Genomic DNA, 144,179 nt, shown 5'->3' on the forward strand with positions numbered 1-144,179 from the left:
AGCCTTGAAGATCCACCTCCTTTTCCGTCCTCCCTTCCTTTCCATCTCTTCTTCTTCTCTTCTCCTTCTCCCTTATTTGGACAGCAAGAGGAGGAGATGTGGGGCAGGCAGCCATCTTGGCATGGCTTCCATCCTCTTCCCTTCCCCTCCTATTCCTCTCCTACTTCCACTTCTTCTTCTTCCTTTCTTCTTCTCCTTCTTCCCTTGTCTCTTCTCCTCCACGGTTTGCTTGGGAGGGGGAGAGATAAGGGAATAAGAGTTTAGGTTTGTCTTTTAAGGGTTAAAAGGGCCTTAGGTCTTGTTTGGTTAGGTGCCCCTAAAATGCTTAGTGGTCTTTAGGTTTAAATGGGTTTAATTTGGGCCTTAGGTCTTGTTTGTTTAGGTGCCCTTAGAACATAATTAACCCCTTAGGCTTTAAATGGGTTTTAATTAGGTCTTAGGTCTTGTTTGGTCCATGTCCTAAACCATTAGGTCCATGTCCTAAACCATTATGTCCATTTAGTTAGTTAGGTCATGTTTGAGTACACCCTCAGTCTCATAAGACCTACTTGTCCTCTAAGGTTTGTTTGGTTTAAGTTAGGGTATAAAACCCATTAATTCTTTTAATTTAAATCTTGTGGGCCCACTTTCATGGCCCATTTAACCAATTAATGGTAAGGGTGAGGGTCCATATGGTCCGAGGGTCTAATTATAGTGTCCAGGACACGGGGATGTGGGTCCCACAGGAAAATAAACCAAAAGGGCAAGTAACAGCACGGGTGGATCTACGAGCGGTATCAGTCAAGTGAGTCCGTTCGTGACTCCGTTGCTGCTGTTAGGGCCCAAACTTCAAGGAAAGTTGTGGGGCTTTGGCCTATACTTTTAGGGCTTCGAGGGGACACTTATAATAATATTTTAAGTTTGAGGTCACAGATGTTGGCCAGTGCCACTGTGGCATTATCCTTTGCTAAAGGTCTAATTTGCCCCGGGGCATTAGGGTCTATTTTGGGTGTGGGTGTAACAGTATCTGCTTGGAAGCTATGTAAGGTCCTTACCAATTTGTCGATAGCTTTCCTTAGAACTTGGTCTCCTTGGTGGAACCATCTCGAACCATCTCGAACTCCTCAAACTTCTTGAATTCCTTGAACTTCTTGAACTCTGCCACTGAACCTCGAGCTCGCGTCAAGTATGATGCCATGCATTCATCCTTTGCCTCGTACTCCCCATTTATTTGGTTTACCATGGGTTGGGAGTCACTTCGTACGACTAGGTGAGTGACCTGGATGGCCCTTGCAACTCGTAGTCCAGCAAGTAATGCCTCATGCTCTGCCTCATCGTTAGATGCGTGGAAACCTTTAGGGCTGGTGGTCGTGAATCCAGCCTTACTGCCCACCGCATTACTCTATTCGTCCACGAGCATCTGCCACGATCCTCAATCATGCTCCTCACTCGACCCGTCCTTGAACATCTCCCATAATCCTCGATCATACTCCTCACTCGATCCGTCCATGAACATCTCCATATTGCGTTCGATCTGTTCCTCGAACATCCTGTTGACCATTCTCTAATAGGTTGCTCCCACATTCTTTAGCCCGAACAGGATAACTCGGTAACAGTAGTTCTCCTTAAGGAATCCCCCAAGCTTATTTTTCTATTCTTCGCCTAGCCGCGATCCAACCTGTACTACCTTGGTGGGGTCGTCCTCGCTAAGGGGATATGGAACGAGGTCCTCCACCGGCCTTTCTTTTTATCTGTTAGCTCGTCTCTCTAGTTGCTAATGAGGTTCTCTACACATAGTGCCATCCCCCGAGCGTTGCCATTGTTCTTCTTGATGAACATTGCATAGCACTCCTTGGCCTTCTTCTAGTCTCCTCTGATCTCGTCCACTCCATTCTCTGTTGGGAACTTCACCTTCAGGTGGATTGGCGAGACTATTCTCTTGAGAGCGGTTAGGGATGGTCATCCTAAAATGCCATTGAAGGACACTATAGACCTCACAACCATGAAGTTAACCATGATCGTGGTTTGTTGAGGGTGCTCTCCAGCAGTGATGGGCAATTCCTTTATCCCTCTGATGGAGGCGGTGGCGCCCAAGAACCTGTGGAGATGGGTTAGTTCCGGCTTGAGTTGGTCGTCGCTCAATCCAAACTGCCTGTAGGCTTCCAGTGAGAGCATGTCCACCGATGCTCCGATATCCACCAGCATCCTATGCATAGCTCAATTAGCTATGTCCACCTGCACTACTAGGGCATCTTCATATGGCAGGCTCAATCCTTCTAGGTCAGTGTCCGAGAAGGAGATGACAGTCTCGATCTTGGCTACTTTGCTCGGCATCTCTGCTAGTCCCATGAACCTAGTATGGGCTTTGGCCTTTCTTGGGGACTCCTGCCCTAGTCCTCCCAGTATGGTAAAGATCGGTGCCCCTCTGGAGTTGCTTGGTCCAGCTCCGTCCTTCCTTTCCTCTGAGCGGTCTCTCTCCCTCTCTCGACCCCGATCTGTTCCCCTTTCTTCGTGCCATGGCTCCTCTCGTTCTTGGTCATGGTCCCTGCCTCCTTGGCCCAAACAACCCTCTCGTCTTCCTCTCACAAATCTTTTTAGGCTCCCCGCCTTTACAAGTTGTTCTATCTCCCTCTTCAGTTGGATGTAGTCTTCTGTGTCATGTCCTGTGTCCTTGTGGAAGAGACAGTACTTGTGCGGATTTCGCTTCTCAGGTCCTGCAAGCATAGGTCGTGGCCAATTGAGTAAGCCACGGTCTTGGATCTGTATGAAGACCTGTGACCTTGTGGTGTTTAAGGGAGTGTAGCTGGGGCTTCCAGCTCGATCAGTCCTCTCTGGGTGGCTCTTAGTCTTTGTCCATTTTCTTTCTCCGCTATTGTCGGATGCCGGTCTTTTATTCTCTTGTAGCTTGGCCTCGATCACTTTCTTCTGGGCTTGTAGTACTTCGGCCATGTTGGCAAACTCATTGCACCACTCCAGAAGTTCTTTCATAGTCCTAGTCTCATGTCGTGCTAGGTCCTTAACCAAGTTCAGGTCTCTGATGCCCCCAGCCAAGGCTGCATGTTGGGTCTGGTCGTCTAGGTCTCGGACCTCCAGGGACTCCTTCGTGAACCTAGTGACATATTCCCTGAGGGATTCCCCTCGGTTCTGTACCACGTTCAGCAAAATGAGCGTGGTCTTTTTCTGCTTGACGCTGCTTTGGAAGCGGGTGACAAACTGTTCCCAGAGTTCCATGAATGAACTTATTGATTGAGGCCTATGCCTTGAGAACCATGAAGTGGCTGCACCCTTGAGGGATGCTGGGAATGCTCAATAGGAGACCACGTCGGATCCCCCATATAGGGTAATCATCCCATTGAAGTAGTTGATGTGGTCATTGGGATCCGTGGTACCGCTGTAGAGCTCAAAGGTAGGTAACCTGAATCTGGAGGGGAGAGATGCGCCCATAATTTCTGCCGAGAATGGATGTTGGCCTGGTATGGAGTGTGTTTCGCCTTTCGACGTCTTCTTTAGCCCTTCCAACATCTCGTCCAATTCTCGGAGTCTTTTATCTAGCTCCTCCTCACGTGACTATCCGTCACGCCTGGTTGCACGTTCACTGCGAACCCGCTCTCAACCTCTCCTCGATGTCTCCTCCTGCCGTGAGTTTTGGTATGATGGCAAATGGTCACGACGTGATGAGCCTTGACGTGCACGTGAGGGACTTTCTTCGTGGTAGGACTGACTTGGCCTTGGTGTGCGAATTCCTCCTAGTAGTCCTTGGAACACTGACCTTCTGATCGAACCATCCTGATTAGGTTCCACCGACTGGTGTGTTAGTAACACTCCACATTCTGATCGGATCGGTAGATCCGCTATTCTCCTGGGATGATGTGAAGGATCTCCTCACTGGTGAGTTGAACTTGCATGCCTTGTGGGTATCTCCGATCTTTCACCCCCAGGGGGTGACCTCCTAGGGCTTTGCTCCTGTCAAGGGATTGGCTCTGTCCTTGGTGGTGGCAACGCCCTATGGCTGTGGGACGTCACCCGCTGCCTCAGATAGTCTCGAAAGAGTCTTTGGTCCTAGAGGATTTGTCGCTGTAAGTCATTGATCTGACTTACAGTTGCTGGCATGTTAGGGTCAGGTATTGCCTCCACAACTACTTTGTTATTGAGGTCAACTATGTCGACATGCTCATTCTCTGGGTTCTCCATCTCCTGGGGTTCATGATCATTGGCTCTCCGATGAGAGCTCTCCGATGGAGGTGACCCATTCCTCTCCCTCGCAGTGTTGGTGGAGGGAGCAGTCTTCTTACTGCGTGGTGCCATTGAATGCTTGAGGAAGCAAGCTAGTAGATACGTTGGCTAGTGTCGTTCCCATAGATGGTGCCAATCTGTTGCGTCAAAAAATCATTGGTGGGTCCTTTGGGTGCCACAACTTACAGAAGGACATCAGGGACAAGGGAGAACCGATATGGCTCCGGCCTAGGACTCTCCGATGCCTAAGTTAGATCTCTCTGAGCAACAAATGAATTGTTGGAATTCAAGATCCCCCTAATGGGGTAGACTACCTGGGTATTTATAGCTGTGTTTTTTTTTTTTTTTTTTTTTTTCTGGTTGTGAGAAAACTTTATTGAAAGAAGAAACGGATTATAGCAAGCTTGAAGTTCCAGGCGGTACAACGAAGCAGGGATCGGAAATGGGCCAAACCATCCTCTCCATACAAGATTGAGCCCTCCTGGTAAGGGTATTTGCCAAAGAATTAGCAGCCCTTGGAATGAAGTTGAAGCTGCAAACATCAAGATAGGAACTGATATGCCAGATATCCTCCAGAATGGGCCTTACCACCAAGGTCGGTTCCTTATTCGTGTTCAGTAAGCAAGAAACAATTTCCTGATATGCGGCACCCCTTCAGATATAGCTTCCAACAGGCCTTCCCGTATAGAGAGGGCCTCACCAATTAAAATGTCTAAGAAGGGGATAGGGTTGGACACTGCAAAGCTGGTCTGGCCCAAATGGTCTTGAAACAGAAAACCAATGCCACTTCGTTTACTAACAGGATTGTAAGAAGCATCACAATTTAGCTTCATAAAACCTTCCGAGGGAGGTTGCCAAGGCGTCAGAGACTTCAGCTTGTCCTGTGAGCGAACAATTACTGGAGGGATAGCATCTGAAGATGAGCCGCAAAGATTACTTCAAAAGGTGTCCAGTCTTTTCCTGCGAACAGTTTGTTGTTTCGAGCACGCCAAAGAAACCATAGAATGAAAGAGCAATGAGAGGATACCTCCTTCGCCACGGTCTTCCCTTTATCGGCAAACACTGACTAGCTTTCAAACCATTTAGAGAGTATAACCTCTCCGGTTCTTGGAACTACATATGATAGGCTGCTGCCGAACCAAACACACCGTGTGAAAGGGCACTCAAGTAAAATGAGCGAGATTGTCTTCGAGGGTGCCCTACAACGCTGGCATTGCTTGTCCACAAGCACCTGTCATTGATGCAGCGCTGCACCAGAAGCCAGCCCATTTGGGCAAGCACGCCACATAAAACTCCTAACCTTTGGAAGAGTGGAACATTACCAAATTGATTTCCAAACAGATTTGGGGACGTTTCTCCAAGCAGGTAGATCCTCAGCCAATCGTGAAAGGCCTTTGTCTTCCATCCATGCATTGTAAAAGAGTGGTAGGCGCTCTTGACTGTGAAGGTGCCATCCCTAGAGGCACCCCAGATTTGGTGATCCTCTGTAGGGAATAGGGCAAGCTGGATTTTGTAGATAGTAACCTGATCAGTTGGGTGGATATACTGGTTGATAAGAGCTGTGTTCCAACTTCTATTGCCTGCATCAATCAGGTCACTTAGCCGCTGGAGAGGATAATCCTGGAGAGGCGGGTGTTGAAGTTTATAGCCAAGTAAATCGGGTATCCAATTATCCTCCCAAATATTTATTTTATTACCCATTCCAACTCTCCAAACCAACCCGGCCTGCAATGCCTTGTGTCCTTCAATTATGCTTCTCCAAGCCCAAGCGGGAGTAGAACCAAGGCGTGCCTCCATAAAGCTGCAGTTTGGAAAATCAATTGCCTTCATGAATTGAGCCCAGTTAGAATCTGGCTCCTTCCAAAGCTTCCACGCCACCTTAGCTAAGAGGGCCTTATTGTGCAAGGAGGGGTCCCTAAAACCCAAACCTCTATTTTCTTTCGACTAACACAAATGCAGCCAAGAAATCCAGTGGATCTTTTTATTGTCTGATCCATCTCCCTAAAAGAACCTTGCAGCCGCCTTCTGTAAGTAGGAGTGATGAGAAGCAGGTAGCTTGAAGTGAGAATACGCATAGCTTGGAAAGGACAACGCCACTGATTTTAGCATTACTTCTTTCCCTGCATGAGATAACAAGCGATGCTTCCAACCATTAAATCTCTTATCAGCTTTGACCAAAATGTCTTAAAAATTGTTGCCTTCGAGATCCCAAAGGATGTGGGGAGACCCAGGTATTTACTAGGACCTTTGGCATAAAAGACCTTGAGAACCCGTGAAAACCATCTTTTAAATTTAGTGTGGACATTCGGGCTGCAGGAGAGGATGGACTTTTTCAAATTAATTGCCTGGCCACTTGCTTGACAGTACATGTCCAAACAATGTTTCAGGTTGCATATCTCTTCCAACTTCAATTCAGAGAACAGTAGGCAGTCGTCAGCAAATAAAAGATGTGGAACTGGAATGGATCTATTACGTACCCTTATTCCTTTAATTAAACCAGCTGTCTCACCTGGTGAGATAATACTACTCAAGGCTTGTGAACAAAGGATGAACAGGGCCGGTGGCAAAGGATCACCCTGACGAATCCCTCTAGTAGGAGTTACAGAACCTCGGATCCCTCCATTGATGATCAGCCTATAGGTAACTGAACGGAGACAAGACATCACCATTTTGGTCCAATGACTAGAGAAGTCGAATTTAGCCAGCAGCTGCTCTAAAAAATCCCACTCCACGCGGTTGTAAGCCTTTTGCATATCCAGTTTTAAAGCTACGAATTTCTGCTTCCCTCTCTTCTTCTTATTTATGTAGTTGCATAACTCATGGGCCAAAAAAATGTTGTCAGATATTGACCTCCCAGGAACGAATGCTGACTAGGTTGGCGAAATAATTTCCTCCAACACGCCTTGAAGCCTTGTTGCCATAATCTTGGTTGCAACCTTCACTACAACAGCACAAAGGCTAATCGGCCTATATTGATCTGCAGTCTCTGGGTTAACACATTTAGGAATAAGGCATAAATAAGTGATGTTACAAGCCACAGGCAAGCTACCATGTACAAAGAAATCATAAACAAAGGAAAATAATTCTTCATGAGTAAAATCCCAGTACTTCTGAAAGAAGGCTGGTGGAAGGCCATCTAGCCCAAGTGCCTTCAGGAGGGCCATAGCAAACAAGGCTTTTCTCATTTCATCTATAGTTGGTGTGGCATAGAGCATAGTATTCATCTCCTCAGAAACCCGTGGCTGAACGGATTCCCAGACAGAATGGAGCATGGCAGCATTTATACCTTCACTAGTATAGATATCCGTATAGTACATGTGCATGGTGGTGTAGATATCCTCCTCTGATTGAGACCAGTTGCCATCTTCTTTTCTAAGCTTGAGGATGCGGTTTTGGCTGTGCCTTTGGATAGTAGATAGATGAAAAAACCACGTATTTTTATCTCCACCTTAAAACCAGTCCACTCTGGACTTCTGTCTCCACATCTCTTCCTCTCTCTCAAGTTCCTTATTAAGAAGCATGGATAACTGATCCTCCCTTCGCTGATTGGTCTCATTGATCTCTCTAGCTTGAGTATCTGCAAGATCCTATAACAAGCTCCTTATTTTGGTCTGCACATGACCAAACACCTTTTTATTCCATCTCTTGAAAACCTTTTTGCAGTTCTCCATTTTGTGCAACAGGGTTGGAGTTTCATCATCTCTACTAAGTGACGACCAGGCCTCCATAGTCGTTTGTTTACAATCCGGGTGTCTAAACCACATGGGCTCAAATCTTAATGGTCTCTGGCCAGAGAAGGTTCCACCAATGGTGTTGATGATCAAGGGAGCATGATCTGAGCTTTGCACAAGCCTTACAAAGACTGCTGCATCAGGGAAAGACTGCCACCAGGAGGAGTTGGAAAGTGCCCTATCCAATTTAATCCTAATATTAGCCGAACCCTGTCTCCTATTGCTCTAAGTAAAGGTAGGCCCATGAGATCCAAGATCAATCAGGCCACAGGCATCCACCATTTGTCTAAATGGGTTGGTGTCCCACTCGCCAACCACATTACCACCTTCCTTTTCGCGCCACGAGAGGAAAGAATTAAAATCACCATACATTAGCCAATCATGTTGTCTTCCTTCTCCCAACGTGGTAAGTTGGTCCCACACTTCCTGGCGATTCTCTCGGGCTGGGTGACCATAGACCGCAGTCATAAAGAAGCTCACACCATTCTCCAAATCCACCTTAGTATCTATCACATGTTGGTTAGCAAGAAGCACCTCAATTTGAATACCAGGCTTCCACAGTAGTGCTAGACCCCCAGAAGCTCCGCGAGCATTAATAGTAAAGCAAGATGTCAAACCCAATCTTCTCTGTAAAACGTCTATTTTTTGATGTTGGCATTTGGTCTCCATTAAAATAATAATTTCCAATTTCTCCATCTTTGAGAGGTGATGCAAGTATCGAACTGTTGAGGTCCTCCCTAGCCCCCGACAGTTCCACGATAATATCTTCATTGCTCCCCGTGGAGTTGGTTTCCAGCGTCCACGGGTGTGTGTCCCAAACAAGGGTCACGGTTGGTCACATCTGTGTTCATGCATCCATCATCCTCCAGTTCCAGCCGGGGCCTTTTCTGCTTCTCTTTTGGTATAGAGTTCTCCAGGGACTGTGGGTGATAGGGTGGTGAGGTGGTGGAGATATGGATTTTTGAAGTATCCATCATCACATGAGGGAGTGTTGGTGATGGGGATTGGGTTGTTGGGGACAAGCTGGTGTGGTTACTAGGGACTGGGGCCTAGATACGTGGCATTGGCATATCAGGGATGGTCAAAATATTTTCGGCTACAGTGGTAGGGGCCAAAGAGATACTCGATAAATGGGGAAGGAGTGCTATTAGAGCGTTCAAGATCTCCGGGTTATGTAGCATGGTGGTTAGGTCTAGGGTGGGTAGGTTCTGTAGGTTTTGGGTTTTCGGGTTTAGGTTTGGTTGCAATGGGTGGGTAGGAGTTTGAGAGAAATTAGGAAGTTGGTTTGGAGATATGGAAGGGAGCGTAGGTATGGTAAGAGGTGTGGATATGGCAGAATTTTTTGCCTGATGAATGGCATGGGATCTTGAGTTTCCTGGAATAGCGCTTGCGGCTGGCGAGGGGGTATTTCGAGAAGAAACAAGCTGGTCTTCTCCGGCATCGGAGGACTGCCCTTGTCTCCAAGCTGTGCTATTTGTGGCCACTGGATCATAATGATGTGTATTGCTTGACTCTCCTGTCGCCAAGTTGAGCTTTAGTGTAGGGCATCTTTCCAACTGTCTAAAGTCCGGGGTGCTGCCTCGCAACGACGTGCCAAAGCGCAGTGGTGGAAAGTCAGAGCAGGAGGACGCACTGCCACAACCATGTAACGAACAATGCTCCTTCTCCGCATCAAACAAAGCCAAACACCTCTTGGACTCATGATCAACTCTCCCACAGTAATAACAGTATAGAGACAAATCCTTGTACCAGCCCTTCTCTTGATGTTGACAACATCCCGGAGGGGTTTAAGAATATTGATAGAAACACGGCAACGAAGAAATTGCACTCTCACCCCAAATTGCAGTCCATGGAATATAGAGACTTCGCTAGGGGTGCCCACCTTCTACGCTAGTTGGATGGCAAACTCGTGAGTGAGTAACTCCTAGGGGACATCATGGAACTGCACCCAAAAGTCCACAGTTTGAAAAGACCATTCCTCATCAGCACACCACCTCTCCATAACAATTAGGTTTCCTCCCACAGACCAGGGGCCTTCTTACATAACATTGGCCAAGTCTATCGGGTGCTGGAATTGGAATAAGAAGCGATCCCCATGCAGAAGGGTAATAGTCATAAGTTGCTATGGGTTCCAGGCCTTTGGAAGGGCTTCATGGACCGCTTGTTTCCGATACGGTCTACCAACTACGATCTAACCTACGAGACAGAGGTCCCAGTTCTGGTTTAAGCGTTCTTCCAGGCTTTCCTCCAACTCTAGATCATCATCATCAGAGTCTTCCGAAGGGTGAGGTGGGGGTGTAGGCATTGGAGAGGGTGGGGAAGGTCGGGAGTGAGGGGTAGGGCCGGGCAGTAGGGACATTGGATGTGAGACAGTGTGAGAAGGTCCCGGTGGATGATGGGATTGGGTGTATTACTCGGACGATTTTGTCGTGGGTTGCCATCCATCTCGACGGAGGGAAGAGGGAACCACGTAGACGACGGAGAAACACGGACTTAGCCAGAGAAAGGGGGTCACGGCCTTAGCCAGAGAAAACAGCGGGGAGGGTCAAGTTATGGCGGTGGAGAGTCTAGGTAGTTGGTGATAGTTTCCTTGGTAGTAGAGTCCATCATGCAGTAGATCACCTCCTCTTGGGAGGTAGAGTCCGGGTAAGGAAGGTGTTCCCTTGCAGATGGACATGTGCTTCCCTCCGTGTTGGATAGGATCCTTGAGGGTTGAGTACGGATAAGATACATCTTCTTTGGGATAAGATCCCTTTGCCGATAGGATGATGTAGATCATTGTGGTGACGTCATGCTGACCTGTGTAGTGATCTTGGTCCTTGAGTGACCTACTGGGTCTCTTCCTCTTGGGCCAAGGATGAGTCTCAATGTAGCTGGGCCTGGGTCATTCTCTTCTTCCTGTCGTGCCACGTGGCAGATCGGGATTGGCCCGTATATTTATGGTTTATCAAATGATTTGCCTTATAAAAAAGTTTTTTGTTGGCATGTAACAATGAAAGTTAAATGTTTACCCCATTTTATGTTTAAGTCTTCCACTTCAAGGGAAAATGGTTTATCTTTTATGGTTAATGCTATGAAAATTTTTACTTTGCGTGGTCTCAGCTAGATTTGACGCCTTTGGCGTTGTCCGACCTATCTGTTCTGGGATCGTGGCAAGTTAGATCTCGGCAGAACAAATCGGGAAAATGATCCTTAAATTCCTATTGGCAAGTGCATTTTTATTTTTTTTTTTGATTTCTTGCTTCCAAATCAATATTTGGATTGTTTTGTTCTTTGTTCTGTGGGAGCATAATATCAACCCGGAATTGCAAAACACAATTCTACCCCCAAACTACTCCCACACAACATACGATTACCAGAGTAACTCCCACAGAGTGCAGCCAAATGGAGCCTAGTGCCTAATCCCACACAATTATTATTGATCAAGATGTTGATTATCCATCCAAACCTAGGAAATTCGGTCTGCCTCAAACTGACGAACCGGACCACTCTTGCTAATTGAGGGATTGAACTAGGCCTAGAAAATTGTTGATGCTCTGTTTTATAATATAACCCATTCTAGTCTATATTAATAAACTTCATCGATAAAATTTTCCAATTGAAATCTCCATTGGTATCGGTTATTGACTCGTCCAATTAAAAATTACATCAAATGGGACCAATGCTCAGACGGTTCAATTACTTGATAAGGTTTCAAAACAATGTGTGGGTTTACTTATTAGGTTCAACTAAAAAGAAATGGTCTGATTCTGAATCGGTTTGAGTCTTGTGATTCTGGCCGTGCCGCGTCAGTATAAAGTATTGCCGCCCCTAGATACTCCTCCTCAACTTGGTCTTCAGTCTTGAGTGAATAATGAACATGCTTCTGCTTTTATCATGTTACATGGAACTGGTGTGTAGTTTGTGTGATTACATTTTCATAAAAAATAAAAAAATGGTGCTTTGTAGTATTAATTATTTGATTTGTGAGACAATAAACTAAAATAGATTGGACAACGAATTATGCCTTTTGTTAAAATTTTAATTTCTTGTAAGAAAAATAAAATAATAGCCTCTTTTTTTCAATTTAGTCTGAACATTCTACCAAAAAAAAGAAAAAAATCTAAGTCGAACATAGATGTGGAAACATCTCAACTTCCTTTTCAGGCTCCCTAAGTCAGAATTGGCACCTATCCAGCCGTGGCGGGAGCTAGATGGTCCAGCCCCACTAAACGACAACAAAAACATGGGTGGGGTTTGCTGGGCCCCACATGTGAAATGACCACCCCACCCCTATTTTTGCTATCTAGTGGGACTAGACCGTCCAGCTCCTGTCACGGCTGGACAAAATCCTTTTCCCCTGAAGTCATACGACATGTTTTTTCATAATGACCCTTCTGCAAAAACAATGTCATTTTTTAATTAATTTACGCGAGAAAGAACGCCACCCATTTACGTAAAATGACTGCCATACCCTGATCATTTCGGGGGTTTAGGAGGGGTGTGGTTGTCATTTCATGCGCCTTGATTGCTATAACAAAGCAAGCATAGGATTGAATCTAATCAAATTTAGGTCTTTGTCCGCTTGGAAGATTCTTTCCGCTTTGGTGAAAGAGAGCACCTCTCTGTTGCGCGACCCCTACCTTTGTTGAACCCTCCACTCTTGCCATAGACTCGCCCTTTTTGCTGCTGCACCCTTCCCCATGGTAACTTGCTACACCCATCAATTTTTCCCTGCGCTTGTCACTGCACCAACCCTCATCCATACTCTACTGCTGCTCTTAGCATACCTAGCAGCAGCAAACATCTCGACCCTTTGAGATTCTTCAGGATCTTCCATGAAGTATACTTTTCTAGGGCTCAAAGATTCCAAAAGGTGCAGCTTAAGATAAGATCATTTCACAAATATTAGGGTTCGTAAACATTGGCGGTAAACACCTCATAGGCGTCGGACGTTTAGTATCCCCTCTAATGTTTTCACCGAACAAGTTGAAGTGGTCGGAGGAGAGAGAAGACGGTGGTGCCATGGTGGCCAATAGGAGGATGACGGTGTTGATGGAGAGGTGATTTTTAAACACAATTAAATCAAGGAAGAAATTACATTGTTCCCATAAACGACAATATGGGTCATGGCCTTGGAGGCCAAAAAATTGATAAGTCGCTCTTGATGCAAAAAGATAAATTTTGAGTAAGATTTGAGAGCTCCAAAAACATGCAAAAAATAAAAAAATACTCCACGAAGTTCGGGGAGAAGATCTACTAAATCCTTCTTCTCTAAAATTTGGATTCCCATGTTCATTGCTTTCTTCAATCCTTGAGGGATGCCCTGTGCTTCTGCTGCCATATGTTGAGAAGATGACAAAAAATCATAACCTAATAAAATAACATGACCTTGGAGCAAAATGCCATAAGCCCATCTTGAAATATTCAAGAGATGATTAAAAAAAAAATAAAAAGTATTCAAGAGATCATTAACAATTCTTGCGCAGATCAAATAGGGTACCTCAAAAATAGGAAATGGAGATGAGACTTGATATCAGGAGGATCTGCATATTTAGAAGAAGAGTTAGTAGAATTAGGAAAAGTAGAACTATAAAGATGAAGGTAGGTCAGAAATTCAACAGTTAGTATTAATTAGAACCCATGTATGATCATAAATAGCTTTACCAGTGATGATGCGGTTTTGAAAAGCCCAAAACCAATTTTTTTTTGGTAAAAAGAGATTCATTCAGATAAAGGATATGGGTTACGCAAGGTTTCAATACAACAGATAGACACGGAAGAATGAAATATGGTCTTGCTGTCTTACATATTATTGACGAGACCTTCCGAATTAGGAAATGGTTAAAATCAATAATTTCCTTAGAAATACAGTTGTTCAAACAACCAATTTGAGAATCCCCCAGTGGAGGCATGGCAGACAGCACAGAGAGGACACGTGCCAAAAACCAGTCCGGTCCCACCATAACTCTATGGATACATGCCACCTGTACTGCACTAGCAACCAGTACTGTAGGTGGGTTTGACCAAGAGTTTCTCTCGGCTACTCTTCCAACTCCGGCACGGACAAAGGCAGCACAGTTCTTCATGAAAGAGAGCTTTCGGCATAATGCCATGGATGTCCAGACCGAACCAACGTGGATGGAGGGACAGATGATGAGTTCCATCACCAAGCAGATCTGTGAAGCAAGATTACACAGCGGTGAGGAGAGCTCAGATTTACTGACATAGATCTCCCATGGCGGAGATGCAGAGAAGAACCCTGGCCTTCGGCAGATGTAACTTCAATGGTGCTGACGATGCTTTCACCAAGACAAGACTCCGGCAACGACAGTTAATCTGCCACTGCGTCGACCTTTGGTTGTGGTGCGATGGTGCTGTACACAGATCTCGTCGACGATGGCTCTGGCCGTTTCCATGAACAGGAGATCTGTGAAGCGGTCGTGACTAAGGAGATCGGCAGCAAAGACGACGTAGTTGATGCAGATATTCTGGAAAAAGTCAGTCGATGTTGAAGCCAAAGCCGCAGATCATGAAGAAGGTGGCCATAATGGGGAGGTCAGAGGGAATTCGACAGAGATGAAGTTGAAGTTGACCATGAAAAACCATTGACGAAGTAAAAAGGGTAATACAAAGGAGCCAAACAGAGAAATAATAAGATGAAAAAAGAGGGGCTGTTGAGCTTTTCAATTCTCAAACCCGACCGCCCAGCAGCCCAAATCCTTTTAGATAGCACTCACGATAAAAACAGATGCCATGTAGTTTCCTGAGATATATTGCAAAGCGGGCAAGCAGTGTCAAAAGAGATCCATTTGTCAACCTTTCGATAGGGGAGGTTGGATCATGTTGCGAAATTACATTAGTAGGTCTTCCGTCATTGTGGCATACTGGCATGTCATTATATAGTGGGTAAAAATGTAAGATAACAGATAGGTGAACCACTTTAACTTTTATGTTCATTATTTATTTAGTTAATTAATTTTTAATATTATAAAAGTCTTATCTCATTATTTTGTCGTGGTAGTGCCTGTGGAAGAAACACAGGCTTGGGAATTCCTGGCCTCTTCCCTCCTTTGCATATAAAAACTTGAGGTGAATTTCTTCAAAATTAATCACTCAAATTTGAAAATTCAATTAATTGTGGTCATCATATATATAACCCATCAATCAGTTGTACTTTAATTCATTTTTATTTGTTTTCTTGCTCCTTCAGAAGTTAAGATTTCTCAAGAGTTTTTTGTTCATCTTCTTTTGATTGCAGGCTAATTCAGATTGCGAAATCTCGATTTGATAAAAAAAAAAAAGAGACTTTGGTTTTCATTTGTAATTTTGGGTCGCTGTTTTCTTTGGAGAATTTTGCTTCAATTTTGCGAAGTTTGTCCTTATTCTTTGTATTCTTTCAAGCACTGCAACAGGGCAATCTGGTGATTCTTTTCAGGGATTCCTGAAAGTCACCAGAACCCAGTTTCTGAAAAATTGAGAAACGAATTCTGAAAAACTGTTCTGAATTTTATTGGGTCATTTGGATTTTTCTAATTTTCTGGGGTCGGAGGTTTTGTTGATACAATGGGGGTCATGTCGAGGCGGGTAGTGCCTGCCTGTGGTAATCTCTGTTTCTTCTGTCCTGCAATGCGGGCAAGGTCAAGGCAGCCGGTGAAACGATACAAGAAGCTCCTTTCTGATATCTTGCCCCGATCTCAGGTGAATCCCTTCGTCATTTCACTTGAAATTTTGAGTTCCAGTTTTTATTGTATTAATTTTTTGCTAAATTGGGCTCACTGAAAAATTCATTTACTCTGTTGACTCTAAATTGGTTGTGTTTTTCCATACTTGTTTACATGAGCAGAAAATTAGTATTTTTTTTAATCTATTGATCAGATCGATGTTTTCCAGTGGAATGGTTTTTATTTTAAACTTTTACATACAGTGTATATTATTTGGACTTTCTGCCATGTTCAACTAGTATTGATTCTTATGAAGTGTATCAATCCTCTTTTTTTTTTTTTTTCTTGCTTTTGCTAACGGGGTATCTAGACTGAGTCAGCACCGGATCCTATGAGAACCATAGAAGCTGTGGGGTTGGCCCCAGGGGGGTAAGGGGACTTGAACTCAGGAAGCATGTCAATTTATGCACGCTCCCTTGCCAACTGAGCTACACCCTTGGGGTTACCAATCCTTTTTGGGTTATATGGAAACTGGAGATATAGAAAACACTAGCTTCCTTTCTACGGGACTGAACAAATTTATATTTGGACCTGAAATGAACATATGAGAGATTTCTAGAAGCACTTTTGTTTCCTGGGAGTAGTATCAGAGAATCATGAAACTTTACCGCTGATCTATTCTTAAGTTTGCACCTAATAAGAGCACAAACGGGACATTTTGATATTCTGATTGCCTTTCCTTCGTTGGTTTTTTTTTTTGGGTAGGATGCTGAACCAAATGATAGAAAAATTGGGAAGCTTTGTGAATATGTTTCGAAGAATCCATTACGCATTCCAAAGGTATGGTTTATTCTCCCTAATTAATTGGGCAGGTGTTGGTTCACTGTTATGATTGTGGTGTCTTCTTATGTTTCAATCTACTGTACCTTGCATGGTCACTGGGAAGCATGGTATTTTACAAGCAGCCATGTTTTATCATGAGGAGGAAAGGATTCTTATGAATTTTGTCTGATCTAGAGGAGAATGTGCTCTTATTATCATCTTCTTTACTTGCCCAGTCTGCATGACTCCATTGGATTCCGATACCAAAGAAATAAATTATTCTATTAGCATGGATTGATCGATCACAGTCGAAGAGTTATATGTATTGTACTTGATAGATAATTAGATTACACATTGGGCAGTAATGTTGTTTTTCTTTGGTCCACTTTCTCCTGTATTTTTAAGTTTTCGTCTCATTTTATATTTCGTTTTCCCTACTTTACAGATTACAAAGCACCTAGAACAGAGATGTTACAAGGATTTGCGAACTGAGCACTTTGGGTCAGCAAAAGTTGTGTTGAGTATCTACAGGAAATTGCTTACTTCGTGTAAGGAGCAGATGTAAGTTTGCTTTTTATCTTGGTTTTCATTTCTAGGTCTAAATTTATTCTCACTCAGTTAGTTTTCCATTCTCTTAGGGCGGGTTTTGCTACAATGATATAGGAGAGCTTTCCTTGAATTGGTTGCTCTACACTGCCTAGTGCAATAAAGGTTTTCAATAGGGTGCATCTACCCATATGGTGGTCACAAAAAGCTCCAAACTCATCTCATCAACTGTTTCTACCTCAAGACAAAGTGACAAACACCTTATTTGCATGTACATGACCCTTATCCTTGATGTGGGCACAGATTCTCCTGCAGCCAAATATTCCTTTACTTTGTATAGGTTCTCAGATTAGATATTTCTGTCTTTGTTTCTCTATAAATCTTCATTGCTCTTTGTTTCAAAGATAAAGTATTTAGTGAAGATAAAGTCAGATTACTCTTTAGCAGATGATTGAGATGGTCTTCCAATGAGAAATCAGTAAACTATTTGCACAAATGCTTTTGTTAGGAACCCTCATATTTGATTCCAGTTAGGAGTTCCTACTTGGCACAATTGACATCACAGACGATGCAAGTCTGCAATCACCAAAAACATCTATTACTTTTTAATTTTCTTATCGTAACCATTTAGGGTGCAATAGAATGGGTAGTTATATTCATCATGATAGGACTGGCAGATGACATTATATAAAAGGATCAAAACATGGCAATATGGCATAGCAGTTTGGGACCTTGCAGAGAAGGGTTAATTTCTTCAAGTGGGGCTCACCAGGCATGTGGATCTAATGGAGTTTCCGTTTTTTATGGCATAACTAATTACATATCGCTAGACATCGGTGACAGCTAGATTTTTTCATGCATCTGACTTTTAATTGTTGAAGGAATTCAAGATTTCCATATTTGAGATCCCAAAAGAGGTAGTTTTATCAGTTTTATTACTATCTTGGGTCAGTTCTAGGTTCTTCAAGCTAGCTTACCGTGGTGTTGAATGTTTTCCTTCACTATCTTCTCTTAATTTGGTTAGAATCCTCAGAAGTCTTCATTCTCAAAAAGAAGAAAAAAAGGAAAAAGAAAAAGAAAAAAAAGGGAATCCATAGAATTTTTCATTGGCATAAACATAAACAAGAGCAGCAAGGTAATGACATTCATCTCCATGATATTGTATGTGTATTGGAGAGAAACTCTCCATGGACTTTGGAGATGAGAGTTTTCAAGGTGTTGTGTAGGCAATAATGTGTGCCTTAATGCCCAATGTGAACAGTCAGTCGCCTTATGTTCCAAATTGCTCAAACCCAGATGATGAAAAAAATATTGATGTAATATGGAAAACATGTCTGGGATATGAAAAAATGAAATATGACAAATATTCCCATAACAAAGCGCTTGCCATGCCACCATGAAAATTATGGTGGAGATAGCCTCTCCTTGGAACATGATTTTTAGGTGGTATGTTCATATTCTACGGAGGCCTACGGACGCCCTTGTAAGGAGGAGTGATATGATTCCGATTGAAGGAGCTAAAAGAGCTAGGGGCAGACCTAAAATGACCATAGGAGAAGTGGTGAGGAAGGACATGCATAGTCTAGGTCTTGTTCCAAGTCTGACCTCGGACAAAACCGATTGGAGGGCAAGGATCCATGTCGTAGACCCCATTTAGCTTAGATTCTTCCGATGTGCTGGGTTGTGCCTCTTTCCTCTTACTATCTTTCATTTTTTTTATTATTATTTTTTCTTTTCGGATCCATGTAGCCGGCCCCATTAAGTTGGGATAAGGCTGAGTTTGTTATTGTTGTTGTTGAACCGCATCGAATAGATAGCTTACTTTCTATCCCAAAACAACAACAACAACAACAATGATAATAAAGAAACGAATAGGTAGCTCACTGTCTTCATTGGCCATTTGTCAAGTTTCTTAGCTATGTGAATCATATGATTATTGTGAATTGAACTTTTCCTTGTATTTTCAGCAGCCCGACTGTTTTCTAGAACCTTTTCAACCCTTTCAAAGCTTGAGTCATCCATTTGGCTGTAAACAAATCCCATGAATAAGGTTGACATTGACCACATGTCCTCAAAGTTTTGTCCCAGTTATAGTTTTACGATAATCTTAGATTGAAGAACCATGACACATGGGATAACAATCTGTTCACTTCTTCTTGCAAGTTTCTGTATGTCAGTAAATGTAGGTGTTTGTTGATATTTGGTTGCAGTAGGAAGATTAATTCATTCAGGTTATGGTTGGGAGGGTTTATTTGATTTTCTAAATTTAAGCCTTCAGTTTACTCTTTCAAAATGTTTGAAGGACATTTTTTCTACATTACAGTTGTGTACAGTTCTACTCTTGTGCTAATTGTTGCTTGAGTGTCTTTCTAGAAGGTTATACTAAGTCAGGATTTAGAAGTTAGTGAAAGGGAATTAATAGAAGCAGGACTTGAAAGGATTTCTGAAATGTAGTTGAAACAAAAAGAAGAGCACCTGCAGACCTCTCTAAAAGGATCTTATATTCTTCTCCCTTATGGACGGAACTGAGTGTTTGGATTTCTCATTGGTTGCTGCAAAGGATGTTGTCAGGACTGAATCCTTGCTTCCCTGGTGCTATCTCCATTCTCCATTTGTCCTTGCATTAGTTTTGACATCAACTCCAGGACATCGACAAGGTTAGAGTGACTCTATCAAGTGTTACTCCTTTATTTGAGAATCCTAATTCCTTATTATACACCCTTATTCTAAGCCTAGTCTACATGTTAAACCCTAAAACCTGTCAATGTAGGACAGCCTAGTGTTTAAAATCTAGGGCTGAACTACAACAGAAAATCCATGGGAAAAGGATAGGTTGAATTAGGGTTTTAAGGGACAGAAGATAAATAGGGAAAGCTACTGTTTTGGGACTTGAACAGTACCCATAAACAGTAACCATGAACAGTAACTCAGAAGAAAAAGAAAAGAGAGAAAGGTACCCATTTGATACGAGAGAAAGGCCTTCATTTGGCACACACTACTTCAAGTAAAATTTCCTTAATCTGACTCTTAATCTAAAGGTGGGGTTGTTTATTTATAAGAAAAACAATAGAAAGTCTCCTAAATCTAAAACAAGCAATTGGACTCGAGGTTTAAAGTATCAGTATCAGGTATCGTATCAGGGTGATTTTAAGCAAGGTACTAAAACTCGGAAGTAGGAACTCGACCCCAAGAAAAACCGAGATCTCGGTCGAGTTAGTGCATTTTTTTCTTCTTTCAACTCGGTGGGTTTTTAGACTTAGTTTGGGTTTGAAACTTGGTATTCAGCCTATTTTAGGCCATTTAAACACAATGACATTATCGAATTTTGCAAAAACAAAGTCCAAATAGGAGTTTAACTTCGGACCCTAAGTTGGTAGGCGACGACATACTAAAATACCCTACTCTACACATAATTTAGTAATAGAAAGCATTAAAGCAAGCAAAACATTCAATTAATAGCTAAACAACTTAAATAAGCATTAGAAATTTTAAAGTGTACAATACATCTATCTGTTTAACAATGTTACATTACATAAAATGTGATCGACTAATGAATTCAGTCCCAAAACTATCCACATAGAATTCCGATGTCATAGTGTTGCTGTAGTGTTGCACATAGTTTGCCACAACAGTCATATAAGTGTAGCTGAATCAACTCTGCCGCAGGTTACAACTTCAAATCCAGAGCTAAAAGGAGTCACAGCCTTCAAATGGGGAAGAACACAGCTTTTGGCCAAAACTCGATCGAGTTCTATCAAGTTCTGTTGAGTTAGGTGACTTCCAAAGAAGTAGATGGGTCGAGATGCGGGTCGCCGAGATCTCGACCGAAAATTTGTAATTTTCTAACTCGTATACTAACTCGATTCGACCTCCCAAAAAACGAGATCGAGACATATTGTATTGTATCGTAGAGACGCAAGACACACTAGATACGTATGGAAATGGTCAAGAAACATATGGAAATGCTTAGGATGTATGCAAAATACGGTTGAGCATAAAACACTATAAATAAATAATATGAAATATATAATGTACAAAGGAGAACAAAATACAAAGAGGCAAGTGCATTCAATTGATTATATATAAAAGATGCAGTTTCTTAAATGTACTAATACCAATTCTTTTAGGTATGTCGTAGTACGTAAAATAAGATACATATCGATTAGTATTGATGGATATGGAAGGATACTTAAACCATGATTGGACTAGTTTAATAACAAGGACTCTAAAATACTTCTAATTAAATTGTTGAAGCTTAAATCTTCAAGATACTTGGGCCCACACAACTAATCAGCTTATGGATTAATGCAAATACGGTTTAGCATAAAATATATAATAATAATATGGGGATTAAAATAATAATGTTAGAAGGAGACCTGGTAAAACTTAATACCTAGAAGTTCTTAACTTTACTGGACCTTAATACTCCCCAAAGATACTAATACCTTTATGGGAAAAAGTTCTCTTTCTGTCCGGGAGTGTGGCCTACGCCAGCACTCCCATTAGTCTATCGCTCTCCTCCCCATGTGAAAAGACACCTCTACCCCCTTGTTTTAAAGAGGAGAGAGACAGACATATGGGAGTGCTGACGTAGGCCAGACTCCCGTACAGAAAACTGCTTCCCTACCTTTATGAACACAAATTTTTCTAGACTTTTATTTGCATTTGATTTTATTTAATGATGTGTCAGAAACTACTTCATAATACAACAAGTTGGTTGCTAACATAGAAACTATTGAAATTTCATTGAAATAGATTCATAATATACTTGTGCATTTCAGAAATGCATATTGTATATGGTAATATCCATGTTCATATTTGGATAGCCTAGAATTCTGAGTTTTCTTGAATACCGGCACCTTGAAACATTGTGTGCTGTGATGATAACACAACCTGTAGGTTTAATATGTTTTGTGGAAGTTTGAGGTGAACCATGCTAGCAGTCCTTGGTGTCTAATAAGTACTCTGATTCTTATTTAGGGCATGACATCAAAACCTTAACGATGAGATATATCTTCAACTGATTTTTTTCCACTGTTGCATTGTTGCAATTTCTGTACACAAATGGAGCAAAACATTTGAAGTGATATGGGTTAAATTCCAATCACTTTTTTGCTTGGAAACTAAATTACACATCTCCTTTACTTTTAAAAAGGCTCTCAACTATCATGTAAGTATACTATGTATTTTATTGTATAATATTCAATCATGTCTTCCAATGTTTGCAGGCCACTATTTGCCAGTAGCTTATTGTCTATTATCCAGACGGTTTTAGAACAAACACGACAGGATGAAATGCGCATTCTGGGCTGCCAAACTCTTGTTGACTTCATTAATAGCCAGGTAAATTGCTGTTGTAGACAGAGAATGTAAGATCAATTGTATGCACTTTCCATGTAGTGCCCATAAATATAACAGGCATGGACATGGCACACTAGCTATGATAAAGTTCAAATATTGGACTGTTCCCACCTAGAGTATCTCCTTTCCATGAATTCTCTCTTAGATTGGTAAGAACCTTGTGATATATCATTCTAGACTATAGAAAGGGGAAATGACACTTTGAATGGTTCCCTTTTGGGGGCGGGGGGAACCTATAGATTGCCTTCAATATTTGATCTGATCAGATGATACTGGGGGTGGGGGAGCCGTTAAATATTTGGTCCTACCTTAGAATGTGTGTGCCAAATTTATGGTTTCTTTTATCTGTAGGTTTGCAGTTGTTTTACATTACATAAGCTTCTAGTTACAGATTGTCAAGTCTGATATTTGGTTTTTTTGAATGGCATAGATATACTATGATTGTCAACTCAGATATTTGTTTTTTTTCAATGGCATAGATATACTATGGTAAATGACTTACAAGTTGCAACTTGAACTGTCTAAAATCATTAATGTTGTATTATTTGTCTCAAAACTGACATGTCGATACGGTATGAAAGTAGATGGACGGCACATACATGTTTAATTTGGAAGGCCTCATTCCAAAACTTTGTCAATTGGCTCAAGAAATTGGAGATGATGAAAGAGCTCTACGTTTACGTTCAGCAGGATTGCAAGCTCTTGCTTTCATGGTAGGTCTCATTTTTTTTTTATTTTTATAAATTTATTGTATGGCAGCCTAAATTTTCTATTAGAGCTTCCTCAGATATTCATGTTGATTGTATGAGAGAATCCTTGTATTTAAGGGCTTTTTTCTCATTTTTGTATTTTTCTCTCATAAAACTTAAACTAAAAATTTGAGGGCATATTTGTCAAATTATTGAGGCTTACTTTCATATATATATATATATATACACACACACACACACACACACACAGAGGAAAAAGCTTGGTATGGTCTCAACGTTTCATCTCTGGTCTTCCACTTCCCTTGCATTTGGCAAATGACAACTGATGAATCTCCATAGACCTCTAATTTCTGGATTCCGATTGATATGGCCGCCTCTAAACCTATGGCACAAGCCTCATATTCTGCTATGTTATTTGTACAACCTAAATTGAGCCTGAATGCCAAGGGTATATGAGATCCATCTGGTGTTATCAGAAGTATTCCTGCTCCATATCCCCTTTGATTAGCTGCTCCATCAAAGAATAACTGCCAAACCCCTACTGATTCAGTGGTTTCAATGTTAACGATATCTTCATCCGGGAAAATGTCCTCTAGGGGTCTGGTTTCAGGGATTGGATGGGCTGATAGATGATCAGCGATGGCCCGACCTTTGATAGATTTTTGTGTGACATGCTTGATGTCAAACTCTGAGGTCATGTGGCTCCTACGGCCAGCATAGGAGTTTGCAAAATTACCATCCCGCTCCCTGGTTGAAATAAAAAATCCCATCCTTGTTGATGCCCCTGCATGTGCTCTCATTGGCCCCCGCTATGGTGCAGAGGCTATGCGACCAGGCAGCGATCTCTTGCCCTATCTATATATATCTTGCCCTATCTATCTATATATATCTATATATGAAAATGAAGAACTAAAATATTCTGTTTTCTCCAGATGACTAAAATAGCCTTTCAAGCCCTTAAATAACTTAATCAGAATTTGATTTCAAATCTTGTTTGGGTCCATCTTTCTTTTCCATATCAGATTTCATTTTCTACTACCATTTGGAAATGGTTCTTCTATGCTCAGATTTATTTGCACTCTTTCTTGGTCTGAGCTAGCACCTTCTAACTTTCTGAATTAATAAATGTTTTCTTTTCTTCATGTGATGTTTAGGTATGGTTTATGAGTGAGCACTCCCATATCTCGATGGACTTTGATCATGTAAGTTGTCTTTCTTTTAATTTCTCTTCACATCTTGTTTTAGAAATAAAAAATGAGTTCTGCTATGCTTTGTCGTCGTCAACCTGCTCATTAGGCTGGGCTATGTGTTAGGGGTTTGATTATATGGTTACTTCTGGGATAAGTCAGAAATAATTTTTTCTTCCTTATGTTGGAACAGATTATTTCAGTTACTTTGGAGAACTACATGGAGCTCCAGATGAACTCAGAAAATAACAAGCCAGACTCACAGTGGGTTCAAGAAGCACCCAAAGCTGAGGGCCGTGAATCATCATTCCCAGAAGTTCCCAAGAAGGTCCCTCCATTACCAGACCTTGTGAATATCAAACCTGAACTGAACCCCACTGTGTAAGACCTAATAATTGCCCTTTATTTTCTTGGTTTCGTTTTTGAGTAAACCATATCCCTCATATATGTTATGAGACCCCTTTTCATTGTTGTTATTTCTAACAGTGACGCTGCCAAAATCCCCACGTATTGGGCTAGGGTTTGCTTGCATAATATGGCTGGACTAGCCAAGGAGGCAACTACAGTACGGCGTGTACTTGAACCCCTTTTTCGTAATTTTGATGCTGGGAATCTTTGGTCTCCAGAGAAGGGGCTTGCCTGTTCTGTTTTATCAGATATGCAGACATTGATGGAGAAGTCAGGTGATCCTCTTTTTATCCATGACAAAATCTAATGCTGCATTTTGATTGAATAGTTTGTCTAAAACCCTTTTTCATTATCCTGCAGGACAAAACAGTCATCTGTTATTATCTATCTTGGTGAAGCATTTAGATCATAAAAGTGTTGCCAAACAGCCTAGTATGCAAGTTGACATCGTTAATGTGATCACACATCTTGCGCAGAACGTGAAGATGCAATCTTCAGTAGCAATTATTGGTGCCATAACCGATCTGATGAAACATTTGCGTAAATGCATTCAATGCTCAGCTGAAGCATCTAGCACTGGTGATGATTCAAATAAATGTAACGCTGCTCTTCGCTCTAAATTGGAAGAATGTCTAAAGCAGCTCTCAAACAAGGTTTATAAATTACTTTTCTTTTTTCTCCTGCTTGTTATGTTTTTCATTAGGCCTTGGTATTTTTCATGTTGCCTACATGCAAGCTTTATAAATTGCTTTTCTTTTTCTTCCGCTTCTTATGTTTTTCATTAGGCGTTGATATTCTTCGTGTTGCCTACATGCTTGATCTATCTCAAGGGATAGATTATGACCATTCTGTTTGTGAACCACCTTTGGATTGGTCAGTGGTCAAAGAATCATGTACCTTCAACCAGTCATCCAAGCAAAAACTAGTGCAAGGATAATGTTGTTTTACAGTTCAAAGAATGACAGTCACCATCAACGATGGAGTCCTGTTTACATATGTTCTGGATGCTTCTGTTTGGGGAAGACCAAAGGGCAGCATCTGCTGTTCCTGGATGATCTCATGCCAGAAAATGCATAGTGATGCTGCAGGAAGTGATGTACCCCATAGCTTCAAGAAAAGGTGTACCCCATTATTGAGCCATGTTGAACCAGACTGGACCTTCTCATCTGTTTGGTCCCTGGTCTGGTTTTCTAAACTATGCTCCATTCCCTTTTTCCAATGGCTTTTAAAGTCCATCGATTTTCTGAGCAGAAGAAAGGTTTTGCATTCATAGAACCTTTTCTATTTTGTGCCATGGGAGAGGGGTTCTAGAACAAAATTGTTCCTTAGCTTACACACCTAAACATGGCAAATGTTTTCCCTATTGCTTCAGGTCTGAAAAAAAAAGTGTCTGGGAATGTGTCCAAACAGGCCTATAAATATTAGGAGTTGCCAATTCTAATAATGCATGTTGGGCCATTCCCCTACCTGTCTCTACGTGGAGTAGGAGAAAGTAATTTCAATGACATGGCCAGTTATAAAATATTTTTCCTTGTATCATGTAGCTCTTCTGTATATGTATTACTTGAGCTTCAGAATCTTCCAGTTTCTAATTTTTTGTCATAAAGTACCGTGCCCGTCCTCAACTAGAGTTTTTTTAAGGTTTAAAGGGCAGTATTTGTTTATTGAAGGACCCTTTTAACTATGCCTAAGTAATCATCTTCATGAAAGTTTTTTTCAAATTATGCACTGCTGTACCCATGCTATTATTATTCACTTCTACTTTGGCCTCACCTGGATATCTCTTAACCTTATATTGACCTAAGATGCATGCCTTTATCTCTGATCAGTTATTCACTTCTACTTTGGCCTCACCTGGATATCTCTTAACCCTATATTGACCTAAGATGCATGCCTTTATCTCTGATCAGTTATGTGCGGTCCCAGAAAATTGACTTGGCAAAGTGCCACTTTGAAGTCAATTTGGTGCTGGTAGAAAGAAGAAGAGGAAAGGGTCTGGTTCCTCATTGAACCAATTTTTACCCAAACCAGACCATGCATGCGATTGGGGTTATTTTTTATTTTTTAGTTATATTTTTATATGGGAGTTTTAGATAGGAGTGGTAGATTACGCATGGGATTTGATTGAGTTACCAGTTTCCTTGGTTGATTTAGTTTCCTATTTGGCTTAGTGCATCTTTGGTATAGTTTTATTTTTTATTTTTGCCTTAAAAAACGTTTTTGGTTGCGTTTGGTATTGTTTATGGAGCCTGTTTCTATTTAAAAAAGATTGAAAAAAACCAAATACCAAAAATAGATCGAAAGCCGTTTATGGTTTTTGGCCAAAAAGTCACTTTTGACCATTTATACGGGGACTTTAATGAGCACGTGCTCATAGGTCTCAAAATTGAAGGGCAAGAGCGTCATTTCCTTGTTTAATTAGAAATATCGAAACTCCTCCTCCGACTTCTTCTTCTTCTTCTTCCTGCAACCCCATCCGTCAAATCCCATTCTTCTTCTTTCCGTTGGATGAATGTTGAAGAGGCTGGATATGTAGCTTTCAAAGTTCTCTGCAACTGTTCTCGATCTCTTTAACAATACCCAGGAAGTTGTAAGGAAATCCTTTCTGTTTGGAAGGCTCATGTACTCAACTGAGTTAATACTGAATGAACATAAACGGCTTATTTTTGAAGGGCTCCTGTGGGATATGGGGTGAAATTCATTAGAGGTATGGAAGGAGTATCGTTGCAGTTAGGTTTATTGAGAATTACTTATAACTGCCGTTGTAACTGTTTCAATTGGAAGTCAGAACCCATGGCGGGGAATAACAGTCTGGGTCAGGCCATGAGTCGGGCCTGGTTAGAAACAAAGAGTCAAAGTTACAATCAGTATATCATCAGATAAGATAACCCACCTTCCAGCATTTGGTTCAGGCAAGGCTCTGAGGTTCTCTCTTATCGAGACCTCCCAAATCCCAATTTCTATGTTTGTAACCTTCACGAGTTTACCTATTTATCTGTTTAGATTTCCATCAATGGAAAGATCTCTTGGCAGAGACGATAAAATTCAGAATCGGCCCAACTGTGAAGATGGAAGAGAAGTGATTGTACTCGAAATGGGTTTGCAGGAAAGTCATTGCTTGAGGGAGGGAATGCTCTGTTTCAACGAAGGAAGAAGGGGAAAGAAGGTTGGGGTGGCAGCCATGGAAGGGGAGATAGAGAGGAAGTTTTCGGCTTATTAGTTAATGACCCTGTGTTCAAGTGCTGCTATCCGTTTTCCTTGCAAGATGTGTCTGATTTGAAAACTAAGAAGAAGAAACTGTGAGAGAGTCATTCCAAGAAAAGATTTTTGGATCTGGATCTTAGGGGATGAAATCGCATATGGATGGGTGATCTAAACCCAAAATCCCAAAATGAAATAAGGAAAATCCAAAGAGATTGATACCCAACAACTCGGTTCGGAGTTTATGCTTTGGGAAGGAAGATGGGTAAAGGTGGCATCTCTCCACCCACCCACTTCAAAAAACTATTATGCACATAGGTATGCCAAACATATTTCTTTGTCTACAATCTATTTTGTGTAGTGGTTACCAAACGATTTTTATGCTTTGACAAAAAATGGTTTTCATTAGTGATTTTTGTTAAATAGGTAAAAATAAAAAATACAAATGATACCAAAGAGAGCCTTAGAATTGTTAGTAGTTTCTATTTTCAGGAGTCTTTGTTTTTCTTTATATATGTTTGTAATACGATGGGGAACATAGCAGTCGAATGGAAATTTGAGTTTGAGATTTCTCATAGGGCGTGAGTGGTGTGTGCTCTTCCTTCTTCTCTCTTTCTTGTTCTACCTGGTCAACCCAATCTTCCTCTCAGCTTCCCAGGTGAGTTCTCCTTCCCTTCTTATTCCTGTTGCTCCTTCTTTCTTTATTCTTTTCTCCCTTATTTCTTCTCCTTCTCCTTTCCTTGTTCTGCTCGACGAGATTCACAGTCCTGCAGTGTTGACTGTTGATTTCCCTCATCCGTGTTCTGTTCTTCTTAAAAATTTGGGAAATCAGTCCTTTTACCTCTAGTGATTTTACTTATAAATCCCTAAGTCGAAATCTCGCTCGAGTAGAGAGTTATTATTTGGAAACAAAATCTGGTTGAAGACTTACCGTTAGACCAGAGTTGCAGAAATTCTCTGCTCGAGTCTTTGGTTTCTGGGCCTGTTATGGGTTGGATTTCAGAGGAGTAGGAGTTGCGATCCCTGGAATTTCAGCTTGAATGGACGTATGAGAGAGATTCCTCATTCGTAAGACTCCATCTCTGCTGGTTTCTTGTTCTTACCTCTTATTGTGGGAGGTTGAAGATGAATTAGTGACAACATATTAATTGTGACCATATTTCCCTCTTTCCCAAATACCCTTACTTTTACTTTTAATCCTGCTTTGTCCTCATTTCTTTATTAATGCTTAGATTGTCCCTCTTCTTTAATTTGTAATTCCTCCTCTGTCCTTTCCTTCTTTATCTTCCTAAGTAGCAAGTAGGTCGACCTATAAGCGATCCAAACCAGGGTTTTCGAACCCGGATTGCATCACTATTACTAGGATTTCTTTATTAGGTTGGGTTGCTATTTTGAAATGAGGTCTTTAGTTTCATGATTTGTGCCCATTGCCAGTGAAGCACATCCAATAACGACATCTGAAAATTTGCTCACATCATAGTAAGAATATATAACAAACCTTCTTGATCTTTTACATTCTTATACGGATGCTTGTATTTTGGGCTTCAATGTTGTTCTTTAAGACTCAGATTTTGAATCAACAGGTTGGGGATTTGGGACCCATTCTTGACGTGATGGCTGTTGTGCTGGAGAATATCTCGACTATGACCATTATGGCTAGAACTACTGTTGCTGCTGTCTATCGGACTGTACAGATAGTTTCTTCCATCCCTAACATATCACATCACAAGAAGGCAAGTGTCACTGTGTTTAAAGCAATAGTGCACTACTCTATGACAGGCTTTTAATATAGTGCAATCAGGTTGCCAATTACATATTTACTATGTATTTCAGGCCTTTCCAGAAGCTCTATTTCATCAGTTGCTCTCAGCAATGATCCATCCAGACCATGAAACGCGAGTTGGTGCTCACCGTATTTTTTCTGTTGTGCTCATGCCATCAGTGGTATGTCCTCCATCGGAAATGTACAAGAAGATTGCAGAGCCACGTCTCTCAAGGTTCTCTTCTTCGCTTACTACCTCGGAAGAGGTAAGGAATGGAGAGTTCTCCATGCACATTGAAATTATTGGTCACGAGATAAATTTTTTTTCTGGTAGGATCACGAGATAGAATTAGATGTGACTGATTGGGGGCTAGGATGGGATGGAAGACAAATTTTGGATATGGGTGTAAGACATTGTAACATTTGTCCCTTAGGTGAAGGACCGCTAGTTGTATTTGGTTTGGGTTTGGTCCAAGCCAACTGAATGCACCATAGCCTGACCTAGTCTTTTATATGAAATGGGCAAGGTAGGGCCCCACTAGGTGGACCAGAAGTACCTTGTAAAATATGATTTATGGTGGGAGGTAGAGAGAGAAACACAGAACATTTAGATGCCTAGACCTTTGAAAATATGAACCCATCCAGAAAACTAGCCATGTAACCCAAACCACACTACGTCATCCCAGGTTCCTATCAGTCAACTTCATTGCTTTAGGCTTTCTGCTCCATGTGTTTTGAAAAATCAAAGTCTGACATCTATCTTTGATATAAACCACTCGTTTTAGAAGCTTTTTCTTTGTTGTGACTGGGGACTTGAGATGTTTTAATCATTCATTTCATATAAACATTGTCCAGGAACTGACTTCCCTTCGGTTGAGTAGTCACCAAGTAGATCTTCTTCTTGCATCTATCTGGGTTCAGGCAACTTCCACAGAAAACACTCCTGCAAATTTTGAAGCAATGGCCCACACGTACAACCTTGCTTTATTGTTCTCTCAGTCCAAGGTGACGTTCTTCCCCTGTTAATTGTCTACTGATTTTGTTTGTGTGTGTGTGTGTTTATATTTGTTTGATTCCCTTTTGGTGAAAAAAAGGAATTGTGTCAATTCTAGTTCGTCACCCAACACTAGTCGTGATGGATAATGATATATTAATGTTGTGTCCTTTTCTCTACTTCTAAACCTTTCATGTTTTCCTTCTTTTCTCATTATGTAGTCTTTGAGTTTGGTACTTGAATCCATCTTTCAAGTGCATAATTGATAATTGTTGCCTTGTCAGACCTCCAGTCACATGTCTCTAGTTCGGTGTTTCCAGCTGGCATTCTCACTCAGGAGTATCTCTCTTGAACAGGATGGTAAGATGTACTGCTTATTATGCTGTATGTGTTTCATCCCACAATTTCAGGAAACAAAAGCTAAGATAATTTGAGGAGACAACCACCAGTGTTGGATATCACGTGTTGGAGATGCTTGGTGATGGAGCTGACCATTAGGTGGTTGTGAAGTGAATGAACTTGATTGAATGATTTAAGTGTTTAACCTCTATCTGGATTATTACTATCCATTTTTCTTTCTGAAAGTATGAGGTAGATTGGATGTTTTCATCATTCGGCTTGGGTCTTTTCTCTTTTTCAATATAACAGTCCTTAAAAATATGATGTATTTATATGCAAGGAGGCATGGGTGGATCTGTTTCGCATAATTATTTTTTCAACACCTTGGATGAGGATTCTTAATATTGCGAGCCTGACATTGGGTAATATGGTAGGGTTGGTGCTCAATCTGCACTGAAGTCTTGAACGTTATTTCTGACAGGAAAATTTAACCCTTTGAGATTGCTACTCATATTATTAAATGGACATTGATGGACTACTGATGAGTTTCTAGAAACTTGAAGTGATTTTTAGAAATCCAGAAAATTTCCAGAATTGCAGAAAGTTAATTATAATAGACAATTCAAGGTTCTGATTTAGTATAAAAGCTATTCGAAGATCAGTTATATGTAGAAGAATGGTTTCCCAAAATCTGGTTCAAATCTGATGGCCAGATCTGAAGTTAGAGGTTAATCCTACTGAGGTGTAGGATTGTAGAAACAAGGTTCAGAATGGTAACCAAAACTAGTATATTCAGGACACATCAGGCAACAATAATAGTGAAATGAATTGATGTAAGAAACAGTGGTTAGAAACTGTAACAGCAAACAGAAATTAGATCTGAAAGATCGGCCATGGAACTGAAGAATTTAGAAAATGCTAGTGAGAGAAGGATTTCTGGAAATCAGTGTAAAAATTGTATCTTTATGTTCTGTTGGAATCCTTGTCGTTGTGATGTTTAGGAGCTTTGGTGATCCTTAACAGTACATGGTGCTGTTTATTATTAATGGTGATCCATTGTGCTGGGATGCTGCTTTGACTATTGCTTGGACTTCTTCCTTTACTTATTTTCTTTCTTACTTCCTTTTACTCCTCTTACTTCTTTTTACTTATCTTATTTCTATTACTGTCATAGCCTCAATCAGATCTGTGTAGCCGACCCCATTTAGTTGGGATAAGGTTATGGTTGTTGTTGTGTTGGTGATACATTGTGTTGTTTATTGTTCATGATGATGTTTAAGCCATGTAGTTTAGTGGTTGATTACCTAAGTTGTATTCGATCATGACTCTAAGGAGGCATTCTTTATTTAATCATAGATTGAGATCTCGACTCGACTCGGCGAGATCTCGGATCTCGGGTCGACCCATCTACCACTTGTTTTACTTACATAACTCGACATATCTCGGTCGAGTTCTGTCCAAGCTCCCAACATTACTCTCTTCTTCCCCATTTGAAGCTCCTTCTTCATTTTACCTGTGGATTTCAAGACTTGACCTTCGAGAGGTGATTCAGCAGCACATTTGAAGGATTCAACTACACATCTTCAAGATTCATTACAAATTTGAAGGATTTTTCAAAGGTAACCTATTTTTCCCCAAATCTATTTTTTTCAACACATGAGTTTGACAATCAACACATGAGTTTGACAATCAAAGCATTGGGTCTGGTTTTGGGCCCATATTCCCAGTCCCAAACCAGCCATACATGCCTCAATATGACAGTAGCAATGGATCTCACGCCTCATGGCAACCGCCTCTTCCATACCCTAGGATAGGGGACTTGGCATATGTTGATGAGAACACTTATATGAGTGCTGTGGTAAACTATGTGCAAAACTACAGCAACACTATGACATGGGAATTCTTTGTGGATCATGTTGGGACTGAATACATTAACATATCACATTTTATGTAACATTTGTTTAAAGATTGATGTATTGTACACTTTAAATCTTTAACATTTCTAATGCTTATTTAAGTTATTTTAAGAACATTAATTGAATGTTTTGATTGCTTTCTATTACTAAATTATGTGTAGAGCAGGGTATTTTAGTACGTCGTCGCCTACCAACCTATGGTTTGACTTTGTTTTTGCAAAATCTGATAGTGCCATTGTGTTTAAATGGCCTAAAATAGGCTGAATACCAAATTTCAGACCCAAACTAGGTCTAAAACCCACCGAGTTGAGGCTTCGAGTCGAAAAAAAAAAATGCACCAACTCGGCGAGATCTCGGCAAAATCTCGACTTGACTCTGTTTTTCCAAGGGTCGAGTTGGTACTGAGTTCCAAGTTTTAGTACCTTGTATTTAATATATATCCCCTGCTCACGGTAGAATACATACAACCGAGAGCTAGGGTTACTTCTAGTTCTTTTTTATCTCTCTTCCTTTCTTCTTCTTTACTAATCCTGGTTATCAAGATCAGCTTTTGTCACATGGTTTCAGAGCGGGGGTGTAAATGTGTAATTATACGTGCAAATCTCCTATTGTTTTGAGAGCCCCTTCTAGGGTTTTTTGTTCTTGGTGTGCCACATATCACCGCATCTGCCTCTACTATATTGTCCTTGTTAATTCAATGTAAAACAAGGATTTATTTTCTCTATATCTGCTACTTCTGTTCTCTCAGTCACAGATGATGGTCTGATGGTCTGCGATCTGTTCTATATGATTGCTACTGCTGATCCCTCACTTGCGGATGGTGTTTGATGGTCTGCAATATGGTTTATATGCATGCTACTGCTGATCTCTCACTTGCGGATGGTGTATGATGGTCCGCAATCTGTCCTATATGGTTGCTATTGCTGATCTCATCACTTGCGGTACTTCTTCCCCCATTCGATCCTTCTGTTATGACCTGTTCCCTCAGATTTCAGACCAACCCTGCAACCATCGCCTGATACTATTTCAGGAAGGTTTTTTTGGGTTATTGTTTGCTGATCCTACTGAGCTTTACTTAGAATCAACAGGGCCTGGAGTTCAGAACCTTGCCCCAAATTTTAGCCCCCAACAAAACTCCATCAAAGGAGTTCTCTTCCTCATGGTACATGCTTTTTTCTGCCTCTGGTTTTCGGCTGTAGGTAGAAGACGACTTTCTCCCCCTATGATATTATCTTTTGAAGTTTATTTCCACTTTGCCCTCCCCTTATCTCATTAATCATGTTTATCCTTATTTAGTTATATTTCCAAGTCTGTCCCTAACCAATAAATCCTGATACCCTTTGTGTCTTTTTCTCCTTTGATCTACCAAGTACCTCCTTGAATATTCTGGTAAATTACAGATTTGCCATTGTTCTTTAAAATTGATTCAGTTTTGTCCTGTTCTCCTTGTATTCCAGATTTATCATTCTTTACAGTTAATTACTTGTCTGCCCCTACTTTTGTTTACCTCCTTCATTGGGCCCAAAGCTTCAATTTATCTACGAAAATTGTGACTACCTTTGATTTTTGAGCCATTCATCTATTGGATGGCCCCCTAGCATCCCCATTGCTGCTATGATATTGTTTCTATAATATTGCAATTTGATCGTCTTGCTGTCTGATAGTTTTGACGGACCTGGTGGCTTTCTGTTTGCCAAAGTTACTCAATGTTTGGTGTTTATGGTCAAATATGGTATTTATATATCTCCAATGGTGATCTACATGACCTGCATTGGTTGGAGGAATGCATATTTGCCACAGTTGTTCTTGGTTATCTGGTTTATTTGCTGCTGATGTTGGTTGTTACTGCTATATGATGATGGGTTATCCTTTGTTGTCTCCTGTCCATCCATTGTTTGTCTACACGTGAAGGGTAGATTGAAGATTGTTATTATTATCTACTTATGTCATCAACTTAGTGTCATCTGCTTATTTGAAGGTTATTATTATTTGCTTGTATAGTTGTATCATCTTCTTATTTGTCTGTGTTATCTGCTTGTGTCATCAACATGTTTTGTTATGAAAATGGTTACTTGTGGTTTGCAGCAACAAGATTGTATTTATGGTTCACAGCTACCTTATGCTGTATTTGTGTTTCACAGCTACCTTATGCTGTTATTTGTGGTTCGTAACAACCTATGCTGCTCTTTAATCCATGGTTTGCAGTAACCTATGCTGCTCTTTTATCTGTCGTCTTTGTGAAGATTACTATTTGCCTTCCTTGAGAAGGGCTTATAATGCTCTCCTGTTGCTAATATGGTATTTTGACTTTCGTTTGGCATTATCTGCCACTTATTTTGTTTGTTTCTCTCTAGAGTTATTCGACAGGAAGATTTTTCTCTATTGTTGCTGCTGGTGATTGGTGTTCTTGTGTTGTGATGTACTCGAAAGATGATTTTGCCGTGGTGCTGTTATTAATGACCACTGGGTTTCATGAATGTGTCTCTTCTAGTTGGTTCTACAATTTATGTTTGTTCTTGTTGTTCCAAGCTGGAGCCTGGGATATTGATATGCTCAAACTTGAGGGGGAGTGTTGGAATTTCAAGGGTTAAATACGCATACCCCCCTAAAATGGACCCAATATTCCTCATGCACCCCTAAGGTTCTGACAATTCCACACGCACTCCTTGAAAATTCCACGTACACCCCCTACTTTTCAACCTAAAGCCATTGCAGTCCATGCTGTTAATTTCAGACGTTAAATGCTAACGTATCAGATTTTGAAGAAGGTAATGTACAGTTATACCTTGATAGGGCATAATTACAAAAATGCCCTTAAGTTAAAAAACAAAAACGCTAAAAGTTGAAAAAGTAAAATACCCAAAACAACCTTCCCTTTCTCCCTTTCTCCCTTTCCCTTTCGTGATCTGACATGACAATTTGGTCCATGGAAGACTCTGTTTAGCTTGAAAGTGCATGAACGGCCGAGCACATTTGGGCGACAGTAAAGGTTGTGGGAGAGAATTCCTGAATGATAATAGAGATAAGTTACAGAAAAAGACAGAAAGAAAACAAGAGGGAAGAGATAGTTAAAGAAGGAACTGGAGAAGAAGTGTGGAACCCTTAAACTCTTTGAACAAGAAAACCTTAAAGCTCTGGTTTTTTTTTGTTGGTTAAACTCTTGATTGCATTCTCTTCTTCTTCCTTCTCTGAGACTGATTTCCGCTCGTTTCTCTCAGTCGCCATGGATTCGAGAGTCTATGGCGTTACTAGGTTATTCTTCACGTTTTCTCTTGTATCTGTGGCTGGATTTTGTGCCGCATTGCAGGAAACTACTGGGGCAAAGTCATTAAATTCGTTGAATTCAGGCCAAATCAATTCCAATTCAGTCCTCGTTGCTCTCCTTGACTCACATTACACGGAACTTGCTGAACTCGTAGAGAAAGCTCTTCTCTTGCAGTCATTAGAGGAGGCAGTGGGTAAGCACAACATCACCATTGTCCCCCTAGGAACGAAGCTCTGGAACGGGATCTCGATCCTGAGTTCAAGCGTTTCCTTTCCCTTTTGGTTTTGGTTTGGCATGGTTGTACCTTTTGTGGTTCTAAACCCATTTAAACTAATTCCACCCTACGCTAAATTCTCATTTTTCTAAGGTTTCTTGAACTGATGAGCACATTGTGGATGTCTTAGACAACATCGGGGAACAAAAATGTTGCCATTTCATTCCCCCTCCCTAAAACCCTTTTGATAAGAGAACAGAGCTCAAATTCACACAAGCAAGGAAGAGAAGAGGAAGAAGCAGAAGTAGTCTCCAATAACCCCTTTCTTTCTCAAAGCCCTACGACAGAGGGTACCCTGTGAGAGATGAGTTGCAGGTTTTGGGAAGCTTAGGGATCGCACGGGGAAGAGGATGGTGTGGGATGGGGCTGCATGGCGGTGATGGTGTTAATGGTGGGTGGTGGTGGTGGCTGCGGCAATGGTGGGTGGTGGTGGTGGTATGTAAAAGAAGATGATTTGGGGAAGATGAGGGTAGGGCAAAAAGGTCTTTTCAAATTACAGGGGTGGTAGAAGAAAGGGTAGTTTGGCCAATAAAAAAAAATTTTAACATCTAATGCCTGAAATTAACGGCGTGGACTTAAATGGCTTTAAGTTGAAAAGTAGGGGGTGTACGTGGAATTTTCAAGGGGTGCGTGTGGAATACTGGAATTATCAGAACCTTAGGGGTGCATGCGGAATATTGGGTCCATTTTAGGGGGGTATGCGTATTTAACCCGAATTTCAATTATGGTTATGTTTAGCTGGTAGTCCTTAATACTACATGGTGCTGTTTATTATTTACCGTGATACATTGTGTTGTTTATTGTTCATGGTGATATTTAAGTCATGCTGCTTAGTGGTAGTATCGTGGAGTTTATTATTACCCAAGTTATATTCGATCATGACCCTTAGGAGTAATTTTTTATTTAATATATGTGCCTTGGTCAAAGAGAATACATAGAACCGAGAGCTATGGTTTTCTTCTAGTTCTCTCTCTCTCTCTAGGTTCAAAATCTCGGTCTCGAGGCCGGTTTTGACCAGCCAGGAAACTGAGATTTCCCAGGTTTCGACGTAGTACTTTTTCCCTGCCAGCTTGATACCATGGTTTCGAGGGCCAAACAGTTATTTTTTCCCCCTGTTTTTTTTGGGCAGCCTATTTTTGACATTTTAAATATAATCCATTAAGTAGTTTCACAAAAAAAAAAAAAAAAAAAACTGGTACTTGTGGTTTTTACCCAAGTTTGCTGGTGTACGCTGAATAATCTTGATCTTGTACAGTGTACACTAGCATTATTATAAACACTAAGTCAACATATAGATAAACTACTGGAAATGTAAGTAAATCATTTTAACAATCAAAACATACATAGAATTGTTAAATAAGAATAAATGATGGATGATACAACACTCACCACTCAATTCCACGAGGAGTTTTGTGGTGGGTCCAATACTCCAATCCATGAGCTGCGTAGCACTGAACATGTCGTAGCTGTTTCTCAGAATGCAACACATATGTATCCCATGACATGTTTGGGCCCAATTGTTCTGGTAGTCTATTGTTGCTCATCTATACGCCCCATCATCCATTTGTCAGAGGTGATCCCAATCTAGGGGAGGGCTCACCGAGATTTTAAGAAGGTGGAGCCGACACACATGGTTGGCTAGGATACCTAAAGATGCTGTCAACAAAGATGACCCAGCACTTGACCCATCCCCATATCCAAATGAAGCAGAAGATGCACCATGACCACTCCCATATCCAAATGAAGCAGAAGATCCACCATGGCCACCATCATATCCAAATGAACCGGTGCTCTCAAAGGATGGTCCACTAGCATATCCACCATACAATCCATATCCAACATGTGATGCTGATCCAGCGCTCTTGAAGCCACTATCACCATGATGCGCTGGAATGGTTCTACGAAGGATGGCCTGCGCCAATGCCCAAATCCTCTACTATCCCCCAAACTCATGGCTTTCATTGTGCCAAACAAACTTGATATATCCATCCCAGCTGCCTCCTCAGCAGGTGTAAACCGCCTACGAGGACCTCGAGTGTAGCCTCTCCCGGTACGTGCACTATGATCCTCATCTTATGTGGCATAAGTGAACTGAGTCTCCCCTGTGAATCTTTGTGGCTCTGGCTCTTGAATCATCTGGTCCTCCTTGCGTAAGCTTTCTAATCTATTACCATCATCATATATTCATACCCACCATCACCACCACCATCATCATGACCCCGAGTCCGAGAAGGGGTGTGGATGGCGTCCGAGGAACAAGATCACTCCTCATCCTCATCAGCTCTACTATTACCAGGGTGGGCCTCAAATGGATGTGGGGTCTCTGAGTGAACTCAGCTGCCATATACGCCTCTACGTCAACTCCCATCTGTAAAACAATCTCACTGTTGGACCAGCCCCCAGCCTCGTGTAACAAAGGCTCACATCGATCCCTGACCCACTCATAAAGGGGATCCTTTTCATCTTCATCCAACTGGAAGATTTCGGCCAACTCGGCAGACACTGTCAAGGCTGGCTACATAAATTCCATTCATAAATTCGTAAATTCGTGTGCCTTAATGGCTGGCTACATAAATATATATATTCTCCAAATATGACTCCTAATACGACTAGAAATAGCCTAAACCAACTAGTAACCAAACTACCTACTTAGTTGACCAATAAAGGACTCAAAACAATTCCAAAACTGAGTCAAAAGCCTCCCGCTGTGTTTGGAGTTCCTAAACCAACTAGTACTTGACATAATGTAAGAATCAACTCATAACAAGACTGGACTTAAAGGTTCTAATCCAGCCTAAACTAGCATATGCAAACATAATCAAAATTAGAAAAGAAATTAAAAACAAAACTGTACTTAAATAGAACTCCAGAGTAAACTAGGAATAGGATACCTAGAGAGACTAGGATTCCTACTGAAACTATGAATTCTGAAATTCCTAAAACCACAAGCTATTCTTCTCCTGGCATTGCTACTGGTGCCTAGATACTGCATCAATTCTCCCTGGCTTGAAAAAACTCCCCCTTGAGTTTTGTATTGGCATAGAATGAACGATGCAGGAGTTGCATCTTCAGTCTAAAATAATATTCTTGTAGCACACAGAAGATATGAAGAAAATTCACAATAATGGGATTCTTCTTGTCGAAGTAGTGAGGTGGAATCATGAACCCTATGAAATCCTTAACAACGAGGACATCTTGAATATTTATGGCTTCACTTGGAGTGTTCTCGAAGTCTTCATTAACCACAAATTCATCTAGTATCACTACTGCAACTTTGTCTTTGCAATCTTCTTTGAGTTTTGCAACATTTTCTTCCATTGCAGATTTTTCTGTATGTTTAATCTCTTCCTTAAAATCTACAAGAATTGCTCATCTTTGTTGTTGTAGGCTGCTTTGATTTCATCTTTATCTTTAACTGTAGGCTCTAACTCTTGAAGTGAAGGAAAATCTTCTGCCTTGCAAAGGACCTGATTTTACCTTGAATCATTGTTTCCTTTACGATTGCTATCTCGTCTTTGCCTTAACAATCAAAATCAAACTTGAGCAGGAGAATTGTATTCTCCTTTTTAGGCTCATTCAAAGTGATAGGCTATTCCTCTTTGTTAAGATTGCTACTGTGGGTGATAGGAGTCATTGTTACCGTGATGGGGAGTGTCATTGTTTAGCTGGAATTGTTAGGCGATGAGTTGTAGTTTACTTTCCTTGTAATTACACTTATACTCTTAGTATATTTCATACTAAGAGTCAATTGCTTTATATTATATTTTATTCGGGGTTGATGAACCAAATCACTACCGACCAATAGTATTGTGACACGTGGCAATATTGACAACGCTTCTAGTTGACCGAACCGACCCTAGGGGTCGAACCATGGAAATATAACACCATGATAGTTAAAGTACAAACCGACCCCAGAGATCGGCCAATGGGCACGGATTGTGAACACTTTCGAGTTTGTCCCAGGTACTGGTCAGCGCACTACACCATAAGAACTGAAACTTGAGATCGGCTACTCTGTTCAGGTCATCGCACTTATCGAATCGACCTATTAAGGTTAGATTAATCTGACTTGGCAGCCCCTCCACATACGATTTCCACATCGATGCTAATCAGCAACCACCTCAGATAAATATATAGCTTGACCAGAAAGCAACTAAACTAGGAGAGTAATCTAACCTGAGTAACTACCTCGGTTAAGCAAACCCTAACCAAAAAGGGAACCTTCTCGAATGGAGACATGCTTCCCTCATGGTCTCCTAGCTGACAGGTGTCCTACCCGAGGGCCGCCACCTATCAAGTAAGGGACACTCCACAAAGGTCTATCATCGCAAAGACACTATACCGATCTATCATCTCAACCCTATAAATAGTGACTCCTGGCCCAGGTAAGGCTCTCTCCAATTCATTTTCCGTTTTGTCTAAAGAATCATCTGTTGCAAGAGATCTTTAATGAGCCCCTCCCTCTGGCCTATCATTCATTGGTCGACCTGGCTGGCGGCTCCTGCATCTCCTGCGTCTCCTTGGGGGCCCCTTCTGCCAAGTTTGCTGCTAGGAGTCCCTCTAGTCGAATCAATAATCAATAGAAGTTTCAATAGAAGTTGACTGACCTGGCTCTTCTTTCGACGATCTACTGCATTGAAGTGTTCCCGCTGGTTCAGACCGACACTTTGCTGCTTAACTCTATTCTTCTGTGCAGGTTAACTCAGCCTCCGGAGAACACCAGGATGGATCTTGCAGCAACAAATTGGCGCCGTCTATGGGAAAGCGCATAAAAAAGCTACGAGAGTAATGGTAACAAAGCGATCAAGGACTGCACTGAAGGGGTTCTCGGCGGGGGGCGAGCCGAACTGATGGGCCAAACACCTGTCAGTCAGCAAGAGCACTACTCCCACCATAAACTCCTGTGTCCGTACCTCAGCTCCCTCCTATAGGACAGGCGGATGAGCAACTTCCTCTATCGCCTCCATTACTAGCGCACAACACTCGGGATGTCGGAGATGTCGCTCGGCCCATTGCCCCGGTCGTGAGCGCACTGATCTTCGATCCGAATGCCCCAATGATGAATGCACAGGTCCACGATCTCCAACTCCAGGTTCTGGAGACAAATGCTTTGTTCAGAGCATACTTGAGACAGGTCGGAGCAGCCAATCAACCACAACCTAATCCGGTGGTGTCTTCCCCTACAGAGAGGATTGGACGAACGGCTCAAAGGTCGGAGAGTCGTGCTAGTTCGTCCAATGTTCGGTAGCACACACCACCAGCGGTTCAGCACCGTACACCTCCACCGATTCAACTCCCTAGGCTGGTGGAACCACAGACACATGTTTTTGGGGTTGAGAAGGAGTCACATACCAGCTCTCGCCAGGTCTAACTCAAGACATTCACGCAAAGGATCGGGTCGGCTCGGCCAGAGTCCCCCTGTTGTAGGGTACCGAAGATGAGAAGAGGACAAACATGAACTTCCACGAAGCACAGTTGATGAACTCCCCTACTGAGCCGAGGAGAGAGATTTGGATCGGCTACTTAAAGAGCTTGATGACAAGATCAAGAGCCTCAACAAGAAGACAACTAGAGAAGTCTACTCCCTGCCAGGTCGAGCAGGGTGCAGGCTACCCCATTTTGACATGTACGATGGGAAGACCGACCCGATTGATCACATAAACTATTTTAATGTTGTGATGATGATCTATGGTGGATCGGACGTTGTGTCTTGTGGAGATTTCCTAGTGCTGTTAAAAAGAGTTGCAACGACTGGTTCTCAAGGTTGAAGCCAAGGTCGATACATTTTTTTTTTTAAAAGCTCAGAAAAACCTTTGTTGGCCGTTTCCAAATCAGCATTCCACAGGAAAAGATTGTTGTCAATCTTTTAGCAATAAAGCAAAGAAGGACGAGTCGATCCATGACATCGTCATTCGATTCACCTAGGAGTCCTTAGACATGAAGGTACTAGATGATGGAGTAGCTTACAATGCTCTGTGCAGTGACATAACTGACGAGGAGTTGGTAAGTTAGCCTACGCATTGGTTGTAGCGGCAAGGAAATTGTGGCCCTACTTTCAAGGACATGTAATTGTTGTGCTCACCAATCAGCCCTTGAAGAAGATACTCCATAAACCTGACTTGTCAGGCGGTCGAGCTGAGTGAGCACCATATGGAGTACAAACCTCAAATTGCCATCAAGGGGCAGTCGCTTGCTTACTTTGCTGTTGAGTGTGTGATCACTGATGACAACAAGGAGGAAGTCGAGCCAATCCCAGAAGGATTCTAGACTTTGTATGTAGATGGATCAAGCAGCCTGATCAGGAGCAGTGTAGGCCTGATTTTGACCAGTCCTGAAGGCTTTAAAATATAATACGCACTTCAGTTCAAATTTCCAACCTCGAACAACGAGGCGAGTTTGTCGTGGATCTACCTGGCATTAAACCAAATTGATTCTTCGAGATATGAGTCTCTCTTCTTAAACGGGCTTCAATAAACTTCTCCCAAAGTTTCATAGTATGACTCATTAGTTTTATGCTTCTATAGTTATTGCTGCTTTGAATATCACCCTTATTTTTGTAGATTGGGACTACAATGCTTCTCTTAGGGCCTTTGTTGAGAGAGTTTAGAATTAGAGAATAATGCTTTGGTGGTCTAAGGTAGACCCCAAGCCATATATTTATAATATGAGATTGAAAATACATGGACAAAATTGTCCCTAACATAGCCGACATGGCTGTACATGAAATAAAGACAGGAAAAAGACCAGAATACTCCCATGGTATTCTGGTGTACATTATTCAACACTCCCCCTCATGTTGGAGCAAATATGTCAATTATGCCCAACTTGACTAGATTAGGATGAAACAATTTCCCAGACAATCCCTTAGTGAAAATATCAGCAACCTGATCAGTAGGCTTCACAAAGGGAACACAAATCAATCCTTCTTCCAGCTTCTCCTTAATAAAATGCCTGTCCTCTTCAACATACTTGGTGCGATCATGCTGTACTGGATTGTGTGCAATACTGATTGCAGCTTTGTTGTCACAATACAACATCATAGGAAGATGAACAGGAACGCCAAGGTCTTGTAGTAAGCCTTTCAGCCAAAGTAACTCACAAATGCCCTGTGCAATAGCACGAAACTCTGCTTCAGCACTAGAACGAGCCACCACATTCTGCTTCTTGCTACGCCAAGTGACAAGATTGCCCCCTACGAAAGAACCATACCCAGAGATAGATTTTCAATCAGCAGAACCAGCCCAGTCAGCATCGGTATATGCCTCTACCCGTAGGTGACCATGAGGAGACAGAAGAATGCCTTTTCCAGGAGCTGACTTCAAGTAATGAAGAATCCGAAGAACAGCCTCCATATGAGAAGAATAGGGGTCATGCATAAACTGACTTACAGTACTCACAGCAGTAGCAATGTCTGGACGTGTGTGTGAGAGATAAATCAGCTTCCCCACTAGGCTTTGGTACCGGCCTTTATCAACAGGTTCACCCTCCTTTTCTCTAAGACGGACAGTAGCCTCCATAGGAGTATCTGAAGGGTGACATCCTAACAAACCAGTTTCAGCCAATAAGTCTAGGACATACTTCCTTTGGGAGAGAAAGATGCCTTTAGAAGACCTGGCAACCTCAATCCCTAGAAAGTACCGTAGCTTCCCTAGATCTTTAATCTCAAAACTCTTGCCCAAGAAACTTCTTCAACCGGTTGATCTCATCACCATCGTTGCCAGTAACCACAATGTCATCCACATAGACTATAAGAATAGTGAGTTTTTTACCAGCCCTCTTTATAAAGAGAGTGTGATCAGCATTACTCTGCTTATAGCCTACAAAAATCATGGCCTTGTGAAACCGACCAAACCATGCTCTAAGTGACTGCTTCAGCCCATAAAGTGCTTGCTTCAATTTGCACACTTTACCTTGATTACTGTCACAAGAAAACCCTGGTGGAATATCCATGTACACCTCCTCACCAAGTTCTCCATTTAGGAAGGCATTCTTCACATCCAGCTGTTGTAGATCCCATCCAAGATTGACTGCACAAGAAAGCAAAACCCGAATTGTATTCAACTTTGCAACAAGAGCAAAGGTCTCCTGGTAGTCAATCCCATATGTCTGAGTGAAGCCTTTTGCAACCAGACATGCCTTATATCGATCCACAGTCCCATCAACCTTCTGTTCGACCACAAACACCCATTTACATCCCACTGGTTTTTTCCTTGGAGGAAGATCTACAAGATCCCAAGTATTATTTTTTTTTTCAAGGCTCTCATTTCTTCCAACATAGCTGCCTTCCACTTTCCATCTGCATAAGCTTCCTGCCAATTTTTAGGAACAGAAACAGAAGAAAGAGAAGACACAAATGCACGAAAAGACGGAGAAAGAGAACTATAAGAAACAAAGCGAGAAATGGGATGCAGGGTGCAAGTCCTAGTACCTTTGCGATGAGCAATAGGTAGTTTGGAAGGAGAGGTCTCACCAGGAGGAGGAGGTTGAGGATCTAGATCCTGAGCCGGCAATTGGATAGGTATTGGTGCCACAGTGGATTGATGCTGCCCTCTTTTGGAGCATCTCTTTTGGTAGGTGATGACATTTGAGTTGTCAATTCTCTTCTAAAATTCACTGATGGTTCTCTGGACTGGAGTCAACTCCCCCTGACTAGGAACATGACCATCATTATTTTCTACAAGCTCCCCCTATAAAGGAATCCCTGCGGAAGAAGGAGCAACAGCTAGAGGAGGCTGGGCAGCAGCCAAAGTAGGCTCCAAAGGAGATGGGAGAGGAGGAACCTTAAGGGGAGGAAGCACAAACACATCTTCACTAGAACCAGAATTCTCCCCCTGAAGATGTGGGGATGGATAATAGGAAAGACATTTATGAAAAACGACATCCATATTGACCAGAGTCCGACGGGAAGGGGGATGGTAACACTTATAACCTTTCTGGGTTGGAGAGTAACCCAAAAAAACACACCGCAACCCACGAGGGTCAAGTTTACCATGAGATTTCGTGTCTTTGGCATAGCACACACAACCAAACACTTTGGGAGGAACCACAAAGGTGGAATTCCCATGTAAAAGTTCGGCCGGACTGCGGGAGTCAAGAACACGAGAAGGCAACCGATTAATGGGATAGGTTGCAGTGAGGATAGCATCCCCTTAATATTGGGAGGGAACATGGCGTGAAAACATCAACGCCCTGGCCACTTCCATCAACTGTCGGTTCTTCCTTTCAGCCACACCATTTTGGGCTAGGGTATCGACACAACTAGTCTGGTGAATAATCCCATTATCAGTAAAATACTTTTGAAATTGAGTTTCCTTATACTCGGTGCCATTATCACTTCTCAAAACCTTGAGAGTAGCCTGGAACTAACTTTGGATCATTTTATGAAAATGCTGAAAATAGGAAAAACCTTGATTCTTGGTGTGCATAAGATAAACCCATGTATGTCTAGAATGATAATCAATAAAAGAAATAAACCAACGATGACCAGAAAGGGAAGTTTTACGACTAGGGCCCCAAACATCAGAATGCACCAATTGAAAAAGTGAAGAACTCCTTTTATTTGAAATCGAATAAGTAGAACGTGTTTGTTTGGCTATAATACAAGCCTCACAAAAAAAGTCGGTCTTATCACATGTTTTGACCAAATTAGGAAATAAAGATGCTAAAATCCCTAATGGAGGATGACCTAATCTAGAGTGCCACTAGTAAATTTCAGAAGAGACTAAGGAGTTCTGATGTGGAGATGGTAATAGGGGGTGGAGTGAGACGACCATCATCAAGCAGGTACAAGCCACAATGCACTTTACCCAATCCAATTGTCTTCCCAGAGGCCAGATCCTGAAACACACAATGGGAAGGAAAAAAAAATCACTTTGCAGTTAAAATCACGAGTAATATTACTAATGGAAAGAAAGTTAGTAGTAAAATTAGGAAAATGCAAAACCGAAGACAAAGTAAGGGAGGAAGTGCAGTTGATGATTCCTTTTCTAGATATGGAGGAAAGGGAACCATTAACTACTTTGACCTTGTCTTTCCCAGAAGTGGGAGAATACAGATGGAATAGGCTAGAGGAACCGGTCATGTGATTTGTAGCCCCAGAATCTATGATCCAAGGATGGGAAGTTACAAAAGCACAATGACCACCAAATGGAATACCTGACTGGGCAAAGTGTGAACCTGAAGGAGCAGAAGAGGTAGCAGGAGCTGATGTAGTAGAGGCAACAGCAGCGGAAGACCTTAGCACTTGTAGGAAAGCCTGTAGATCATCCTGGGATAGACCAGTGTCAGTAGCCGGGGCTGTAGGAACATATTCAGAGTGGTTTGCCTTATTTTTTGTCTTCTTCTTGGCAGCCCGTTTAGCCTCAAAGTCAGCTGGTTTCTCGTGAAGCTTTCAGCACTTCTCTTTGGTGTGGTAAGGCTTGTGACAATGCTCACAAGTAACAGTCCCTATAGTAGAATCACCAAGAGAAACATGTCCGATAAGTGCAGGGGTAGCCTGGGCAGTAGTCTGGAGGGCTGATCTGTCAGTATTAGGAGGGTGGAACATAGCATCCTGACGATTCTCTTCAGAGGAGACCAAAGCATAGGATTGGTTAAGTGTGGGAAAAGGGGAATTTGGTCATACTCCATGTTCAAACCAGCGAAAAAATCATACACCCTAGTTTTGTCCAGATGCTTTTTATATGCAGTGATATCAGCAGCTGTAGTGGGATGGTAATAAGAAAAATCGTCCAGTTGCTGCCAGAGACTGCGCAAAGTAGCATAGTATTTGGAGATAAATAACTCCCCCTGAGTAGTATTATTGGCCTTCTTCCGGAGTTCATACACCTGTGCATCATTACTGAGCTGTCCATATGTCTCATTGCAAGCAGACCAAATCTGATGGGCTGTATCAAGGAGAAGGAAACCACTGGCAAGGTCTGATTGCATTGAGCCAATCAAATAGGACATAAGTATACCATTGTTGTAGATCCATCTGGTCAGAGTGCAGGGTCGTCAGTAATAGTACCATCAATATAGCACCGCGCAATAGCAAAGTATGCGCAGACTAGATCAAATAATAGCTACCATCAATATAGGATTAGGAGAGATCACGTTGTCATTCCTACCAAGCCCATAGCAAAGTATGCGACATAGTTGTCAGCGAGACGTGGAGGGTGTCAAATCGAATTGCTTCATGGCGAGCATCGACCATGTTTTATTTTGATAGATGTGTTAATAGATGTATACTCAAGGATGATCATTGTTTGTCATTTTACCAAGCCCAAACGAAGAGGAAGAAGCAAGAAGAGAAATCGAAGAGGGAAAGAAGACAGAAGAAGAAATCAAAAGAAATTGAAGAGGGAAAGAAGAAATCAAGAGGGAAGAAGAAATCAAGACAGTAGAAGAAGAAATCGAAGAGGGAAAGAGAGTCGAAGAAGAAATCAAAGAGGGTCGCCATGGCGTAGGTCGCCATGCAGCCCTCTCCAGCTGCCAGACGCCATGGCGACGCCATGGCGACGCCATGACAACTATGGCATGTATCAGAGTCCACCCATAATGCAGCAAAAAACCCAAATCCCAGAGGAGGGCTGTGGTGATAAGAAACCCAAGAATTCCTTCAAATTAAGGGCTGAAAATTGGAGGAGAATCCCCTTGCAAAGTGAGAATATGTGTCTCCAAAAATCAGCAGCAGCAGACAAGTGTAGCCCCTAGATCGATATTTTCAGGGTTTTGAAAAAAAACCCTGTTTGGCTGAAATCGATGTAGGGAAGAATGGGCCCAAAAACTAAATTGTTGAAGCTCAAATTGAAGTCGTGTGTGTCTTTATAAGTGGAGAACCAGCCTTAAAAAAATCAGAACCAATAGAAGTCACAAACTCCTAGATCGACAATTGTCAGGGTTTTTTTCAAAACCCTGTTTTTGTGAAAAATCGATCTTAGGAGGTCTTGAATGCAAGTGAAGATAGGAACAAAATCTGAGGAGAGAGCCTGCTGCAGTTCTTGGTCTTCAAAGAGTAGGATTGGTCCCTTGTAGCAGAGATGGAAGCAATCCCAAAAAAAAACTGAAGTTCCAAATATCACAGACAGGTAGTCTTTGTCCCTATCGATAAAAAAATTGCAGCATGGAAAGAGGTAATTGAGGGCAGCATCTGGATCTGTAGATCACCTCATCAGTGCTGCCCTAGTGGGAGAATGGAAGCATGGGGAGAAGAAAAAATCGAAGGGGGAAAAAAATCGAGAATGGAGGGAGGGGAAGGTCCTTAATTCATAACCTGCTCTGATGCCATGTTGAGAGAGTTTAGAATTAGAGAATAATGCTTCGGGTGGTCTAAGGTAGACCCCAAGCCATATATTTATAATATGAGATTGAAAATACATGGACAGAATTGTCCCTAACATAGCCGACATGGCTGTACATGAAATAAAGACAGGAAAAAGACCAGAATACCCCCACGGTATTTTGGTGTACATAATTTAACAGCCTTCCACACTTCTATTGGGATCTCATCTGTGCTTGGTGTCTTGCCTACTTTTATCTTTCTTAAGGCTTCTTTTTCTTCTGCCACACCAACCTTTCGTACATATCTATGATGAGTGGTGTCTTGATGAATAAAACAATCATCCGGTTCATCCAAACTCGAACTATCTCCATTTAGTAGTTCAAAAATATACTCATCCCATCTCCTCACAATGTCCTCGTCCCTTACCAACACTCTTCCATCCTCCCCTTTTATACATCCCAACCTGGTCGAAATCTCTACTTCTCCTTTCTCTCCATTTAGCTATTTTATAAATAGCTGTTTCCCCTTCCTTTGTGTTTAGATTAATATTGAGCTCCTCACATTTCCTCGCCCTAGCCATCCCCATATTTCCTTAGCTTCATTTCTGGCCTCATTGTACCTCTTTTCATCTTCTGTTTCTTTAGTCCGTTACAATGCCTTAAACCTCTTTTTCTTGATCTTGATTGCTACTTGGACCTCCTCATCCCACCACCAAGTCTCCCTAGGGGCCTGACGCTTACCCTTTGCTTCCCCTAGAACTTCTTTGGCAACCCTCTTAATACGACCCTTCCGATCAACCCGATAAAATTCCTGGGACAACTCGTAAATATGAGAAAGGTTATTCTGTCCAGAATATAAAATATTCAAGTACTCCCACAACTCCTTCACAGTATCGATGTGACTTGTGAATTGTGAGTAACAAGATCAACAATATGATTCTCCATAGAATTCTGCAGCTGCCCCAAATCCGTGCATCAATGTTATCCCATGTAGTATCCGCGACAGGTTTAGTTTTTGTCAAGTGACTCTGTTGATCATGACCTGTCAAAACTAATTGAACAATCTTCTTACATTCCTGGAAATTAGTAACCCCTTGTAGTTTCTTCTTTGTGATCCAATTAGAGGATGAAGACAACCTCAGGCACCACATTCTTTATATCAGCCATCGACCCAAATAACTCAGGATCCGAACGAAAGGATCACAAGGTAAGGCAGCAACTTACAAATCAGCAACCCAAGCACAAATCGATCCCCCCCAAAAAAATATCAATCCCATCGATTCCAAAACAAATCGATCCCAAGAAAATCGATTCCAACAACAGATTGATCACCTCCAAGATTTCGAACCAACCAGCAAACACATCGCTCCAAAACTTTGATCAATCACCTTCAAAAATTGATCGATCAGTCTTCATGATGCTCTATACGAAAACAGGAGGGTGAACACACCCCCTCTGAATGTAGGGCAACTTCTGGGCATAAAACTAAATCTCGTCTCGGAGAGCCATTTCGGCCAGACCGAAATTTTGGCTAAATTTTGCCGAAACATTGTACTTTTTCTATGAGTTTTGCTTGGCCATTTCCGGGTGCAAAATGACCGAAATAACAAAAATTTCAACGAGATGGTGCATTATTTAGACCGAAATGACCGAGATTCCGAAACGAAATTTCTGAAATTTTGTACCTTTTCATTTCGAAGTAGCATTTCGTCTCAGTAGAGTCGAAAATTTTTAAATATCCAAAATCTCACTGAGATTTCGGCAAGCTTTAGTACTATGCTTCTGGGTTGTGTCAGTAACAATCAAACCCAAAAGAAAAAGAGCTTGTTTGGATGTAGAAGTACCGAACTTGAGCAGATGTGTAGTACTGTAGTAGTGCTTAAGGATCAAGCTTTGATACCATGTAAACAATAAAGAAGAGAAAGAAATAAAGGGGAAGAGGGAGGAAGAAGAGAAAGAGAGGCTGCTGTAATTCTGAGTCACAACTGTGAGGTTTTGACCCTATTTTATTCAATATATAATGCATAACCCTAACTAGGGCATTAAGAGAAAAGCACCAGTAAGAAAATAAAAGAGAAGCAGCAAGGAGGAGTAGGTGATTAGCGCTAGTCACAAATCCTCCCCCTCAACCGAAAACTCCTAACACTAACTGTGAACAGAAAATAGAAAGCTTCAAAATTCTGACCTGAACCAATGGATGGACAAAGAAGAAGAAGAATAGAAGGATGATATGTGCTTCAGGAAGCCCACCTGAATCACTAACTTTGCATTCCACCTAGGGCTTCATTGCATCTCACAAAAAATAGGTGGTCTAAATCTCACATAACTAAAAGGATGGAAGCCAATTCATTCATCAAATTCGTGTACCTTAACTGCTGGTAACATAAATATACATAGACTCTCCAAATATGATTCCTAACATGACTAGGAATAGCCTAATCCAACTAGTAACCAAACTCCCTACTTTATTGATCAATAAAAGACTTAACAACTCCAAAACTGACTCAAAAGGCTCCTTTTTGTTTGGAGTTCCTAAACCAGCTAGGATTTGACATAATGAAAGAAAATCAACTCATTACAGGACTGTACTTATAGATCCTAATCCAATCTGAACTAGGACATGTATACATAATCAAAATAGAAAAAGAAACTAAAAACAGAACTCTACTTAGTAGAACTTCATAATAGACTAGGAATAGGATTCCTAGAGAAACTAGGAACTCTGAAATTCCTGAAACCGAAAACTATTATTCTTCTCCTGGCATTGCTACTGGTTCCTAGATATTGCATCAACTACTATATTATTTGAATAGTTTAGAGCTTTGAAATTTAGTTTCCCATTTTCACATTATGCTTCTAATGTATCTGACCTTGTACTCAGAATGACTGATGTTTTAATTCGTACCGTTGGTTAACTATTCTTCTTATGTATGCTTATGCATACAAAACTGAAGGAGGTCTGCCGCCGTCTCGGAGAAGGTCCCTCTTTACCTTGGCATCATCAATGCTCATCTTTTCAGCCAACGCGGGCAATCTTCCATCTCTGGTTCCTTTTATTAAAGCAACACTTACAAATAAAATGGTTCATCTCCAATCTTTTCCTTGGGAGTACTAAATTCCAAGTTTTGCCTTTTAAGTTTTTTTTATTTTTTATATCACAAGTTCTCTCTCTCTACCACTCCCTCACCCCTTCTTTTCTCACATGCTTTCCCAAACTTCTTTTAAGTTGATTTATGTGTGGATTGACAGGATGATACTTGTGTGCAGATTGATCCTTATCTTGAGTTGGTTGAAGATACTAGGTTGCAAGCTATTAGCATAGTATCAGATGGTGAGAAAATCACATATGGATCACAGGAAGATGAAGTTGCTGCATTGAATTTTCTCTCATCAATAGAAGCAGACAATGGACAGTTAAAAGAAACCCTGATATCTCATCTCATGAAGAAGTTTGGTAACTTATCTGAGGTAATTTTTTTGGTTTTTTCCTTGTAATATCATTTAGCAGAAAACTGGAAAACTTTACTGACTGCATACTTTGTGCAAAACTCTGGAATCAGAGAATATGTTTCCCGCATGCACTTTATATACAGTAAAAACATCATTTAGGACCACATAACATACATGAAGCCATCTCCTGATTCAATTTGAGGAAGATCTTTAAAACCATAATACTTTGATGGAGGTAAAACATACAAGTGGATTTATTTTATTGGAAATAAGCCTTGGGTTGGGTTCTATACATGTCGGGTCTTTGGTCCAATGGATTTTCATTGTAATGGGTCACTTTAATGGGCTTAAACTATGGGTGGAAGCTAGGACTACGAGATTAGTCAAGTAGGATTAGTTTAGTCCAAATTAGTGGGGTTACTTGAGTCCTATTCATGTTGAAATTGGCGAAGTCAAGTCTTAGAATTATTAGGAATTTGAGTGTATATTTCTAAGTTATTGTTCTGTTTTTAGAATCCTAGTTTGAGCTGGAGTGTCAAATACATGTATGAATAGTAATCCAAGTAGTACTTTGAATTCCAAATAGTTTAGGACTGTTAAGAGAGTCAGTTTATGATTTTATATATAGATGTAGTCATAGTTGTCGAAGCGACTAACTGACCCAAGACATTGGAGGGGCGCCTAGGCAAAAAGGCACTCACCTAGCTGTTGTATAGGGTGTTCTAGGCGTGCAATATGCGATTATATGTAATATAGCAATGGTAATTTTATAAAATTATGCTTAAATGTAGCTTAGAAGCCATATCAATGCAATATAATATAATGCTAGTAATGACCTAATATGGGAAAATCAGCATACATATAATAAACAAAGTATAGGATACAATATAAGTAATATAAGAAAATCAGCATATAATAAACAATGTAAAGGATACAATATAAGTATTATTCATCAAAAAACAAAGTAATAACATAAATCAACGTAAATTTGTGAAGCATCAACAGCGTGCTGTCACCTTGGACCCAAGAAAGAGCCTGGGCGCCTAGGCGATGCCTTGACAACTATGGATGCAGTGGCCTATGGCCTCAGACACAAATTTATGAGTTAAAACTTCAGTTTTCTGCTAGTACTATGGATTCATTATTTGCTTGAGTGGATTATTTGGCATACTTGGTGGATTTCAAGTGGAGGCTAGGGTGAATTCTTGGCCTCTATCGACCTAGAAGGTAACAATCTTACATATAAAAGTACTAAATAAATCCCAGTCTTGCATACAAGTGATACAACACAGCGAAAGCATTAAAAAATAGATATCCGTTCAAGCCAAATATATACATTGGTGGTAATTAATTACAAGAGTGTACAACAAAAATCCTGTTCATCCACCCATAAACATTATACAGGCTGTAATAACTTTGTTCTGAAAATATCCCTCAGACTCAGAACTCCTCTCACTACACTCAGTCCAAAAACTCTGTAGTATAAGCGTCCGCAGCTGTTTCTTCATCTGAAAACATCAACGTTTAGGGGATGAGCTAATGCCCAGTGAGGTGTACATGTTCGTATACATTCAAACATCTCAAAAGTACAATAAGTGAAATAATAACAAAGGGACAAAGCATAATATTTCATTCTTTATGTAATTAGGTCAAGTCTTGGCCATTTAGTGAACTACCATATGTGCACACATTAATTGAGGGTGGTAGTTGACCTCGTATCATTATTCTACTCGAGTACCAGCCACTGCAATCCTACAGAGGATGATACGGTAAGCATTACAGACATGCTCTACTCCATGTATCTAGTCACCAGGAGCACTAGGGAGGATTAGCATCTAGCATAACATCATACTAGACTTGTCTACTCCATGTATCTAGTTACCAGGAGCACTGGGGAGGATCAGTATCTGGCATAACATCATACTAGACTTGTCTACAGTTGGAAATGGTGTAGATATCAAATCAAGAGAAGATAGAGATGAGAAGAGAAGAAGAAGAAGAAGATGTGCAACCGAATGGTAGGGAGAGTTGTTTTCTCTCCCCTATTTGATTCACTAATATCATGGTTCGAGAACTCGCGAGATCTCGGCGAGATCTCGGTTTTTTGAGAAATGAAGTCAAGTTACCATTCAAATTTAAAAGTTACACTATCTCGGTCAAGTTCTCAGGTAACTCGAGATCTTGACCTGAGATCTCGGGTCGACCCAGAACTCGACCCATCTACCTCTTTAAAACTTACCTAACTTGACAGAACTCGACATATCTCAGTCGAGTTCTGTCCAAAGGCCATTTTCTTCCCCATTTGAAGCCCTTCATTTTACCTGCGGATTTCCAGTTCTGACCTTCGGGAGAGTTGAATCAGCTGCACATTTGAAGGATTCAGCTACACATCTTCAAGTGGCATACTATGTGCAAAACTACAACAACACTATGACATGGGAATTCTATGTGGATCGTGTTGGGACTGAATACATTAACATATCACATTTTATTTAACATTTGTTTAAAGATTGATGTATTGTACACTTTAACAATTCTAATGCTTATTTAAGTTATTTTAAGAACATTAATTGAATGTTTTGATTGCTTTCTATTACTAAATTATGTGTAGAGTAGGGTATTTTAGAACGTCGTCGCCTACCAACCTATGGTTCGAAGTGAAACTCATATTTGGACTTTGTTTTTGCAAAATCTGATAGTGTCATTGTGTTTAAATGGCCTAAAATAGGCTGAATACCAAGTTTCAGACCCAAAGTTCTAAAACCCACCGAGTTAAGGCTTCAAGTCGAAAAAAAATAAAATTGGACCAACTCGGCGAGATCTCAACTCGACTCGGTTTTTCCAAGGGCTGAGTTGGTACTGAGTTCCGAGTTTTAGTACCTTGACTAATATGAAATAGTAATTACAACCACCTCCCTAAGGAGGTAAAAGGTAAAACAAGAAAAATACAACACAAAAAAATAAGATACTAGACTAGTACCCAAACTACCCTTATTACATAACTCTAACACTCCCCCTCAAGTTGGAGAATAAGTGTCATATATTCCTAGCTTGCATAATAGGGTACTAAACTGATGAGGGATGAGCCCCTTGGTAAAGATGTCAACTAATTGATCGCCTGTCTCAACAAAAGGAGTACAAATGTAGCCGGAGTCAATCTTCTCCTTGATGAAATGTCTGTCCACTTCAATGTGCTTTGTTCTGTCATGTTGCACAGGGTTGTGTGTTATGCTGATGGCAGCCTTGTTATCACAATAGAGTCTCATAGGTGCCTCAGTATCAAATCCCAACTCTTGGACCAACCATCTCAACCATAGGAGTTCACATACTCCATGAGACATAGCTCTAAATTCTGCCTCTGCACTTGACCGAGCCACAACTGGTTGCTTTTTACTCCTTCATGTGACCATATTAGCACCCACAAAAGTACAATAGCCAGTTGTAGATCGTCTGTAAGAAACTGAACCAGCCCAATCAACATCAGTTTAGCCTTCAATTCTCAAATGGTTGTACTTGGCATTTAGGAGACCTTGTCTTGGAGAGGACTTAAAGTATTTGAGGATCCGGTAAACAGCATCCAAGTGCCCACTCTTAGGAGCATGCATAAACTGACTCATCACCCCAACTGCATCGGTGATATCTGGGTGAGTCAAAGAGAGATAAATCAATTTCCCTGCAAGCCTCTGGTATTTCCCTGCATCTACATGGGAAGGTCCACAGTCTTCTCCTAGCTTATGATTCTGATCAATAGGAGAGTTTGCTGGTTTGCAACCCATTATCCCTGTCTCTTTCAACAAGTCTAGGACAAACTTCATTTGACGTATATTTATTCCCTTCTTAGACCTTGACACTTCAATCCCCAAGAAGTACTTTAAGGGACCCAAATCTTAATCTCAAACTGTTGAGTCAAGTAGGTCTTCAACCTAGCTATCTCAGCCCTGTCATCTCCAGTCACTACAGAGTACACCTAGTGGGAGGGTGATAACACTTGTATCCCTTTTGGGTAGCGGAGTACCCCAAAAAATACACTGATTGCTACGAGGATCAAGCTTGCCATGAGGAAGGTGGTTGCGAGCATAACAGACACAGCCAAATATTTTTGGTGGCACCACAAAAGACGAAGAACCCTGTAGGATGTCAACAGGAGCACGGCCAGCAAGGACATGAGTAGGAATGTGGTTGATGAGGTAGGCAGCGGCGAGAATAGCATCACTCCAATATTGGGTAGGAACTTGCTGTGTAAACATGATGGCCCCAGCAACTTCCAAAAGGTGACGATTCTTCCTTTCAGCCACTCTATTCTGAGCAGGAGTGTCAACACAGCTTGTTTGATGAATTATCCCATTTTCAGCTCGATACGTTTGGAACTGCCCCTCCATGTACTCTCTGCCAATATCACTTCGCAGAATTTTCAGAGATGCATTGAAATGGGTTTGAACCATACGGTCGAAGAGCTGAAAACAGCGAAAAACTTCACTCTTGTGCTGCATCATGTACACCCAGGTAGTACGAGTATAACAGTCTATAAAGGAAACAAACCATCTAGAACCGGATATTGAAACACAACGAGAAGGTCCCCAAACATTCGTATGAAGAAGCAAAAGGTGAAGTACTTCTTTTATTAGTGGAAGAATAACTAGAACGAGTCTGTTTGGCCAAAACACAAGCCTTACATAAAAACTCATCCTTTTTACAACCTTTGACTAACTGAGGAAATAAAAAGGCTAAAGTTCGAAGAGGAGGATGCCCGAGTCGACAATGACATAGGTGAAGATCAGGCGATGTGGCTGAATGTAACTGATGAACTGGAGATGGAGTTAATGGAAGTGAAGATTGACCCGTGTCGAGTAAGTAGAGACCACCTTGTACCTTACCACCCCTAATCGTCGTTCCTGTCACCAGATCCTGTATAACACAATGAGAAGAAAAAAAAAGGTTATTTTGCAATTTAATTGTTTAGTAAGACTACTAATTGAAAGAAAATTAGTAGAGAATGAAGGAACATGCAAAACAGAATTTAATGTAAGGGAAGGAGAACAGCGAATGGATCCTTTTCCAGAGATAGGGGAAAGGGAACCATTAGCTACTCGAACTGTGTCATTCCCAGAAGAGGAAGAATACTGGTCAAAAATATGGGAGGAACCAGTCATGTGGTCAGTTGCACCGGAGTCTATAATCCCGGGACTGGTAACAGCCGATGCACAATGACGACCGACTGGAATACCTGAGGCAAAGTGAGAACCAGAAGAGGCAGCAGGTGCAGCCGATGGTGTTGATGAAGCCTTGAGCATGCGACGGAAGGCTAGGAGTTCATCTGAAGTAAGACTAGTGAGACCAGTGTCAAAGGATGGAGCAGCAGGAGCAGCAGTAGTTTCTGTGTGATTAGCCTTGAACTTGGACTTCCCCTTAGCAGCCCGTTTAGCCTCAAAATCAGCCGGCTTTCCATGTATCTTCCAGCACCTAGCCTTAGTGTGATAAGGCTTGTCGCAGTTTTCACATTTAACCGGCTCCTTGGAGGCAGCATTACCACTGTCAATAATGGTATTAGAAGTGGTGTTAGAAGTTAGAACCAGTTTGCAAGGCAGATTTTCAATAAGAGTAGTGTGCAACATAGTAGCTTGACAACGCTCCTCATTATTGACCAAAGCAAAAGCCTGCTCCAGTGTAGGGACTGGAGATTTGCCAAGAACTTGGACTCTTATGGGATCAAATTCAGCATTCAGCCCTGCCAGGAAAGTGTAGACGTCTTTTCTCCACGTGTTTATGGTAGGCAGCAATGTTGGCTGCAGTAGAAGGCTGATAATCTGAATAGTGATCTAACTGTTGCCAAAGTCCTTTTAGGGAGGCATAATATTTGGAGACGGACAGTTCCTTCTGAGTGGTTTCATGGACCCTTTTTTGAAGCTCATACACCTGAGCATCATTCCCATCCTGCCCAAAGGTCTGCTTGGCTGCACTCCAAATAGAATAGGCTGATCCAACAATAAGTAGTTGCTGGAGATGTCCGGTTGCATAGAGTGCAGCAAATAGGACATCACCATGGCATCATTGGATACCCATCGATCTTGAGGTGAACCATCTTCAATAGGTTTCTTTGTACTGCCAGTAATATGGCCAGTAAATCCTTGACCAGCAATGGTCAAATAAGTAGACCTGGACCACATCAAGTAGTTTGTTCCATCCAGTTTTATTGGAGCAGTGAAAGGTAAATATTCAAGCCTTGGCTGTCCATCAGTTTCAGAACCAGAAGTAGCTGTAGTAACAGTCGAACCAGGCATGGTAATTAATAAACAAGGAACCAACAATAATAAATCTGAAACAAAGTATAACATGCTCTATGCAACCAGCCAAAGAAGTGCCAAAATCAAATTGATAGTTTGGAGAGAAAAAAACCTGATTTGTGCAACAAAACTCAATATAAATGGCTGAAAAACAGATCGAGTGCTCCCCTGGTATGGATAGAACTTCCCTAAAAAATCAGCCAGGGATGACAACCCTAACCCTCAAATCGATTTTTGTCAGGGTTTTAGAAAACCCTGAAAGTTGAGATCGATATAGTGTAGGGGGCTTCAATTGGTGATGATGATTGGTGATAAATGCTGTCCCAAGCTGCAAGAATGGGTCTCCGATACGAACAATCAATCTCCAATGATAATTGAGACTTGATCTTCAAGAGGGAGAATTCCCAAAAAAATCGCAGAAAAGATGGGCCAGCTGCAACTATCGAACCTTCTTCATATCATTGTGGAGGTACCATGGAGGGCAGCAACTAGATCATTGATCACCTCCTAAGTGCTGCCCTTCAATAGGGAAAGGAAACCAAAACAGAAAAAGAAGAAGCCGAGAGAAAGAGAGAGAGAGAGAGGAGAGATGAGAGGAAACGATGGGGGGGGGGATGTTCTGAACTAGATCAGATCTAGCTCTGATACCATGTTAACAGAACACGATGGGATGTAATGCTTGAGTGAGTAATGATCACCCCAAGCTCTTCTATTTATAATATTGAAAAGAGAGGACAGAATTACAAATAGGCGATGTGGGACTAAAACCCACATGGCCGGCCAAACAACTTAAGAATACAAAAGACAAATATACTCTTTCGGGTTTGACTACTCAACAGTAACCATAGAAACCTTGACGGAAACCAACTCACATACACCCTTCATGATTTAACTTCACTCCATGACAACATATAAGTTCCTAATGATGTAACTCATCAACCAAAAACAACCAAACTCATCATACAGAATATTTCGAGCAAAATGTAGGGCAAAAAAACAAATCTGACGGTAATAGGCAGCTTGGAGGAGGATGAGTTGTGCTCCACAACCTCACCCCTTTAGTAATTGATGAGTCATAGATTTCCCTACCAACCGGAGGTCGCCACGTGGATGTGCTGAGACCAAATCCCAAGTTCGAGCCGAGCCATCTAAGGTCGGGCCGAACCGTTCACCCGAAGAAAGGCAGCACTTCATTTCTTGCCTGGCCGAGCACCGGGGCCGAACACTTAGCCCGTCGATAACCGGGCTGAGCACCCGGTGTGCGGCGCTACACAGAGCGCAGAGAGAGGAAATGATCTCCCCAACATGGCCAAGTTCCATGGTCGAGGCTCAGGCCTGCTGAGCCCTGAGCTGAGCCCACACAAGTCGGCCATATGCAAAATGCCATGACTCGGTCGAGCTCCCGCATGACCGAAGGAAATTTCCATGCCACATACGCCGAGGCCGAGACCGAGCACTGAGGCCACGGCCGCCTGAGGCTGAGCGCTGAGGCCACGGCCACCAGAGGCTGAGCACCGAGGCCACGGCCGCCCGAGGCCGAGCCCTCTTCAGAAACCCCAATAACGGCGCACCGGAGATCACGGGGCCACGTCAGCACAACCCGAGGATCACGGGATAGGGATCGAGCCATGATCCCACGAGATACCGAATCGCACTCCCATTAGGACTCTTACTAAGGTAAGAGTCCGACTCCGAAAATAACTCTCCACTCCGCTCCGCGTGGAAGAGCCCTACCAATAGAGGACTCTTACCATACAAGGACTCCTCCAACCGCCTCATCTCATCCTATAAATACCCAGGTATGGAGCTCAAACGCTCATCTCACTTTTCACTAAGCTGTTACGCTGTTGCGACGGAGACCTAACTTGAGCGTCGGAGAGTCCTAGGCCGGAGCCACATCGGTTCTCTTGTGCTCACTCGGTTTTTGCAGGCTCAGCTGTGGGCGAACCGGGCGACGGAGGTTTTCACACGCAACAGTAATCAAGGCCTTGGGGAATTCTATCAAGCTTCAAATACCATAACTCATCAACAACAACCATCTATTAGCACAACTACATCACCCACAACAGAAAAAAGCCCAACAATCCAGACAATGGTGGTAAAACTGGGTAGCAGACTTTGGAGTTGTAGAAGGAAATGGTGTAAAGAAACATAATATAAATCTCCAAAGCAGTCAATAGGTCCAACATAATATAACTCTCCAACCAAAAAGACCATTCAGCATATCGCAAAGCCTTTTATGCAAAACAGGGGCTAAAAAATGAACCTGCTGGTACCTGTGAGATTGAGGGAGAATCGATTATGCTCCCATTTCAAAGCATATCAGCAACCAAGGCCCTAGGGACTTAAAAGAGAACTACTGGGCATTCTAGAGGGCTAGGCCACCCTCCAAATAGTGGCCTGATGAGAGAGAAATCCAAACTTAAAAAAGAGAAGCTGGCGTTAACACTGTGGAGGCTTTTCTGCTCTTAAATTGATCTTCACAGCTCCAAATCTTGCTCCATTAGGACGTGTAGATGATGAAGAGACTCTATTAAGTCTTCTAAGAGTATTATCTTACATTGCTACAGCCTCCTTTGGAACCCTCTACTTTTCTAAGGTTCCAAAGAGAGGTGAAAAGGAAGTAGAAGCTTGGTTGACTCTCAAACCTGGGAATGCTCTGATACCAAGTTGGAAATGGTGTAGATATCTAATCAAGAGAAGAGAGGAGAAGATAGAGATGAGAAGAGAAGAAGAAGAAGATGTGCAACCAAATGGTAGGGAGAGTTGTTTTCTCTCCCCTATTTGATTCACTAATATGAAATAGTAATTACAACCACCTCCCTAAGGAGGTAAAAGGTAAAACAAGAAAAATACAACACAAGAAAATAAGATACTAGACTAGTACCCAAACTACCCTTATTACATACCTCAAAACACTCCATGTATCTAGTCATTAGGAGCAGTGGGGAGGGCAAGCTCTAGATTCAACATAACATCATACTAGACTTGTCTACTCCATGTATCCAGTCACCAGGAGCACTGGGGAGGGCAAGCTCTAGATGTAACATAACTTCATACTAGACTTTTCTTCTCCATGTATCCAGTCACCAGGAGCAATGGGGAGGGCAAGCTCTAGATATTATAGGCTATGTCTTCACCTTATTCCACTCACGATGAGCATTGGGATGGACACGGTCCTACTCTCTTTCTCTTTAAGGCCCTCATCTAGTACGTAACCCCCTACTAGAAAGGGGTGGAAGCCACAAGGTTGTTCTACAAATTACCATTAGCCATACACATAATTCTACTTTCATTCATTTACTTCTTTTCTTTCCTTCTCTTTCTTTTTCTTCCATTTTGCATCCTTACTTTCACTAACCATAACATATAATGTCCTTTTCATCCAGTACATATTGTATTCCATGACAAATATCATAATTTCATTGCTCATTCATCATACTTAGCATCTTAACTTTCATATATTCATTTCATAATGCACATCATTAAGCATCCATGTACTAGCATGTAAGGCATTCAACTTAGTAAATAGTCAAAGAAAATCATACCTATTCATTCTTTTCTATTCTCACATCGTACATACAATGCATTCTTATTACATAGCCATAAATTCCTCACAAATAAGTGCATGGACAGTCCTTCTTCAAGTATCATTTCATTTCAAGCATACATGTATTTCCTTCAACCTAGCATAACACACATCATAAACACTTACTTTGTCTCATACCATTCATTCTAAACCATTAAATACAAAGTCCATATACTCATGCTTCACATAATATAACACATCATAACACACACAGTATATAAACATGTTCCCTCACCTTGCTTAAATATAATCGTTTAACTTGATTAGTATGCATATCTAATTGATCATCCAAGACCTATAAAATAGAGTGTAATAAGTCACTTTAATGAGCTTTCAAAGTGGTACAAGGTCTTCCCACAAAGCCCCAAACAAAAACCCCCAAAATCCCCTTAAAAGTCACTTTTCTTCTTTGGTCTAATGTAGTCCTAGATTGGTAGGAATCCAGCTAGAAGCCAATAACCAGGATCTTCTATGAACAGGGTAGTTCGGCTAGGTCAAATAGGTATTTTTGGTTAAATTAGGGTTAGGGTTTGATGGTAGGGTTAGGGTAAGTCGATGTAGGGAAGTCTTCTAGTGAAGGTATCGTTAAGTTTTAACAAGTCTAGGACTGGTAAACAGAATCGGTAACAAGTTTTGTGGTTAGTGTTAGGGTTTTGGGAAAGATGGTTGAGTGGAGCTTCTGGGATTAGAGTTGTTAGTTAGTGCTGCAACTTGGATCGAGTTTCCTATAGAGGGAGGGGAGTAATCGATCCAAATATGGATGATTTCCTACGGTTGGAATGGGCTGCGCAGTGAATGGAATATGGAGGAAGGTTTAGAGATTGAGGGGATTTTAGGGTTTGGTTGTTTAGAGGATTAGAAGAAGAATGGCTAGGGTTAGGAATGATTCAAACGTACTATTGTTGAAGAAGTACTTAGGCAGCAGCTTGCTTGATTGAAATTCCTTGAATTAAAATCAGAACTTGAACTAGAACTTAGCAGCAATGGAAAACAAAGGGAGCTTGAACGAACCACCCGGGCTTCACACTGCAAGGTGTCGATTGGATCAAACACCAATCCCACCTGCCTTGATCAAACACAGGACAAAAATCTTTAACGGAGAAGAAGAGAAGCAAAAAGATTTTCATTAAAATTCGTGTACAATGCTTGTCCCCCCTTACAAACTTATATAAAAGACTCAAAAATAGACTCCTACACTAAAAAAGAAAGGCCTAACCCAATCCTTAACCTATTAGGTACCTAAACTGACTAGGAAACTGAAATATTGAAGGAAATTGACTTAAAACATGGCTGGACTTATAGAGTCCTAATCTAGCCCAACTTACATAACAATTAAATAGCCACATGGCCACTTAAGTTGTCTCATGACCACTTAACCATGTCACATGATCACTTAGGTGATCGCATGACCATGAACCAAATAAAATAAATATTCTAACTAATCCCGTATGTAACCTTATTACCCATAGTTTAGGCCCATAAAAGTGGCCTATTACATTGAAAACCCATGGGATCAAAGGCCCAACATGTATATAACCCAACCTTAGACTTATTCCTAAGTAAAGAAGCCCAGTTTGGTGATAAATTTGCATCAACTCTCCCCAGCTTGAAAAAATTCGTCCTCAAATTTTGTAGTGATGAGGGGGAAACAATATGTGAGTAGCAGCTTTGACCATTCCCAAACAGAACTCTGGTAATGTAGGAACGCTAGGAATAAAGTCTTCAAGGCGTGGAGCTTTCTCTTCAGAGAACCGTGGTGGCATAACAAACTCTTTGTGCTCGACTTCTGAATTAATATCAATTGCGAATGTCATATTCATAGAGTCTTCAACGTTGGTAACCTTCTCATCGAAGACTTGAGGCATAAGCTCCACCTCTTCAAGAACAATATCTTGAATGTTAATGATTTCTTGTGGAGTGTTCTCGACCACCACTTCACTTTCCACTGTCTATTTCAGTAATTTCTTCTACTTGTTGACTTTCCTCTTTGAGGTTTCAAGCACTGCCTCTTCATTATTATCACAGTTCATTGTGGTAACTTTAGCCTTATCTTCAACTTCGAGCTCCTTTTCCTTGAATGCTTCCTTCGTTTCTTCCTTTGATGGTGCAAAGTTGAGTTGAGTCTGTGTTCTAAGATTATTGGTGCTTGCGAATTGAATCTCATTCATGGATGCTTCAAGTTGTCTTCGGGTTTGAAGGCCTTTTAGTGGTGATGTTGTCGAAGGGAATTTATTTGACCTTGCCGTTGAGCTCTGAATGCCCGTGGTAAATATTTCTTACCCAGGTCTTCCTTCATCTTTGCCCAATTAATATGTGCTTTGCCTTATACTGAAGATCTCTCTCAGTAGTTCTCCACCACTCACGGGCTGGCCCTTGTACAAGCTAATCTCACCTTCCTAGACTCAGGTAAATCATACCAATCCAAATAATCATCCAAAGTTGCTAACCAATCATAAAATACCTGTGGATCATGTCTGCCATCATATTCCTTCAACTCGAGTTTGACCTTTTGTGTATCGCCACAATGTCGACGAAGAGTACCATTATCAACATTAAAATAAGATTTCACATGGTCTTCAAAAGCTAAGTCAAACCTGGAGTTCTCTGACGTTCCCTGTCTTCTCTGTTCCTTTCCTTATCTTCCCTATGCCTTCAATTAGGTCGATGAACTTGAGACTGCACTTGATATCTGTCCTCTTCTAATGGTATATTGCTGTCCCTTACTGGAGTAACTTGACGTTGCTCAATTAGCTGTAACCTATCATTGATAGTCCTTTGTTCAGCTCTTATTTCCTCAGGTATAGCCCTCTGTTCAGTAGAGAACTTTTGAAACAACTCATATCACTGTAGCCATAGGATTGGGTGCTTATGGCAGCACTGGTCGGCCATGTTCATCCATGCTTTGATACCACTTAATGTAGTTCTAGATTGGTAGGAATCCAACTAGAAGCCAATAACCATGATCTGCTATGAACAGGGTAGTTTGGCTAGGTCAAATAGGTAAAAACAACAAACTCAACCTTAACCCAACTTAATGGGGTCGGCCACATGGATCCAATCAAACAAAAAAAGGTAAAAACTGAAAAGTGAAAGTGAGGAATAGGAAATGAGATGAGAAGTGAAAAAAAGAAAAATGAACAATGGAAAATAAAAGAAAAGTGAAAGAGGAAAGAGGCACATCCCAGCAAGGCAGGGGAATCTCAGCTATATAGGGTTTGCTACATCCAATAAGCTCTATCCTTCTGCCTTCTCGAGGCCCTCCCAAAGTCCTCTCTTCCTCGCGGAAGGGTTTCCCCACCGCCTGCTGCTACCGCCTCCCTTTTCTCACCTTTAATGGTGAGTTAATTCCCACCAAGGAGTGTCCCTGCTTCCTATGCATTAAACAATCCCCTTTGTGATTTTTTTTTCTCTTCCCCAATGATTTTTTGATTGCGATTTCTTCTTTCCAGCAGCCATGCTAGGAGAATCCAAGATTACCACTGCATCCTCCGAACAAGAAGGCGCGACTCAACGCGATTTCCTTTTGTTCCCTACCAGCTCAAGTAAATTCAATGGAAGCAATTAACTGATGTGGTCTCACTCCTGCCGCTTCGCTATCAGTTCTCGTGGTCTCTCTGGCTATATCACAGGAACGGTAGCCAAACCTTCCGATTCTGGTTCTGCACAGGACAAGTGGATGACTTCCAACTTCCTTGTCATGTCCTACCTTATTAACTCTATGGATTGTTGAAATATGTAATCCAGAATACTGTGGGGGTATTCTGGTCATTTTGGGGTAATTTTATGTTATTAAGTTTAAGTCAGCTATGTGGGTTTCTGTCCCACATTGCCTTTTTCAGTCCCTTTGTAACTTTCCCCTCTATTATAAATAGAGGGGCTTACCTATCAATGAATCTAAGTCCATTCTCTCATTCTATCTTTCTAACCCACAGTTTTGCTAACATGGTATCAGAGCTAAATCTGATCTAGGTTAGAAAGAAAAAAAACCCTTCTTCTCTTCAATCGATCTCTCCCTTCTTCTCCCTTTCTCGGCTTCTCCTTCTTCTGGTTTTCTTCTTCTCATCCTTGTAAGGGGGCAGCACTAATGAGGTAAAAACCTTAACCAATGATTTAGTTGCTGCCCTCCTCCATTCAATCTCTTTTTTCAATTAAAATTCTGCTGGAACCATCTTTGCGAATTGGAGCTGTCCAGAATTTTTTGGAGATCAACTTCCTATCACTATTGAAGGCTGACCTTCCACCATTGGAGCTCCCTATGCACCCTTTTCCAGCAACCTTCTACCCTATTCCATTGTCACTCCTCCTTTTCTTTTCTCCATCATTCATTAAGCTTTTCAGCCCCTACCCTAATCGATCTCAACTTGTTAGGGTTTTTCAAAGCCCTAACTCCAATCGATCTTAGGGTTTCCTTTTTCAGATGCAGCTGATTTTTTGGGGGTGATTCCCTACTACTACAAACCCTACTCGACCTAAGTTTGGACCCTTTCTGATGGCTGGATTTATTTCTACAGCAAAACTTTCTTAATCTGCTAATTTCTTAACCTACTAATTTGGTTACCTGCTAAAACCCTGACTCCAATCGAAATTAGGGTTACAGGTTTCAGCTTTTGCTGATTTTTGGAGGGCTGATTACTTCCATTACTAGGACCACTTTACCTCAACTTGCACCTATCCAAGCTTTCTAGAAGACCCCTCCCCAATTGATCTCTATTTTTCAGGGTTTTCTAAAACCCTGACATTAATCGATTTTTTGGGTTAGGGTTACCTGCTGCTTCTGGAGTTTTTGGAGGTGTTTCTACTATCAAGAAAGGCAATTTACTTCAACTAATCATGGCTTGAAGAAGTTATTTTACACAAGATAGCTGCTGCCCTATTTTTTCTGCACTTTTTGGGGTTTCTCCCACTTGAAGATCAAGTCTCAAATCCTACAAGAGATTGGGTGTTCGTATTGGAGATCCATTCCAGCAGCTGTGGATAGCATCTATGCCAAGAAATCATCACACTTTGACAAGCATCATCAGTTTTTTGAAGTCCCCTTTCCCTAATCGATCTCAATTTCAGGGTTTTCCAAATCCCTGACAAGAATCGATTTTAGGGATAGGGCTGTCCTATCAAGCTAATTTTTTTAGGGGAGTCTTATACATACCAGAGGAGTTCTCAACCCAAATTTCAGCATCATTCATGGAGTTTTTTTTTGAAAAAAAATTCAGGTTTCATTCTTATGGCTCGATTTCATCAACTATCAACCTATTTTTTTCTAGTTCCTATGTGGCCGGCTTCTTCAACTACCTATGGATCTGTCGGGTTATTTATCTTCTATTTGCTGGAACTATTGAGCTTTACTACATACCTTGCTGGTTCTATTGATTGGCTTCTGTAAGTATGACTGGTTGACATGTTACTGCTACCTTTATTAGAACTACTGCTACCCTATTATTGAGACTGAGTATCCTACTATTGGAGATCGAATTTCTTTCATTATTGAAGACTCGAATCTACTACCTTGGAGATCAGCTTATTTGGGATTACAACAGTGTGTTCCAAGGTTATTGGTTGCAAGTACGAACCTATTCAGTTATGTGAAGCTTTTCTGGTTCATATCCGGCTTACTTTGAGAGCTTGATTTTAGTATTGTTCACTAATTCAGATCTGATCCAAGTTTTTTTGAAGATTATTACATCAATTCTGCCCAGATATCTTCGAAAGTTATATTTAGCATGTGGGAGTTTACAAATTGGAGTTTAGCACACTGGTTCTTCCTTGTGTGAAGATCGATCAAGATTTGAAGAATGGTGCCTTCTCCTTGTAACAAATCAGACCTGTTTTTTTACTTAATTCAGATCTGATCATTGGAGATTGGTGTTTCAGAGTTAGTTTGATCGATTGAAGAAGGTTGAAGATTACTGTGTGTTGTTTTTGTCCATGGTTCTTTATCCCACTGCCTTTTTCCTTACCCATCTCCCATACCATACCTTTGGCATTTACCAATAACCCCTTTGGACGATAATGGTATTCTCTAATTTGCCATTTCTTCCTTTTCCATTACCCTTAGCACCTCTTGGAAAATTCTGGAATATTATGTTTTGGCCCTATCTCTTACATCATCTTTGTTATGTCCACGTGTACTACACGTGCGAGGGAGATTATGTACAGTACAACTGCAGACATTGTAGAAGCAGAACTTGCAGGAACACTGGGTGCAAAACATAGAAGATCAGAGTTTTCCACCATTGCCATTAGGTATCCTTTGTTATTGGGTTGAGTTTGCCGTAAGGGGGAGATTGAAGTATTAAAGTATTGAAGATGTTTGGTTATTGCCTGCCTATATGAGGTTTTACAGTTAGGTTGATTATATCTGCTGCCTGATTTATTTGTTTCCGCTGCTTGTTGCCCTAGTTGCTTATCTTCAAGATTATCAGTCAGAGATTCATCACTGGACAATTGTTGAAGATTGGTGAAAGTTTGCTGATCAAGTCTGCCCAGGTTTTGAAGATCTATTTTTCAAGTTCTTGAAGGTTTATTTGGGAGCTGCATTCATCTGTCAAGCTGGATTCTGCTGCAACTTAGTTTCTTCCCATTTTGTTCATAAGAAATCTCCGGGCATTATCTTCTCCTTGATATGGCTACGAAGATTTGGAAAACAGCCAAGGATACATACTCCCAAGTGGGCAATGCTGCCTCCCGTTATGAACTTCGTCAAAAAATTCTTTCGACCAAGCAATTGGAGTTCTCTTTCCCAATATTATACCAAGTTGTGTACCATGTGACAACAACTGGTTTTTTATGGGACTTTTACTACTACTTGTGACATGGACACTACTACGTTTCAGAAGTGGGAAGAGGACTTGCATGTTTTTTATTTTCTTGCCGGACTTAACATTGAATTTGATCAAATTCGGGCAACAGTGCTCAATCGTGATCCTCTTCCTACTCTTGAACATGCTTATGCCATTGTTGCTGCTGAAGACAGTCGCCGAACAGCTATGGTTCATCCTGTTACACAAGAACGATTTGCTCTTCTGTCTGACGCCTAGGCCGCTTCCAGGGGTAATACTTCTTAAGGTATTGCAAGTGATCGTGTGGGCAGTGATCGCTCTTCGGTCAAATGTGATTATTGTGGTAAGGAAAGACATACAAAGGACCACTATTGGAAGCTTCATGGGCGCCCGACAGATACTCGTGGGGGTGGCCCAAATCGTTCTACCACAGTCCAGGCCAACCAGGCATCCTCTGGCGATCAACCTGCTGATCCGTCCGGTCCTCTTTCCCAGGACGAGATGCAACACCTTCGCAATCTGATGACCCGGCTGGACACTAGTGCTTCTTCTTCCACATCTACGGCTGCCTCTACCATTTCCTTACCTAAAAATCCTGGTTCAAGTATTTCCTTTAGTGGTAGTTGTTCCTCTGTGGTTTAAGTTGGATTTTAGGTTAGGGAAGCAAGTAAGAAAGGAAGGAGATGATAGAGAAGGAAGAGGAAGAAGAAGAAGAAGAAGAAGAAGAAGAAGAGAAGAGTGTATTTCGGTGGAATGTGTTGTGTGTAAGAGTGAACTCTCCACACCCATCTTACTTCATTAATAGACTTTGAGAATATTACATACACATTCCTAGGGAGGTAAAAGATAAGAAAGGTAAGAAATAGAAAATACATAATGGGGACACTAGATATAAGACTAGTTCCCAAACTACCCTTATCACATGAGTTCTAACAACTCTAACACTCCCCCTCAAGTTGGAGAATAAATGTCATGCATTCCCGACTTCATGAGTACCAAAGTGAAAGAGGTCGAGCCTTGGTGAAGATATCCGCTAGTTGGTCAGGTCTTCACAAAAGGAGTACAAATCTAGCCGTAGTCTATCTTTTCCTTGATAAAGTGTCGATCCACTTCAATGTGCTTGGTCTGTCATGTTGCATTGGATTGTGGGCAATACTAATGGCTGCCTTGTTATCACGGTTGAGTCTTATAGGGCCTCTAGTGTCAAATCCTAGTTCCTGAACAAGCCTTTTCAACCATATGAGTTCACACACTCTATGTGCCATAGCTCTAAATTCTACCTTCTTGGGAATCCAAAAAGCCTTATGAAGGATAAAACTCTTAGAGGAGACATCCAAAGAGATGGCTTTCCAAATCAAGTCGAAGGAACAAGAGGTAGAGGTCCATCTCCTAAGGTTCCTCTCCATCCAAATATGGTAAAGAGCCCCAAACACAAACTTGCCAATAGTGTCGTAGATAGAGCAGCCAAGGTAAGTCATGACCTAGAGAAGCCACTCTCAAATAGCGAAAGGTAATGTCTACTCGCTACTAGACTAGGTAAACGAAATGGCTCACATCCCACAATGGTAGAGATAAAAGGGCAAGTAGAAAGAAGAGGTGGTCACTCTCGAACCGCATCCAAGAGTTAGGAAGAAGGGGGATAGGATTCTTCGGTGAAGGAGGAAGGCTTGGGTGGGAAGGCAAAGGATCCCCGTCTCTCGTCGCCTAATCAAGCACAAACTTTTGTTGACATATGTTGATTCCTCTCTTGGTCCTTGATACTTCAATGCCTAAGAAATACTTCAAGGGACCGGATCTTTGATTTCAAATTGTTGAGCCAAGTAGATTTTCGCTTATCTATCTTAGCCGTATCATCTCCAAAGTGACTACAATATCATCAACATAGACAATGAGGGTTGTGATGGTACCATTGCCCCGCTTGGTAAAGAGAGTGTGGTCACTTGACTGGGAATATCCATTTTTCGAATAGCCTATCATAAGCACTCAAACCATGCCTTTGGTGATGCTTAAGTCCATATAGTGCCTTCTTGAGGAGACACACCTTCCTTTAGCCAAGGTATTTTGAAGCCTGGTGGGGTTTGCATGTACACTTCCTCTTCCAAGTCACCATGAAGAAAGACATTCTTCACATCTAATCGATATAATGGCCAATCTTTATTGATTGCTTTAATGATAAAAGAATCTTAAAGAGTTGTGCTCAACTATTTCACAAGAGAGCAAATGTGAAGATTTTTCGCATAGTCAATGTGAAGGAGTACATGGACAGCCGCTTTCGCAGCTACTTAGATTCTCATGGCATTATACATCAGACCTCATGTGTTGACACACCAAATGGCGTTGTAGAGAGGAAGAACTGACACCTATTGGAGGTTGCTCGCTCCCTCATATTTACCATGAGTGTCCCTCCACATTTTTGGGAGATGCAGTCCTTGCGCCACCTATCTCATTAATAGGCTGCCTACACAAGTTGTTTGGGTGTGTTTGTCTTTGCCCGAAATCATCATCCTATTGGTAAATTTGATCCTAAAGGGTTACGGTGTGTATTCTTGGGATATTCGCCACTCAAAAGGGTTACAAGTGCTATCACCCCCTACACAAAGGCTTTTGGTCACTATGGATGTTGTTTTCCAAGAATCGGAGGCCTATTTTTCACCCACTACACCTCTTCAGAGAGAGCCTAGGAGTAAAGAGGTGTCTCCTCTTATTGAGTCTGCGGAAGTTGATGTTCCCACTATTGAAGAATCATCTACGTAAATAGAACTCCAAGAAGGGATCACTAGGCAGAACAGAACAACCACTAATACAAGGAGACTTTAAGCAGCCTCTAGTTCGGGGAGTCCGGAAAATATCCGCTTTAAGGAGACATTCTCCAAAGCAGCCTCTAGTTTAGGGGAACCTGGAAAATATCCCACTTCAAGGAGACATTCTCCAGAGGAACATGGCACAAAAAGACTACCATCATCGAACTTGCTCCATCTTTACTACTTACTCCAAGTTCTACTCCTGGTAAGTCTCTGTTTAAGATCCTAGTCTTGATTTACCTATTGCTATCCGGAAATCTAAAAGGAGTTGCAACTCCCCATCTCCAATTTTGTGTTATATGAATCTTTATCCCCTTCCTTCCATGCATTTGTCTCTTCTTTGTCCTCTGTTTCTATTGCTAACTCTTGGTAGGAGGCAATTGCCGAATAGAAGTGGAAAGAAGCAACGAATGAAGAGATGTGTGCTCTGGGAAAGAACAAAACCTGGGAATTAACATCTCTCCCTCTTGGAAAGAAATCAGTAGGCTGCAAATGGGTCTTTGCCATTAAACAGAAGGCAGATGGGTTTGTTGAAAGGTATAAGGACAGATTGGTTGCAAAAGGGTTTACCCAAACCCATGGCATTGATTATCAGGAGACGTATGCCCTAGTTGCGAAGATGAACACAATCAGAGTAATAATCTCCTGTGCCTTTAACCAAGGTTGGGAACTTCAGCAGATGGATGTAAAGAATGCCTTCCTCCATGAAGATTCAGAAGAAGTTTACATGGAAATTCCACCTGGGTTTGCTACTTCAAAGACCGAAGGGAAAGTTTGTCGCCTAAAGAAAGCCTTGTATGGCTTGAAGCAGTCACCATGAGCTTGGTTTGGGAGATTTCACAAAGCAATGGTGTCAAATGGCTACAAGCAAAGTAACGCTGACCACATTCTATTTATATAGAAGGTGGGGCAGCATATCACTATGTTGATGACATAGTGATCACTGGGAATGATACCGAAGAAGTGAAAAGGTTGAAAAATTACCTGGGAACTGAATTTGAGGTGAAAAATCTAGGGAGATTTAGATATTTCTTGGGAATTGAAGTTGCCCATTCAGCTCGAGGCATCTCCCTGTCCCAACGAAAATATACCCTTGATCTGCTAAGTGAAACAGGAATGCTAGGTTCTAAACCTGCAGATACACCATTGGAGCCAAACATAGATTTGACGAGCAAGGAAGGAGATCCAGTTGACAAAGGCATGTACCAAAGGTTAGTTGGTTGCTTGACATATCCCACACCCGACCAGATATAGCCTTTTCCATGAGCTTTGTAAGTCAATACATGCATGACCCGCACTCTTCACATCTGGAGGCTGTCTACAGAATTTTGAGATACTTGAAGTCTTCTCCTGGAAAGGCATTTTATACTCTCCTCACAGTCATATTCGAGTGGAAGCATATACTGATGCAGATTGGGCTGGCTGCCCAGATGACAGGAGGTCTACCTCAGGTTACTGTACCTTTGTTGGAGGTAACTTAGTCACTTGGAGAAGCAAGAAACAGTCTATTGTTGCTCGGTCAAGTGCAGAAGCTGAATTTAGGGCTATGGCACATGGAGTTTGTGAGCTACTTTGGCTACAAAGTCTTCTACAGGACCTAAGTGTTCCAGTAGATCTCCCCATGTGTCTTTATTGTGATAGTAAATCTGCCATTAGCATTGCACACAACCCAGTCCAACATGATTGCACCAAGCTTTGGAGATTGATAGGCATTTCATCAAGGAGAAGCTAGAGCAAGGAGTTGTGTGTGTCTCATTTGTTCAGTCAAGTGATCAGTCAGCTGATGTTCTCACTACAGGTCTTTGTCATAAGTTATTCTCTTTTGTAATTAGCAAGTTGGGCATACTTGATATATATGCACCAAATTGAGGGGGAGTGTTGTAATGGGTACAAGGGTAATATTGTCTATAGGGATATTATTGTCTTTGTACCAGTTCTGGAATGTTCCTCCTATTATAAATAAAGAGGCTGTGAGCACATTGTTCACAAGCCAGTATTTGCAGAATTCCACAATGAAGAATTCTGGTTGTTACTCTAGTCTAGTTCTGGTTCTGCTACCTGTACTCCTAGTAGCACTAGGACTTCTCTGAAATTGGACATCCTTTGCAAATTCTGCAGGCTTATTCTACTGATAGGATAGACCACTCGACCAGATTTTTGGCCTATTCTCAATCTTCTGTTCTGAGATGTAAACTTTCTCGTATTTCTGGTCCTTTCTTCTCTATTGTATGATCCTGTCAAGTATTAGTCTTTTGCTGGATTTTTCTGGTTCGGGAATAGTCCACATTAGATACAAAGGCCAAACTTTGCACTATGCAGCACAGATATAACCTGCACAACTGTGTGAATGTTCTATATTGGCACTAAAATTTAAATATTCCCGTATTCCTTCGCTGCATTCAAAAATCTTTCCATCCTTTCCAACCTTAAATCTGATCTTGTAAACAGTGGAAAGGAATGTTTTAAATAGCATGTAACTAGGTTTTCCAAATGGTAATTGGCCAAGTGATAATTCACATCCTTGTAATCATCTATGGAACTTAAAGGAGTTTGGAAATTAGTACCAGAAGTGCCATTACATCTTATAGAATATAAATAAGTGTTTTGCTTCTCTTTGCACCATAGAGGTAGTCGTTAATCCTTCAAGTGAATGAGCGTCAAAATCGTTTGATTGCTAAACAATTCAGGTGTGCCTTCAGTCTAGGAGGAACTGATCTCCCAGAATCTGCTTCAATGAAGAAACAAATTCCTCTCTTACTGCAAGAGAGTTAACATAGCACTTCACAGACATGACCCTTCCCGTCTACCAAAGAACCACTTCAGTTTATGTGTCCCTCCTCTAAGACCTGCTCCTGCATCTGTCAATCAGCCTCCATATCATTCTAGCCACATCTCAATATAAATTGTTGGTGGTGACTTCCTGGACGAGGGCCAGGGATACAATATCATCACAACTCATATAGCTTATAGTTTCTACTCCTATTTATATCATCTTCTAATTCTTTCACCGTCTTCCACCTTAAATTATGTTTGTTCCTATAATAACCTTGTGGTGTTCACTCTAGCTTGCATTCTCTACCTCAAACACCATACTTAGCCTCCTAAAACTGTCTCAATTAGGTATCTTTCTGTTGGATAATTAACGTAGCTGTTTTCCTAATAAAGCAGTGTTTAGAGCCCCATTCTGTTTTTTTTTTTTTGGGATATTGAATGTGGCGGAAGCTTTGATACTTCTCCATGTTCTTCACCTCCGATGTAAGTATTCTTAGTGAGATGTAAACTTCTATGAATGCAGGCTAAGGCACTCTTTCCAGGCTACTTCTGATCAACAATGGCCTTGCAATTGGATCGCCTGTAAATATCTAGTGATTGAATAATGGATAGGAAGGATGCTGTAGATTGTAATCGCATGCCACTTTTCAGAATTTATCCTTGACTATGTCCATGTGTGGCGGGAGCCTCGTGCACTGGGTACGCCCTTTTTTATGTCTATGCGTGGTTCTGATGCAGTCTCGACTGCTTGATTGGGCCTAGGAAGACCTCATTTTGGGCTGTGGATGGGTTCTATAGACCTTGGGTTACTTGTTTATGGGTTTGCTTTTGCAATGGGCCTAAATGATAAGCCTATGCCTATAAGTTGGGGATGAAGTCAGTACACTAGATTAGTGTCTTAGAGGAGTTTGAGTTAGATTAGGATAATTGTTAGCAAGTATAAAGTTTTATTTTCGAGTCTATTAAGTTAATTCAGTGTGTGAGAGTGTTGAGTCCTTTTGTGAGTCTAGTTAGGAATTTAAAGAGTCCTTATATATGTACACACACCCCCATCAATCCGACATGGTTTTGGTAATGAAATTTGAGTTTTTTTTTAAGAGTTCTGATTCTGTTGAGCTCTGCATACCGGACTGGTTTTCCAGATCAGTCCTTTGCTTCTCTCCTCAATTCTTCTTCTAGATCTGGTTCTTCAATAACCAGGTGATACGTCTCTACTGCTGTTCATCATATTCTTCTCTTGATCCTATCATATTCTCTCTTTTCTTCTCCTGTTGTTCAAATCGACTTCAGTATTCTGCAAATATTCTTGTTGGATATTAATTCTGAGTTACTAATTTGAATGTCTAATACTTGTTTGAATAGTTCTAGTTCTGAATCTGAGATCTGATCACTGGTATCTGGTTTGGTATCTTAGTTCTTGAACTTGCTTGAAATATAAGCAGTCTGAGAATCATCTATCAATTTTAATCAGAGTTTCAAAATTCTCAATTCAATTGATAGATATGTTAAGACCATACCCTGGGCGAGGTTTTTCAGTCAGATCTGTCTGTTAGTTTGTGAATTATTCAACTTCTCTTAATCTTTACTAACTTTCCTTGCATTAATTCTACCAATTTCTATATCGATCCTGGTTATGATTGTAGTTCTTGCTTCTAGAATCAATATAAAACCTTGAACTGCATTAGGTTCTCAATGTATAATGTGAAATTTCTGATTTGATGTGGATGTAATTGACATCACACATATGTTTATCAATTCAAACCATCAGAAATGCCACCCCATTTTGATGGGTAATCAACCCAGATAAACCCTGTTCCGTCATTTGGGGTTGGCTAGATGAATCCTGTTACACCATTAAGAGCTTCATTTGGATGGTTGGTAAGCTATGACAACCATCTGAGAATCAATGCACGATTGTTTCAGTCAGACTGATGAAGGATTGAAGTTTCTCCGTCTCCTGAGTAGAGATCATGCAACTTTAATAAGGATTATTATAAACCCTCTGATGTTCTACTACAGGATCATTTGTCAAGCATAAAGAAACAGCTAGTTGAAGGATTTTCACCTGATGATGCTTATTCAATGGGAGTACCACTATTCATGGAGACTCCACGGCCATGTTCTCCTCTTGCACTAATGGAGTTTCATGCTTTTGATGAGGTAAGTATATTTAGATCTATGTGCCTTTGCTCTATGCCAGCAATCGTTTGAATGAAAGAAGTAGTATTAACAAATCCAGTGATTACTTTCAGATTATGCATCCAGCTGCATTGACAGATGAAGAATCTTTTCCTGAAGAAAGTGCAAGTCAATTGGGTCGCAAAACATCACTCTCTGTCAATTCACTTGACATTCTGAGTGTTAACCAACTCTTAGAATCGGTATTTGGCACTTTCTCCCTCTCTGAAAATCTAGAATAATTATCACATGAGTCTAAGTGATGCACCAGAGACTGTATGAACAGATTAGCGAGGGTATACTGCCATCAGTATCTAGCTGTGCAATGCTCCCATATAAATTTCCTGTCAGTCAAGCATTTGAGTGATTTATTCCACTAAAATGATCAGCTTTTCTGGTCTATTGAGTGGAAGGTCTCATTCCATTTCCCTTTTGTGAGTGAGGGCTCAAACATGCAATTACTTGGTTAACGTGAAGTATTTCAACCATTTGAGCTACTGTTCTCATCCCTTGCATTTATTATAAAAAAAAATCCTTAATATGATCCCCTATAAAGTAACCTTATGCTGTTTTTTGCCGCCTATGCTTTTAAATTTGAATTACTTGACCCCAACTTGTTGAAATAAGATCTCATTGTCCATTATTCATCTGAATCCATGCTTATTTCAGAATAAGATAGCAGTCTAGGGATAGCTTGGTGGTTTACATATTTCAAGAATTATTACTTTTCTGGTTAAAATTCCTGACAGGTCTTGGACACAGCACGGCAAGTTGCAAGTTTCCCTGTTTCTACTACACCAATACCTTATGACCAAATGAAGAATCAGTGTGAGGCACTTGTAATGGGTAAACAGCAGAAGATGTCTGTGCTTCTAAGTTTCAAGACTCAGCAGGATGCCATTGGAATAGGCATCCCTGTGGAAAAAGAAAGAAAAGGCCCCTCTTCTGCAATCATGGTAATTAGAGAAAATCAATATATTTCTTACTGATTTAACACTATGTATGACGTTTTGTGTTTTATCAAACAAAAAGAAATGTTTTAAATGGTTGTTTTACAAAAGATCTATGTTCTACCATAATCTTGTTTAGGCTTTTGAAGTATGAACAAACAACCTATCGATCACATTTTAGAGGACCATTAGAAAAGGAAAGAAAAGAAGAACCAGTCTGTTCTTCTTGATGAGCCTCCTAGACATAGTTCAAGATCTCGTCTCGTCTCGCCATTTCGGGCAGGTCGAGATTTCCCCAATATCCGAAATTTACCGAAATTTCGCCGGAATATGGTATTTTTTCTGCCATATTTCGGCAGTCCATCTCGGTGGGTTTTTGGCCATATTAAGGCCTGATACTTCATGTACACCCTTATTTAAGCTAAATAAACACATTTAAACCTTCATATTGCAAAAAAAATGAACTCAAAGTGGTGTTTTGGGTTTGCACCATTGATTGACAGTATACGGTCGGACCCTGATGTATAAATAGTTAAATACACATTGTTTAAGTAATATACCGAAATTTCACAAAATTTCGACGAAATTTCACAAAATTTTGACAAAATTTCACGAAATATACCAAAATTGGGACTTTTTTCATTTCGTATGGTCATCTCGTCTCGACAGTGTCGAGATATCCGAAATATACCAAAATATCGGCGATATATCGCGAGATTTTGAACCATGCTCCTAGATAACCGATTTGATTGATGGATGGACTATCCATTATTTTAAGTTTAGGCTTACCGGGAGGGTTTTCTATTTTACCCTTTTCCTCATTTTCTTTGGTGACAATAGAAATATTTTTGATCCATCATATTTCTTTTAGTGGTTTTCAATTATAACTTTCGCCCTTCTCTCTTATTACAACTTTATTGTATTTTTATTTTCTCTAAATCTTTACAAATCCCCATTTCTATCAAGTTCTTACATGTTGCACCTCATGCTTAATAGGTGATTTGGCTACTCCATGTAACCTTCATTAAATAAGTAATGGTTTTGTTTATGAAAATCCTAGTGTTTTGCAAGTTGTTCAGAACCAAACGTCTCGAATCTGTCATTTGGTGTGAATACATTACTTTACACCACCCAGCAAATCACTGAACAGAAGAGGGGGAATGAAGGGAAAAAAGGATGCAGCATATTTTCAGTTTTTCCTTGCTCAAACATGTTATGTAACCAATTATTCTTGGTTTAACTGTGTTGTATGGCTATTCTGCCAGAAAATGGAATTTCAAGAGGGGGTTTTGACTTCAGTGGATACAGAGCAATTTCATAGACCGGATCAGTTGTGCTGTTTGAGTGAGTTTGAACAGCAGTCTTTCAAGCTACCTCCTTCCAGCCCTTATGACAAATTCTTAAAAGCTGCTGGCTGCTGAAAAGATAAGCAATTGTGTCTACATGTATGTTAACCATATATAGTATTTAATTTCTTTTGTCCCCTCTCTTCTGAATGATTCTGAGCTGTTCTTTTATTCTTTACTTGTAAGAAGCTGGGTATAGTCTTAAAAAATGGAATATCATACCGATTAGTGTTTGTTGTAAACCAGTTTTTACTTTGTCATGTCCTACCCATCTTTAACTTCCTGCTGCATTTTATATTTTTATGGAAGAGATGGTCGTAGGGCAAAGTGGTTGTACTCCCTTACAAAGGTCAGAGTATTTTTTAGTATACTACGCTGAAATGTAACTAGTGTAATTGGGGTTTGAACAACCCTAAATGAATTTTGGTATGCTGTTGGCTTTTGCTCCTCATTTGTTGTTCTTACTTTAATTTAGTTTGATAGTTCATTATTCAAGTAGTGTCTACAGCATTACAACTGCAAATTATTGAAATTTGAATTTAAAATTTGCTCTCCCTGTATGAAGTAATATCTGCAGAATGCATCCAGTGAATTTAAATCAGTCTGTCTTAAGTGTCATTGTGATATTTCACTTAGCAGATATTGGAATGTTCATGTTTTTGAAAATTGGGAAAAACTACAGATCAAGTTATTCTATTTGGATGACATGAAATAACTAACTAGAGGATATAAATAACATCTAAAGCCATTTGGAAGAATTTAGTATTTGTTGAATTTTACGAGTCAGTATATATCTTAAGGGCAAGAGTTCTCTGTAGGGGAGCGTGGCCCCTGCGTGCACAGGGGCCAATGGGAAAGCACACAGCGGCATCAATAGGGCCATTACCGTCAATCATGGGGGTGGGGCGGTCATTTTGTCCCCTTCTGTGTCTGGGTGCAGGGCACACACTCCCCCAAAGAGAATTTTTCTTCATATGTTAAATATATATGATTATGTTATGGGTAACATAAATGTAAACAAGTTCTAACAGATAATGATCCAAAAATGGAACACCCCCTCCCCTCCATGTCCTCCCTCCCTGATGTAGTGGCTCTAGAATGGTTGGACCAATTCGATTGACTTTGGCAAACCAAACCCAAATCGAACCAAGCTAACCTGGGCTTTTTGGTCTAATAAAGGCTGGTAGTAGTTTAGTTAATTATTTTGGGTTTAATTTGTATTCTTTTGTCTTTTATTTTATCATGTTTTGCTTTGGATAGGCTAAATAGGAAATGGAGTTTGTTTGCAAATTAGTTTCAGATTAGTTTCATTTTTACATTCCAATTAGAAGTCTGTCTTTTGATTTTATTTTATTTATACATATGTGCGGCTGTAGTAGTGGAACTTCTCTTTCTCCCTTGCAACTCTGAGTTCTCATCTAAGATATCTTCCCATTCTCTCTTTAAGCCTACACCAATTTACTATTAGAGGCAAAATTCCTTCCTCCTTCCCATCAGTCTCTCTCTTCCCTCAACTAAGGTACAACCTCTCCTCTTTCCTTGCTATTCGTTAATTCTTTCTTTATTTCTCCTCTTCCATTTGGTAAACCCAAGCGTGGTTAATACGACTCAGCCTGATGAAGGGCCCACATACACCTCTATTGATGACGTGGCCAGAGTCCCATCTGCTTCAACAAACTCCCGACGTACACAGAGGAGTAGAAAACTACCTACAAAGTTAGATGATTATGTGTAAGAAATATGAGCTGTAAAGGAAAATTCTGTTAGACATCGTGGTAGGTTGTTAGCGAATGATCGAGTGAGAATCAGGGTAATCAGGGAATAGAAATGGTTGTACACAGTCCTATATATGTAATAGGGCAAAAGGACACAGACAATGAATGAATCAATTTCCTCTCATTTTCTTTTCTAGTAGGTTGCTAGGAAAATTATCTCCTCCAGTTCCCTGCCCGGCCCAGTTCCTTTAATAGGGGGTGATGGACCCCACCTGGGCAGGGGTAGGGTGGTCATTCCAGCCCCCCCCCCCTCTTTGTTAGAGGAACTGGGGAACTAGGTCGGGCAAAAAACTGGAGGGGATAAAGATCCTAGGTTGCTACCCTCGAAGTTAGCATTTCTTTGTCAATTTGCATCATCCTCTATTAAATGTAACATTTGGTGCTTTCATTGAGAGGAAATTTCGTCATGGCGGACGACACACGACTTCGCCATCTCGATGAGTCAAACAAAATCTTGGGAGACACGATTACATCACAAGAGATCGCCTAGATCGGCTACACTCTATAGTCATCGACCAACAACATTCTTTCTCTGAGCTCGTGATCCACGTGACAGCTATGGACGGACGGTTAGAACAAGCCTTATGCCTATCAGCGGCGATATTGGAACCTCGGAGTGGGCCATTCGTGGCTTCTCCTTCTACGACTCCACCCATCATGGCCAACACAATTCAAACCCGAACAATACGACTCGACTTTCCCCAATTCGACGAAATCGATCTGATAGGATTGGTATTCAAGGCCGAGCGTTTTTTGATTTTCATGGGACTGCTGATGATCAGCGTCTACTCAGATTGTCGTTCCATATGGATACCTGCCCTTCAATGGTTCTAGTGGATGCATCGATCAGAGCAGTTCACTACCTGGACAGCTTTCACTAGAGTGTTGGAGCTCAGGTTCGGACCCTCAAAGTTTGATTACCCGCAGACGACGTTTGTAAAGCTCTCTCGGACAACTAAAGTAGTAGAAAATCAGTGTAGTTTTGAGGCTTTAGCACACCACATCACATCCCTGTCGGCAACATTTCTAGTCAGTTGTTTTAACTCCGGACTCCACTCCGACATACGAAACAAAGTCCTGGCGTTTCGACCGACAACTATGGCTTTGCATCGGGACACCGTTGTAAATCTTGGCAATTATTCTTGTTGGAATACAAAGAAGACGATTCAACCGATGATTGCGTCAATCAGGTCTTGTATGGCATGCTTAAGGTGTATGCATCTATCGGTCTGGTGACCTTTCTGATTATGATAGTAGCAATGTAACTCTGGCTTGTATCCTAGAGGTGGATTGGCCAAATCTACATGTCTCGGTGGTAAGACATCCAACATCCCTTCCCTCTTGAGCTTGAAGAAGAGGTGAGTAGGAGTCATATTGCCAAAAGTGAACAGTCTAGGAGAGGTTGACTGTTCTGCTTAGATAACCAACGACGCAGTGGTTGTCGGTGGAATCTTCTTCTCAGTGTACTGGCCAGTGGTGACCGCATTCACTTCGGGACCCTTCCCTCTTCCTACTACTTGTTATTCTTGTTAAGGTAAGATCCAGGGGCCTCCTTAGTCGAAGCCTAGGCTTGCTTTCCTTTGAAGAGCTTGTCTTCATTTCACTTCCCCGTAGCTATGAGTGCTTCAAAGGTTTTGATGTGCTGACGGTAGAGGCAGTCATGGTACTCCCCATGTAAGTTCTCTAGAATCATTTCCACTTGCTTTGCTTCATTTGGACGTTTCCACATCCTAGATGCCTTCTCGCGGAACCTCATAATGAAATTGGAAATTTCTTCATAGGCTCCTTGCCTCAATGTTTCCAACTCACATCGAGTATTATCTACCTCAGTGTTGTAAGAATACTGCTTGGTGAACTCCTTCACCACCGCCGTCCAGGTTTGAGTTTGAGTCAGGTCTAATTGAGTGAGCCACCTCAGAGCTGATTCAGCCAATGAGTAAAGGAAGGCTTGACCCATTTGATTCTGTGTAAGTTCCCATGATTTGGCCACAGTAATGTAGATTTTCAGTTGGGCTTTGGGGTCCTCCGTCCCATCAAATTTGTCAAGCTTCCATTTAAAGTCTTCAGGTATCCTTCCCGTCAGGAAGAAGACCAAATCATCTTCTGGTTTTGCTACTGCTTTCCCTTGCACAACAATCTCCAGTTTTTCAACTTTCTCCCTCATCTGTTTCTCTCTTTCAATCTCAGGGGGATTCTGTGGGGTGTTGAGGACCACAACCTCTTCCTCCTCTATCATAACCTTGGGTTGTACTCTGGGTATAGGCGTCACCCTAGGTTCTCCGGGGATTTGTGCATTGTCTCCTCGAGACTGACTTTGCATCTCCTGAACCATCTGTGTAACCATTTGCCTCATCTTAGTCATCTCTCTTCGCATGCTGACCATTTCTTGACTCAAAACTTCTTCCGAAGAATTGGCCTCTGATGGATCCCTGTTATTTGTAAGAGGAGGTGACCCTACTGGACTCTGCCTCGGGGGGCTGGAAGATGGGCTAGGATTTCTATTGGACGAAGGGGATAGAGATTGGTGGAGGTGGGCCCGAGTTAATCGGCCGACCTGACGGTCCCAAGCGGGCAACAAAGGGTTCTTTCATCGTGGAATTGTGCCTTGCAAGGGCAAAAGATTGCTTTAGGATTTCGTGTGACAAACAAATTATCATTTTTTTAATTATTTTTTTAATTTCTTTATGTATGTATATATACATATCTATGTTCTGGTTTACAAAGCAAATATACAAACATGTATATACAAACAGTGGTTGGGTAGCGTGACGATCCGTTTCTGACCTCTTCACTCCACTTCTTGCCATAAATCCTCCCTTGTTCAATGGCTCCCAGAGATCAAATTAGGATCGTCACGAAGAGGCTTTCTCGCGGGTCTCCCAATAGTCTATCCTTAGTTAATGTAGAGTACCTTCCATTTTGGAACAACCAGAGGTCTATTATTGACATAATGTCATGGGTGGTGTACCATTTTTCGAGGGACTATCGAGGCTACATTTTTTTTGATACACCATCCCGAACGACTGTGTTGCTTTTATTGAGGGACTATCGAGAGACAAATGAAGCTCTTTCCTATGACGAGTAAACTACATTAAGAAGGATATACTGCCAAGAACCTCATTTTTGGCCCCGAAGGGTTGCTACGTTAGTTTGTGGCGTATCCTAATCATATATGGTCTAATTTCCTACATAATGCATGCAATGGGTAGGCTGATAGGACAGAAAAATATCACCCTTGATAGAACCGATATACCTATCGCTCATGGTCGCGAATCGTCAGTATGTGATGCTTTTAATAAACCTGGAGAGTAGGTCACACGATCTCAGATTAATCAAACTAGTGCCCTTTTTGAGTAGTGAAGTACCCCAAGACACACTAGTGAATACCCTCGTCGGTGATTCTAAACTCGTACAGTAAATATCAAGGGCTATGGCTTCGCCGCGAATTACCCATATCTACATATGGGGTCCAACGACTAACCACGGGGCTGTGTGTTTCCATGCTGTGTTGTGTGTGCATGATAGTGGTGGCGAAAGTGGATATCATCTGATCTTAGAGTGCTTAGTATGATATGCCCCACCTCCCCGGGGGTAGAGGCACAACAGGAGTACCCTCATCGTTTGACTTCACTTTGAACACGATGCATGATGCAGTTAGTACACAAAAGGGGTTAGCCGAACATGTTATCAATCAATAATGCAGAAGGAAGAATATTCTTGCGTTCAACGGTAGCATCTAGTATTGAAAGCTTGGCCATCATTCCCCAGTGGAATTGTCACTATGAGGATCCGTTCTCTGAATCGTGCGTCCCAAACGCTTGGTTCAGATGGGGTTAGGTTATGCTCCTTGGTTGGAGAGAGAGAAGGAATGCATCTTCTCGGAGGTTATGATTTATCTGGAGAGGGGGTCATACAATCAAGTAAAATGGAGTAGCCACCTAGGATTAGGGCCTAGGACCCATTGGTGTAGCCCTGTGAAGGGCTACGGGACTTCGTTTGGTCTGGTCAGAGATTCGGGGTAAGTGGTCAGGTTATGAGAGTGGGAAGGTGTTAGGCACCCACCTCGCCCGGTAAAATCGGTCTTTCTACTAGATGCTGGTTTTCGAATATTCTTCATTCATAAAATGTCCTATTTCCACATGTATAGCTAAAATGATGTACAAACTGCTTAATTAAATTAACTTCTGTACATTACACGGGCATAATTTAAAAGTCTACATTGTTATGGAATTGAAATGCGATGAAAGGACTAAATACCTGTATGCGTTGAACCAATGCAATTATACGGGACGAATCACGTCCCCTAGCTTAGGTGGAGGCAAAAGACTGGCTTTGTCCTTCGTTGGACAGAGTAACGACGTCGAAAAGTAATTACCTAGATATCAGGTAGAATAAAGGCGTCAGAAAATACTTGGAAAGTAATCGCTCGGATGTTGGGCAGCGTAACGGTGTATGGATGTCGGGTACTGAGACCTCGGACAGAATAACGACATTGAAAGGCTTCGAAAACTAGGCCTCTTCACATATGGGGCAGAGTAACGACGCACAGGTGTCGGGTACTGGGACCTTGAACAAAATAACGACGTTGGAAAGCGCTTCGGAAACTAGTAATTAGGACGTCGGGCAGGGTGACTAGGCCATGGGAGGCTTCGGGGTTTTGGGCGGAAACGGGTTAGGAAAAGCAGGTCCGGAGGACTTGGACTCTAGACAGAGGGACAAGGCTCGAAAAACTCAAAATCGGACAAGGACAGGGCCCCGAAACTAAGAAAAAAGGAAAAAAAACTGAAAACTAGAGCTCTGGGGGTCCCCCCCTCTCCTCAACTTGAGACTTGTTGAAATGAGGGGTGGGAGTAGTATAGCCAAAAAATCCGTTTGACACCGCCGCGGCAAAACCTGCGGGGCTGCCAAAACTAAAAATTTTCACTTTGGGTACCTGACGGAACAGCGGCCCTGGGCGTGACACCGCCGCACGGCGCAGGTCAGGGCACTGCCGCGCAATGCCGCAGGTCGGGACACTGAGCTACCGCGTCGTAACCTGGTGCGACGCTACTGCCAGGCGCGGTGCCACTGCTTAGTGCTGCAGCCGCGCGCGATGCCGCCGGGCCAGGGCTTCAGGCGAGGGCATCGTGTAGGGTTGTTCTGGGGATGCGGGAGGACCACGGGTGGAAAAGAGGTGGAACAGGGGGTGTCTGAGTCATTCTGAAGGGAAAGAGTATTTAAAGGGCATTGTCAGTCTTTCACGTTCGATTGTCGTCATCGCTGGAGGGGTGGCAAAATCCAGCATCTACAGTCCCCGAAAACCAACTTGTCAAACATTGTATAGCCCAAAAAAATCCCCACTTGCCCTGTAGGACGTACATCGTACGTACGGCCACCCCACCAGATGGCCCCGTGTAACCCTACAAGGCAGCGCCACTGCCACGGCCCCTCACGGCAGCGCTACGCACCATATGTGGCCACGTAAGTCAACGCCGCGCACTGCGCCTCCATGCAAGATAGTACAATGTGCACTTACACGGCCTCGCCACGCGGTGCCGCGGCCTGAGCGGCCCTACCATGCAGCGCCACACGCGTGCTTGTGCAGCCCCGCTGTGTGGCCCCGCGAACGTCCAGATCCAAATTTTTTCCTTTTTTTTTTGCTCTGCCGCGGCCCCGCCATGCTACCCCGCACATTTTCCACAACGCCGCCGAACTCAAAATTTGCCTATAAAAAGGGGTCCCCCCCTCATTTGCAAAATCCAAGTTTATGGGAGAGGGGACACCCCCAGAGCTCCTGTTTTTCCTTATTTTCCAATTTTTGGGGTCCTGCCCCAGCCCGATTTTGAGCCTTCGAGCCTCGTCCCCCTGTCTGAAGTCCGGGCTAGCTGAGTCTAGCTTCCTCGACCCCTTTCGCCCAAATCTAGGAAACCTCCAGTGGCATAGCCACTCTGTTTGGCCTTTGAGCCCCTAGTTTCCAAAGCTTTGGAACGCCATTATTCTATCCGAGATCTTAAGATCCGATACACGCAAGCCGTTACTCTGTCCGATGAAGGGACAAAGTCAGTCTTGTACCTCCACCTGAGCTGGGGGACGCTGTCTGTCTTGCATAATTGTATTTGTTTAAAGCATATAGGTATGCATTTCTTCCGTTAACTTTTAATTCCAGTACAATGTAGTCCTTTCAAGTATTCTCGTGTAGTGTACAGTAGTTAGTGTAACATAGTTTAATTTAATTAAATAGTTTGTGCATCATTATTTAGCCATATATATGGGTATAGGACATTTATAAAGGGAGAATATTCAAAAACAAGCATCTAGTAGATGACCGGTTTATTCGGGCGAGGTGGGTGCCTAACACCTTACCACACTCATAACATGACCACTTATCCCGAATCTCTTACCAGACCAACTGAAGTCTCATAGGCCTTCTAGGGCTACACCAATGGGTCCTAGGTCCTAACCCTAGGTGGTGACTCCATTTCATTTCATTGTATGACCCCCATCCCCCGAAAATTATGACCCCTAAGAAGATGCATTCCTTCTCTCTCCAACCGAGGAGAACATAACCAACCCCCGGCGCCTACCAAAAGGGCACCGGATAGGGAGACCGGATCCTCACAGTGGCGACTCTATTGGGGAGTGATGGTCAAGCTTTCAATACTAGATGCTACCGTTGACCGCAAAAATTTTCTCCCTTATGCATTTATTGATTGAAACATGTTTGGCTAACCCCTTTTATTGTACTAACTGCATCATGCATCGTGTTCGAAGTGAAATCAAACAACGAGGGGAGTCCATGTTGTGCCTCTACCCCCGAGGAGGTGGGGCACATCATACTAAGTACTCTGACATCGGATGATACCCGCTTCCTGCACCACTATCATGCACACACAACACTTCATGGGAACACACAACCTCGTGGTTAGTCGTTGAACCCTATGTGTAGTCATGGGTAATTCGTGGTCGAAGCCACAACCCTTGATATTTATTGTATGAGTCTAGAATTACCGATGAGGGTATTCACTACTGTGATGTGGGATACTCCGCTACGCAAAAAGGGCACTAGTTTGATTACTCTGAGATCGCACGATCTATTCCCTAGGTATATCAAAAGAACTACATACCCGCAATTCACTATCACGAGCGATAGGTATATCGGTCCTGTCAAGGGTGACCTTGTTCTATCCTATTAGCCTACCTATTGTATGCATCATGTAAGAAATTAGAACATATACAACTAGGATATGTCACAAACTAACCTCTTAGCTTTTCAAGGCCGAAAGTGGAAATCTCAGTAGCATACTCTCTTAATGGAGAATACCAATCAGGGGAAGAATTCTATTTGTCCCTCGAATGTCCCTCGATGCACGTCGCATATCCATTTAGGTCAGTGGATCAAAAAATGTAGCCTCGATTGTCCCTTGGAGAAAGATACACTGTCTAAATAATGTGACATTGACAGAATTCTGATGAGAGGTGCTCTGTATTAGGAAAAGGTAGATCGTTGAGAAGTCCTCGATTAGATCTCCTTGTGATGATTCAAATTTGATCTCCAAGAACTATTAAACGATGAAGGATCTATAGCAAGCTTGCATCATATCATAAGATGGCAAGGGTTATTCCCAAGCAATCTTGAACGTAGATGCAATCGTTACCATTGACTACCTGAGTAAAATAGAATCAAGAGAGTAAAAGTGAATTGTCATTTTGATTGTATACATATATGCATGTATATATTTGCTTGTAAACAAAAAAATATAAAATATTAAAACAAGATAAAAAATGAATCTCCCCATTTGAGTCCTAAATTTGTCCCCTTTTACCTTTGCAAGGCACAATTCCACAACAAAGAAAATCCCCGTTACCTGTGTGGAACCATCATGGTGGTCAATTGAACCAGGCCAATCTCCACCAGATTCCACCTTCTAAGCTTGTTGAAAATTCTGGTTCACCTCCCTTGACTTCTAGTCCCCTGACACAAAGTCCAACAAGGTCACCACCCCTTGTTACGAGCACCATGCATCCGCTAGAGGCCAATTCTTTAGAGGAAGCACTGAGTCTGGAAATGGTTAACATGCGAAGGGAAATAACAGAGATGAAACAACTAGTTATGCAGTTGGTCCAGTCAATGTGAGGTCAATCTCAAGCAGACAATGCACCATCCCCTGGAGAGCCAAGGGTGAGCCCAACACTGTCTAGGGCACAACCCAGGATCATAATAGAAGAAGAGAATATAGTAATCAATGCTCCCCAAGACCCACCAGAAACGAAAAGGGAGAAGCAGATGATGGAGAAAGTTGAGAAGCTCGAAATGGCAATAAAAGGAAAGGCTATTGAGAGACCAGAAGAAGACATGGTCTGCTTCACTAGAGAAAGAATACCCGAAGATTTCAAATGGAAACTCGACAAGTTCAATGGGACAGGAGATCCCCTAGCTCACTTGAAGATTTTCATTACAGTGGCTAGGTCATGGAATCTCACAGAATATCAAATGGGATAAGCATTCCTTTACTTGTTAAAAGGATCAGCTTTGAGGTGGCTAACCCAATTGGACCAAACTCAAACTCAAACTTGGTCGACAATTGTAAAGGCATTCACCAAACAGTACTCTTACAACACCGAAGTGGACATCACCCAACGTGAGTTGGAAACCCTGAGGCAAGGAGCCGATGAGGGATATTCTACCTTCATCATGAGGTTCTGTGAAAAGGCGTCCAAGATGTGGAACCGCCCGAATGAATCAGAACAAGTTGAAATCATATTGGAGAACCTACACGGAGAGTACCATGATCGGTTCTACTGTCAGCACATCAAGACCTTCGAAGCACTCATAGCCACTAGGAAGCGCATTGAGGACAAGCTCTTTAAAGGGAAACAAGCCCAGACATCAACCAAAGAGTCTTTCGGATCTTATTCTGGCAAGAACAACAGAGGAGGAAGAGGGAAAGGCACCGAAGTAAATGCAATTACTACCGTTCAGTACACCGAGAAGCAAATTTCACCAACAGTTTCTCGTCCTTTGGTAATCCAGGCTGAGCAGTCAACCCCTCCCAAATAGTTTACTTTTGGCAGTATGAAACCCACTCACCTTTTCTTCAAACTCAAGAAGGAAGGGAGGTTGGATGTTGTACCACCACGGCCAGTGAATATGACCAATCCACCTCCAGGATATAAGCCAGAGTGGCACTGTTATTAGTAAAATCAGAAGAGTCATCAGACAGACAGATGCATACACCTCAAGCATGCAATCCAAGACTTGATAGATGCTGGGAAAATTGAATTAAAGACAGGTCCACAGCCTAATGTGACTACTAACCCTCTGCCAGATCATGGAGTGAACATGTTATAAGAGGTTGTTCCCTTTAAGGACCCGATGATCCTAATTCAACCTATGAAGCAAGAGCGAAGGCTGATGGATGCTCGAAACTATAGGGCTATCCTAGCAGCCCAAACTGAGGAGAGTAAGAAGAAAAGAAAAGAATTAGATGCGCTAAGGCAAGAGCCGAATGAAGGATTCTCCAACTTTGTTAGAAGGTTCCGTAAAGAAGCCAAAAACATACAACCCCATCTAATAGAGGAAGAGCAAGTGGGCATAATCCTAGAGAATCTACATGGAGTGTATCATGAATATCTTTACCCTCAACGGCGTAAGATACTAGAAACATTCTCCACCCTGAATGGGTCACTTGATGAAGATGAACTCGATTCTCCAAGATCGCCCATGGGATCTATGAATGCATTGGAAGAAGGGATAATGGGTTTGGACCCGACCACTCTATTTCGTCCTGTAAAAGCACCTTTAAGGGAATTGAGAATAGTATGGAGGGACAAAGTGCACCTCATGTGGCAGATGGATCTCCCTGCAGAAGCAAGAACCAATATCAGTAACTTTCTGAAGGAAATGTACAAAGAAGAGATGATCGAAAGTCAGCCAATGTCATTTCGTGGCCAGAGCATGTATGCTCGAAAAAGGAGAGCGAGAAGAATGATGGTATGTGCTTACTGTACGAGGACAAACTGTAATAGAAAGTTCAGAGGAGGTGGATAGTGTTGTGACTGAGGAAAAGGCCTACCCTTTGACCATCGGATGATAAAGCTTGAATTTCTAGAGAGTGGACTCGATAGCCTCAGACCCAATGCGCAACTGAGAACATTCGGGTTCACCGATTATGAGATCAATCATATGGTATATGTGGAGAATTCAGAAGGTGAAGAAGATTTCACAATTCACATTCAACCCATTGAGGAAGGGTCATCTGAAGACAGCATGAGAACAATTGAAGAGGTCACACCAAGTCTAATCCAAGTTGTAGTCATTGGTGAAACTCTATTTGGAGACACTTTCCTTATCCAAATGGGAGGAAGGACCAACGATAGTGAAGAAGAAGACTTTAAGCCAAAATCTAAAGATGAGTTCTCCATTGGAACCCTACAGTGGGTAAATAGCATGGGAGTTGATGATGATGAAACAGATCCAACAGACCTCATTCAGCCTATCCCTCAAGAAGACGAAGGAAGAAGCGGCGACGAAGAAGTAGGGTCTCCAGTAAATCGAAGAAGGGTGTGGTTTGTCAAAGAGGAAGACTTTGACAAATGAAATATGAGCATCTTCTACCAAGTTTAAGACATCCTTGAGCTAATGTCCACAACTCATGACATCCTATATAAGGCTACTTCCCACTTCCCAAACATGAAGTGCAAACACTTCGTGGCATAATGCGAGAAGATAGAGTTACCAACGGAAGAAGATTGATGAGCACATTTATGTGTGAAATCTTAGGGCATAAAGCATACATTTTACCACACTGGACAGAGTTACTCGGTGCTTTCTTGTGCTTTTCAGGTTTTTGGGCTATTTATTGCTATTCTGGACTATCGGGGGCTACATCTCCAAATTCACATGTAAAGCTACTCAATGTTTTTGTACGGCTGTGTTCAGAGCTAAATTTTGAGCAAGATGGACGTGATGGAATTCAATTTCGCATCCTTTTAGGCCTCCATGCAAACAATTATCATTTTTGGGCCGTAAAAGAATAATGGGCCAGAAATGAGCCGAAATGCAAGCCCGGGCTAGTCTGAATTTTTGGAGAGTTATATTTGGCATCAAGGAAGACAATTATGATCAAGGGTTGAGATCCTCTCAAGCATTTACCCTCTTTTTGCATTTGTTTCACTATTGGAGAAGAGAGAAAAGCCACATGGGACCTACACCTGTTCACATGTGACCAAGGGTAGGATGGGAATAATTCTCACTGAAGCAACCAAGGACAAAGGAGGGATTTCATATTCAAATTAGAAGTTTAGAGGGCTGCAAGCAAGGATCGGTCAAGATGGGATTTGCGCAAGAAAGAAAGGAGGAGTAGGAGAGATAGGAAAAAAAAAACAAAAGACATTCCGTCCCACTCATGGCCTCTCTCTCCCTCTTTCCTAATCTATCTCTCATAATTTCATCCCACTCACGGCTCTCACCATTTCTCTCCTAAACCCTCTCGGCTTCTATCTCTTCTCTCTTCCACTTCCTCTCAAATCTCTCATCTCTCCTATCTCCCTTTCACGAGCTCTCTCTCCCCCCATATAAAAACCCCATCTCTTGACCGCACTCACGACAGCCCTTTTTCGGATTCCTTAGTTTTTTCTCTTTTAGTTTTATTTTTCTATTACAGTAGCGGCAGTATTCTTAATTTTTGAATGTAGCAGTAGCAGAATTTCTTTCCTAGTTTCGTTTAGTTCCCTTCTAGATTGTAGTTTTCCTTTTTAGTTGATAGCAACCCTCTTCCTTATACCTAATTTCTCATCCCCTTCTTTTTAGTTTTTTTTTTAGATCTTATGTAATTAGGTTATCATATGTAATTTTAATTTTTAGAATCATTGTTAGGATAATTTTTATTTCCCCATCCCTAAGATCATATGTGTAATTTTCATTATACATTTTGGTAATTTGTTCTTCAATGGATGCGCCTTCAAGTGATGGGATTCAAGTGACGGAATCATCTTCGTTGGGGTTATTCGAATCAGCTAAGTTCTTCTTATAAATTTTAGTTTTAGTAATTTCTATGTCTTTTTCTCCATCAATCCTTCCTTCCCTCTTCATTGCTTTCATGGCTAGCTAAACCTCTCCTCTTGGGAGTGGGTGAAAACATGAGAGAAGGAAGAATTGAAGGCTAGCATTGTTTATGTGATTAATGAACATGATCAATATTGGACTTACGATGGATGACTGTCTATAGCTTGTATGTCATTCCAAGGGGAACTATATACATGTTCGTTAGCCGTATCCATTGTGACACCATTATGTTCATGTATTTTTTTTTTGCTTACATTGTATGTTGTATGAGTACTATTTTCATAGGATATGTTAGCTATATATGAGCCGTGTCGCATATCTTATAGACCTAGGCCATATGTATGCTTTGCCCTAATATGCTAGTCATTGATCTGCCCTAATTCTCATGGTGGAACCCTTTCCCAAGTGACTTTCTTCCTTTTAATTCATCCATTCCCTTAATGGTTGCCCTAGTTTCTATTTTTTAATTTGTTATCTTTGGTAATTTAGTTGCTTCTATATTTGGTAGTTTTCATATATAGGTTGTTTCCATATTTGGTAAGTTGTACACTTCGCGTTAGTTGAAAGTGAAAATTTATTCAAGGTTGACCTCCTCGTGTTCGACCCGTAGCTACGATTGACCCGTACGCTTGCGGTATTATTTTAAACTCAAACAAGTTTTTGGCGCCGTTGCCAGGGAGGTGACGCTTGTTTAGTTTCCAATTTTAATTGATTCGTAGTGTTTTAAATAAAAAAAAAAAAAAAAAAGAGCTTTGAGGAGTGCCCTAATTTCGGATTGTGGCTTTTGTATGCTTGTTTGGGTGAGGAATTCTAAGAACCGAATAGAACGAGTTGAAATTCTAACCATGGTTGAGGAAGAAGAGAGGCAACCTATGACCTTTAGGGACCGCTTCTATCCCGTACGGGCTGCACAACCCTCATGCATTCGCTTACCCACCGCCCAAGGAAACAATTATGAGCTTAAATCTAATTTCATTAGTATGTTGTCCCACTTTCATGAGGTAGCTAATGAAGATGTATATTTGTTTCTTAGGGAGTTTGAGGAGGTATGTGTGCTCATTAAGATGCAACAATTGACTGATGATATAGTTAAGTTGAGATTCATCCCCTTTGCACTTAAGGATCAAGCTAAAAAGTGGCTCTATGGTTTGCCTAGAGACTCAATAACTACATGGGATCAATTTACAGTTGTCTTCCTAAAGAAGTTCTTTCCCTTGCATAAGATCAATAGGATTAGGAATGACATTCTACAGTTCAGACACAGACTAAACGAATCCTTCTCCAAATTCATAGAGAGATTCAACAACCTTCTTCAAGAGTGTCCTCACCATGGCCTAGATACTTGGCATCTGTGTCAAATCATCTATGAGGGTATAGATTACCAAACCAAGCAGTTGGTGAAATCCATGTGCCCAACTGGATTCACATCATTCACAAATGAAAATCAAGCTTGGGAGTTTTTGGTTGACTTAGCGGACAAGACCAGAGAGTGGGAATCCACTCAAGAAAATGAAAACTCTGGTAAGGGATTTTTGATAGAGGGAACTGTAGCCAAAGAGGCTTAATTAGACAGTCTTATTAGAAGACTGGAAGCCATAGTGACCAAGGGACCTTCCCCGATAAATCAGGTTTGTCAGAACCCCCCTTTATGTAGTGGATACCAAACCTCATCATATGTGATGGATGAGTGCCCTAATAGGTCTAGTGGGCATGGAAGCTATGAGAGTGTGCATGTAATGAACAATCCTTATAGTGAAACCTATAACCCTGGGTGGAGAAATCACCCTAACTTCTCATGGAACCAAGGCCCCAATCAAGTTGGTCCATCTACATTCCAGCCTCCAATCCAAGGTCAGTTTGCTCCCCAGCAGACTAACCCTAGATTTGTCCCCCCTCCCAATAATCTCCAACCCACACCACCAACCCCAATGATGAATCAACAACCACCTAAATTTCTGAAAAATAGTGATGAGTCTACCAGGATAAATTCCCTTGAGAAGAGTATGGGGCTTCTCATGAGCACATTCATGACCAGCCAACATAACATGGAGAGGCAAATCTCTCAACTGGCCAATACTCTTCATGAAAGGGAAAAGGGTAAGATGCCAAGTCAACCAGATCTGAACCCTAGGACCTCTGTACCTCATCCACCTCACACTCAGCTGAACTCTATCCATCAAAGTCTACACCACTGAGAACCCTCTAGCCAATGTAATGCCATATATGCTCTGAGGAGTGGACGTGAGTACCAACAAGAGGTTCTAATTCAACCAATTCCTTTAACTTCTGAGCCTCCTGTTGATGTAGTGAATGTTCCCCATCCACCACCCATTGTAAGTGCCCCACATGACCCTCCCATAGTTGTGAATGACCAACCCCCTGTCCAAGGTTCGTTTGATGAACCTATAGTGGTTAATGAAGAGAAACATGAAGAGCCACCTAAGAAGACTTATGTCCCTAAGGCACCATTTCCCAATAGGCTTAAAAGCAATAAGAAGGATGCAATAACTGAAAAAGTTTTAAATGTCTTAAAAAATATGCAAGTTAACATCCCTCTTTTAGATGCTATTTCCCAGGTACCTACTTATGCAAAAGTCCTCAAGGACTTGTGTACTCAGAAAAGGAAGATCAATGTACCTAAGAACTGCCAATGTGAGCTCTGTTCTGTCGCAACAGATAGTGGCTAAGTATAAGGATCCTGGTTGCCCAACTATCTCATGTATGATTGGTAACACTAGAATTAACCATGCCCTTCTTGATCTTGGAGTTAGTGTCAATTTATTGCCATATTCAGTGTACCAACAATTAGGGTTAGGAGACCTTAAGCCAACATCTGTCACATTACAATTGGCAGATAGATCAGTTAAGACTCCCAAGGGAGTAATTGAGGATGTGTTATTAAAGATTGGGGAATTTCTTTTTTCCGTGGATTTCATAGTCCTAGATACCCAACCTATGGCCAATATCAAAGGCCAAATCTCAATTATCCTTGGTAGACCTTTCTTAGCTACTAGCAATGCTCTAATCAATTGTAGAAATGGTTTGATGAGGTTGTCTTTTGGGAATGCATCTCATGATTTTAATGTCTTTAGATTGGGAAAGCAACCATGCTCAGATGAAGACGTGCATCTAATTTTTAAACCACCTGATTTGGTTGCAACTACTCTTAACACAGGTATCACTCAATGTCTAGAGGACTTGCCTCAATACAAGTATAGGGGAGAGCCTTCTACATGATGAATCAAGCCACCACCTGTTGAGCCAGATGGTAATCTATCCACTTCTCTTCCCAAATCACCACCAGTGGAACCGCCTGAAAAGGAACAAGAGGTGTTGTCCCAACAATACAATGGGGGCACTATAATATTTGATCCAGGTAAGGGTATAAAATCTACAATCTCTAGCACATCTTTTAATACCTCTTTCATGCCACTTTCTTCACCACATTCTTACGAGGTCATGGATTTCCATGCACCTCCTTATTTTGAGTCACCATGATCATATCCGGTACGCCCCCTCTTCTTTATCCTTGTTTTTATTTTTTTCATGCATTAAGGACATTGCATCATTTAAGTATGGGGGGGATTTCATCGAATTGTAGTCTTTACTTTGGTTTGAGAGTGAGTGTGAAGCCTCTTTAGTTTACTTTTCTGAAAGACTTTGAGAGCATCCAAAATACCCTACACTTTGAAGTAATAAAAAATTCTGCACTAAGGAGGGAATTGGAATATACCAATCAAAGGAATTTTAAATTCTTTGAAAGTACACTGCCTACTGAGAGAGCTGATTTTGTTAATCATCCTGTTTACACGAGTTTTGGTTAGGTGCTAAGGTTGATCTGTAATACACTTGCATGATATAGTTGATTGCCAAGAAAAAAATAATTATTTGCTCTTTGATCCAGTCTTGGCTTGTAGCCTATTTGGTTTGAGTAAGTAAGCACGAGGGGTGTTTTACACCTAATTCCTTAAAGCTGTCTGGTTTGAGAGTAATTGTCCTAAAGCTCATTACAAGAGCCACCTAGAAAGCTTAAGAAGTCAAGACATTGCACGGATTGGAGTAGTGTGTGCTGAAAAAATAAAAAAATAAAAAAACAAAGAAGTTTGAACTCATATTGCATCAATATCTAAAACCATAATGTGACAATTAAATGATATATGCACTGAGAATCTAGTCCAACACTACTTAGTAACTTGGGTGTCTGGTGCAAGCCCTGCATGTCATTCAAGCCAATTGTAGTGGAGGGACATTTGAGTTCAATACTTGAAAATGTATGGCAAAGTGAAATCGAAGTGAAATTGAGATTGTGTATGTGTTTAAAGGTTCTACCAAGGTTCTGAGCTAAAGTCTTGTAGTCTAGATGACCTACTCGATCTAACCTTGACGGAAAGCAGTGTGACTCACCCTACCCCAAACCTCCCTAAGTTAGATACATGACAGTTCTCCAATTCAGAGTGGGATAATAAAGTTCAAGTATGGTGGAATACTAGAAAATCTCAAAGTAACTTATTTGGAACGGTTGCATTCTTTATCTTGGCCATAGTATTGATTTACAATTGAATTTTGTGTGTATATTCACTGCAAACACTCATGAGACACAACTCGTCCACTAGGGGTAACCTAGGGGTTTAAAGGCTTATTGCACGTGCTAAGTGCAATCGTGATTCCTACGAAAGTGAGTTAGGATTTTTTACATTCTAGGTTAGTTTTTCTTTTGTTTACTTGAGGACAAGTAACGTTCAAGTGTGGGGAAATCTGATGATCACATTTATGTGTGAAATCTTAGGGCATAAAGCATACATTTTACCACACTGGACAGAGTTACTCGGTGCTTTCTTGTGCTTTTCAGGTTTTTGGGCTATTTATTGCTATTTTGGACTATCAAGGGCTACATCTCCAAATTCACACGTAAAGCTACTCAATGTTTTTTCATGGCCGTGTTCAGAGCTAAATTTTAAGCAAGACGGATGTGACAAAATTCAATTCCGTATCCTTTTAGGCCTCCATGCAAACAATTATCGTTTTTGGGCCGTAAAAGAATAATGGGCCAGAAATGAGCCAAAATGCAAGCCCGGGCCAGTCTGAATTTTTGGAGAGTTATATTTGGCATCAAGGAAGACAATTATGATCAAGGGTTGAGATCGTCTCAAGCATTTATCCTCTTTTTGCATTTTTTTCACTATTGAAGGAGAGAGAAAAACCACATGGGACCTACACCTGTTCACATGTGACCAAGGGTAGGATGGGAATAATTCTCACTGAAGCAACCAAGGACAAAGGAGGAATTTCATATTCAAATTAGAAATTTAGTGGGCTGCAAGAAAGGATCAGTCAAGTTGGGATTTGCGCAAGAAAGAAAGGAGGAGTAGGAGAGATAGGAAAAAAAAAAAAAAGACATTCCAACCCACTCACGGCCTCTCTCTCCCTCTTTCCTAATCTATCTCTCACAATTTCATCCCACTCACAGCTCTCACCATTTCTCTCCTAAACCCTCTCGGCTTCTATCTCTTCTCTCTTCCACTTCCTCTCAAATTCTCTCATCTCTCCTATCTCCCTTTCACAAGCTCTCTCTCCCCCCATATAAAAACCCCATCTCTTGACCACACTCACGACAACCCTTTTTCGGATTCCTTAGTTTTTTGTCTTTTAGTTTTATTTTTCAGTTACAGTAGCGGCAGTGTTCTTAATTTTTGAATATAGCAATAGCAGAATTTCTTTCCTAGTTTCGTTTAGTTCCCTTCTAGATTGTAGTTTTCCTTTTTAGTTGACAACAACCCTCTTCCTTATACCTGATTTCTCATCCCCTTCTTTTTAGTTTTTTTTTTCAGATCTTATGTAATTAGGTTATCATATGTAATTTTAATTTTTAGAATCATTGTTAGGATAATTTTTATTTTCCCATCCCTAAAATCATATGTGTAATTTTAATTTTTAGAATCATTGTTAGGATAATTTTTATTTTCCCATCCCTAAAATCATATGTGTAATTTTCATTATACACTTTGGTAATTTGTTCTTCAATATTGGATGCGGCTTCAAGTGATGGGATTCAAGTGACGGAATCATCTTCATTGGAGTTATTTGAATCAGCTAAGTTCTTCTTATAAATTTTAGTTTTAGTAATTTCTATGTCTTTTTCTCCATCAATCCTTCCTTCCCGCTTCATTGCTTCCATGGCTAGCTAAACCTCTCCTCTTGGGAGTGGGTGAAAACATGAGAGAAGGAAGAATTGATGGCTAGCATTGTTTTTGTGATTAATGAACATGATCAATATTGGACTTACGATGGATGACCGTCCACAGCTTGTATGTCATTCCAAGGGGAACTATATACATGTTCGTTAGCCGCATCCATTGTGACACCATTATGTTCATGTATTTTTTGTTGTTTACATTGTATGTCGTATGAGCACTATTTTCATAGGATATGTTAGCCGTATATGAGCCGTGTCGCATATCTTATAGACCTAAGCCGGATGCACGCTTTGCCCTAATTTGCTAGTCATTGATTAGCCCTAATTCTCATGGTAGAACCCATTCCCAAGTGACTTTCTTGCTTTTAATTCATCCATTCCCTTAGCGGTTGCCCTAGTTTCTATTTTTAATTTGTTATTTTTGGTAATTTAGTTGCTTCTATATTTGGTAGTTTTCATATATGGGTTGTTTCCATATTTAGTAAGTTGTACACTTCGCGTTAATTAAAAGTGGAAATTTATTCAAGGTTGACTTCCTCGTGTTTGACCCGTAGCTATGATTGACCCGTACGCTTGTGGTATTATTTTAAACTCAAACAAAGACTTTCTCCAGAGAACATTACATGAGTCAAGGAACATGACCTGGTTAAATATCGCTTTGGCAAAAGATTTCTTTGGGAATCCTCCTCAAAATCCCATGTTGTACTCAGACAACTGGCCATATTCTGGACCCCAGAAGATGATGGAAGAATGGGAAACTTGCATCGGTAATATCAATATTAGAGATCCATACTTTGACCCAACAGAAGGAATCCACCCTGTTGATAGCAGTGGAGAAGAGGGGGATGATTTAAGTGTTGAGGCCCTTGATGAACATTCAAATGAAGAAGCATCCGGTGAAAGTTTGAATGATGAAGTAATGGATGAAGACACTGGCGATGAATGACCTAGCGAAGCATCTGAAATGGAGGTAGAACCTCCTATCAACCAATATGAGGAAATTTGTGGGCCAAGAGCTTGGTCCCTTCCCTTTGAAGCGAGAGGAATCCTCATAATGGTCAATAAGATTCATCGAATGCTCTTTGAGGTATTGCCTTCAGACAAAAGGTACCAAGAAGAATTGCAGTGACAATAGCCGGTAAATGAAAAATGGCCACTCCCCCAAGTCATGAAGGAGTTGGAAGATTCGGTCACCCTGGTATTTGCTTTTGTAAAAGATTTGTACGGAAGTCCCCCAGCATCTCCAGACCATGGGAGTGAGGAGTATCACAAATGGGCACGAGCCCATGATATGTTCTACCTCTACAACATCAATGTAGATGAACAAGTGAGAGATCCCTCAAAGAACATTCACCCAGTGATCTCCAGTGACGAGGAGACGTCGGAAGAGGAATACTTTGGGTCCTTGTCTGAAGCAATGAGATTCCAAAGATTAGCCAGCGAGACCTTCAAAATAATCCAACAGATGATGCCAGTAGGACCGCGGAGGCTGGACCATGACCAGCTCATCAAGCACCTCTATGAAAATCAAGAAGCCTTGTCCAAAATTATGCAGAAGGCCCGAAAGACGATTACTGCCTTGCAAGCAGAATGCGAAGTCACTAGACCAAGAAGGAGGAGTCCCATGGTGGGAACCCTTGTGATAACTAAAAGTAACTTGGAAGATGAAGATTTGTGCCCAGTCGAACTCATCATAAAAGGGAAGGAGCCCGAGGTTTCAAAGACCCAAAGTGGAAAGAACTTCAAAGATAAAGGATTGATTGTAGAAAATCCCTACGCACCTACTCCTAATCAAGTCAAGTACGAGCCAGAAAATCAAGTGTTGATCCAGCTGAAAAAAAGTACAAGCTAACATCTCTATCTCGGGATTATTGATGGCCTCCCTGTTGCATTGGGAAGCAGTTCTGAAAGCACTAAACAAGGTTCAATTACCAATAGAAATGGGTCTGGAGAACTCTCACACATTGTAGGGACCACCAATGTCATGCAGTCTCTCTCCTTCTCGAAAAATGATCTCCCGCCTGGAGGAAAGGACCATAATCGAACTCTACACATTATAATAGAGTGCAATGGGAACCGAGTCCCTCAAGTTCTGATTGACAATAGGTCAGCTCTCAATGTCATACCTCTCAAGGATGCAAGTTGTATAGGGTTGGATCTGACCCAAATGAAGCCCTCTGCCTAGACAATCCGAGCATATGATAATACAACAAGGAAGGTTCTGAGTCTTTTGACCATAGACATCTAAGTCGGACCTGCTCTGATCATTGTGGAATGTCAAGTGATTGACATTCAAGCATCATTCAACATGCTGTTGGGACGGCCTTAGCTGCATTTTGTAAGAGTAATAGCCTCAAGCCTGCATCAGAAAATGAAATTTATCTATGAAGGAAAAATGATCACTATCTTTGGCGATCCAAAGATTGTCCACACCTTGGCAAACATCAAAGTAGGTGGGGAAGCCCCTGCAGATATCCAATTGGGAGGATTTGAGATTGAGGCAATCATTGTAATAGCCTCAGAAATGAAGGAGATAATTTCATCCAGTTACCCATCCGCATGGAGCAGAACAATTCTAAAGATGATGAACAACATGGGATATTTTCTGGGACTTGGATTAGGAAGGAACCAACAAGGGATTCCATAATTCCTTGACTTTCCTACCTATGGCAACCATCGCGGGCTGGGATACAAAGCACAAGAGAAGGGAAGTTATCTTGAGCGAATATTCTCTCAAGAATGCCAGAAGGCCAAGAAACTATCTCCATACTTCAAGACTTTAAATGGATATTTTGTCAAAGAAGGTGACAGCTTCCCTTATTGCGAAAATATTGAGCCTTGGTTCGATTATGACAGTGGAAGTCTTCAGCCAGGGTTTGAAATCTTCTTACAGGAGGACATCGACTGGATCGCCCTCGAAGTAGAGCAGATGAAACTAGAGGCTACTGAAGAAGAACTGAAAATTGGAGGACTATTTGAAATAGCCACGATCTCTGCAGGGGAGGAAGAAGGGCCAAAACCTTATCTGTTAATTCACCCTGTCCAAGATCCAATTGTGAATTGGATTAGTGTCTCTGAAAGGTTTAGTAAGATAGAGTCTTAGGGAGTGGTCAGCTCCGAGTTAGTCCTGTCTGTCGATGAGTTTGTGATAATCAAGGAGGGTAGTGTCTTCCAGTCTGTTGAGTTTGCTTGTATTCCTACTCTTATGATGAATAAAATTAACCATTCCGAGTATGTCTCCTCTCCATCTAATTCCTCTTTTGATTCTTCTTCCGATGATAAGAATATCCTCGAATATCATCATTTAATAAAGCAATTAAAATAAAGAAAAACCCAACATGTCCAAGAGGACATATGTCCCATAAATTTGGGAACTGAACAATGCCCACGAATGGTTAAGATTGGTGCCTCCCTCAGCAAGGAGGAAGTCGGTCAAATGATAGCCATGTTGAAGGAATTCCAAGAAGTGTTCGGTTGGGCTTACGAAGATATGCCTGACATCGATCTAAAGTTAGTGCAACACCAACTGCCTACTTATCCAGATGCATGGCCGGTCAAGCAAAAGCCCAAAAGGATGCGATCTGAATGGAGTGAGAAGATCAGGGAAGAAGCCATAAAGCAGTGAATGCAGGATTTCTACAAGTGACACAGTACCCTCAGTGGTTGTCCAATATTGTCCCCATACCCAAGAAAGACGGGAAGGTGAGAATGTGTGTGGATTTTTGAGACCTCAACAAAGTCAGTCCCAAAGACGACTTTCCCTTGCCGTATATTGACATATTGGTCGACAACACGACAAAACACACCTTCTTATCATTCATGGACGTATTCTTCGGATAAAATCAAATCAGCATATGTCCAAAGGACAGAGAAATGATAGTGTTTACCACACCATGGAGAACTTACTGTTACAAGGTAATGCCCTTTGGTTTGAAGAATGTTGGGGCAGCATATCAAAGGGCAGCAACGATCATTCTCCATAATATGATACACAAAGAAGTGGAGGTGTATGTGGATGACATGATTGTCAAGTCGGTTACTCGACAGGGGCATTTTGCAGCATTGAGGAAGTTCTTTGAACAAATTAAGGAGTACAAGCCAAGGTAGAACCCTTAAAAGTACGTGTTTAGAGCATCAGTAGGGAAACTCCTAGGATTTCTCATCAGCGAGAGAGGGATAGAAGTGGATCCCGACAAGATAAAGGCCATAACAAAAATGCCAGCACCAAAAATAGAAAAAGAAATCCAGGGTTTCTTAGGACGAATTCAGTACATAAGTCAGTTCATAGCCTGTCTAACCACCATCTGGGATCCCATCTTCAAGATCCTAAAGAAAGAAAAACCAAAGCAATGGAATGATAAGTATCAAGAGGCGTTCGTAAGGATAAAAGAATACCTAATGAATCCACCCATCCTTGTTCCTCCAGTATTGGGCGAACCGCTGCTATTGTTCTTATTTGTCAGTGAAACATCAATGGGATCCATGATGGCGCAACAAGATCATAAGTGTGGGGAAGAACACACTGTTTACTACTTAAGCAAGAAACTATTGGAGTATGAAACTCGTTACACCCCATTGGAGACGTGCACTGCTTTGGTTTGGGCGACCAAGAGGCTGAGACATTACATGATCACACATCAAATCCAGCTCATCTCAAGGATGGATCCGATTAAGTACCTCTTCGAGAAGTCAGCATTGACAAGAAGGATGGCCAGATGGTTGTTGCTATTGTCAGAATTTGACATAACATATGTCAACCAGAAATTCATAAAAGGACAAGCAATCTCAGACTATCTAGCTACATACCCAATCGGGGAAGATTCACAGTCGCTAGAAGACTCATTCCCAGATGAGGATTTGGAATATGTGGAGGAAGAAGACTGTGAAGACTGGTGGCAATTGTACTTTGATGGTGTAGCCAATCAGAGAGGATATGGGGCAGGAATATTGATGATAACCCCAGATGATCTCTATCTGCCATCTGCATTCCGGCTAGAATTCCCTTGCACCAACAACATTGCAGAATATGAAGCATGTGCAATCGGTCCCGAAACCGCCATGACATTAGAGATCAAGAAGCTAAGAGTCTATGGGGATTCGTCGATCGTAATTTGTCAAACTTAAGGGAAGGGAAGAGAAAGGATGAGAAGCTAAAACCTTACCAAGAATATTTGGAGAACTTGATCAAGAGCTTTGATGAAACCACCTTCGAATATTTGCCAAGGGACAATAACAGATTCGTCAACGCCCTAGCTACTTTGGTTTCAATGGTTGAATGCACTCCAGATACTAAAGTTCACCCATTTTTAGTAGATAGAAGGCATGGACCAACATATAAAGAGTCAGTAAATGCTCTGACAACTGATGGGAGGTCGTGGTCTGTACCCATCATTGACTTCATCAGAGAAAGGAAATATGAATTCCACAGCCAGTGAACAGAAGAGGTTGCGGAAGCACGCCACACAATTTGTACTTCAAGGCAACCTGCTATACAAGAGCTCCTATGATGGTATACAACTACTGTGAGTAAACGAGGAATAGGCCCAAGTCATTATGGAAGAAATCCATCAGGGAATCTACGGGCCACACATGAATGCCAGGATGCTCGCCAAGAAAATCCTCAGAATGGGATATTATTGGGCAACCATGGAAGTTGATTGTGCATCATTCATGCGGAGATGTCATAAATGCCAGATATTTGCCAATATCATTCACATTCCTCCCACGAAGCTCCGTTCGTTAAATGGTCCCTGGCCATTTTCAACATAGGATATTGATATAATTGGGAAAGTCATGCCAAAGGCATCCAATGGACATGAATTCATCCTTGTGGCCATAGACTATTTCACCAATGGGTGGACGCGCAATCTGATGTTGTCTTGACAGTTGCAAAGGTAGCAAAGTTCATTAAAGAGAACATTATATGTAGATATGGAGTGCCACATGCCCTCATAACCGATCAAGGAGCATATTTCTAGGGAAAAGCGGATAAGTTCTACACCAAGTTTGGTATCCAAAGGCATCGGTCTATGACTTATAGACCATAGACTAATGGGGCAGTGGAAGCAGCCAACAAGAATGTCAAAGTCATTGCAGAAAATGGCTGATACCCATAATGATTGGGCAGAAAATCTCTCGTACGCATTATGGGCCTATCGAACTTCAATTCAAACCTCTACTAGGGCAACCCATTTTTCCTTAGTTTATGGGATGGAGGCAGTATTACCCGTAGAAATCCAAATGTTGTCTCTCAGAGTATTGATGGAAAGCAAATTTCCTGAAGGAGAATGGATGCAAGCAAGACATGATGAGCTTCACCTACTTGATGAAAAGAGGATGAAAGCTATGGATCACCTCAAGAAATACCAACTCAGGATGGTAAGGGCATTCAATAATGGAGTTCGCCCACGCAACATCGAAGAAGGAGATTTGGTACTGTAAGTACCGCGGTCCTTCGGGACGAAGGTTTCCTCAGCCCTTTGTGGTATATGGCGACATAGGGTTTTGGGGAGGTACATGTGTGTGTATGGATGTGGATAATATTGTCAATGTATAATATCGATAAATAGGGGATTGGGATCATGCATTAAAATATGCTAATATAATGAGAAGTCACCACCTAGGGTTAGGGCCTAGGACCCATTAAGTGTAGCCCTACCCGTGGTGAGCGGAGTCGGGCTACGTGACTCCATATGGTCCGACCAAAGGTTCGGGTAAGGGGTCAGGTTACGAGTGTGGGAAGGTGTTAGGCACCCACCTCGCCCGGCCGAAGCCGGTCTCTTTGTGTTAGATGTTACATAAGGACGAATGTTCTCTCTCTTTTATTACGGGGATGGAGGATATTATGAACTACATTCAGATGCTATGAATTGAACTAAAGCATAATAAACTACATTATATATATGAAAAATGCGGACTAAAACAATAAAATATGAAAGGACTACATTGGATCAACAAAAATGCAATAATTATACCTGTATAGTTGTATTCCCCTGGCTCAAGGGAGATAGATGAATGGACCGACGCTGCTTCTTTCTCGGTAGAGTAACGGCTCTTTCGAGTGATTTGGAAAGGAGTAGACAGACAGAATAACGTCTGTAACAAAGGAATTTCTATGGTTATCCGTGCACAGACGGGATACCAACGCCAAGGAGCCAAAGCGCTCTATACTCAGAGGGACAATCGAAGGATCTGTCCGCCACAAGAAAACTTCAAGCACTCACACACTCATGAGAGAAGGAGGAGAAATGAGGGTGAAAAGGGAGGAAAAGAGGCTAGGAATCACTTGGGGAGGGTCTCTCTACCCAAAATTCCTTGGGAAATGTGGGAGGGGACCCTCCTATTTATAGGGAGGGACCCCTTCTCTCTCCTGGCCGGATAAGTCCTCCACGGCGCCGTGGGTGACGTCAGCAGGCTGATGTCACACCCCCTCATGGCACCGTGGAAATCCGGTACACATCCCCACGGTGCCGTGGGAAGAGTCCACGGCGCCGTGGGAGCGCAGTGCCCTTTTTCCTTGTTTTTGGGCCTAAAATGGGCCATTTTGTGCTCAGTATGGTTCTTGGTTTTATGGGTCAGGTATCTTTGGGTTTGAAAAGAGGGAGAGTGCGTCGTCCATCGTCCATGTCCCGTTGTATCATCATCGCCAATTAGGGGTGACAAAAAATCAGCGTCTACAGTTTGCCCCTCTTTGGCCTAGGCACGTGCCACAATAGCAAGGATAAAGACAAAAGACCAACTAATTTTGTCACCAAGAGCATGTATCTGACGCTTTGCTCAAAGCGGCGAGTTGCTAAAAGCAGCGGTTAATCGTGATGAAATCTTTCGATAATCCTCAAAAGAAAAACTCGGAAGAACCAAATCTTTATCTTGTGAGCATTACTCAAACAATTTTTGAGGGTGATAAGGCACCGCTCGACCAAAGACCTAGATAAGGCACCACTCGGCCAACAAGATCGAATATGAGGGACTCCACTGGGATAGAATTTTGAGGGTGATAAGGCACCACTCAACCGAAGATCTAAATAAGGCACCACTCGGCCCGAAGATCAAATTTGAAGGTGATAAGGCACCACTCGACCAAAGACCTAGATAAGGCACTACTCGGCCCGAAGATCCAATTTGAGGGTGATAAGGCACCACTCAACCAAAAGTCAAACTTGGATGGTTATAAGGTTCCACTCGATCAAAACCATCAAGTTTGGAGGGTGATAAGGCACCACTCGACCGAAACCATCAAGTTTGGAGGGTGATAAGGCACCACTCGACCGAACATCTAGATAAAGCACCGCTCGGCCCGAAGATCCAATTTGAGGGTGATAAGGCACCACTCAACCAAAAGTCAAACTTGGATGGTTATAAGGTGTCACTCGACCGAAACCATCAAGTTTGGAGGGTGATAAGGCACCACTCGACCGAAAGTCAGTATTGAGGGATTTCACTGGGGATTATTTTTTTATTTTTTTATTTTTTTTTATTTTTTTATTTTTTTGGTCCACGGCACCGTGTGGGGGTTCGTACGGCCCCGTGTATGGGCGGCACCGTGTTTGCACGGCTCTGTGCCAAACTTCACGACTCCATGGGCAAACCTCCACGGCACCATGGGCCGCTGTTCCACGGGACCATGGAGAATTCCACGGCGCCGTGGGCGCGATAGAGAATTTATAAATAGAGGGCTCCCTCCCTCATTTCTTCACTCTCATTTCTACTGCGAAGCTCTGCTATTTTTGATTTTTGACTTCAACCCCTTTTTATTCACTCACACCATGTCTTTCCGCCGTCGAGGACGCCAGTCTCACCGGGAGCCACTACTCGGTACTACTGCTCGCGATACACCAGCTGTATGGTATCTTTCAGGGGTTACCCTGGCCGACACTGCCTGCCATGGTTGCCGCTCCATATGGGGCTAGGTCAGTATTCTTACTCTTTCCCTTTCAATTTATGCATTTTATTTATACTAGCTTCATACCTCACCACATAGATTAGAGGTGACGTCCCTAGATTCTACCCTAAACACCTAATGGCACGCAAATCTAGGTAATGCCTCTAGATACCATCCTAGGCACCTAGTGGCATGCAAATCAAAGCGATGCCATTAGACACCATCTTAAGTGTCTTTTGGCACGTAAATTTAGGTAACGCCTCTAGATACCATCCTAGGCACCTAGTGGCACGTAAATCAAAGCGATGCCATCAAACACTATCCTAAGTATCTTTTGGCACACAAATCTAGGTCGCCTCTAGATACCATCCTAGGCACCTAGTGGCACAAAAATCAAAGCGAGGCCATCAGACACCACCTTAAGAGTCTTTTGGCATGCAAATCTAGGTAACGCCTCTAGATACCCTCCTAGGCACCTAGTGGCACGCAAATCAAAGCAATGCCATCAAACACTATCCTAAGTGTCTTTTAGCACGTAAATCTAGGTAATGCCTCTAGATACCCTCCTAGGCACCTAGTGGCATGCAAATCAAAGCGATGCCATCAAACACTACCCTAAGTGTCTTTTGACATGCAAATCTGGGTAACGCCTCTAGATACCCTCCTAGGGACCTAGTGGCATGCAAATCAAAGAGAAGCCATCAGACACTACCCTAAGTGTCCTTTGGCACGTAAATCTAGATAATGCCTCGAGATATCCTCCTAGACACCTAGTGGCACGTAAATCAAAGCGAGGCCATCAGATACCATCTTAAGAGTCTTTTGGCACGTAAATCAAGGTAATGCCTCTAGATACCCTCCTAGGCACCTAGTGACACGCAAATTAAAGTGAGGCCATCAGACACTACCCTAAGTGTCCTTTGGCATGCAAATCTAGGTAATGCCTCTAGATACCATCCTAGGCACCTTAGTGGCACGTAAATCAAAGTGATGCCATCAACACTACCCTAAGTGTCTTTTGGCACGCCAATCTAGGTAATGCCTCTAGATACCATCCTAGGCACCTAGTGGCACATAAATCAAAGCGAGACCATCAGACACCACCTTAAGAGTCTTTTGGCACGTAAATCTGGGTAACGCCTCTAGATACCATCCTAGGCACCTAGTGGCACATAAATCAAAGCGAGGCCATCAAACACCACCTTAAGAGTCTTTTGGCATGCAAATCTAGGTAACGCCTCTAGATACCCTCCTAGGTACTTAGTGGCACGCAAATCAAAGTGAGGTCATCAGACACTACCCTAAGTGTCTTTGGGCATGCAGCTCGAGGTAATGCCCCCTTTTTACAGTCTCTCCCTCTTTCTCTTTTTTTTTTTTTTTTTTAATTTATTTATTTAATTGTTGTCCCCATTATTTTGGCTAACCATTTGCCTTATTTTTCTTTGCAAGGCAGCTCCCTTCCTTCGCCCAAGAAGTATTGTGGGCTGGAGGCTGTTTCAGAGTGGTACTGCACACTTTGCCCAGCGGTACAGTCGTGGGTAGTTCGGACCGGGCTGGGACACATCGCCTCGTCCCTAGCTCGTGAGTTGGACAGTCCGACTATGGGGGCTCTGATAGAGAGGTGGTGGCCGAGCACCCATACGTTTCACCTTCCCTTTGGTGAGACGACGGTCACCCCCCTAGATTTCTACATGATTACAGGATTATCCTTTGGTGGGTTACCCGTGACACTGACTTCGGAGGAGAGGATTATAGCCTCGGCAGAGCCATCAGAGTGCCTGGAGTATTACAGGCAGCAGTTGGGGATTGCCGTTATAGGGAGAGAGATCCCTGCGTCGGTCCTGAGGGGTAGCTGGGATGAGAGGGTCGTTACAGACCAGTCGCCGTCCGTGCTTCAGGATCAGCAGGCTCGATGCTTCCTCCTCTTTTTGCTAGCAGAGGTGATCTTTAACGATATGACGGGTACGGTGACAGCCGATGCCGCATATGTTCGCTTTTTCAAGCATTTTAACGTGGTTGCGGGCTACGATTGAGGGGGCTCAGCGTACACCTACTTCCTGGATATGTTAGACTACCTGGTTGTGGGGTCGCCGAACCTGATCGGATGCTGCTATGTCCTATGGGTTAGTTCTCTCAACTTTGCCTTTTTCTCTTTCCTTTTTTATTCTTATCTTATTCTTACTTATTTGAGCTCATTTATGATTGTCTATTGCAGACGTGGAGCTATGAGATCCTTCGGTTCCGGGTCCCTATTTTCAGACCTGGGGATGACCCCAGAACCACCTTTCCTCAGACTACGCGATGGTGTAAGTCCCACTTGCTCAGGAGCGGTCGCCATAAGGACCTTGGGTCCATTCGCGGCCTCCTGAATGAGCTGCAGCCTACTGAGGTAAATTTAAAGTGGTTGTTTATCTTATTTTCTCTTTTCTTCTCTTCTCTTCTCTTTTTTTTTTTGCATTGATCTTGACTCCTACTTGACAGGCTTCTCTCCGTCTTTATTTGGGGGAGATGATTTTAGAGCCGGACATGTTTGACAGGGCCTCAGCTCTCTCCACTCGCAGGGTCTTTTTTGAGGGCCCATGGGGGTTTGCCTTTTACTTGGGAGAGCGAGTATCCCTGCAGTGGTCTGAGGCTCGCTTAGTGCCCTGCCCTCCTCCTGCTCGAGTCCATCAGCCAGCCTTGATGGATCGGGATGAGATCAGGTACTGGAGGGTTGGTGAGCCTACGACTGGGCTGGTGCTAGCCGAGACGGACTATACCGACTTCCTTCTTCGAGAGACAGTCTGTGTCCCCCTCACCCGCGAGGGACCTCAGGTAAGATCTTTTCCATTTTCCCCTCTCCTCCTCAGATTGTTATTCTAGCTTTTATTCTGATGTGTTTCTCTTCTTGGCAGTTTCCAGGTCGCCCATGATTCCAGGGGTCTATGGTGGTGGGAGCTCTTCTCGCGCCTCCCGAGTAGGGGAGGTGGAGTCAGGTGTTGGGCTTTCTGGAGAGGTTCCAGCCCTGCGGATTGCTGGTCCAGATGACCACATTCCAGGGTATCGTTCGTGGTTTATTCGCCACCACGAGCCTAGGATGGTTGAGGTCATCTTACCACCTCCTCGGGCTGTAGACACGGACCTAGGCCTCCCTCTTCCTTATGATGGGGTAAGCACATCCAACTTTCCTAACTTCATCAGTTATTTTTCAAATTCTTGACATCTTGGATGATTATCATGTTTAGGTGGATGCGAGCCGATACGCTGACATGAGGCGCATGATGGCGAGCATGGATGAGACGATCATCTCGTGTGTGGAAGCGAGCCATAGGATGGTAATGCTTCGTCTCTTTCCCCCCCCCCCCCTCTTTTTTTTTTTTTTTGTTCTTATTTCAATTTTTTATTATTATTTTTTTCTTGCTTATTTTTTGATTTTCCTCTCTTTCTCTTTCTCTTTTTTTTTTTTTTAGAGGGTTGAGCTCGACCATTGTCGGAGAGAGATTGAGAGACTCAGGCTTGCGAATGATCAGCTGCAGTTCAACCTTACGCGGGTTGGGGTCGAGAGGGATGCCCTGATAGCGTCCCAAAGTAGAGAGGGGGGAGGCTTGGATGTTGACGATTACTCCCCTGAGTCATGACCGCTCCTCTTTTTTTTTTTTTTGTTTTTTTTTTTATTTGGAAGTATTGTTACAACTATGTACATTTACTCTCCTTCCCCTCTTCTTTTTTTGTTTATACATTTTGGTATGGATAATGGTGCAATTTTTATATACACTTTTCTTCTTCTTTTTTTTTTTGTACACCTAAATGAATTGTTTATGAATTCATTGGATATTTCTTTCTTTGAAATGCACATGAGACTCCATCCCTTTCCTTAGAAGCACAAATTCTATTGGTAAATGGTTTCATTACACGGGAAAGGACAGAGAAATTGAGAAAGGACAGACAAACAAGTAGAGATAGGATCATCAAATTGGTATCACTTATTTGTAACATTTTTCAGACAGCAGAATCACCACTTCTTGTGTCACATCTCTGGGGTTCTGAAATTCTCCATCTTAGGTTGTTCTTGTCTTGGAGATACTAAGGAAGGGATATAAAAACTGGTGTCAGTTAAACCCATGAACCTCACATAATTGTACCCTGATGTTTCTAATTTTTCTATCTCGGCCTTCATCCAAGGGCAGTTCCATTGGATTTCTTGGACATCTCTCTCCTCCAAATATTTCTTCCAGTCTTGGACCTTGTGGAATTCTGACTTTTCCCTTTGTATTTGATAATGCATAGGCCGGAGGTGAGGACACGGAATTGGTGTGACCAATTTTAGTTTTTCCATCAACCACATTTGGAACACCGCCGGAGATCCATGAAGGAAGTCTGTTCCGTATTTCTGAGATTGACTCATGGTATCAAACCCTTTGAATGTTTCTACTAAAATGGTAGGAGTGATGTCACATCCTTCTTCAATTTGCCTAACCACTTCTACAATTATTGGAGACATGCCTTTTCCCGGAGATGCTAACAAGTACCTCCCAATCATACAGAATAAGTCCGCCCACTTTCTGTGTCGGATCTGTCTTTCTTCTTCAAATCCATTATTATTGAAGATCTTCACAACTTTTAACGCATCCACCTTGTCATAATTGAGAACTTGCTTTAACTCCTTATTCAAGGCAAAGAAATCTCCCAATTTTTTGAAAAGCTGTTCTTTCTTCATAGTTGGGAGGAACAACTTTCCTTGAGGGGGTGACATCATGCAAGCCCAGAATTCTTCAATGGTCGGAGCCAGCCAGACTTTTTCGAAGCAAAACGCGTGCAATTGGGGGTTCCAGCACTTTGACACTTCCCTTAGTAAATCATGATGGAGCTTGAAGCAACCGATCCTTCCCAATACTATCAGATGGTGATCCTCTAGAAGTGTAGGCTCGTCCACATTCATCCGGAGAGTCCACTAACGCAACTGTTCATCGAGTCCTTCTTTCTTTGGTCCCCTCATACTACCTGTATCAAGGATTGGGTTAGCATTTTGTGATACAGAATGAATAAATCCTTTGTTAATAACCAGCTCTAGATGACTTTACTCCTAAGCTAGGTAAAGGAATAGAAGGCCAAATGGCGAGATTTACTCATATGTGCAAGGGACGCCGGCTGGCGGAATTTATGGGAGGAAACCAATACAATGCCCTCTCTCTTTTTTTTTTTTTTTTTTTTTTTTTTTTTGAGACCGTACCCGAATACATCGAGTTGCCTATGTATCCCTTCGAAGGAATCAGGTCAAACGCAGTTCAAATTACTTCACATATCTTAGACAAAATACTTCTTTAGCTGGTCCATATTGACCAATCCCCAAAGATCTTCTCCGTCAAGATCAGAGAGTTGGACCGCTTGTCCTGGCAATATGATCTTGACTTTGTAGGGTCCACTCCAATTGGGTCAGAACTTTCCTCTTGGGTCGTGGATTGGAGCTCGCTGCTCTCTAAGGACCAAATCTCCTTTTTCAATGCTCTGAGTGCGGACACCCTTATTGAATGCCCTAGCCATTCTTTACTGATATTTCTTGAGATTGTCCATGGCCTTCATCCTTTTCTCATCCAGGAGATTGAGCTCTTCGTATCTGGCCCTTACCCATTCCCCTTTTGGCAATCGACTATCGAGTAAGACTCGAAGGGACGGGACCCGAATTTCTACCGGCAATACGGCTTCCATCCCATATACCAGAGAATACGGGGTAGCTCCGGTAGAGGTTCGGATGGATGTCCGATATGCCCATAAGGCTAGTGGAAGTTTCTCTGCCCAGTCATTGTGTGTATCTGCCATCTTTTGTAATATGACCTTCATATTCTTGTTGGCTGCTTCTACTGCTCCATTAGTCTGTGGCCGGTCAGTAGTAGACTTATGCCTCTTAATGCTAAATTGGTTACAGAGTTCTTCCACTTTTCCCCTAAAATGCAGGCCTTGATCTAAAATCAACTGTTGCGGCACACCGTATCTGCAGATGAGATTTTCTTTTATGAACTTTGCCACCGTGGCGGAAGTTAGAACTGCATAAGATTGAGCCTCTACCCATTTTGTGAAATAGTCGATGGCGACTAACACGAATTGATGTCCATTTGAAGCCTTTGGAGTTATTTTACCAACTACATCAATTCCCCAGGTAGAAAATGGCCAAGGGGCATTTAATGAGTGCAACTCTGTTGGAGGAATATGAATGATGTTGACAAATATCTGGCATTTATGACATCGCATTACGAAGGCAGCACACTCAGCTTCCATAGTGACCCAATAGTATCCCATCCTAAGAATTTTCTTGGCCAGCATCCTTGCATTCATGTGTGGTCCACATATTCCTTGATGGATTTCTTCTATAATGATTTGAGCCTAAGCCTCATCTACACATAATAGTTGGATACCATCATAAGACCTCTTATACAACAAGTTTCCCTGGAGGATGAATTGAGTAGCATATTTTCGCAAATGCCTCTTTTCTCTCTCTGAAAACTCTTCAGGATATCTCCTTTCCTTGATGTAGTCAACCACTAGAGCATACCAAGGCCTTCCATCCTCAGTGAGTGTATTGACTGGTTCTCCATATGCTGGGCGGGTCCTTCTTTCTATTAGGAAGGGCTGGATCTTGTCCCAAGTATCACATTCTACCATGGACACCAAAGTAGCTAAAGCATCAGCAAACCGATTGCTATCCCTGGGTAGATACTCAAAAGAAACTTCCTTGAAGCATTGCATCAGTTGTTCCAGATAAACTTGGTAGGGCTTTAGCTTCTCATCCTTAGTCTTCCACTTTCCTTGTGTCTGACAGATCACAACAGAGGAATCTCCGTAAACTTTAATTTTGTCAACCCCTACAGACAGAGCCATTTCTAACCCAATAGCACAAGCTTCATACTCTGTTATGTTATTGGTACAACTAAATTCCAATCTGAAGCCCATTGGCAAGTAAAAGTCCTCTGGAGTTATCAATAATACCCCTGTACCAAATCCTTTTTGATTGGCGGCTCCATCAAAATACAATTGCCACCCTCTAGTTGGTTCGGCTTCTATGGAGTACAAATCTTCATCTGGGAAGAGGTCCTCTATTGCTCGAGAATCATCCTCTGAGGGAAATGCTGCTAGATGGTCAGAGATTGCTCGCCCTTTCACAGACTTTTGACTCTGATAATAGCAACAACCACCTAGCCATCCTCCCTATCAATGCTGGTTTCTCGAAGAGGTACTTAATTGGATCCATCCGAGAGATCAACCTGATGGGATGTGACACCATGTAGTGCCTCAGGCACTTAGTTACCCAAACCAAAGATGTACATGTCTTTTCTACTGGGGCATATCGAGTTTCATACTCGATGAATTTCCTGCTTACATAGTAGATTGCATGCTCTTCTCCATCCACCTTGCCAACTTGGGCCATCATTGATCCGACCGTTGTTTCTCCTACTGACAAATATAAGAGCAAAGGTTCACCGAACACTGGAGGGACAAGTATAGGAGGAGAAAGTAGATACTCTTTGATTTTCATAAAGGCATCTTGACATTTCTCATTCCATTCTTTTGGCTCTTTCTTCCTTAGGAGTTTGAAGATAGGTTCACAAGTAGATGTCAACCGGGATATGAATCTGCTGATGTACTGGATGCAACCCAAAAACCCTCGTACCTCTTTTCCTGTCCGGGGTGGTGGCATTTTCGTGATGGCTTTTATCTTGTCAGGGTCCACTTCTATCCCTCTTTCGCTGATAAGAAACCCTGGTAATTTTCCTGCTTTGGCCCCAAACACACACTTCTGAGGGTTCAGCCTTAGCTTGTATTCTTTGATTCTTTCAAAAAATTTTCTGAGAGCTGCAAAATGGCCTTGTCGGTCAATAGATTTGACTATCATATCATCGATATATACCTCTACTTCTTTGTGTATCATGTCATGTAGGATAGCCGTGGCCGTTCTTTGATAAGTTGCCCCAGCATTTTTCAACCTAAAAGGCATTACTTTGTAACAAAATGTGCCCCAGGGTGTGGTGAAGGCAGTTTTCTCCCTGTCCTCTAGGTACATACTAATTTGGTTATATCCTGAGAAACCATCCATGAAGGACAGTAGAGCATGGCCTGCAGTGTTGTCTACCAAAATGTCAATGTGGGGTAACGAAAAATCATCCTTCGGGGCTGGCCCTGTTTAGGTCACGAAAATCCACACACATTCTGACCTTCCCATCTTTCTTAGGGACTGGGACAATATTGGACAACCATTGAGGGTACTGGGTTACTTGAAGAAATCCTGCATTCCATTGTTTGATTACTTCTTCCCTGATCTTCTCACTCCATTCCGACCGCATCCTTCTTAACTTCTGCTTGACTGGGCGAGCCTCCGGATATGTTGGTAATTCATGTTGCACAATCTTTGGATCGATGCCAGGCATATCCTTGTAGGACCAGGCGAAGACTTCCTCAAATTCCTTGAGGAGAGAGATCATTTGGGACGTTTCGTTATTGTTGAGAGAAGCACCAATTTTGATTATTCGAGGGCATTGATCGGTCCCTATATTTATGGGGTGGGTATCCTCTCGGACGGGTTGAGCTCTTCTTTACTCCAATCATTCTAACAGATTACGATGTTCTAAGACATTATCATCATCAGAAGAATAGGAATTTCATTCATGATAAGAGGAAGAGTACAGACAGACCCAATGGACTGGACATTTCCACCGGACTCAGCTACAGACTCAGAGACAGACTTAGACAGGACTATGCTAGAGCTGGTTACAACTTCAGACTCATTAATATGAAAATCTTCCATCATTCTTGCCCAATTCGCTATGGATCCTTGGAGAGGTTGTATGAGAAGATGTGGTGCCGGTCCTTCTTCTTCTTCTTCTTCAGTGATCACCACCACTTCGAACAGTTCGCCGATCCCTTGATCCCCTGTGACTTCCTTCTTGCTGGCTTGATCCAATTCCATGGCTATCTAGTCTACTTCGTTCTTAAAGAATATTTCAAGTCCTGGTAGACATTCGCCCTGCTCTTAATTGAACCATGGTTTTGGATTTCCACAGTAAGGGAAATCTTCTCCCTCTTTTACGAAGTACCCGTTCAGAGTCTTGAAATATGGCTCACCATTTGTCGTACTATTCTTCTGTCCTGTGGCTTTCTTCCTTGGGTTCTTCAGGTTAAACCCTAATCCACAACGGTTGGCATTGGCTGGTATCTCCGGGAACGCCGGTACCCCCTGTTGGTTCCTTCCCAATCCTAATCCAGGGAAATATTTCATTTTTCATCATTTTTACAGAGGCCTCGCTCCATATTGTCAGGAATTTCCCTAGACTCTGATCTTCTTCGCTTGCAGAGGTAGTACAAATGTGGCCGATTTCAAACCCACCCAACTGTACTTCCTGCGAGGATGAACCACCTACTTCAATGTTGGCCAAAGTGTGTACCATTTCTGGGTCTCCAAAGATGGTAATTACTTTCTGGTCATATATGAATTTTAGCTTTTGATGAAGACTTGATGCTAGGGCTCCCGTTGAATGCAGCCATGGTCTTCCAAGCAACATATTAAAGGATGCTTGAATGTCGATGACTTGGAAGTCTATGGTAAAGTAGGCTGGTCCAATCTTGACACTGGTGGTAAGAATCCCAATTACCTCCCTTCTGGAATTGTCGTATGCCCTGATGGTTTGACTGGACGACTTCATTTTGTCTAGAGATAAACCCATTCATCTGGCTGCTTTGAGGGGCATCACATTGAGGGCGGACCCATTGTCTATCAGAACCTGGGGGACCTGATTCTTGTTACATTCCACCGTAATGTAAAGCGCCCAATTGTGATTCTTTCCTCCTGGGGGTAAATCCTCTTCTGAGAAAATGAGTGACTGAATGGCATAAGTAGCTCCCACTATGTGAGATAATTCCTCAGGCCCCATTTCTATGGGCACTTGAACCTTGGTAAGAGCTTTCAAAACAGCTTCTCGGTGGGCTGGCGACGCCATTAATAATCCCCAGATAGAGATGTTGGCTTGGGCTTTCTTCAATTGGTCTAGTAATCGGTTTTCTGGCTCAACAACCGCCGTTGATTGACTAGACCGATATTTTTCCACTGTCAACTCTTTATTCTTGAAGTTTCGGCCACTCCTGGTTTCCGCCACCTCTGACTCTCTTTCTTTAATGACCAACCGGACTGGGCAAAAGTCCCCATCTTCTTCGTCACTATCAGTGATGATAAGAGGACCCTTGGGACAAATTCGGGTTTTACCTCCTTCATCAGACAAGGCCCCGATAGACTTCAGGGCTTGATTTAGGATTCCTAATAGGGTTTCTCGCTTTTCAACAACCTGCTAGATTGTATGGGATTCTTCTGGTATCAATTGGCCAATGGCATGAAAGGCTTCCGAAGCCGCTTGGTACATCTTTCTTGCTTCCGCCAATGACTTATAGAAGTTGCGATCCTTCTTTCTCCTTGAGAAACTAAACTTTTGGACCTCTTTTCTGGGATTGAAATAACTGGGTGGATATTCCCTGTTGGGTCATTTACTGCTTCTCCCTCATTGACATGACACATATAGAAATCATCATGTGCTCTTGCCCACGCACGGTATTCTCTGTTACCCTGATACGGAGACAGGGGAGGAGTCCCACATAGGTCTTGTGCCAAGGCCAAAGTTAGCTTTACAGAGTTTTCTATATGGCGAATTGCTTGAGGGAGCGCCCACTGTTCTCTAATAGGTTCCAGCTGTTGAAGCTCCTCCTGGTACTTATCATCCAAGACCACCATTCTCATGAGTGTTTCCTGGATTTTATCCACATCCCGGTGGATCTTGTTCACCCAGAATGATAATTCCCATGGTGCGGGTCCGCAAATGTTCTCATACTTCTCCAGACGCGTCCTTGGTTGCCAAGGTTCCTCATCCTCCGTTTCTTCTTCCCTTTCGGACACTTCATCATTGGATTCCTCTGATGCAGATTCTTGCTCACTTTCATCTTCTTCAGATGATTGTTCTTCTTCCAACGGCTCTTCCCCTTCATCATCGATGTCCATAGGAAAGATACCTCTGGTGGGGTCAATCTGAAATTCCCCGAGGCTGATATCATTGATCCATGCATCCCATGTTTCACTTCTTCGGGGTGGATCCGGATAGGAGAATGAATCTGAATACAAGACTAGGTCTTCTGGAGGAGTTCTGAACAGATCACAGGCCAAAGCATTGACTAACCAAGTCATATTTTTTAGCTCGTGGAGGGTTCGAGCGAGTATATCGCTCTCATTTGGCATCACCAAGCTCTCACAGTGTGCTACGAAGTTACTACACACCAGATCTGGAAATAGAGATGTAGCCTTGTACAGGATCTCTTGAGTATGGGTGGAAACATCGAGTATATCTGCGACCTAGTAGAAGGCGCTCATGTTCCAACGCTCAAAATCTTCTCTGGACACCGTCCAATCGCCTCTGGGAACCGCTGGAGATGATATCTCCTCATCATCTCTGCTTTCATACTCATCTGATGATACGGGTTGAATAAGGCTGGTAGGGTCATTGTTATCATTGCTTTCGATGTTATTTACCCAATCCATCGCTTCTACTCCTTCGTCCTCCATCGTTGGACTTTGCTCGGCATACTCTATCCATCTCTCGTGGATTTCTTGGTCGTCTTCCTCATCTGAGCTATTGTCGGTATCCCCCCCTATATGGACAAGAGAGACTTCTTTGGTCAGAGCCTGTCCAATAGCTAGTGTTGAGACTGCTTTAAGGAGCTGAGGTGTGACTCTGGTGATTTCAGTCCCTTCTTCTTCTTCAGGAACCAGGTGACATATTTCGGATGATGAGAAACCATACTTGCACAATGGTGTCATTATCTCGAGACCCTCTAATCCATTCTCCAAGAAGTCCAACTTTCGAAGCCGATCGATGGATGTTATACCTCTGCCTTGGTCACATGGTTGTCCGCCTGTTCGGATATTCCCGTCACAGTTGGTTTGGGCGCAATAAATGCAAACCTGCATCCTTTCTGCCCGTGCTTGCCGTGAATGCTCATCTCTTCCTAAATACCATGGGATGGGCTGGATCAATGTAGTAGGATCTTGGAATGGTGTCTCTTCCTGCAATATGTTTACTGACCCTGTAGATGACTCTGGGGAATAGGTCCCCTTCACCAGTGGTTGTGAAATTTTCCATGTAGGTATCTGGTTTTCTATCCATATGGCACCTTCGACTTTGGATGATAGAAAGGGGAATTGGGCTGATCCACTTCCCGAGACACCTCTTGCCGAATCGTGGCTCTTTTCCTCCTTAAGTTTCTTGGTCAACATTGCTATATAGACGTGTGCCTTTGTTAGCTTCCTCTTACCGATTGGATGGATCAAAGTGGTAGGATCTGCTTGCTCGGCATCCTCTTGAAGCATGTTTACTCCATGGTTAGGTAGAGGATTTGTGGTGACATTTGGTGGCTACTTATTCGAAGTTCAATTTTACCCTCGGCAATCAAGTCCTAGATCGCATGCTTAAGAGCTAGGCATCTATCCATATGATGGCCTTGTTGGTCGTGGTAATGACAGTACAAATTGGGCTTATACCAGGTAGGTGGATTATTCAAATCCATAGGCCTAGGAGGAACTGAATTGATCATTCCCTGCTTCTTGAGCTTGGTGAATAACAATGAGGGTGTCATTCCTTCAAAGTTGAAATTCCTCCTGGATGCTTCAGATTCAGTTTGGATCACAAGAGGGGTGGATCCTGTGGCTACCACTTGGACTTCTGCCGCCTGGCTGCTTATCCCTATAGTATTTCCTCCTTTGGCTCTTGGGCTTTTCCTTGCCGAATAGCTTCCTGATGCTTCACGGGTTATACCCTGATTCTGCCTTTCTTTAAAGATCTTATCTTCAATTTTCTTCCCAATTGTCATAAGAGCATCAAATGTTTTGATGTGCTGGTAGTATATCTTCTCACGGTACTCCCCGTACAGATTTTCTAACAATATCTCGACTTGCTCCTCCTCAGTAGGGCGGTTCCACATTTTTGCGGCTTTCTCCCTGAATCGCATGATGTAATTTGAGAACTCTTCACTTGGTTCTTGCCTCAAGGTTTCCAATTCTCTTCGAGTAATATCCATCTCGGTGTTATACGAATATTGCTTAGTGAAGGCTTTAACCACAGAGGCTCATGACTGGGTTTGAGTGTGATCAAGCTGGGTTAACCACCTCAAAGTAGATCCGGCCAAAGAATACAAGAACGCCTGTCCCATTTGGTTTTCAGAAAGTCCCCATGATCTGGCAATGGTGGCAAAAATCTTGAGATGAGCCCTAGGATCTCCCGATCCATCGAACTTATCCAATTTCCACTTGAAATCTTTGGGGATTTTCCCTTCGGGAAAGAACACCAGGTCTTCTTCATCTTTCTCTTTGACTTTTCCCTTGACAACCACTTCCAACTCGGCTACTTTTTCTCTCATTTTCTTCTCCCTTTCAGTCTCAGGAGGGTCCATAGGGTGGCTGTCTTCCCCCTCTTCTACTGGTATAATGATTGGAGTCTTGAGGGTTACGGGGTTGGTTTTTCGGACTTCTTCCTCTACTGGTCCAGCTATGGATCCGCCCCTAGATAGTTCATTGACCGACTGAACTAGTTGTGCCATGAGTTGCCACATTTCGGCAATGTCTACTTGCAGCCTATCCACTCGATCTTCGACGTGACTTTCAGACAGGTGATCCTCCGGAGGATTCATGTTACTCACAAGTGATATCTCAGAAGATGAACTAGAAGAATGAGAAGGAATCAGGGATCTTGAGGAGAATGGTGGGCTGGCTCGAGTCAACCTTCCATCGCGTCGGACCCAGATGGATAAGGACGGAATCGTGCTTCTACGAAAGAGAGAAGGATACCTAGTTTAGACCCTAAGAAGGCTAAAGAAGAATTTTTATTTTATTTTTTTATCATTTTTTCTTTTATCATTTTTTTTATGGTTTTTTTTTTTGGTATTTTATGACATTTGTTTCATATCATTTTATTATTTTATTCGACTCAAGTAATTGGAGTGGTCTTCAGAGTTTCAGCAGACTCCTTCTGAGACCAGACTTCGAATGCCGTCATTGCCCAAGCATTTTCAACACAACAAAAAAAACAAACAAAAGAAAGATCCTCGTTACCAGGTTATTGATGATTATGTCTGGAGTCAAGATGAGATGCCTTCTTTTTTTTTTGAGGGACATGTAAGGTTCCATTATATGGAAGTGGACTTCCATTTTTCTTTGAGGGACCATCGTGGGACTATGGAATTCCTTATCTTTGGTGGCATCTCTTATCAAAACCAGGTTAATCATCAAATGACCCTAAACTCGGTCTTTCTTACAGCTAACAAAGGTTAGTTTGTGTCGTACCCTAATCATATGTGGTCTATTTTCCTACATGATGCATGTAAGGGGTAGGCTTCCATAGGACAGAATAAGGCCACCCTTGACAGAACCGATATACCTATCGCTCGTGGTCGTGAATTGTAGGCACGTGGTTCTTTTGATATACCTGGAGAATAGATCACACAAACTCAGAGTAATCGAGCTAGTGCCTTTTTTGAGTGGCAAAGCACTCCACAGCACACTAATGAATACCCTCGCTGGTGATTCTAAATTCGTACAGTAAATATCAAGGGCTGTAGCTTCGCCGTGAATTACCCATGACTACTCATGGGGTCCAACGATTAACTACGGGGGTAAGAGGGGTTCCCATGCAGTGTATGTGTGCAAGAAAGTGGTACAGGAAGCGACTATCATCCGATCTCAGAGTACTTAGTATGACGTGCCTCACCTCCCCGGGGGTAAAGGCACGACAGGGAGTACCCTCGCCGTTTGATTTCACTTCGAGCACTATGCATGATGCAGTTAGTACACACAAGGGTTAGCCAGACAAACATATTATGGTATTTATTTATTCATTTATTTATTTTTTTTGTATTTTATTTTGCATATTTTTTTTATTTTATAATATTCTTTTATTATTATTTTTTCTTTTTTAAAAGTTTAGAGAGAACATTTTGTCATTTATTGATAGCACCTATTTAGAGAGTTTGACCTCGGGTGGACATTTGTCCACCACATTCCCAGTGAAGTCGCCACTGTAAGTACCGCGATCCTTCGGGACGAAGGTTTCCTCAGCCCTTTGTGGTATATGGCGACATAGGGTTTTGGGGAGATACATGTGTGTGTATGGATGTGGATAACATTGTCAATGTATAATATCAATAAATAGGGGATTGGGATCATGCATTAAAATATGCTAATATAATGAGAAGTCGCCACCTAGGGTTAGGGCCTAGGACCCATTAAGTGTAGCCCTACCCATGGTGAGCGGAGTCGGGCTACGTGACTCCATATGGTCTGACCAAAGGTTCGGGTAAGGGGTCAGGTTACGAGTGTGGGAAGGTGTTAGGCACCCACCTCGCTCGGCCGAAGCCGGTCTCTCTGTGTTAGATGCTACATAAGGATGAATGTTCTCTCTCTTTTATTACGGGGATGGGGGATATTATGAACTACATTCAGATGCTATGAATTGAACTAAAGCATAATAAACTACATTATATATATGAAAAATGCGGACTAAAACAATAAAATATGAAAGGACTACATTGGATCAACAAAAATGCAATAATTATACCTGTATGGTTGTATTCCCCTGGTTCAAGGGAGATAGACGAATGGACCGACGCTGCTTCTTTCTCGGTAGAGTAACGGCTCTTTCGAGTGATTTGGAAAGGAGTAAACAGACAGAATAACGTCTGTAACAAAGGAATTTTGATGGTTATCCATGCACAGACGGGATACCAACGCCAAGGAGCCAAAGCGCTCTATACTTAGAGGGACAATCGAAGGATCTGTCCGCCACAAGAAAACTTCAAGCACTCACACACTCATGAGAGAAGGAGGAGAACGAGGGTGAAAAGGGAGGAAAAGAGGCTAGGAATCACTTAGGGAGGGTCTCTCTACCCAAAATTCCTTGGGAAATGTGGGAGGGGACCCTCCTATTTATAGGGAGGGACCCCTTCTCTCTCCTGGCCGGATAAGTCCTCCACGGCGCCGTGGAGATGTCCACGGTGCCGTGGGGGACTTTTCCACGGCGTTGTGGGTGACGTCAGCAGGCTGATGTCACACCCCTTCATGGCGCCGTGGAAATCCGGTACACATCCCCATGGTGCCGTGGGAAGGAGTCCATGGCGCCGTGGGAGCGCAGTGCCCTTTTTCCTTGTTTTTGGGCCTAAAATGGACCATTTTGTGCTCAGTATGGTTCTTGGTTTTATGGGTCAGGTATCTTTAGGTCTGAAAAGAGGGAGAGTGCGTCGTCCATTGTCCATGTCCCGTTGTCATCATCGCCAATTAGGGGGTGACAAAAAATCAGCGTCTACAGGTACTTCGAGAACAAAGAGCACTAGTTCATGACCCAAGGGGAAAGTTCATGCCTAATTGGAGCGAACCTTACTATATGAAGGAAATCTTGGCTGGACAAGTAGTTTGTCTTACTGACTTGGATGGAGAGGATCTAAAGGGCCTTGTCAATATGGAGCAACTTAAAAAATATTTTGTGTAGCCATTTGGTCTACATGAACTACGTTTGATCTGATTCCTTTCCAAAGGATAGGTAGGCAACTTGGCACGCTCAAGTGCGGTCTCAACAACCGACTCCCCACCAAGGACATTCCTCTAATTCTGCCACCCGACATCTCTGTCATTCAAGAACCCTTTTCGCCAGTTCTGCCACTCGGCACTTCTATTTGTTATAAAAAAAACTGCCATTTGGCATTCTTCCATTTATCTCTTATAGGAGCTGACTAATCCTTGGATCTTCATAAAAAAAAATTAGAAAAGAAAGAGACTTATTCCTGTTTATTAAGGAAGTTCTTCGATTAGTGCAGGTAACATGCGTCATCCACAAAAGACAACCTCCCTCGATGAGATCTTGCAAAAATGGACCCTTAACATGAGTTTTGACGATCCAAATCGTCTGGAAGACATCCGATTGCCAGTCCTAGGAAGGATCATGTACCTAGAGATTCATCATGACATGCTCCAGCAAGCTCACCAATGTTGGGATCCAAAACTGCATGTTTTCAAATTTGGAGAAATAAGGACAACACCCACAATTGAAGAATTCCGAGTTTACATGCTCTCACCACCACCAGGGAGACTCTTTTCCCCCCTTACGTAGCAACTATGAAGAAGCTTTACAAGATTTTTTCGGATGGACCACGAGGGAAGTCAAAAAAATCATGAATTACGGAAAGGTGGACATTCTAAAAGTGGCAGGGATTTTCTCTAGGAAAAAAGAAGAACATAAAGTAAGGGAAAAATTCAAAAGAATACCACAGGGCCCTCTCGAGTCAGGCGAACGCAGACCGTCTCCCGGAAGAGAAATTCTTGATAGTCCCGATCAGCCAAGTCAACCCCATGGCAAGGATTCCGACCCTCAACTCTCCAATATTAGGAGACAGAAGAACAGAATGCATATGGGAAAGAGGAGGATGAGGTACCAGCTTGGCGGAATACCATCGAAGGGTGGCCCTCTCTCCCAGGTAAAGCTCAGCCCCGGCCGATCCTTCAAAAACTATCCGCCTCTGGGTGAGCGCAAGGGCAAAGTTATACTCATCCCGATCGCCCTCATCATCAACCTCTTCCTCATCATAAGGATGCCAATGGACCTGGCAGGCATGATCAGAAAAGTCAATCATCATATTTAAAGCAATAACATGAGGAAAGCATTGACATTACTTGGTTGACTGTCAAGTCGTTGAACTGGAGGCGCACTTGCAGCTTGTCAATGATGGTGCACCTCGATGCTCCCTAGCATGTCGCTCTAGGGATGAAGGGAATGGTCTCATCAGGAGAAGAGGGGACATGGATCCCCAAGACTTCATATCACCACACCTATTAATGAAGGATAACATGAGGAAATGGCAGAAAAGAAGACAAATGGAAAAGACAAGAAACTAAAGCGTACCCAAAGGACATAGGCATAGCCAGTGAGACTAGGCGACCCCAACGGTAACCTATCCATCATCCCTAAGAAATGGGCATAAGCAGATCCACCCCAATTAAAGGTCTTGGCATCCTCAAAGTCTGTGAAGAAACAAGCAAAGGAAGTATCTATGTGACCTCGTCCATCACAAAAAAGGACATTGGAGATCAAGTACAAAAGGAAACTCCTAGCAGCCTGGTCTAGCAACTCATCAGAAGAAGTATCATCTATCTCCTAGTCATCCCACTTCTTCTTCAAGGAGGGCACGAGCATGATGCGCTCAATCACCTCTAAGCCGAGAAGATCATTAATCTCCCTCAGAGACCTCATCCTGTCTGATGGAGTCAATACAATGAGCCTCCTAGTGAAGGGAAGATCGGTATCATAAAGAAATCTAGAGGAGTAATGGTTACCTCCCCTGCAGGCACATGAAAAGTGTGGGTCGATGGCCACCAGCGATCAGCTAGAGCTCGAATGACTAGAGTGTCGAGCTTTGGGGCGACTACTTGGGCCGTGCAACCAAGCCCAGTGTGATGCACCCTCTCCCTCACAGCGGGGTGAAGCTGCCAATACCATGTCTGAACATCGTCCGTATGGCAATATTTCTTACAACGAGGGGCATAGAGATCCTACAAAATGCGTGGCTGAAATGAAAGACTGAACCAAACATATGCTATAAAAGAGAAAGAAGGCAAGAGTCACTTACATCTGTGAGGCCTTGACCCCAGATGATGCAGCATTTGTGACGGGCTATGTCGTGGAATTAGTGTATCACTCCGCTCGCATGTCACCCACTGACCCTAAGGAAGGGCTCCCAGATCGAGCTTTCTTCATAGATATGATGAAGAAGGAAAGCAAGAAAACACAAGAAAGAAGAAGAGAGAAATGTAAAAAGAAAAAAAAAAGAGAGAGGATAGAGGGCAGAGCTCCAAAGAGGGAAGCCCAAGTGAAGGAAGAGAGAAAAGTGATGAATGAGGGAGCCCTCCCCCCTTTTATAGCCAAAAGGCACTGGACGCGCCTAGCGACACCACGCGGTAGTGCCGCAGCACCGCAAGGCAGCGCTGTGGCCCCATGCGACGGTACAGGGTGAGCCACAGCCCTGCACGATGGTGCCGTGCAGGTTCACGCAAAAAAAATATTGAGGCCTCGATGCCCTTTCATCAATGTCCTTGGGCCTCGTTGCTATTACCATAAATTATTCTTTCAAAGTTTTTGGCCGGGAAACATCCTGTAGTTCAAAATTCAGTCGCAATGCCGTCTCATCATTACACTTTATAAAATTCGATCGCGATGTCGTCTCATCGTTACACTTTCAAATATTCGGTTGCGATGCCGTCTCATTGTTACAATTTCAAAAATTTGGTCACAATGCCGTCTCATCGTTACATGTTCAAAATTCAGTCGCGATGCCGTCTCATCGTTACACTTTCAAAAATGCGGGGGCGATGCTGTCTCATCGTTACACTTTCAAAAATTCGGTCCCGATGCCGGCTCATGATTACAATTTCAAAAATTTGGTCGTTATGCCGTCTCATCGTTATATGTTCAAAATTCGGTAACAATGCCATCTTATCATTACAATTTCAAAAATTCGGTCGCGATGCCGCCTCATCGTTACACTTTAAAAAATTTGGTCACGATGTCATCTCATTGTTACAATTTCAAAAATTCGGTCGCGATGCCGCCTCATTGTTACAATTTAAAAAATTCGGTGGCGATGTCGTCTCATCATTACACTTTCAAAAATTCGGTCATGATGCCACCTCATCGTTACATCTCTAAAAGGTCGATCGCGATGCCGTTTCATCGTTATATATTCAAAAAGCTCGGTCATGATGTCGTCTCATTGTATACTATCATCCCTCGATCACGATGCCGTCTCATCATCGCAATGCTATCTCATCACCAGAAGACCAGGTGAGCAACGCCACTTCAGATCTAAGTCCCACCAAGCAATGTTCGAACGCCAGGAGGAAATCCAGCTAAGCAATGTTCAAAGATCAGAATCCCACCAAGCAATGTTCGAACGCTAGGAGGAAATCCACCCGAGCAATGTTCAAAGATCAGAATCCCATAAAACAATGTTCAAACATCAGGAGGAAATCCACCCGAGCAATGTTCAAAGATCGGTATCCCACCAAGCAATGTTTGAACGCCAGGAGGAAAATCCGGTCGAGCAATGTTAAAAAAAAACTAGAGTTCAGGCAAGCAATGTTATCTCAAAAGATAAAAGCCTGCACAGGTAATACCATTTCACTTTCATCTTTGGTCGAGCGGTTCCTTATAACCCTCACGGGTGGCCCTCACTGTCATGCCCCTATTCCTAATGGGAAATAAAATACAATAAAGATGTGACTTGGATGACATGTGTCATCCCAATAAGCTACCAGGATCACGAATGCAGTGTCCCAATACACAGTCATTAACTAACATTAATATACATTAATATCAGAGTGTGGAAGATAAAGAATATTATATTCCAAAGATCAGGAAATACAAGCAGAAGCGTTTACCATAAAAGTTACATCATGTTCAAACTATTGAGTGATAGATATAGTTAATAGTTTCCATCTTGAGCTGACCATGAGGTAACTACACAAAACTTTAAGTAAGACAGACAATGTTAATACAAAGCTCAGGGCCCCTAAAGACAAAATATAAAGGGACCAAGTCCCAACCATCAGTATGACCCGTAGGCACAGTCATCACAAGGACATCCATCGCAGTGCTCCTCAATCACCACCTCTGGATCCTCAGTACCAATGTCACCATAATCTGAGGACTGTAGCTCAAGACCAGCGAGGCAACCATCACCTGCAGCAACATCGAAGAGAGCATGCACACAGGGGGTTAGCTCCGCTAAGCTAGTGAGGGCATGGGGAATGCACAAACACACAATTCACACATAGTCCATGATGCATGTAAATGTTAGTAGATTTTCCACCTAACACACAAACTAAGTCAATGGTATATACTATTATAACAACTCGGGAATCACCATGGGTCACTTATGTTACCAAGGGCCAATGCCGGTCGAAGCCACCAAAATAACCTAGAGGCAAACCCCGATGATCAGTGGTCATCCCTGACCTGGCCTCTCTACCCCACAGGCTGCAAGGAGCTCTGATCACCCAACACCTAAACCCCTGTTGGTAAGGGTCGTAGCATAGGGGAAATAAAACCTAATCGCAATTATACTACATGCAAAAATCCTATCATCTCGAGAGGTATTCCGGGTGTATCAACATCCCATACCATCTAGCACCTGGGTACTAGCACGACACAGTGCATACAGGCCAATATGACAAGCAGTAGCAATTTATTCAGTGGGGTTCTGATACCGGCACCCCCGGCACCGTAACCCAGCGTAAGTAATGAAATACAATTCACAACCAAAATCATATAATCCATCAATCAAGAATATAATGCAAGTATGTAACATGCTTGAATTCAATTCAATATAATAATGGATATGCATAGATATAGTCAAACCCAAACAATCACCCAAACCCACTCACCTTGGCTAAGATCTATTTGCTCGAAGGACTGCCGGTCCTCAAAAGCACTTCGATACGCGTCGCGGGGCAAGTTGTTATAGCCTAGGGTTAATTAAATCAAAAGAAAACATTAATAGATATGTAATGGCTATGGAGTCCAGGGGTACCCTTGGTTTAAGTTTTAAACCAAGGCCAGACTCAATTCTTGAAAGACAGCAGCATTGGTCAACTGGTACTGGTCCATCCAATCTACTAGTGGCAATCGACTAGTGACTGTACAGCTCAAGAATTTTACATGCAATCAGTGTTTTGGCTTGGTTTTACTGATCTAAGGCTGATATTAATGATTAGGAAGCATAGACTGATTACTTTTATGGAAAGTTTCATAATCCATCTGAAAAATCTAACATGCATGGGGGTTTGGGGTTCTAATTAAGGGATTCACATAAAGGGAGCACAATAACCTTTTTAACATCTGAATTTTTATGTGAATCATGTTCTAGAACCTTACAGAAAGAAAAAAAATAGAAACTTGGGCTGCATGCTTGAGAAATGGGGTTCCTAAGCTTATACATATGGAGAATTTAACATGGAGGCCAAGGGATTTGTAACCTGAACCATAAAATGGCAAGGATCAGAATCTAAAGGGAGGTACAGGGGAAGGGAATTTTATGGGGTGTAGGGCTTACCTTGGATCTTCAAGGTCCAAGACCTCCCAAGCCCTCTCTTCTTCTACCTTCCTCCTTTCTCTTCTTTCTCTTCTCCCTCTCTCTCTCTCTCCGACATTTCTTCTTGGGAAAGAAATGAATTTCAGAAATACGGTTGGGTTTATATAGGGGTTAGGCTTAAGACATGTTTGGCTTGTGTAAGTTTTTAAGCAAAAGCTGCATTCTATAGTTCATTTTATATCCTATGGGCCTATGTGGGCCCCACATGGTTACATTGTCGGGGAAATATTTCCACTAGACAATTTAGGTGCGGGGAGATGATTCGGGGTGCGAGACATTGGGCCCCACACATCAGAGATGAAAAATAAGCACAACAGCATCACTGGTTGATCGGACTGGTTGATCCGAATCGACCAGTGATAGCAACAGCAGGAAAGTTTTGGTTTGAAGTGGAATTTTGGCTCACTTGGAGAGAGAATTGGACAATGGTTTCTTCTAACAAAATGAAGTCCTACAAATCTAGTTTCTAAGAAAATAAGAATCAAGGCAAACAAGGTTCAGATGATGGAGTTATGTCGTTTTAACTGAACAAGGGTCAATCTGCCAGAATAAAAGAATTGAATCCATGACAGCAACTTGAAGTGAAATTCTAGATCATCTAGAAGCAGAATTGGACAAAGGTTCCTTCTAATAAAATGAATATATATATGAATCTAGTTTCCAAAAAAATGGAATAAATGTGAATGATGTTCAGATGATGAAGTTATGCCATTTTAATTAAACAATGGTCGATCTGCCAAAGTAGCAGAATTTGACCAGTGGGATTACATCCTTCACTCGACCACTCTATTAAAGCCCCACAAGCTGGCCCAGACCTCCAGAACTATGAGAGGGTAGTAACAAGTAGTAAATAGGGACAGTAACTTACCCCTCGCTCATCACGGTGTGTCCTCCATGACCCCAAAGAGTTTCCTCACAGCGATGCTAACTTCATTGAGAGACGAAGTGTGGATATGGCAAGACACGGGGTGTTCCTTCTGGTACTCTTCGCTCTTAGGGCTTGTGCTGGGAGGATAGTCAGTGAAGTTGCCATCGATGAATGCCCCCCATTCCTAGTTGAGGATCCTCTCCTTGACAAGCAAACCCGTGTCAAAGTCAATAATCTTGTAGCTAGTTTTGACCATCATCAAGAACAGCTCACCAGCATACATGGCAGCACCATCTACACGTCACGAGGTTAGAGATAAACCATTAGAATCTCAGGTGCGGATGTAACATTCCCCCAAACTTACAAGAAATTTTGTCCTCGAAATTTGACGTACCTTGTAAGCCTCCAAGGGAAGGATACTTCGCCCGCATCTCTACTCCCGAATCCCAAGATGCTTCTTCTTCTGAATGGTTGCAACACTTCACCTTCACATAAAAGATAGGCCGATTGTGAAGGTGAACAGTCTTGCTGTCCAGAATCCTCTTGGGCTACTCTTTGTAGGTCATATCAGCTGCAAGCTCCGGTGGTTCTTGTGATAGAACATGACTTGGATCGTGAATGTACTTCCGTAACATGGACCCGTGGAAGACGTCATACACACCCTCTAAGGATGGAGGGAGTGCCAACCGATAGGCCACCGATCGGATTCTTGCCAGGATCTTATAAGGTCCAATGAACCTCGGACCCAGCTTGCCCTTCTTGTTGAATCGCATCACCCCTTTGGTGGGTGACACCTTGAGGAACACCTTATCGCCGATTGAGAATTCTAGGTCCTTTTGCCTCTAATCCGCATAACCCTTCTATCTAATTTGGGCTGCCTTGATTCGCACACGAATCAAGTCCACCTTCTCACAAGTTGCCTGGATCAACTCGGGTCTAAGAATACATAATTTTCCCACCTCATCCCAGTACAAAGGTGTTCGGCACTTCTTCCCATACTGAGCATAAAATGGTGCCATACCAATTGTAGCTTGGTAACTGTTACTATAAGCAAACTCAATGAGCGAGAGATACTCATCTCAACTGCCTTGCATGTCAATGGCACAGGCTCGGAGCATGTCTTTCAGTGTCTGTGTGGTCCTCTCCGATTGTTCGTCTGTTTGATGGTGAAAAGTTGTACTAAAACTCAGCACTGTACCCATGGCCATCTGAAAACCACCCCAAAACTTGGACGTAAACCTGGGATCGAGGTCAGAGATGATACTGATTGGGACTCCATGTAAACAGACTACATTATCAATGTATAAGTGGGCTAGCTTACCCATCTTGTAGGAAATTCTCATAGGGATGAAGTGAGTTGTCTTCTTCAATTGATCCACAACAACCCATATGGCATCAACACCTCTAGGTGTACAGGGGTAACCCAGTAATGAAGTTCATAGTAACATGCTCCCATTTCCAATCCAGGATGGGCAAGAACTATAAAAGACCCTGAGGTCGCTGCCTGTCCTCCTTTACCTGCTGACAAGTGAGACATCTTGCCATAAACTCAACCACATCTCTTTTCATTCCACTCCACAGTAGTGCCCTTTCAAATCCCTATACATTTTTGTGTTGCCTGGAATAAGGAGAGTCATGGGCTTCTGACAACACTTCCTTCCTCAACTGCTCATCACTAGGAACACATAGCCGATCTCTAAACATGAGGATACCATCCTCTGTCAATGTAAAGTCTAGATCCCACTATGTGTCTTCCTGAATAGCTTCAATTACCTTTTTTAATTCCTCATCAGAAGCTTGGGCTGATCGAATCCTTTCCATAAGTGTTGACTGTACTAATAAGGCTGCCAAAGATAAGGTAACAACCTCTACCAATAACTCTAGGTCCATCCTCCTAGCTTCCTCAACAAGTCTGTCACTGACAGCCAGTGATGCCAGTGATAGGGTCTGAGATTTCCAGCTTTGCACATCTGCTACTACATTTACCTTACCAGGGTGGTAGTGGATGGTGCAGTCATAATCCTTCATCAACTCTAACCACCGCCACTATCTCATATTGAGTTCCTTCTGTGTGAAGAAGTACTTGAGACTCTTGTGGTCACTGTAGATCTCGCTCTTCTCACCATATAAATAATGTCTCCAGATCTTCAGAGCGAAAACCACAGCTGCAAGCTCCAAATCATGAGTCGGGTAATTCTTCTCATAATCTTTCAACTGTCAAGAAGCATAGGCTACTACCTTCCAATCTTGCATTAGAACACAACCCAAGCCCATCTTGGACGCATCACTGTATATCACCATCCCTTCAGTACCATTAGGGATGGTAAGCACTGGGGTGGAAACCAACCTCTTCTTCAACTCCTGGAAGCTCTTCTCACAACTAACGGACCACTCGAACTTCACTCCCTTTTGAGTCAGTCGAGTCGTAGGAGCCAAAATTCTTGAGAAGTTCTCAATGAACCTTCTATAGTAACCGGCTAAGCCCAATAAACTATGAATGTCTGCCACATTCTTGAGGGTCTCCCAGTCAACTACTGACTTCACCTTGTCGGGGTGAACTTCAATTCCCTTGACATAAATAAGGTGTCCCAGAAATGCCACTTGTTGCAACCAAAATTCACATTTGTTGAACTTGGTGTACAATTGCTTTTCTCTCAAGTGTTACAATGCCAGACGGAGATGGTCTGTATGCTCTTCTTCACTCTTGGAGTATATCAGGATGTCATCAATGAAGATGATAACATACTTATCCAGGACATCATGAAACACCCGATTCATTAATTCCATGAAGGCAGTCGGGGCGTTGGTCAATCTGAAGGACATGACCAAGAATTCGTAGTGACCATAGCGAGATCTGAATGTTATCTTACTAATGTCGCTATCCCTAATTTTTAATTGATGGTACCCCGATCGAAGGTCAATCTTTGAAAACACCTTGGCACCTTGTAGTTGATCAAACAAGTCATCGATCCTGGGCAAAGGGTACCGGTTCTTAATTGTCAACTTATTGAGCTCATGGTAGTCTATGCACATCCTCATACTATCATCCTTCTTCTTCAAAAATAGCACAGGTGCTCCCTAAGGTGATACACTAGGTCTAATGAAGCCTTCTCCAATAGGTCCTTAAGTTGTTCATATAGCTCCTTCAAATCAGTTGGGGCCATCCTGTAGGGGGCCTTAGACACTAGGGCTACGCTAGGTACCAGATCTATCATGAACTCTATCTCACGATCCGGTGGCAACCATGTTAGATCTTCTAGAAAGACATCCAGAAAATCTCTCACCACATTTATCTCCTCTAGTGGTTTGACCTTCACTTCAGTGCTACCACAGATGCCAGGTAACACTGACATCCCTCATCCAATAATTTCTAGACTTGGAGAGCAGAGATAATAGCTTGCATGAATTGGCATTGCTCCAGTTGCGCCTCTCGGTGCTCTTGTTGCATGACATGCAACATGTTCCCCAACAACGCGGCAACATCCACATTATTGTTGATAGGCGGAGGTACCAGTAAGGCCGTGTCCAAAGCATCTTCGGCATCTTCCCGAGGAGGGGAATGATTCCTGTTTGAATGGGTATTAACCATGACAGATACCTATTCAGGTTGAAGACCGTCAGTGCATTTAAGGCATAGGATAACTCAAGGGAAAGTGATCCATCTCATAGTTTATGCACTTGTATGGTCATGGAATTTTTAAACAGCTGAAGTTTTGTAACTGGAATTCGGATTTCCTCTATCCTTTTTTTTATAATTGTTTCTATGGTAATATCAACTGGGGTTATTAACAGAAGTTTATTTTCTCGTTATCATGTTCCGTTCTCCTATTATATACTACTATTCTCGGCTTTCACACTTAATTAGTCTTCTTCCTAGGTTTGCACACACTTTAATTATTCTCTTGAAGTTTTTTAGTTAGAACCTACTTGTAGAGAGTAAACCAAGTGTCTTCCGCTAGACTGTGACCGGTGCAGAGCATCACGCTCTGATACTATGCTGTCACACCCTTATTCCCTATGGAAAATAAAATACAATAAAGGGGTGACTAGGACGACACTTGTCATCCCAATAAGCTACCAGGATCATAAATGCAGTGTCCCAATACACAATCATTAACTAACATTAATACATATTAATATCAAAGTGTTGAAGATAGGGAATACAAGCGGAAGCGTTTACCATAAAAGTTCATCATGTTCAAACTACGGAGTGATAGATATAGTTAATAGTTTCCATCTTGAGATGACCATGAGGTAACTACATAAAACTTTAAGTAAGACAGATAATGTTATTACAAGGCTCAAGGTCCCTAAAGATAAAATATAAAGGGACCAAGTCCCAGTCATCAGTATGCCCCGTAGGCATAGTCATCAAAAGGATATCCATCGCAGTGCTCCTCAGTCACCGCCTCTGGATCCTTAGTGCCAATGTCATCATAATCTGAGAACTGTACCTTGAGACCAACGAGGCAACCATCACTTGCATCAACATCTAAGAGAGTGTGCACAAAAGGGGTTAGCTCCACAGATCTAGTGAGGGGATGGGGAATGCACAAACACACAGTTCACACATAGTCCATGATGCTTGTAAATGTTAGTATATTTTCCACCTAACACATAAACTAAGTCAATGGTATATGCTACTAAAACAACTCGGGAATCACCATGGGTCACTTATGTTATCACCACAGTGAAATCTCAATTGTTACCAGGGGCCCACGCCGATCGAAGCCACCAAAACAATCCAGAGGCAGACCCTGATGATTAGTGGTCATCCCTGACCTGGCCTCTCTCCCCCACAGGCAACAAGGAGCCCTGATCACCCAACACCTAAACCCCTGTTAGTAAGGGTCGTAGCATAGGGGAAATAAAACCTAACCGCAGTTATACTACATGCAAAAATCCTATCGTCTCGAGAGGTATTCCAAATGCATCAACATCCCATACCATCTAGCACCCGCGTACCAGCACGACACGGCGCATACAGGCCAATATAACAAGCAATAGCAATTTATTCTGTAGGGTTCCAGTATCGGCACTCCCGGCACCGTAACCCGACATAAGTAATGGAATACAATTCACAACAAAAATAATATAATCCATCAATCAAGATATAATGCAAGTATGCAACATGCTTGAATACAATTCAATATAATAATGGATATGCATAGATATAGTCAAACCCAAATAATCATCCAAACCCACTCACCTTAGCTAAGATCTATTTGCTCGAAGGACTGTCGGTCCTCAAAAGCACTTCGATACGCGTTGCCAGGCAAGTTATTATAGCCTAGGGTTAATTAAATCAAAAGAAAACATTAAAAGATATATAAATGGCTATGGAGTCCAGGGGTACTGTTACAACCGCGCCCAGAATTGCTACTAATTATAATTTCTCTCTCTTGTGACATGTAGATTCTACTGTCGTGTACGCTGGTGAGCTGTTTTCACTTGTGGTCAAACCTAGCCACAAGATTATAGACCAGTTCACAGGCCTGCCTGTGGAGGAGAGGTTCCTCAACCGACAATGGGTGAGATTTATTAACGATGACTTCGTTGACCATCCTCCTAGCACGAGTCCCTGGAGTGAAGAGTACCAGAAGGCGTTTCCTGTGTCCCCGCACTTAGACATCTCTTTCGGTGATGAGCTTAGTATCGCGGTCGAAAAACTCTTTGAAATCATGAAGGATACGTCGTGATGGTCGAGGGGTACGATACTGCCCTTGTGAATGTTAATATACCCTCGCCTTGTTGGCCTTAAAGTGGGGGCCAAAGCCCGAGCAATTCCTTTCTACCCCTTACAGCTGCAACGGACGCACGAACGAACTCATAAGACTGCTTCCGTCCGTTAGTCCATCCGTACTGTTTTAGGCTTTTGGGTATCTTCCTCGTGTGGGACCCACACCCCATGCCCCGGGCATCCTACCTAAGCACCTAGACAAGGTGGACCTCACCCTTGGTCTCCTTGAATTGTGTGTATGCTATTTAGGTGGACCCACTTGCCTAAGTTGGCATTTAAATGAGTTTTAACTCTTAAAGCCCCAAGCCAAACAGGCCCTAAGTTGGGGCTAACTATAAAAGCAAAGCTCAGCCATTTATGGGTTAATTACTTCTCCTACCTATCTAAACCGTGGAAGCTTAGAGAGCTTTGAAGACTTTGAAGAGAAGATTAGAGGGAGCTGTGGAGGTGGAAGCCATCCATTGGTTCATCCTTAAGGTGAATCCACTCCCATTCTCTCTCTCTTTCCATTTTCAAGTTTGGAAATCCCCTTGGGATTGATTCCTAGCTTAGAGTTTCCCCTTGGGAACCAAATAATCCCTAATAAATTTCCAATTGAGACCTACTTCCCTCTCCTTTACTGCCTTCATAGCCTTGGTGGCCTGAACTGTTGCTCAAAGCAAAGAGACCTAAAACAAAGTTTGGGAAAACCCGGAGATGGTTCCAATCCCTTAAATCCCCTAAGTCCTATGAAGGGTTAGATGTTTAGGACCCCCAACAAAGGAATGGACTCACCTCCCTAACCCTAAGGAGCCTATGGTCTCAAGAATGGAAGGCTAGAGGTGGAAACCTTTCCAAATCTCAAAGAGAGATTCGATGGATCCACTATCGTGATTCCGTCCGTTGGTCCGTCCGATATAATCCAGCTGATTGGCCTGGGCGGAGCCACGAGCGAATTCACTTGGTAACTCCACCGTAGCTCAGTTCTCTCTCGGGAATGTCTCAGGGTTTGGACAGATGCATGAACGGATTCACTTGGAAGTTTCGCCTGTGAATCCGTTCCAGCTATTTCTCACTGAGTGCTTGGACGGATTCAGGAATGGACTCACCTGGTTGCCTCCATCCCTGAATCCACCGGTGCTGTCTTGGCCTAAACTTTAAATAAATTATTGGGAGCCCTCATGGGACCCACCTATACATTTCTAACTTTATCCTCATGTATCCTCAGACTTTGTAACCTGTACGAGAGTACGTGCACTAAGGTAAATCTTACTGAACACACCGAACAACAAGGAAGCACACTGTGAGTGGGCTTTGGGTGATGTTTGGGTTTGTCATATATATATATATATGTATAGTTTATATGAGTCATACGATTGTGCTCATGCTTGCATTCATTTTTAACATGTTGCATCTTTGCATATAAAACCATGTTGGATACGAATTGATGAGTTGTGGATCTATTTACTTTACTTTATTGTATCGGGCTACGGTACCGGGTATGCTAGTGCCGGCACCCCAGAAATGCTTATGATAATTATTGATTGCCAACCTGGTCTGTATGCATCGTGCTGCGCTGGTACCCGGATACTAGATAGAATGGGACGTTGATGCACCCAGAATACCTCTCAGGACGATAGAACTTACATATAGTATATCTGCAGTTAGGATTTACTTTCCTATGCTACGACCCTTACCAACAGGGGTTTAGGTGTTAGGTGATCGGGGCTCCTTGTTGCCTATGGGGGAGAGAGGCCAGGTCAGGGATGACCACTGATCATCGGGTTTGCCACTGGGTGGCCAGATGGCTTCTACCGGCTTAGGCTCCCTGATGATAATTGAGGTTTCATTGTGGCGATAAGTTAAGTGACCCACAGTGTCTTCCGAGTTATCATAGTAGCATATACCATGACTTAGATTGTTTGTTAGGTGAAAATTTTATTTAACATTACATGCATCATGGACTATGTGTGATTGTGTGTTTGTGCATTCCCCTTTCCCCTCACTGGCTCAGTGGAGCTGACTCCCTGTGTACACACCTTTTTAGACTTTGATGCAGATGGTGGCTATCTGGCTAGTCTAGAGGCCCAGCCGGAAAATTATGATAGTATTGGGCGGAGGAACCCGAGGGTATGTTAGAAGAACATGGCGATGGCTACCCTTGTGATGATTGTGCCTACGGACCGTGATGTTGTTAGGGATTGTCTCCTCTTTTGATTCTTTTGGGGCTTTGTGCCCATTATGAACATTATCTGTAATAACTTATTATTCTTTTGAGTAGTTACGTCATGGTCAGTAGGCGAACAGTGTTAGACTATTATTGTATCACCTAGCTAGCTGAACATATAGTAACTGCTATATATATATATATTGCTTCCGCTTGTATTAAGTCTGACTTTAAATGGAATATTCCTTCCTTTTATGAATTGTAATTATTTGGGTGAGTCCTTGGCTGTTGACTATGGATTGGGACACTGTGACATTGATCTTGGTGGGAAATGGGATGATGCTTGTCATCCTAATCACCCTCTTAACTGTACTTATTCCTAAGCTTGGGATAGGGGCATGACAGCGTGGTATCAGAGCGCGATGCTCTACACCAAACATGGTCTACCAAGGACTCTTGATTTACTCTATACAATAGGGTCTAAATTAAAAGTTTTCAATCGATATAATTGGAATGTATGTAGAACATAGGGAGAAGACTAGCTAGGGTGGAATCTAAGAATCATAGCAAGATAGTAGGGACAACATTAAATTAGAAAGTTAATATATCTATTTATACGTCGAACATACATCCAACTGTTATATTTACTCAACCTCCCTTGGAGATGAGCAAACTACATACAATCTAAGAAGAGAATTCCCAAAATTTACAACTGGAAAACCATAATTACATGCTTGAACAAAAAAAAAAAAAAAGAAAGAAGAGAAAAGACAAAGGAAAAGCTAAATTAAAATATTGTTCTGAGAATATCCATCCAGACCACAAAAACACCAAACAGAGAAAATCAAAAATAACTCTAGCAACCCTGGGATCTAGTCCCTCATCTCATCATCGCCACCCTCATCCTGTTCATCGTTGCCTTCATAGAACAAGTAGGCATTGATGCCATGGATATCTTTGTCCACCCTCTTAAAGCGACGGTCATATGAGGCAAACTGCCCATGTATCCCTGCAAATCCCTGCACCATGTCTGAGTTGAGCTTGGTCATATTGGTGTTCAGTTGACCAAGAGCATCCAGAATAGCACTCATGTCGGAGGTCCCAGAACTAGAGGCTCCAGCAGAAAACTGCACTGGTGCTCCTTCCTCCTTATCATCATCACTCCCCTCTCCACCCTCCTCATCCTCACCGCCCTCTGGGTCCATTGACTCCCCATCACTAAATTTATCACATTTGATGGGCATCCGGGCCAGGGAATTTTGCCCAAATGGTTCCTTGAAGCTCTCTGAAGGTGGCTCATCCTCCAAGTTGACCTAAAAGTACTGGAAGATGCGGGTGAGAAGCCTTCCATAGGGTAGTGTTTTCTTCATCCTGGACTTGAACAAAACCTGCTCCATGTGTCTGATGATGATATAGGGCAGACACACCTGGACGCCTTGGTGCAAATAGTAGCCTAGGGTTGCAGCCCTGAGTGAGGGCTCGGTGTTGTGACCCTTGACAGGGACAAGGTTAGTTTTGGCCAGCATAGTCAGAATCCTCTGTGACTTTCCAAACTCAGTTAAATTCATCCGGTACTTGTACTTCTGATTGGTCAAGGTGGAATACAGGTACTGGTATTCTGCCGTGGACACACAAGTAAGAGGATCGCTCCCTGGTGGGTGGTAGACTCGATCTCCCATAGAGCTGATCCCAAGAATAACTCCCAGCTCTACTTCATTAAAGGAAATTCTTACTCCCTTCATTAAGGAATTTATCCAGAGCCTCGCTGCATCCCCCTGAACGATTGTTAGGTTAGAATAAAAGTGTCCAATCAATTTGGGGTAGTAGTACTTGGGTAGAGATATCATGTTGAACCATCCTAAGTTATCAAACCTCTGCCCCACTTTGAATGCAATCAATTCTTCTGGTATAGCATCCCTTCCCACCTCGATCGTCCGATCGTGAAGTTTTTCAGTGTATAGTCTTTCTGCCTCTGCTGACACAAATAAACTAGTGTCATAGCAAATTGGTGTTGTTGCTGTTGCAGGAGCCTTGCTTCCCCTTATTTTGGGCGCCATTTTTCCACTTTAGTTACCTACACCCAAACAATAAAAAGGACAATGTGAGTGCTTGGTCACTCCAACTCCAACAAGAATATGGAGATTAAATTAAAAACAACAGCAAAGATTAAATACAAATCATATAAATAAATAAAAAGGGGGAATAGTACATCTAAAACATAAAATAAATCCCCTCTCAAAATAGTAAGGTTTGGGATTTTCTTCTAATTCCCATTGAGAAATTTACAATGATACTAAACAAGTAAGAACACCTTCAAATTATAACACATTCATGGAATGTAGGAAGAATTAAAATGCATTTCCTAGTACAAAACCAATTACCCAAAAACAGTGGGGAAATTTTGGTTTTGGGAAGGGTTTAACCAACCCTAGCCCTAATCTATGAGTGTAGAAATGAAAAGACATGTTCACAAATAGATTAAAATCCAAAGAATTAAGGAAAAACTAGGTTCCAATACCTTTCAAGCAATTTAACACCATACAATGGAAAAGAGAAGAAAAATCTAACCAAAAGCCCTAGGAGAAGTCTAAGAACAACTCTAGGAAGCCAAAATGGGGAGAGGACCACATACCTTGAAGAAGAAAGCTCAAATCTTAGGGTAGAGGAGTCCAAATCAACCAATCTAGGGGATAAAATTTCCAACGGACGAAGTGTAGGTCTCCCCTGCTCTGTTCCTCCTCCTCCCCCAAACAAGCTAAAATGAAAATGAAATGCACGGTTTGTATTCTTATCAAAAACATTTGAGCGGACGCACGAACGGATTCACTATCGTGATTCCGCCCGTGAATCCGTTAAGCGTAAAAACTTGACTTTTCACTTGTTGAACTGCATGGACGCACAAACGGAACCACGATCCAAGGATCCATTCGGCTCGGTCTTTTAGGCCAAATTGGACACCCTGAGAACGGACGAACGAATGAACGGACTCACATTCCACATCCGTCTGTTAGTCCGTTCAGCCTAATTTGGCGACGGAGTCATAAACGGACTCAGAGGACTAGTTTTGTCTGTGAATCCGCCCGCGTTCTAAAGGGCTATTGGCCTATGTTTTTTGTTCAACCTCACTTTTAGGGCCTTAGTTTCTCTTGGGTGTTGGTATACAAGCACCTTGTATAAAATTTTGTACTTGTTCCCTTGAGGCCCTTACCTTGCATTTATTTCCCCTTATCTTTGTGCTGACATGTAAAGCATCTTATCTATATCAGGTGCTAAATCATGGTCAATACCCGCAACTAGAATCTTTCCCCTCCTAGGGAGGATGACGGCGATGTCTCTGAGGAAGGTTTGCCTGTACCGCCTCTAGTTAATACTAATGTGGATGTTGTCGCACTCCTGGGGAACATTTTACGAGATATGCAACAGGAACATCGGGACTCCCAAGATGAGCAGCGCACTTTCATGCAAACTGTGACTGCCCAGCTCCAGAATTTTGGACGGGAAGGACCAAGAGTACCACCCCCGGTGCACGTAGTTCCTAATCCCGCAGCTACTTCCACTCCTATCATTCCTCCCCCTGCGCCAACTACAGTTGAAGTCCCTGCAGTGCAAGTATTTCAGAATCCACCTCCTCCCGCTCCGGCTGCCCTACCAATCCGAAATGTGGCGCTAGAGTGGGCTGATGCCTCCAAACTTTTGGAGAAGTTCCAAAAGCATCGTCCCCCTACTTTCTACAAGTTGATTCGCTACTCTATGTTTTCAGCTACCTGGATAAGAGATCTGGAAAGGATCTTTGAGGTACTGTCGTGTAGTGACATTAAGAAGATTCGATGTGCCACTTTTCAACTCCAAGGTGACGCTGATGCATGGTGGCATTCCTCGAAGGAGCACTTCTGGGCCAAGTACCCAAATACAACCTGGGCTCAGTTCACAGAAGCTTTTCTCGAGAATTACTTCCCAAGGAACTTTCGAGAGAAGAAGGAAATCAAATTCATGAGCCTCAGTCAGGGATCCAAGTCGATCCTTGAATACCAACAAGCCTTTGAGGAGTATTTCTACTTTGCTCCGGCATACTTGAAGACTGAGGAAGTGAAAGCAAGAAGATTTGAAAGAGGGCTGAGAGCCTACTTGAGTACTTCTGTGGTACTACATAAGTACCCTACCTATGCGGAAGTGGTTCAAGCCGCTAAGTTGATTGAAGACTAGCAGAGAGAGAACTACAGGGCCATACAAGCTGGCAAGAGGTCGATGTCATCTCATGACTCTAGGGGACCTAATAAGTTCCAGAGGAGAGGGGCCTACACAAATGTAGCTCCAATTCAGTCCCGTAGACCTGATGTGGCCCAGGTTCCTAAAGCTACATCTGCTCCTTATTATGGGACCCAAACTCTTGTATGTTATAATTGCAAGGAGTCCGGTCATATGGTAAAGGATTGCCCATATCCTCGACAACCAGGTTCATGGGCAACTGTGACTTCCAAGGCACCCCAAGCAAAGGCCACTATTCGCCCACTTATTTCTCCTCCAGCAAGCAAGACTCAGGGGCGAGTTTATTCTGTCACTCATAAAGAAGCCTAGTCTGACCCTGGTGTCATCACAGGTATTGTACTCAACCACCTTAGTGAAATTCTTTAAGTTGAGTTTATCATGTTTGGCTATTCGGTGTTTGTCAGGCATGATTTCTGTGTGCTCCTTACCAGCAAATATGTTATTTGACTCGGGAGCATCGTACTCCTTTATATCACCATTGTTTGCTAAGAAACTACCTATTAAACCGGTAAGTATGGAACAAAAACTGATAGTTTGTACACCGATTGGAAGCAAGGTCGAGCTTGACCAAGCCTTTAACTCTTACCCCGTTTGAGTGAGTGACCATGGGCTTGAGGCTAGTCTGATAATCTTGGATATGAGAGACTTTGATATCATTCTGGGAATGGATTGGTTGTCCACTCACGGAGCTAGCCTGATCTGCGCAGAGAGGAAGATACTCTTCAAGCCAGAGGAAGGTAATGAATTTGTGTTCAAGGGTAATAAAAGTCAAAAGCCTAGAAAGAGAATCATTTCGGCTCTCCAAGTTCAGAAGCTGTTAGCGCAAGGTTGTCAATGCTACTTAGCCTCCGTGTTGGACACTGAAGCCAAGATTACACCTATGGAAGAGATAAGTGTAGTAGGAGATTTCCCTGACATCTTTCCGGAAGACCTCACATGATTACCACCAGACCAGGAGACAGAGTTTATGATTGACCTGGTGCCTAGTGCTGCTCCAGTATCTAAGGCCCCATACCGAATGGCCCCATCAGAGTTGAAAGAACTTCAAGAGCAACTCAATGACCTATTGAAGAAGGGCTTCATCAGGCCAAGTGTTTCCCCATGGGGCACACCTATTTTGTTTATAAAGAAGGACAGTATTATGCGTATGTGCATTGATTACCATGAACTTAACAGGCTTACGATCAAGAATCGGTACCCGCTGCCTAGGATAGATGATTTATTCGACCAATTGTAAGGCGCAAGGGTATTCTCCAAGATTGATCTCCTCTCGGGGTATCATCAGTTGAAATCAGAGGTAGTGACAT

The 144,179-nt window shown here is 42.2% G+C and overlaps 2 protein-coding genes across 4 annotated transcripts; both read left to right on the top strand.

Moving 5' to 3' along the window:
• The first annotated feature begins 15,187 nt into the window (after window positions 1–15,187).
• LOC122654805 (protein SEMI-ROLLED LEAF 2) lies at window positions 15,188–79,222 on the top strand. Of its 3 annotated transcripts, none has more exons than XM_043849063.1 (19): window positions 15,188–15,623; window positions 16,352–16,426; window positions 16,854–16,969; window positions 22,183–22,297; window positions 22,900–23,028; window positions 24,180–24,227; window positions 24,406–24,593; window positions 24,699–24,895; window positions 24,981–25,273; window positions 29,405–29,554; window positions 29,655–29,849; window positions 30,439–30,588; window positions 30,862–30,937; window positions 51,587–51,714; window positions 51,882–52,100; window positions 76,321–76,461; window positions 76,554–76,682; window positions 77,229–77,435; window positions 78,695–79,222. In XM_043849063.1, the coding sequence occupies exons 1-19, from the start codon at window positions 15,489–15,491 to the stop codon at window positions 78,848–78,850; spliced, it is 2,847 nt and encodes a 948-aa protein (XP_043704998.1). In that variant the 5' UTR covers window positions 15,188–15,488; the 3' UTR covers window positions 78,851–79,222. The 3 variants fall into 3 exon arrangements, with proteins under 3 accessions (XP_043704998.1, XP_043704999.1, XP_043705000.1); XM_043849064.1 differs by having other exon boundaries at window positions 51,900–52,100; XM_043849065.1 differs by lacking the exons at window positions 29,405–29,554; window positions 29,655–29,849.
• Window positions 79,223–103,819: 24,597 nt separating this feature from the next.
• Window positions 103,820–104,221, top strand: LOC122655267. The gene has a single exon (XM_043849473.1). It carries the CDS (start codon window positions 103,820–103,822, stop codon window positions 104,219–104,221), a length of 402 nt encoding a protein of 133 aa, XP_043705408.1.
• Window positions 104,222–144,179: the final 39,958 nt, after the last annotated feature.

This window comes from Telopea speciosissima, chromosome 3 (genome assembly GCF_018873765.1).
Source record: "Telopea speciosissima isolate NSW1024214 ecotype Mountain lineage chromosome 3, Tspe_v1, whole genome shotgun sequence".
Taxonomy (NCBI): Eukaryota; Viridiplantae; Streptophyta; class Magnoliopsida; order Proteales; family Proteaceae; genus Telopea; species Telopea speciosissima.

Excerpts from the sequence above, each read along its gene's own strand:
- LOC122654805 (XM_043849063.1), top strand. The coding sequence starts at position 15,489 with ATGGGGGTCATGTCGAGGCGGGTAGTGCCTGCCTGTGGTAATCTCTGT. Across the intron at positions 24,228-24,405 it reads TCTCGATGGACTTTGATCAT|ATTATTTCAGTTACTTTGGA; the intron begins GTAAGTTGTCTT and ends ATGTTGGAACAG. Across the intron at positions 25,274-29,404 it reads TAAAGCAGCTCTCAAACAAG|GTTGGGGATTTGGGACCCAT; the intron begins GTTTATAAATTA and ends TTGAATCAACAG.
- LOC122655267 (XM_043849473.1), top strand. The coding sequence starts at position 103,820 with ATGTGCAATCGGTCCCGAAACCGCCATGACATTAGAGATCAAGAAGCT.